Below are 144,179 nucleotides of genomic sequence, written 5' to 3'. Positions count from 1 at the left end.
TCAAAAGAACTTGACTGGCTGTTAAGCTTTGAGGTTGTGAAGAGCCAGTTCATTCTTCTTTGCCTTATATCCAGTGTGCACGGACATTGAGCACAGATTGACTGGGCTCTGATGTCCTTCATCGTTATAGCCTCCCAATATTCACTCTCTCGGTTCAAACTTCAAATATGGAGAATACTTACGTAACGGAGGTACTGGAGGCTGCAGAATCATTTTTATAAATCCCTTGGATTAATATAACATCTTAACACATCTTTGAAATGTCTCAGAAATGTAGGAAATGCGGCAGCCAATTTGTGCACAGCAAGCTCCCACAAGCAGCAATGAGGTACTGAGCAGATAATCTGTATTAGTGATGTTGGTTGAGAGATATATATTGACCAGGACACCGGGAAGAACTGCCCTGCTCTTGAAATAGTGCCGTTGGATCTCTTATGTCCGCCTGAAAAGTTTAATGTCTCATCTGAAAGACAGCACCTCCGACAGTGCAGCACTCCCTCGTTACTGCACTGGGAGCATCAGCCTGGATTATGTGCTGAAGTCTCTGGAGTGGGACTCGAGGGGGCGCTGGGCGAATTCCCTACCCTTCTCCACATGGTGTCATCGGGTTTATTAAATCCACTTAGACAGGCAGATGGGGATTCGGATTAACATCTCATCCAAAATGTGACACCTCAGACAGTGCGGCACTGCCTCAGTACTGCAGTACCCCAGGATCTATGCAAATGGACCAGGAGAGGTAAAAATTGGACAGCTGCTTCCTCTCAGCTCCAGTGCACCTTTGGGCATGCAGAGGTCAATCCAACCTTATGTATTGCAGAAAGAAAGAAAGAAAGACTTGCATTTATATAGCGCCTTTCATGACCACCAGAAGTCTCGAAGCCAATGAAATACTTTTGAAGTGGATTCACTGTTGTAATGTGGGAAACGCGGCAGCCAATTTTCGCACATCAAGGTCCCAGAAACAGCAATGTGACAATGATCAGATAATCTGGTTTTGTTATGTTAGTTGAGGGATAAATATTGGCCCCAGGACACCAGGGATAACTCCCCTGCTCTTCTTCGAAATAGTGCCATGGGATCTTTTACGTCCACCTGAGAGAGCAGACGGGGCCTCGGTTTAACGTCTCATCCGAAAGACGGCACCTCCGACAGTGCAGCACTCCCTCTGCACTGCACTGGAGTGTCAGACTAGATTTTTGTGCTCAAGTCCCTGGAGTGAGATTGTGAACCCACAAACTTCTGACTCAGAGGCGAGCTTGTTACCAACTGAGCCACAGGTGACACCGAAGGAATCATGAGGTACATTCAGCCATCCCACACTCCCAGTGGGTGCAGAGAGCAGACACGTTTGAAGGAAATATGAGTCAAATGTGGCTTCAGCACACTAGGGCCAATTCTATGATCTGCACAATCTTCAAATGAGGCTCCCTGTTGGGACTGCAGGATCAATTAATTTATCCTCATGAGTGGTAGATTTTTCATGTCCTGATGTTGTCCATTAACTGGTTTGAGGAATAAACCCTATCAGCAGCAGCTTAATTCTGTGCTCCATTTACTGGAGAAAAAAATCTTTCCACCCACACACTGTCTCTCGGTAAAACCATTACACAATCAAATGTAAATGCAATCAGATCCACTTGCGTGCAATAAGCAGGTTTTCTTGTCAATGCCTTGGTGTATGTAGATTTTTGCTATGGTCCACTTTTGCTGCTTAATCAATCAGTGATAATAGAGTTGATCTTGTTATTTACTTGGCTGGTTATGTGAGACGTTAAACGGAGGCTACGTCTGTCTGCTCAGGTAGACGTAAAAGATCCCACGGCACGCTTTCGAAGAAGAGGGTGCAGAGGAGATTTACCAGAATGGTTCCGGGGATGGGGTGATCTTAGCAACAAGGACAGGTTGGAGAAGCTGGATTTGTTTTCATTAGAGCAAAGGAGGTTGAGGGGTGATTTAATAGAGGTGTACAAGATTATGACGGGTTTGAATAGGCTAGATGGGGAAAGGCTGTTCCCACTAGTTGATGGTACAAGGATTAGGGGACACAGATTCAAGGTTTTGGACAAGAGGTACAGGGGGGTTGTGAGGAAAAACTTTTTAACGCAACGAGTGGTGAGGAGTCATAGAGTCATAGATTTATACAGCAGAGAGAGAGGCCCTTCAGCCCATCGTGTCTGTGCTGGCCATCAAGCCCTATCTATTCTAATCCCATTTTCCAGCACTTGGACCTGGAACTCGCTGCCGACTGAAGTGGTGGAAGCAGAGATACTCAATGTTTTCAAGGGGAGACTGGATAGGCACCTGAGTGAAATAAACTTGCATGGCTACGGGGATAGGGCGGGGGAATGGGACTGACTGGATTGCTCTACATAGAGTCGGCACGGACTCGATGGGCCGAATGGCCTCCCTCTGTGCCGTTATGACTCTATGGGCAGGATTTTCATTCAGGAGTCGGATTGGAGGCGGGACTACAACTTTCGGGGTTGTAGTCCCGCCTCCATCGAGATGCGGCCAATCCACGCAATTTTAACTTGATTGACCTTGTTGAGCCCGCCCAGCAGGCTCAGCAGGCCAATTAAGGGCCACCCGGTAACAGGTGACGTCACAGACTGAAATTTCATCTGTCAAGAGGTTTTGACAGATAAACTTTCAGCGTTTCACAACTGTTTGAAGCTGTCAAACACTGACAGTCTTACCTCTAACCTGAGTCCTTCTCCACAGACTCAGTTAGAAATCTCTCCTGCACAGAAAGCTGCAGGCTGTCACTTTTGACAGTTTGCAGCCATTCTGCTTTCTGCGCCGGTGAGATGAGGGACTCCCGAGACCTAAAGGAAGGAAGGCTGAAAAGGTATAAAAAGGTCATTTAAACTTCTTTAATCACTTTAGACACACCAAACACACTTACCTTTGCACTCATGCACACATCACTCACCTGAACACCGACATCTCGACCCCTCCAAGTCCTTCAACCTGACGGCCCGCCTCCTCTAACTTGATGTGGTTTGGAGCTGTCGGGAATCCCACACTTCAACCTTAAAAATAGGGATTAGGCTAAAAACTGCCTGTTAACTACCTGTTAACAGGCAGTTAATTGGCACTAATCCCTGCCCACCTCGGGTAGGCGGGTCCCAGTGCGGGGCGGGCACCCGCCTCCTTTGAAACTGGCATGGAGGCAGGCTTGGGTGCGGGATGGGGTCAGGACCCCTGATTTCAGTATTTTAACCTCCTCCACACGCCTCCAATCCCGACTCCACGGCCCAATGAAAATCCTGCCCTGTGACTCTGTAAGAGCAGAGGAGTTATACCCCGTGTCCTGGCCAATACTTGTCCCTCAATCAAGATCACTAAAACAAATGATCTGGTCATTATCACATCGCTGTTTGTGGGACCTTGCTGTGCGCAAATGGGCTGCCATGTTCCTACATTCCGACATTTCAGAAACTTCAAAATAAAAGGACTTGATTGGCTGTAAAGTGCTGTGGGATGTCCAGAGGTCGTGAATTATAAATGCAAGTCTTTTTTTTCTTTTAGTTCCAATTCGCACTCAATAGCAAATATATCAGAATGAAGCGAGTGATATTAATGGCCCAGAAATTCGGGTCTCCACGGGTGAGTACGCACGGGGTACTCACCCGTAGGCCCAACGGAAGTGCCGGTTTCCTGCATGCACTGCACATGTGCGGGAAACCGGCACTTCCGTTCCCCTGAACGAAGGGGTTCAGAGGTCGAACGCGTGCGCAGGAGAGGCTGCACGTGTGCATCGAACTTAGGTTTTTTTTACAGGTTTTCCCGGGAGGGTAAGTCTGCAGAAGTTACACATTTAAAAAGCAGGCGTAAGGCCTGCTTTTTACAAGGTAAGTGGTGAATTAATTTAAATTAAAAAAAAATTTCCACAGGTTTATTATTTTTAAATACTTTAAAGCAAGGTAAGTTTATTTTTAGCCCCGTTAGAAAATAAAATAAATTTTTTCAAAAATTTAAATTATTGTTTAAAACAGTTATTTCATGTAATTTATAGTTTATTTAAAAAATGTGATTTAAAAAGAAATTATTTGAAGATTTAGTGCTATTTTGGGGCCGTAGTATTTATAAGTTTTGACAGCTCTTCCTGTCAATCTTATGAATGGAGCATTCCCTGCTCCGATTGGCTCTCCATGGCCCACGTGATCCCAGGGGACGCATCGAACTAACTGCGCCCCTGGGATACGCAAGCACTGCGCGCCGGCAGCTGGACCAGGCCCCGGATCGGGATTCCACGCGGGCCCACAGCTCAACAGCCGGCGCGCAAGGTAAGTGTAGGTCGGGGTCTTACACCTGCGGGAAGCCCCCGACCCGAATTTCTGGGCCAATTAGTTAAAGTACTCATTCATTCAGCAATTGAACCTAACTATAACTATAATGTATTTGTGGGGGTGGGAGATAAAAATAAATGTTACTACTAAAGCAAAGCTTGTTGCATTCAACTCATAGATTGGCTTGATGTGGAACAAGAAGGTCTGAAATTCAAGCCCTAGGTTGTGCTCAGTTAACCTATCTCAGTTCGGATAGTGTAGTGATTGAGATGCTACAACTGGCCTCTGTCCCTGGATTGTGGAAGCATTATAGCCAAGCTTCCCAATTGTGATTGCTATTAGTGTCATCCATGGTTCAGTGGCAGCAATATTGCCTCTGCCTAGAAGCTTGTGATGTCAAAGCCTACTCCAGAGACCTGATGGGCTGCCACTTCAGTACAGTATTGAGGGAGTTGTAGGTGCTATCTTTTGGATGAGATGTTAAACTGAAGCCCCAACTACCCACTCCATTGGATGGAAAAGATCTCCTGGTGCTATTTGAAGAAGAGCAAGGAGGTTCTCCCCGTTGTCCTGGCAAACATTTATCCCTCAACCAACCTCACTAAAATTTCTTATCGGGTCATTTATCTCATTGCTGTTGGTGGGACCTTGCTGGCTGCTGCATTTCAATGCTTAGTGTCGGCCGTGGCTTTATTAAGAGCACTCTCACCTCTGAGTCAGAAGGTCATGGGTTCAGGTCCTACTCCAGGGACTGGGGCACCTAATCCAGGCTGACAATCCAGTGCAGTGCTGAAGGAGTGCTGCACTGTCAGAGGTGCCGTCTTTCAGATGACACCTTAAACTGAGGCCCCGTCTACCCTCTCAGATGGAACTAAAATATCCCATCACACATTTTGAATAAGAGCAGGGGAGTTCTCACTGGTGTCCTAGCGAAATATCAATCCCTCAACCAAAATTATTAAAACAGATTATCTGGTCATTTTCACATTGCTGTTTATGGGAGCTTGCTGTGCATAATTTGGCTGCCGCGCTTCCTACTTTACACCAGTGACCAGACTTCAAAAGAACTTCACCAGCTGTTGAGCGATTTGGGACGTCCTGAGGTTGTGAAGAGCCAGTTCTTTCTTCTTTGCCTTATATCCAGTGCGCACGGACATTGAGCACAGATTGACTGGGCTCTGATGTCCTTACATAAGAACATAAGAACATAAGAAGTAGGAGCAGGAGTAGGCCATACGGCCCCTCGGGCCTGCTCCGCCATTCAATAGGATCATGGCTGATCCAAATCTAGACTCACGTCCACTTCCCTGCCCTCTCCCCATAACCCCTAATTCCCTTATCTGCTAGGAAACTGTCTATCTCCATTTTAAATTTATTTAATGTTGCAGCTTCCACAGCTCTCTGGGGTAGCAAATTCCATAGATTTACTACCCTCTGAGTGAAGAAGTTTCTCCTCATCTCAGTTTTGAAAGGGCAGCCCCTTATTCTTAGATTATGCCCCCTAGTTCTAGTCTCACCCATCAGTGGAAACATCCTTCCCGCATCCACCCGATCAAGCCCCCTCACAACCTTATGGCCTAGAAATTGAGTTTTGGCGCAGCCAGGGCTTTAGCGCCGGAAGTTAGTGCCGGCGCTAAGTCCCCCTGCGCGCGCCAAAAATTCAGTAGCGCCGCGCCCAAATGGCTGCCGGCGCTACTGGAGGGTTTCAGCGCCTCCCAATGGGCGCTAACTGCCCCATTGCGGCGCTGTTCCGGCGCTGCGGCACCCGATGCGGTGCGGCAGGCTGGGGACGTGCAGGCCTCCTCCTCCCGTTAAGGAGGAGCTGCCTGCACCCGGCCGCGGCCCGCGCAAATCAGCTTAAAAATGAGCCCGGCACCTCGGACAAGTGCCGGGCTTGCATCTGTTCCGGGGGGGGGGGGGGAGAAGTCCGGGGAGGGAGCTGCGGGCAGGCGGCCGGCGGGAAAGTGGCTGGCCGCCGCGGGGCCTTTAATGCGCCGGCGCAAACTGGAGTAAGGCACCTCTGACAGAACGTTGCTTGCGGCTGACACGGGCGAGGCGGCCGCAACTCAATTTCGGAGTTCGGGCGGGTTACCACGGCAACCGGGACGCTGCGCACACCGATGACGTCATCGGTGCCGGCGCAGCGCTACCGGTGCAACGCCGATTTAGGGCCCCAGGGAATTTTTAAACTGGCCATAACTCTGGCGCTAGTCCCTCTAGCGCCTCAAAAGCGGCGCTAAGGCAACTGAATTTCTCGGCCTATATGTTTTGATAAGATCGCCTCTCATTCTTCTGAACTCCAATGAGTAGAGTCCCAACCTACTCAACCTTTCCTCATACGTCAACCCCCTCATCTCCGGAATCAACCGAGTGAACCTTCTTTGAACCGCCTCGAGAGCAAGTATATCTTTTCTTAAATATGGAAACCAAAACTGCATGCAGTATTCCAGGTGTGGCCTCACCAGTACCCTGTATAACTGCAGCAAGACTTCCCTGTTTTTATACTCCATCCCCCTTGCAATAAAAGCCAAGATTCCATTGGCCTTCCTGATCACCTGCTGCACCTGCATACTAACTTTTTGTGTTTCATGCACCAGGACCCCCAGATCCACTTGTACTGTAGCACTTTGCAGTTTCTCTCCATTTAGATAATAACTTGCTCTTTGATTTTTTCTGCCAAAGTGCATAACCTCACACTTTCCAACATCATATTGAATCTGCCAAATCTCTGCCCACTCATTAGCCTGTCTATGTCCTTTTGCAGGTTTTTTATGTCATCCTCACTCATTGCTTTCCCTCCCATCTTTGTATCATCGGCAAACTTAGATATGTTGCACTCGGTCCCTTCCTCCAAATCGTTAATATAGATTGTAAAGAGTTGGGGTCCCAGCACTGACCCCTGCGGAACACCACTAGTTACTGATTGTCAGCCGGAGAATGAACCATTTATCCCAACTCTTTGTTTTCTGTTAGATAGCCAATCTTCCACCCATGTCAGTATATTACCCCCAATCCCGTGATTTATTATCTTGATCAGTAATCTTTCGTGTGGAACCTTCATCGTCATAGCCTTCCAATATTCACTGTCTCGGTTCAAACTTCAAACATGGAGAATACCTACGTAGGGGAGGTACTGGAGGCTGCAAAATTATTATTTAAAACCCCTCAGTTGTGAAGAGGATGTGAAGAAGCTTCAAGGGGATCTCGACAGGCTCAGTGAGTGGGCAAGAACATGGCAGATAAAAAACAGAAAGGCAGAGTATTTCCTTAATGGTGAAAGATTGAGGAATGCAGATGCTCAAAGGGACCTGGGTGTCCTTGTACATGAGTCACTGAAAGTGAATGTGCAGGTGCAGCAAGCCATTAGGAAGGCAAATGGTATGCTGACCTTCATTACAAGAGGATTTGAGTAGAGGAGCAAAGAAGTCTTACTCCAATTATATGGGGCCTTGGTGAGACCTCACGTGGAGTACTGTGTACAATTTTGGTCTCCTTACCTAAGGAAGGAGTGCAACAAAGGTTCACGAGATTGATTCCTGGGATGGCGGGACTGCCGTATGAGAAGAGATTGAGTAAACTAGACCTGTATTCTCTTGAATTCAGAAGAATGAGAGGGGATCTCATTGAAGCATACAAAATTATTACAGGGCTTGATAGGATGGATGCTGGGAGAATGTTTCCCTTGGCTGGGGAGTCTAGAACCAGGGCCCACAGCCTCAGGATAAAGGGTAGGCCATTCAGGACTGAGATGAGAAGAAATTTATTCACACAGAGGGTGGTGAATCTTTGGAATTCTCTACCCCAGAGGACTCTGGAGGCTCAGTCATTGGATATATTCAAATCACAAGTCGATAGATTTCTGACTAGTAAGGGCGTCAAGGGATATGGCAATAGGGCCGGTGAATGGAGTTGAGGCAGAAGATTAGCCATAATCTCATTGAATGGTGGAGCAGGCTCGAAGGGCCGAATGGCCTACTCCAGCTCCTATTTAGAAACATAGAAACATAGAAGATAGGAGCAGGAGTAGGCCATTCGGCCCTTCGAGCCTGCTCCGCCATTCAATGAGATCATGGCTGATCATCCAAATTCAGTACCCTGTCCCTGCCTTCTCCCCATATCCCTTGATCCCTTTAGCCTTAAGAAATATATCCAACTCTTTCGTGAATATATTTAATGAATTGGCCTCCACCGCCCTCTGTGGCAGAGAATTCCACAGGTTCACCACTCTCTGGGTGAAGAAATTCCTCCTCATTTCAGTCCTAAATGGCTTGCCCCTTATCCTTAGACTATGACCACTGGTTCTGGACTCCCCGGCCATCAGGAACATCCTTCCTGCATCTAGTCTGTCCAGGTCTGACAGAATTTTATAGGTTTCGATGAGATCCCCTCTCATTCATCTGAAGTCCAGTGAGTATAATCCCAATCGACACTGTCATGTATGTACCTTTAAGGGGAGAACTACTTTTTACAGCTTCTGTATACTGTATTACCGGCAGTGACCACACCTGTATATAAACCCTGAGTAGTGATCTGTACAATTAGTTCTAGAGTAAACCTCATTCAGTAAACACCTGTTGATCGTTCCCTGCAGCCTCTTGTCTAATTATTGAAGGACACAACATCAAGATATACGGATCTAACATTGGCGACGAGCAGATTCAAACCTACCTGCAACTCTGCATCACCTCCCAGGGATTCGCTCCTGGAGAACAGTGGAAGAAGGCCGAGTCTAGAAGCACAGGCGTCGACCATGGGAAACCCCCCAGTCATCCAGCAGAGATTTGAGCATCGCAGGGGAGGCTGTCGAGAGCCAGGCTTGGCTTTCCAGTCATGGTGGTCCAATGAAACGGGCTGGCAACAGGTACTGCGCAGAACCTTCCCGGACAGCGGCGGCTAGAGCCGACCGACGGCACAGAAAAAGGCCGAGCAGCGTCGATGGGGGAGAGAGAGAGGGTAGAGCGCACAGTGCGCAGCCAGTGTTCAGGACCGAGCGGCATCAACGGGGGAGAGAGGCGAGAGAGAGCAGAGCACAGCCGGTGTTCAAGGGCCGAGCAGCGTCAACGGGGGAGAGAGGCGCGTAGGAAAACGTGCAGAGCGCAGCCGGTGTTCAAGGGCCGAGCAGCGTCAGCGGGGAAGAAAGGAAAGCGCGGGAGACGCCATTTTAAGCCGCAGCGGGGAAGAAAGGAATGCGCGGGAGACGCCATTTTAAGCCAGTCTAACCACACCGAAAAATGCCAAAGAGTGGCAGTATCACAGCGTTCGACAATGAAGTCGAAGATTGGACTACATATGTCGAACGCATAGTATACTGTAAGGCGAATGAAGTGCCAGATGACAAGAAAGCGCTGGTATTGTTGAATTCAATGGGTGCAAAAACGTATGGCTTACTACGAAACCTAGTAACCCCAGAGAAGCCAGTAGAAAAGGATTTTGAAAACATAGTGTCAATCCTACAGGACCACTTAAACCCCACACCACTGCTGATAGCAGAAAGATTTAAGTTTCACAAAAGGAACCAGCATAAAGATGAAAGTAATGCTGAGTATTTAACGGAACTGCGCAAGCTATCGAAACACTGCCAGTTTGGAACGGGACTAGCAGATACTTTAAGGGACAAGTTTGTGTGTGGGCTTCAAAGTGAAGGAACCCAGAAACGGCTTCTATCAGAAAAGGATCTTACGCTGGACAAGGCTTTCAGCATTGCAGTATCACACGAAGCAGCAGCACGGGGCGCGGCAGAGATACAACGGAGACCGCAAGAATATGGCACAAATGAAATGTCATATGGAACAGTGAAGTGATATCGCTGCGGCAGAACAACACACGACCATAATGATTGCTGGTTCAAGGACAAAGTGTGCAGACAGTGTGGAAAAGTAGGACACATAGCAAGAGTCTGCAGGTCGGGAAAGAAAACCAGCAGCAAGAAATCTCCACAGGAGAAGTAGAAGAAGGTACATAAGGTGATGGAGAGTAGTTCAGACGAACAGAAAAGTGAAACAGACTCCGGAAGCAAGGAGCTGGGTTGTCTGAAACTACATAATGTGATCAAAACGGAGGATCACCAAACTATCTGGGTCACGCTCAAGATAGCAGGAGTCCAAGTGAAAATGGAATTGGACACAGGATCAGCTCTAACAGTCATAAACCGAAGGGACTACAAGCGGCTATTCTCACATATACGCTTGAGAGATACAAAGATTGTCTTGAAGACGTACACGGGGCAGAAAGACTACCCCAAAGGAAAAATAAGGGTGAACGTTATATATAACGGCAAGGAAACACCAAAAATGGACCTATATGTATTGCCAGATGGAGGACCACCACGACTAGGACATGAATGGATCCGGAAGATACAGCTAGATTGGCATTCCATACAAGCACTGACTGTAGATGCCAAAAAGGATGATGACGTCACACCTGGACGACTGTCAAAAATGCTAATTGACGCACAAGAAGTGCTCCAGCAGGGACTCGGAACACTAAAAGGCATAACAGCGACGATCAAAATAGAGGAAAATGCAAGCCCAAAGTTTTATAAGGCCGCCCAGCCGTCGAAGCAGAGCTGGAAGGTTTGGAACATTCAGGAGTACTGTCCAAATTGGACTGGAGTGAGTGGGCTACACCCATCGTTCCTGTAATGAAGAGATCGTTGAGTAATACGCCTGGGGAACCAAAGAAGGTTCACATCTGTGGGGACTTTAAGGTGACAGTGAACCCAGTCCTTCACACTGTACAATATCCGCTTCCGCGGATTGAAGATATTTTCGCCTCGCTATCGGGAGGGAAACGCTTCACTTAGATTGATCTGGCCCAGGCGTACCTGCAAATGGAGGTAGAAGAAGCCTCGAAACAGTACCTCACGATCAACACTCATAAAGGTCTCTACCAATACAACCGGCTGGTGTTCGGTGTAGCATCAGCTCCGGCTATTTGGCAAAGGGCAATGGAACAAGTCCTGCAAGGGATTCCAGGGACCCAGTGTTATTTGGATGACATCCTGGTCACGGGCGAAAATGATAGTGATCACCTCGCCAACCTGGAGCAGGTGCTCACTGGATTGAAGGAATATGGGCTCCAAGCTAATCGCCACAAATGCGAGTTTTTCGAGAAGCAGATCTCGTATTGTGGCCACGTTATTGATAAAGAGGGGCTACATAAGTCCCCTGAAAAGATTGAGACAGTAGTCAAGGCTCCAGCATCGGAAAATGTGTCACAACTGAGGTCGTTCCTCGGGCTGGTGAACTACTACCATAAGTTCTTGCCGAATTTGTCTACCGTACTACACCCACTGAACACCCTACTGCAAGCGGGGGTACCATGGAAGTGGAGTGACGAATGTAAACGAGCTTTCCAGAAGAGCAAAGCATTGATCACATCAAAAGAGGTGTTGGCTCATTTCAACCCAGCACTACCAATTCGGTTGGCGTGTGATGCATCACCCTATGGCATTGGAGCGGTGCTGTCGCACAAATTCCCGGGCGGCTCGGAGAGGCCAGTAGCCTTTGCGTCTCGGTCACTAACCTCAGCCGAGCGTAACTACGCCCAGATTGACAGGGAGGCCCTCAGCCTAGTGTCGGGGGTGAAAAAGTTCAATCACTATCTGCATGGGCAGAAGTTCACCTTGCTGACTGACCACCAACCACTTGTCTCCATCTTTAATCCAAAGAAGGGCGTTCCGGTGATGACTGCGCAACGGCTACAAAGATGGTCCCTTTTTCTAGGGGCGCACCAATATGAAATCGAGTATAAGGGCACGAAACAGCATGGGAACGCTGATGGGCTATCACGCCTGCCATTGCCTACTGTGGAGGAAGCACCAGCAGTGGATCCTTTCGAAATATTTCATTCGACTATAATTGAATGCTTGCCAGTAACTAACGCTGGTATAGAGAAGGAGACCCGAAATGACCCGACACTGTCTCGGGTATATGATTTGACGGTGAAGGGATGGCCAGCACATGGCGACTCACTGTTGCCAGCATTCTCATCCAGAAGAGAACAGCTGTCAGTATGCCAGGGGACCTTGATGTGTGGATCCCAAGTGGTAATTCCACCCAAGTTAAGGGAGAGAGTGCTCAATGAACTTCACGAAGGTCATCTGGGAGGGGTGAAAATGAAAAGCCTTGCTAGGGCTTATGTGTGGTGGCCGGAGATCGATCAGCAATTCGAGGACCTGACAAAGAGCTGCTCAGGATGCCAGAAGGTCCAAAATGCACCACCACATGCCCCTCTACACCCATGGGAGTGGCCCTCATCTCCATGGCAACAGGTGCATATTGATTTTGCTGGTCCATTCATGGACTCAATATTTTTAATAGCCGTGGATGCGCACTCGAAATGGCCTGAGGTGATCAAAATATCCTCCACCACCACAGAGAAAACTATTGCAGTCCTACAGACCATTTTTGTCAGGAACGGCTTGCCAGAGTAGATTTGCTCTGATAATGGACCACAGTTTGTGTCCGAAGAGTTTTGAAGATTTATGAAAAGGAATGGGGTAAGGCATTACACATCCGCCCCGCATCATCCAGCCACAAATGGATTGGCTGAGAGGTTTGTACAAACCTTTAAAAAAGCAGTAAAGGCCATGTGCGATGACGACATTCCACTGCAGCATAAGGTGGACAATTTCCTGTTAGCCTACAGAAATGCGACACATGCAGTCACCAACCAGGCCCCGGCCATGATGTTCTTTAACCGAATTTTGAGATCTCGTCTGGATTTGCTCAGACCAAATGTACGAAGAGATGTTGAGAATAAGCAATTCCAGCACATCAATGAGAAGCCGACAAGGAGCTTCAATGTAGGGCAACCAGTCTTGGCCCGCGACTGCCGAACAGAGAAATGGCAACCAGGAACGATATGCACACGGTAGGGGCCACTAATGTACACAGTGGATGTTGGGGGGAACATTGTGAGACGCCATGCTGACCAGATCCTAGAGTCACAGGAACGAGTCAACCCCATGTCTCGCCCATACGTACCTGGTGATGAACCCGACGTACAGGTAGCATCTACCCCAGAAACAGTAGCATCAGAAGCGGATGAACCAACCGACGACAGGGGGGCAGGATCGTCTCCGCACCAAGAGCAAGACACTCGGGAAAGGCGCTATCCAGAAAGGATCAGGCAGCCTCCCCAAAGACTGAATTTATAAATAGACTATTTTCAGCTAATGTTGCATGTTAAAAGTGTTAATTGTAATTAGTTTGATATTTAATTGTTAAATGAGTGTTATGGACTGTTAATCTAAAAGGGGAGGAATTGTAATGTATGTACCTTTAAGGGGAGAACTACTTTTTACAGCTCCTGTATACTGTAGTACCGGCAGTGACCTCACCTGTATATAAACCCTGAGTAGTGATCTGTATAGTTAGTTCTAGAGTAACCCTCATTCAGTAAACACCTGTTGATTGTTCCCTGCAGTCTCTTGTCTAGTTATTGAAGGACACAACATCAAGATACACGGATCTAACAGACACAATCTCTCCTCATACGTCATTCTTGCCATCCCAGGTATCAGCCTGGTGAATCTTCGCTGCACTCCTTCCATGGCAAGAACATCCTTCCTCAGGTAAGGCGACCAAAACTGCACATAGTACTCAAGGTGCGGTCTCACCAAGGCCCAGTACAACTGCAGCAAGACATCCTTGTTCCTGTACTCGAACCCTCTTGCTATGAAGGCCAACATAGCATTTGCCTTCTTTACCGCCTGCTGCACCTGCATGCTTACCTTCAGCGACTGGTGCACAAGAACACCCAGGTCTCTTTGCACTTCCCCTTCTCCCAATCTATTGCCATTCAAATAATAATCTGCCTTCCTGTTTTTGCCACCAAAGTGGATAATTTCACATTTATCCACATTATAGTGCATTTGCCATTTTTCTGCCCAATCACCCAACCTGTCCAAATTGTACTGGAGTTTCACGACATCCTCCTCACAGCTTACCCTCCCACCCAACTTTGTGTCATCTGCAAATTTGGAGATATTACATCCAATTCCCTCGTCCAGATCATTAATATATAATGTGAACAGCTGGGGTCCTAAGACCAATCCTTGCGGTACCCCACTAGTCACTGCCTGCCACTCGGAAAATGGCCCGTTTATTCCAACTCTTTGCTTTCTGTCCGCCAACCAGTTCTCTATCCAAGTCAATACCTTGCCCCCAATCCCATGTGCCTTAATTTTGCACGCTAATCTCTTATGTGGGACCTTATCGAAAGCCTTCTGAAAGTCCAAATACACCACATCCACTGGTTCTCCTTTATCTATTTTACCAGTTACATCCTCAAAAAATTCCAGTGCATTAGTCAAGCATGATTTACCTTTAGTAAATCCATGTTGACTTTGTCCGATCCTGTCACTGCTTTCCAAGTGCTCTGCTATTACATCTTTTATAATAGACTCTAGCATTTTCCCCACTACTGATGTCAGGCTTACCGGTCTATAATTCCCTGCTTTTTCTCTACCACCTTTTTTGAATAGTGAGGTAACATTAGCTACCCTCCAATCCATGGGTACTGTTCCAGAGTCTATCGAGTTCTGGAAGATGACCAGCAATGCATCTACTATTTCTAGGGCCACTTCCTTAAGTACCCTGGGATGTAGATTATCAGGCCCTGGGGATTTATCGGCCTTCAGTCCCATCAATTTTCCTAACACCATTTCCCTACAAATACTGATTTCTTTCCGTTCCACCCTTTCATCAGACCCTATGTTCCCCGGCATCTCTGGGAGGTTATTTGTGTCCTCCTTTGTGAAGACAGAACCAAAGTATGAATTTAGTTGGTCTGCCATTTCTTTGTTTCCCATTATAAATTCCCCTGATTCTGACTGCAAGGGACCTACGCTTGACTTCACCAATCTTTTTCTCTTCACATATCTATAAAAGCTTTTACAGTCAGTTTTTATATTTCCTGCTAGCTTACTCTCATATTCTATTTTCCCTTTCTTAATTAATCCCTTTGTCCTCCTTTGTTGAATCCTAAACTGCTTCCAATCCTCAGGATTATTGCTTTTTCTGGCCAATTTATATGTCGTCCACTTGGATCGGATGCTATCCCTAATTTCCCTTGTTAGCCACGGTTGAGTCACCTTTTTTGTTTTATTTTTATGCCAAACTGGGATGAACAAATTCTGTAGCTCATCCATTCGGTCTTTGAATGTTTGCCATTGCCTATCCACCGTCAACCCTTTGAGTGCCATTCCCCAATCAATCCTACCCAACTCGCTCCTCAGACCATCGTAGTTTCCTTTATTTAAATTGAGGATCCTAGTCTCTGAGTCAACTACTTCATTCTCCATCTTAATGAAGAATTCGATCATATTATGATCGCTCCAACCCAAGGGGCCTCGTACAACAATATTGCCAATTAATCCTTTCTCGTTACATAATACCCAGTCTAAGGTGGCCTGATCTCTGGATGGTTCCTCGACATATTGGTCCAGGAAACCATCCCGTAAACACTCCAGGAAATCCTCCTCCACAGTATTGTTACTAATTTGGTTGCCCAATCTATATGTAGATTAAAGTCACCCATGCTGTGCCCTTATTGCACGCTTCTTTAATTTCCCTTTTAATGCCATCCCCAACCTCCGCCTTACTGTCTATATACCACTCCCACTAATGTTTTTTTCCCCTTAGTATTTCTCATACCGATACAGATTCCACATCATCAGAGCTAATATCCTTCATTACAATTGCATTAGCCCCTTCTTTAACCAGTAATGCTACCCCACCTCCCTTTCCTTTTTGCCTATCTTTCCTGAATATCGAATACCCCTGGATGTTGAGTTCCCAATCTTGGCCATCCTTGAGCCACGTTTCCGTAATCCCAACCAATCATATTCGTCTACCTCTATTTGCGCAGCCAATTCGGCCACCTTATTACAAATGCTCCTCGCATTAAGACACAAAGCCTTCAGGCTTGTTTTTTTAATGCTCTTAGACCTATTAGAATTATTATTTACTGTGGCCATGTTTGATTTAAACCGTTGATTTCTCTGACTGCCACTTTTGTTTTTCTCCTTCCTATCTTTTGCTTTTATCCCTGTTTCCCTTTCCTCTGTCTCCCTGCTCAGGTTCCCAACCCCCTGCCATTTTAGTTTAAACCCCCCCGAACAGTGCTAGCAAACCTCCCCGCAAGGATATTTGTCCCGTTCTGGATCAGGTGCAACCCATCTGACTTGTACAAGTCCCACCTTCCCCAGAAGCAGGCCCAGTGATCCAGGAAACTAAAGCCCTCCCTCCTGCACCAACTCTTTAGCCACGCATTCATCTGCTCGATCCTCCTATTCCTATACTCACTAGCACGTGGCACCGGGAGTAATCCAGGGATTACAACCTTTGAGGTCCTGCTCTTTAATCTGCTACCTAGCTCCCTAAATTCTTGCTGCAGGACCTCATCTCTCTTCCTACCCATGTCATTGGTCCCAATGTGAACCACGACCTCTGACTGTTCACCCTCCCCCTTCAGAATGCCCTGCAGCCGTTCAGTGGCAACCTTGACCCTGGCACCAGGGAGGCAACAAACCATCCTGGAGTCACGTCTACGGCCACAGAAATGCCTATCTGTTCCCCTTACGATGGAATCCCCTACCACTATTGCTCTCCCACTCTTTTTCCTCCCTTCCTGAGCAGCAGAAGCACCCCTGGTGCCAGGAAGTTGGCTGCTGCTGCCTTCCTCTGGTAAGTCATCCCCTCAACAGTATCCAAATCGGTATACCTTTTTGAGAGGGGGATGGCCACAGGGGTCCCCTGTACTACCTGTCTGCCTCTACTGCTCTGCCTGATGGTCACCCATTTCCCTTCTGCCTGTGCAGCCTTTACCTGCGGTGTGACCAACTCACTATACATGTTATCCACGACCCTCTCAGCATCGTGAATGCTCCAAAGCCCATCCATCTGCAGCTCCAGCGCCGCAATGCGGTCCGATAGTAGCTGCAGCTGGATGCATTTCTGGCACACATGGTCATCAGGGACACCGGCAGTGTCCCTGAATTCCCACATAGAGCAAGAGGAGCATAACACGGGGCTGGGCTGTCCTGGCATGACTTACACTTTAATTAATTTAAATTAAATCAATACCACCAATTTAATGATATAATCAAGGGTGCTTGCCTGCCAGTAGTCCCCGCTGTACCACAGAGACCCTAGAAACTATAAACCATAGAATTTAAGTTTTGTAAAGAAGGAGAAAGAGTAAATACTTACCAACCAATCACTTACTCGCTTTCTGGTGATGTCACACTTGGATTACTTTTTACCTCTCTCCTTCCCTCGGACTTCGGAGATTGGAGATTGGAACGCCTTACCTGGTCTCGGAGCTGTTTTTAAAGCTGCCGTCGCTCAGCCTCGTTCTCTCGCAGGTCCGCCCACCTGCCTCCGCTGCTTTGAGGCCTTACGTGGTCTCGGAGCTGTTTTTAAAGTCGCCGCCGCTCAGCCTCGTTCCCTCGCAGGTCCGCCCACCTGCCTCCGCTGCTCTGAGGCCTTACCTGGTCTCGGAGCTGTTTTTGAAGCTGCCGCCGCTCAGCCTCATTCTCTCGCAGGTCCACCCGCCTGCCTCCGCTGCTTTGAGGCCTTACCTGGTCTCGGAGCTATTTTTAAAGTCGCCGCCGCTCAGCCTCGTTCCCTCGCAGGTCCGCCCGCCTGCCCCCGCTGCTCTGAGGCCTTACCTGGTCTCGGAGCTGTTTTTAAAGTTGCCGCCGCTCAGCCTCGTTCTCTCGCAGGTCCGCCCGCCTGCCTCCGCTGCTTTGAGGCCTTACCTGGTCTCGGAGCTGTTTTCAAAGTTGCCGCTGCTCAGCCTCGTTCCCTCGCAGGTCCACCCGCCTGCCTCCGCTGCTCTGAGGCCTTACCTGGTCTCGGAGCTGTTTTTAAAGCTGCCGCCACTCAGCCTCGTTCTCTTACAGGTCCGCCCGCCTGCCTCCGCTGCTTTTTCTTATGTTCTTATGTTCTTGGATCAATATAGTATCTTAACACATCTTTGAAATGTCTCAGAAATGTTGGAAACGCGGCAGCCAATTTGTGCACAGCAAGCTCCCACAAACAGCAATGTGATAATGAGCAGATAATCTATTTTTGAGGGATGTTGATTGACAGATAAATATTGGCTAGAATACAGGGGAGAACTCCCCTGCTCTTCTTCAAACTAGTGCCATGGGATCTTTTACGTCCATCTGAGAGGGGAGACGGGGCCTTGGTTTAACATCTCAAGCAAAAGTTTGCAGATGATACAAAGATGGGAGGGAAAGTGGTGAGTGAGGAGGACATAAAAAACCTGCAAAGGGACATAGACAGGCTAAGTAAGTGGGCAGAGATTTGGCAGATGGAATACAATACTGGAAAGTGTGAGGTTATGCACTTTGGCAGGAAAAATCATACAGCAAGTTATTATCTTAATGGCAAGAAACTGGAAAGTACTGCAGTACAAAGGGATCTGGGGGTCCTGGTGCACGAAACACAAAAAGTTAGTATGCAGGTGCAGCAGGTGATCAAGAAGGCCAATGGAATGTTGGCTTTTATTGCTAGGGGGATGGAATATAAAAACAGGGAGGTATTGCTGCAGTTGTACAAGGTATTGGTGAGACCACACCTGGAATACTGCATACAGTTTTGGTGTCGAGGCAGTACAAAGAAGGTTCACTCGGTTAATCTATGAGGGGAGGCTGAGTAGATTGGGACTCTACTCATTGGAGTTCAGAAGAATGAGAGGCGATCTTATTGAAACATATAAGATTGTGAAGGGGCTTGATCGAGTGAATGCGGTGAGGATGTTTCCAATGATGGGTGAAACTAGAACTAGGGGGCATAATCTTAGAATAAGGGGCTGCTCTTTCAAAACTGAGATGAGGAGAAACTTCTTCACTCAGAGGGTGGTGGGTCTGTGGAATTTGCTGCCCCAGAGAGCTGCGGAAGCTACATCATTAAATAAATTTAAAAGAGAAATAGACAGTTTCCTAGCAGATAAGGGAATTAGGATTTACGGGGAGCGGGTAGGAAATCGGACATGAGGCTAGGTTCGGATCAGTCATGGCCCTGTGGGTGGTGGAGCGGGCCCAGGGGCCGTGTAGCCTGGTCCTGCTCCTACTTCTTGTGTTCTAATTCTGTGTTAGATTTCAGGAGATGGTTCTATTCACAGGGATTAGTGGAGACCTCGGGAACAGGCTGCCAGCTAGGAGTCCTTCAAGAGTAAATTGGGCCTGTTCCTGGCTGGGGTGGAGATCACCTCTTACAGAAGGTAAGTACTGCAGGAAATACAGGGACAGAGTGATCTCCTGGACGAGTTTCGATCGCCTAGATGGGTCGGAGAGGAATTTCCCAGATTTTTTCCTCCCAAATTGGCCATTGGGTTTTTTAACTGGTTTTTCGCCTCTCCCGAGAGATCACATGGGTTCGGGAGGGATGGAGAGTGTAAGTAGATTTGAGGTTAGGATCAGATCAGCCATGATCTTATTGAATGGCGGAGCAGGCTCAAGGGGCCGACTGGCCTACTCCTGCTCCTATTTCTTATGTTCTTATGTTCTCCGACAGTGCAGCACTCCGTCAGCACTGCAGTGTCAGCCTAGATTTTTGTGCTCAAGTCTCTGGAGTGGGACCTGAACCCACAAGCTTCTGACTCAGAAGTGAGGGTGCAACCCACTGAGCCACAGCTGACATAGTACATCATCCCAAGGTGCAAATACATCAGCAAGTCTGCAGCAGGAGCGTCCTACATGATTAGCCAGATGCAAGAAAAAAGTGGGAAGAAATAATAATTTCTTCATCGGTGAGTGATTCTGTTTGTTTGGATAGAACCATCTAAACCTGAGAATTAACAAACACAGAATTAACAAATTGTAACTGACACAAGATAAGTGGTGAGATTTTTAATACTCTTGTCAAACAATAATTTACATAACTTAAAATCAGAGCAGTATTCTAGTTTTGATTTTATCGGTGTGAAATCAAACACATTTCTCAGCTATCATTTTCGGCTCCTTCTCTCAATCCAGCCCCAAGTAAAATGGAGAGCGTCCTCGTGCATTTAATCTTAACTTAAATCTCCTTTGATCACACAGGCCAGGCACATGAAAGAAATGTTATGTTACTACATCAGTTACATAATAAATATCCTGACGCCTCCAAGCGAAATTGTCAGTTGTGTACAATCATCTTGTTATGTAAGTGTAGTATTCCCTCTTGATCAAAGGGATGATCCAGCATGTTATGGCATCTTGAGTGTAAAATAAAAGACGAACTTCGATTTTCAAGAATCAATCTTTTTTTTTATCTGACAAGAAACCCTTTGCTTCTCGCCAATAGTGGTCGTTTTTTGGCATGTGATTTAATTAGTGATGACTTCAATGAACTTGGTTTCTTTCTATCTATCTCTCTCTCTCTCTCTCTGCTCCCCCTCACGATCACACATAGGTCCAACTCTGTTCCACAAGATACCTTTATTTTATTCGTTCAGGGATTGTGGGCGTCGCTGGCGAGGCCAGCATTTATTGCCCATCCCTAATTGCCCTTGAGAAGGTGGTGGTGAGCCGCCTTCTTGAACTGCTGCAGTCCGTGTGGTGAAGGTACTCCCACACTGCTGTTAGGGAGGGAGTTCCAGGATTTTGATCCAGCGACAGTGAAGGAGCGACCGATATATTTTCAAGTCAGGATGGTGTATGATTTGGAGGGGAACTTTGTCTCTACCACAAGGCATACACGCAAGTGGTAGCGCTCCCGCCTCTTGAGTCAGGAAAGTCGTGGGTTCGAGCCCCAGAGACTTGATCACAAAATCTAGGCTGACACTCCAGTGCAGTGCTGAGGGCGTGCTGCACTGTTAGAGGTGCCGTCTTTCAGATGAGACGTTAAACCGAGGCCCCGTCTTCCCCCTCGGGTGGCTGTAAAAGATCCCACGGCACTATTTCGCAGAGCAGGGGTGTTCTCCTTGATATCCTGGCCAATATTTATCTCTCAACCAACACCTAAAAGCACATTATCTTGTCATTATCACATTGCTGTTTGTGGAACCTTGTTGTGCACAAATTGGCTGCATTACAACAGCGATTAAACTTCATTAAACTTATTGGGTCGATTAGGCTTATATTCACTAGAGTTTAGAAGAATGAGAGGGGATCTCATTGAAACTTATAAAATTCTAACAGGACTAGACAGACTAGATGTAGGAAGGATGTTCCCGATGGCAGGGGAGTTCAGAACCAGGGGTCACAGTCTAAAGATAAGGGGTAGGCAATTTAGGACTGAGATGAGGAGGAATTTTTTCACCCAGAGAGTGGTGAACCTGTGGAATTCTCTACCACAGAAGGCAGTTGAGGCCAATTCATTAAATATATTCAAGAAGGAGTTAGATATATTTCTTAAGGCTAAAGGGGTCAAGGGATATGGGGAGAAAGCAGGGACAGGGTACTGAATTTGGATGATCAGCCATGATCTCATTAAATGGCAGAACAGGCTTGAGGGGCCGAATGGCCTACTCCTGCTCCTATCTTCTATGTTTCTGTGTTTCAAAAAAAAAGGTACTTATTTGTCTATAAAGATCTTTGGGACGTTGTGAAAGGTGCTATATAAATGCTAGTCTTTCTTTTCTTTCTTAAGGGAATAACTGTGCCAACAATGTATTTGTATTCGATTATTGATTTGAATCCCACAGTAATAGAAATAGTGCAGACAGTGATAAAGTTGGTTTTCTGTGACCTGTTTACTAGATGCACAGAAAATTCACTTTACATTATGGCAGACCAGGACCAATTGCCACGTGTGTTGATGGTGATTTCTGGGGAACAAAGTTATTTTATGATTTAATGTAGGTTGGGGCTGTTAGCTTTAGATTAGAGAAGATTGAGCTTATCCAAAACTCTGCTGGCCGTATCCTAACCCTGCCCCGTTCACCCATCACCCTTGTGCTTGCTGACCTACATTGGCTCCCAGTCCGGCAATGCCTCAATTTCCTTGTTTTCAAATCCTTCCATGGCCTCGCCCCTCCCTATCTCTGTAATTGACATTCAACGGCATTACCATCGCCGAATCCCCCACCATCAATATCCTGGGGTCACCATTGACCAGAAACTTAAGTGGACCAGCCACATAAATACTGTGGCAACAAGAACAGGTCAGAGGCGAGGTATTCTGCGGTGAGTGTCTCACCTCCTGACTCCCCAAAGCCTTTTCCACCATCTACAAGGCATAAGTAAGGAGTGTGATGGAATACTCTCCACTTGCTTGGATGAGTGCAGCTCCAACAACACTCAAGAAGCTCGACACCATCCAGGACAAAGCAGCCCGCTTGATTGGCACCCCATACACCACCTTAAATATTCACTCCCTCCACCACTGGCGTACCGTGACTGCAGTGTGTATCACCTACAAGATGCACTGCAGCAACACGCCAAGGCTTCTTCGGCAGCACCTCGCAAACCCACGACCTCTTCCACCTAGAAGGACAAGGGCAGCAGGCGCATGGGAACACCTCCAAGTTCCCCTCCAAGTCACACACCATCCTGACTTAGAAGTATATCGCCGATCCTTCATCGTCACTGGGTCAAAATGCTGGAACTCCCTACCTAACAGCACTGTGGGAGTACCTTCACCACACGCACTGCAGCGGCTCATGAAGGTGGCTCACCACCACCTTCTCAAGGGCAATTAGGGATGGGCAATAAATGCTGGCCTTGTCAGCGATGCCCACATCCCATAAAAACAAATTTAAAAAAAAAAGCCTCCACCAGTCCAATAACCCTCTGAGATATCTGCGCTCCTCCAATTCTGGCCTCTTGCACATCCCTATTCTAATCACTCCACCATTGCCTTCAACTACCTGGGCCCTAAGCTCTGGAATTCCCTCACTAAACCTCTCCACCTCGCTACCTCTCTCTCCTCCTTAAAACCTAAGTCTTTGGCCAAGCTTTCGGTCACCTGTTCTAATATCTCCTTATGTGGCTCGGTGTCAAATATTGTTCGATAATCGCTCCTGTGAAGCACCTTGGGACGCTTTACTGCATTAAAGGCGCTATAGAAATGCAAATTGTGGTTCTTATTTTTAAACTGATGGGAAGGCAGCCAAGAATAGGTAGGAATGATTATTCAATAATAATTCTAAAAGAGAAAAAGAGTGAAGAAGAGAAATTGAGTGGAAAATCAAGCCTCCAAGAACACAATAATAAAAGTACTGTCATCTGGGCAGTTTTATTTTTGTGATATATGGGGATTTTTCAGCATCGCTGTGTATCAACTGGAACCATCAAAAATGATGGGACCAGGGAGCAGAACATGTCCTGGAACTCTCAGCAATGCGTGGGTTAACAACCATTTCAAGGGACGGAGAGCCAATGAAGATATAGTTGCACTCAACACTTTTAAATGTGATGGAGGACTAACACTCGGACTCAGGAGTCATTGATATAAAGCACGTGACTTTAAATGAGATAAAGAACAGGTAGGAAGTGTTCAGCTCTTCACGGACCGAGAAAGTTATTAGTTAGGCGCGCTGGAAGAATAAAGTGTCTGAGAAAGAAACCCAGAAGAAAAATGAAGCTATTCATCACATGGGGAGCCAACGCATTTTAAAGCTTTAATCTTCTTCAAGGGCAGATTGGAGAATGAGTATTTGAGGAGTTCATTAACAGCAGCTGCTGTGTGTCATAACCGAGGAAAAAAATTGCCTTCAAATTTAACACCGCTTCGCTGAACTTTGTTGTTTTTTCCCCCAAAGCCTTTGTTTTTTTTAGGTTTTCAATGCATCTATGGAGAAGAATATGATTGAATGCTGTGTGGATCATGCTGGTTCCTGGGTTGGTGGCACCGTGGAACTATCAGATCAAGGAAGGGCAACTGGTCAGTGATACATAACGTAAGAAAGTCTAGAGTGGGCAAAGGCCAATTTGCTCATCAAACCTGCTCCAGAGTCCATGTATGATTATTCTATCATGCACCCTCCTACCATCTGTTGATTTCCCACTTTGAGAAACGCTCAGGGGGAGAAATTCAGTTGGTTAGTGCCTCCCGTTAGTCCCTGGCGGGGGCACTAATGGAGCAGGACCAGAGCGAGGTGAATCCAGCGCTGCACATCAAATCCAGTCGTCCCTTAGCGCCGCCGCTAACAGTTAGTGCCTCAATGAAATCAGTATTTGTAGGGAAATGGTGTTAGGGAAATTGACGGGATTGAAGGCCGATAAATCCCCAGAGCCTGATAATCTACATCCTAGGGTACTTAAGGAAGTGGCCCTAGAAATAGTAGATGCATTGCTGGTCATCTTACAAAATTCTATAGACTCTGGCACAGTTCCCATGGAGTGGAGGGTAGCTAATGTAACCCCACTATTTACAAAAGGTGGTAGAGAGAAAACGGGGAATTATAGACCGGTAAGCCTGACATTGGTAGTGGGGAAAATGCCTGAGACCATTATAAATGATGTAATAGCAGAGCACTTGGAAAACAGTGACAGGATCGGACAAATTCAACATGGATTTACAAAAGGTAAATCGTGCTTGATTAATCTACTGGAATTTTTTGAGGATGTAAGTGGTAGAATAGATAAGGGAAAACCAGTGGATGTGGTGTATTTAGATTTTCAGAAGGCTTTCGATAAGGTCCCGCATAAGAGATTTGTGTGTAAAGTTAAAGCACATGGGATTGAGGGTAAGGTACTGACTTGAACAGAGAACTGGTTGGCAGGCAGGAAGCAAAGAGTTGGAATAAACGGGTCTTTTTCCGAGTGGCAGGCAGTGACTAGTGGGGTACCGCAGGGATCGGTCCTAGGACCCCAGCTATTCACAATATATATTAATGATCTAGACGAGGGAACTAGATGTAATATGTCCAAGTTTGCAGACGACACAAAGCTGGGTGGGCGTGTGTGCTGTGAGGAGGATGCCGAGAAACTTCCAGTATGGTTTGGACAGGTTGGGTGATTGGGCAGATGCATGGCAGATGCAGTATAATGTGGATAAATGCAAGGTTGTCCACTTTGGTGGCAAAAACAGGAAGGCAGATTATTATCTGAACAGCAATAGATTGGGAGAAGGGGAAGTACAACAAGACCTGGGTGTCCTTGTGCACTAGTCGCTGAAGGTAAGCATGCAGGTGCAGCAGGCTGTTAAGAAGGCAAATGGTATGTTGGCCTTTATAGCGAGAGGATTCGAGTACAGGAAGAAGGATGTCTTGCTGCAGTTGTACAGGGCCTTGGTGAGACCACACCTTGAGTATTGTGTGCAGTTTTGGTCACCTAATCTGAGGAAGGATGTTCTTGCCATGGAGGGAGTGCAGCAAAGATTCACCAGACTAATACCTGGGATGGCAGGAATGACGTATGAGGAGAGATTGGGTCGATTGGGCTTATATTCGCTGGAGTTTAGAAGAATGAGAGGGGATCTCATTGAAACTTATAAAATTCTAACAGGACTAGACAGACTAGATGCAGGAAGGATGTTCCCGATGGCTGGGGAGTCCAGAACCAGGGTTCACAGTCTAAGGATAAGGGATAAGCCATTTAGGACTGAGATGGGGAGGAATTTCTTCACCCAGAGAGTGGGGAACCTGTGGAATTCTCTACCACAAAAGGCAGTTGAGGCCAATTCATTAAATATATTCAAGAAGGAGTTAGGTATATTTCTTAAGACGAAAGAGATCAAGGGATATGGGGAGAAGGCAGGGACAGGGTACTGAAATTGGATGATCAGCGATGATCTCATTAAATGGCCGAGTAGGCCCGAGGGGCTGAATGGCCTACTCCAGCTCCTATCTTCTATGCTTCTATGGCCTAGAAATTCAGTTGGTTGCGCCAGCCATTAGCGCCTTAGGAGGAGTAGATGTTGGGCGCAAGGCGGCTAGCGCCCGGGCGCAGCGCGATCTGCGCCTCGCCCCAACTTCACTAGAGATTTAGCGGCGGCGCAAAGTCTTTGCGCGCGCTCAGCTGCGCGTGCAGATCATGATGTCATTTCCTCGTGCAACGCCCTTTGTGCGCCCCCAACCGGAACTTCAGTGGCGACGCCCCATTGTGCGCCTGGCGCCCCTAGCGACTGTTAGAGTGGAACGGTGCTCAGCCGATGCGGGGCGCGGGGGGCGCAAATTAAAGGGCACTGCTCCTGCACTATAAAAGGCTGCCATTTCGCAGCACTCCTTCTTGAGAAACGGATCTTTGGAGAGAGACCAAGGTAGATAGCTTTCTGCTTTGGCCCAACACTCGGACAAGTACTTCTGGCTTCAGGCCACAGCTTTCCACTAGTCTTTGCCTTCATTGACATCTCATTGTTTGCCAGCATATTATGGGGGCTGCAAAGGGTGTCAACGCTGGCTTTCTCAATTACATCCAAAGGGCTCACAGACGCCATGAGAGAGTGGCAGCCCTGGCTAGATGGAGAGGGGGCAACAGGCGTCGGGAAAGGAGGCCTTACCCACCCAGGGTATACCGCCAGCAGTTCTCCTATCTCAACATGTCTGACGAGCAGTGTGTTTAGAGGCTGTGATTCAGAAGGGACGTGGTCACAGAGATCTGCCAGCTGCTTGGCGGTGATCTGCAGCCACAACTGAGGAGCAGGACGTCTCTGTCGGTGGAAGTGAAGGTGACGGTGGCTCTCAACTTCTATGCCACCGGCTCCTTCCAATCCGCTACTGGGGACATTGCCAACATCTCCCAGTTCGCCGTGCATTGCTGCATCCGCCAGGTGACCAATGCCCTTTTCAAAAGGAGACGTCAGTTCATCTCCTTCTCCATGGCCCTTGCCAAGCAGCAACAGCGTGCAATGGACTTTGCAGCATTCGCGGGCTTCCCCATGGTGCAGGGCGCCATTGACTGCATGCATGTGGCTTTGCAGGCACCTCTGGAGAATGCCGAGGATTACCGCAACCGGAAGGGCTGCCATTCGCTCAACGTCCAGCTGGTGTGTGACCACAGGCAGCTCATCCTAGCTGTCAATGCCCGCTTTCCAGGCAGCAGCCACGATGCCTTCATCCTGCGACAGACTTCTGTGGCAGACATGTTCCAGGCACAGCCTCACCCACGAGGATGGCTTATTGGGGACAAAGGCTATCCTTTGTGTACCTGGCTGATGACCCTGCTCCGTGCGCCCAGCACCCCTGCTGAAGAGGGATACAATGAGAGCCATCAAACGACCAGGAACATCATCGAACAAACAATCGGCGTCCTGAAGCAACAGTTCCGCTGTCTGGATCGTTCCGGTGGAGCCCTACAGTATTCGCCGGAGTGAGTCTCCCATTTCGTGGTCGTTTGCTGCATGCTGCACAACCTGGCTACCCGCAGGACTCAGGCACTGCCACCAGAGATTGGAGGACCACCTCAGGAGGAGGAGGAGGAGGAGGAGGAGGAGGAGGACCAGCACAGGAGGGAGGCAGAAAGTGCAAAGGCCGCCCGTCGCCGGCTTATTGGACGTCGGTTCTAGGCCCCCTCTCAGGGAATGGCTTGTGCCAATGTCAGCAGATGAATGTCGCCGCTCCACAAGGCCTCAGCCGAGCAGGGCAACCAGGACTTAACAAAAAAACCATGCACACTGCAATTTAACAACAATAATTTATTGCAAACCTCTGCCCTTCCCACATTACATCCTCATGTGGAGAAGCCCCCTCCAAAAACACAAAACTACCAGTCTCGGCCTTACAAAAAGAAAGAAAGACACCAGTCTCGGCCTTACACAAACACAACTGGACCAGTCTCGGCCTTACAACAAGCACCAGGCATTTGTGCATACCTCTACTTTTTGCCCTGCGAGGGCGATTCCTTGCGCATCCTTGCCTGGCCCCTGCCCGCCCTGCAGATCCTCCTCAATGGGAGCCCAGTGGCTGCAGCAAGGCTGGGGGAAGGCTGCTGAGGGGCAGATGGCGAGACGGCAGATGCCCTTGGGGGTCGGCCTGCACCAGCTCTGGCCTTGGAGTGTCCGGCTGCTGACTGCTCCAACTCTGGCTGGGCGGCAGCAGTCTGTCCAGCGGCTCGTGGCAGCTGCAATGGCGGAGTGGCAGTGTCGGCTGCAGGAATGGTGGCAACCTGGCAGATCACAGGTGCTCGCTGGTCACCTGAGACATTGGCACTCGCACGGGCCAGCACTGCAGCATGCGCAGCAAACAGCTGAAGAACAGACTGCTGGGCTGCTGCTGCGCGGCGAGTGCCCTGGCGATGCCTGGCTGATCCAGCGAGGGTGGCAGCAGTTAGTGCCCGTGTGGCCCTGGTCTGTGTCCGCATGACACCAGCCAGTGAATGGATGGCACGACTGAGCACTTGGCTAGAAGCCGACTGTGCTGCCGCGAAGTCCTGCAGACTCCTGGCCTGTGCTGCCGCGATGTCCTGCAGACTCCTGGCCTGTGCTGCACTGAATTGTTCCAGACTCCTGGCCTGTGCTGCACTGAATTGTTGCAGACTCCTGGCCTGTGCTGCTCCGAATTGCTGCACACTCCTTGACAGAGACTCTATGGAGTCAGGCATCCTTGCCACTGCAGCCATGAGCTCAGTGTGCCTGTGCTCAGCCCGGACAGCCATTTCCTCTAGGAGGCGCACCTCCTCTGCGCTCACCATCGCAGGACTGGAGGCCGCACTCACCGTCCGGGGAGAAGTCCGCCGAGCTTCCCCACCCCTCCCGCGTTGCTGCAGGCCGCTGGGCCCCGGAGCTTCACTCTCCTCCGACCCTTCCCCCCGGCTCCCCTCCAGGGAAGACGTGTCCCCTACATCGCCATGGGCTGACGCGGCTGAGGGTGGCACTGATGGGCCGGCTTCCTCTTGCTCCTCCTCGTATTCCGAAGCGCTGACAGTGACAGCTTGAGGGCCCGCCTCCTCACCTGGCGATTCACCATCTGAAAGCAGGAAGGCACAAGAGTAGCTTTAGAGTGAGGACAGGGTGGCAGTGAGGGAGGCATGAGTGCTGCCATTCACCGCATTGGTCGGACAGTGGCAAAGGATGCTGATCTCATGCGCAAGTGGAACGAGGGAGGTCCAAAAGGTGATGCCCTTACCATTGGTGCCCAGAACAGGGTCGGCATCTCCACTGGCGACGGGGCCAATCAGCCGGCCTGCCATAATGCGCTCCACACGCTGGTCGAGGTCGGAGAGCTCATTGAGGTCAGGACGGCCTCCCCCGGTCTCAGTTCGGTTGCGCCGGTTGTGCGCCACCTTGGCCTGCAAGAGAAAGGACGGCCTCTAAGTACAGTGTGAAGCCCTGATCTTGTCTGCACTGCCTCCCATGGTTGAATAGCTTGTACAGTGTGTAAAGTGCTGAATGTGCAAGTGATTTTCATGCCAGTCCCATAGCTGCTGGATGAGGGCTGGCCATTAGGGCTTTCAGGTCCCTTTGCCCATAAAGTGAGGTGCACATGCAAGGATGAGGAGGACACTGGAAAGGGTACTCACCCTGACAACCCGAGTGAGGTCGTTGAACTTCTTCCGGCATTGCACAGGAGTCCTGGCAACCACGCTGTTGGAAGACACCCTGTTGGAGACCTCCCTCCAGGCTTTCCGGTAGGCGCTGGGCAGCGGCCTCTTGCCACCTTCTGGGAACAGAACATGGCACCTGCGCTCCACTCCGCCAACCAGCAGCCTCAGGTCACCGTCGCTGAAGCACTGCGCTCTCTCCCTGGCCTTCTCCATAGCCCTGGGCGTTGTGCAGGTGAAGCTGAAGTGGTCAGGCCTAGGTTGAGGGCTGCAGTGTGCAGGGCGTGGCGGGCAAACAAATCCACCCTCCCCCTTTAAGAGCTGACCGGCGCCAGAGTGTCTGCCGTCAATCAAGAACTCGCCGCACCGGCGCTGCGCCCGGCCTCGGGGGTATCGCTCAGCACCGCCGGCTTAGCGCCTAAAGATAGTCGTGCATCGCCTGTTTTAGTGCAGCAGCAACCTCTTGGGGCGATGCGACTGAATATCGGCGAAGGAGGCGCGACTTTGCGCCGGGCGCAAACTTTAGCGGCCGCTCGACTTTAGCGCCCCAAAAGCGGCTATACTGAATTTCTAGGCCTATGTTTCTAAGAGGCTTTATCGCCAGGCAGATCGTGACATCAGTGAACGTGCAGCTCTCACTCAGTGCCCGATCTGCCAAATTGATTATTGCCCCCTGCCTTGCCCCGACAACAACAGGAAGAGGAGGCATGAAGCAGGTGGATGGCGGCTCCAGGGGCGATATTTAAAGGGATCAGTCACAGCTGTCAGGTTAGTGCTGTTTCACTGCTTACTTGTCAGTTTGACATTGTGCAACAGTTTAATTCAGTCATTTAAAGGTTCTTTCGTATCAGGAGTGTTGTGGCTACTAAAAGTGAGGAGCAGTGCATTAGAAGGCTCTGCATCAGCAAGGATGTGGTCACCGAACTCTGCCCCCTCCTGCAACCAGACCTTGAGCCTCAGACCAGGGCAACCACAGCCCTCCCAGTGGCAGTCAAAGGCACTGTCGCCCTCAATTTCTTCGCCAGCAGTTCCTTCCAGTCTGCAACAGGAGATATAGCGACCATTTCGCAGTTCGCCGCCCATCGTTGCATCCGGGAGGTCACAGAGGCTCTCTACAGCAGGAGAAGGGACTACTTTTCCTTCCCCATCACCAGAGAGAAGCAGGACGAATGTGCATGTGGCTTTGCCAAGATAGTGGGATTCCCCATGGTGCAGGGCGCCATTGACTGCATCCACGTGGCTTTGCAGGCACCGCATAACAATCCTGAGATCTTCAGTAACCACAAAGGTTACTACTCGCTTAATGTGCAGTTGGTGTGCAACCACAGAAAGCAAATCCTCAATGTCAATGCCCACTAATCTGGTAGCAGCCATGATGCCTCCATCCTGCGCCAGACCGGTGTGCTGACACTCTTCCAGCCGCCAGACCAAGCCCACGACTGGCTGGTCGGAGACAAGGGCTATCCACTCTCCACCTGGCTCATGACTCCCCTCTGCAACCCCGACACTCCTGCTCAGCACTCATATAATGAGAGCCATGCCTGCACCAGGAGCATCATCGAGCAGACCATCGGGGTCCACTGCCTTGACCACTCGGGATGAGCCCTCCAGTACTCGGCTGTCCCATTTCGTCGTGCTGTGCTGCATGCTCCACAACTTGCCATCATGAGAGCCCAGCCCTTACCACCAGGGATTGCGGGGCCACTTCAGGAGGAGGAAGAGGGAGAGGAGGAGGAAGAGTAGGAGGAACAGGAGCGAGGGAGGAGGCAGCCACTCAATCGACCTTCCGGAAGGGCGGTCCGTGAGCGCCTCATGAATCTGCGGTTCCAATAAATTAAACCCCCGATCTCCATTGCTCACCACATCCCCATCATTCCATCCCTGTCGCAGGCCATATCATAGGGCAAAGCTGAAATGAGACACACCACAAAATCATTCAAAGCCAATTAATAAATTTATCAATAATCAGTGAACACATACTTACAACAAAAATATTAAATATTCACACTTGAGCAATCCCTTAGTGCCTCTCGTTACTGTGTCTTTGCCTACTCTGGTGCTCATACGAAGTGTTGGCCCAGTGGCTGCAGCACGACTAGTGGAAGGCTGCTGAGTGTCCGTGCGGGAGACTTCAGATGGTCTTGCAGGATGCCCTCGGCCAGCTCTGGACCTGGAAGGACCGGCTGTAGACTGCACCACCTCAGCATGGGCGGCAGCAGTCTGGGCTGGCTGGATGACAGGTAGCGACAAGGGTAATGGTGGAGTGGCAGTGGTAGGAGCAGGAATGCTGTCATCCTGAGGGAGGACAGCAGCTTCCTGCTCCACTGACCCACTGCCACTCCCCCGGGGCAGCACCTCAACATCACTACCAATCTGCTGGAGCATAAATTGCTGGCCTGCTGCGACACCGTGAAAACCCCTGTGGTCAACCCAGCCACGATGTCAGCAGTCAGAGCTTACATGGCATCAAGCTGAGACTGCATGAGAGCAGTCTGAGAATCGATGGCACCAAGCATGGACTGCATTACAGCACTAAGACATTGCGTGGCTTCCGCCTGTGCTGCAATGGAAGCTGCGACATCGCCCATCACATGCAGCATGAGGTCTGGGTTGCCACAGTCTCTCTGGGAGTCCACCATCCTTTGCAGCATGGAAATGATGGGCTCCATGGTGTGCGCAGAGCTCTGTGCAATGTTGGAGGTGGACTCCTCCACACTCCTTACCATTGCCCAGAGGCTCCCGGGCACCTTTGCCATTGCACCTATCATCTCCGTGTGCCTGCCCATCACCCTTCTTCTAAAGGCCTCCCCGTCGAGGCCCTCATCTGAGTCCTGTGCAGCAGAACTCACGCTACCCTTTCCCCAGGCTTTGCTGCAGCCCACTTATCCCCGATGCATCACTCAGTGCAGATCCCGCTACTATACTAGCCTCTAAAGAATGCATAGTGCCAGTATCTGAGCTGGTGCCTGCGGGTGAGACATGCAGTGATGCGGTGTGTTCTTCCTCCATCTCATCTTCCGCCTCGCTCTCTATTGTGCCCTCAGGGATAGGCTGCTCATCACCTGAAAGCATAAAGGCACAAGAGTCGGGTTATGGTGAGGTGAGAGTGGGCAGGAAGGGAGAAAGGCATGCATACAGCATGATTAACTGGAAAGTGGGAAAAGCTTGTGGGGTGAGGGGGAAGTGGGATGTGAGAAGAAGGAGTAGCGATGAACATACCACTGTTGTCCCGAAGGGGGGTCAACCTCGCCGGTGGCCACAGCGCCCACCACCTGGCGCCCAATGATTTGCAGCACTCTTTCCTCCAGCTCAGAAAGCGGTTGGGTGTTGGTTTGTCCCCCGCCTGTGCACTCCTGGTCCCTCCTGTTGTGAGTCACCTTGGCCTGCAAGAGAAAGGCAAGTGTGTGAGTGAGTGTGGAGCAATGTGTTTGGGAGCTATGCCTGCCATAGTTGAATAGTTGTCATTGTGTGCAAGGTGTGAGATGTGGGTGTTGATGTGAGTGTTGGCAGGTGGAGATTGTTGGTGGGTAAGTACTGGGGGTGTGGTGCTTTGGGCAGTGTGTGCAGATTGAGGTTCAGATGGTGGTATGTAGCATTTGTTGAAGAATTGACTCACCCTGACCACCCGAGTGAGGTTGTTAAATTTCTTCCTGCACTGTGTGTGGGTCCTGGGGACCACAGTGCTGCCTGAGACATGCTGCACTACCTCCCTCCACATGGCGCAGAAGACTTGCGGCGAGGGCTTCCTGCCACTGGCCGGGTAGAGCACCGCCCTCCGTCTCTCCACAGCGAAGACCAGCGACCCCAATGCTTGGTCGCAGAATCTGCGAGCTCTCTCCCTGGGCCGTTGATCTGCCATAATGACATCTCCTTCAGTGGTCCGGTTCCTTCTCCTTGATCTTCTGCTGCTTGCTGAGACAGCTGCAGAACCAGCAATGCTGAGAATGAGGTTCTGCAGTATGATTGATCCTCCCCTTTAAGAAGTGGAAAGAGCCTGTGACAATGATGACCAGCGATTAGACTGCACCTGCTTAGCACTTTGAGTCAAACGCCACCGAGCTCGGTCAGTAGCGCTTGATTTAGTGCGCCGTTCCTTTCTTTGAACGCTAACATTTAATTTTGCGTGCAGCGAGATTCGTTAGCGCCTGGCGCTAAATCTCAAACTTTTCAGAAGTTAGCGCCCATTCCTGGGCTATAATGAATTTCTCCCCCTCATTTCCTTCTTCTGCCTCCTCTTTAAAAAAATAAAATCAAGCGGTGCTGTCACTATCTCTATAACCCTCGATCCCTTTTCTTTAACAAATATTGACTTAGCTCCTTTTGTAAAGGTGCCAATTGACCCAGAATCAACTTCCTTCCCTGGGTCTGCTCCACAAACACTGTCCTGTGAGAAGAAATGTTCATTTTCTAGTCTCTAACCTTGCTTGAGGACTTGTGAATGTTACACTTTCTGCCCATTGTCCAAGTTAAATAGCTTGCTGAATTTCACCTTATTTTGCCTATCATTGTTTTAAAGACTCATTTAATGTAGGATATAAAGTTGGATACGTTTTTAGAAGTTTTGCTTGAATTTTCTTCAAGAGAGGCAGAACCTTTCGTCAGACGGTTAGATGAGCGGGCAAGGTTCATTTTGGAGAGGGTAGCTGGGCCAGGAGAGTCACAAACTAAGGAACAGGAACAGCTGTGCCTTAGTGGGCAGCACACTCGCCTCTTAGTCAGAAGGTCATAGAGTCAATGGCCTAGAAATTGGGTTGGGGCGCCAAAGTGGCGCAAAAGTCGGCTAAGCGCAGGATTTAGCGCAGCGATCGGTGTGATACCGATCGCCAGAAATTCAGTTTCAGTGCCCCTCAAGGGAGACGGGGCGAGGCTCGAGGCGCTCAGCGTCCCTCTTAGGGCGCTGAAACTGATTATCGCAGCGCAACGTGCCGCAGCGCCACATGCTGCGGCATGGCATGCTGCAGTACTGCAGGCCTTCCTCCCACTGTTAAGGGGGAGGTGCCTGCAACAGCGCAATCCCCGCTCGCGAGTGCCGCCAAATGAGCCGCCGAAAAAGCGTCCGCCCCGCACCTCCACCTTAACTTGCGCCGCTGCCGGCACAGTAAGGCCCCGTGAATGGGCTCAGTCGAGAATATTTTGTCGACTTTATGGGAGATTTTTCTGAGGGTGTTTTCCCTGTGATGGGATCGCCCTGTGCAGATACATGTAAAACTGGTTTGTTCAAACTCCAGAGAATGCATGGCAGTTGGCTGTGACAAAAGAACTGCCAGTCATCCAGAATGTATGGGTTCGCCCGACAGTCCTGGAAAAGGGACGGGGGCCATTGACCAAGGGGCTGAGGACCCTGAGGCACCCGTTGAACTTGAACCTATTAGAAAGCCACTCTAATATGCAAAAGCACTTCTCACCTCCATCTTAGAAGAGAAGCAGAACAATGAACCCACTAGCCTAGCCAGCCGAAGAGGAGCCAGTTTTTCCCAACACAAAGACCGAGAGATGTCCCCAGACTTAGGGCCATTAGTCCAATCACGGAATACTCATGGGTCCGATGATGACCCATCGCTAACTAAGCACCAGAGTGCTTAGAAACAAAAGGATTTTAAAGATTGGCGGGAAAGATAGGGGTAGCAAGCCTCCTATAAAGATAGATCCTTTTCCACCATTCTCTCTCTCTCTCGCTCTCGCTCCACCAAGATCGACCGAACAAGAAGTACCAGAGGAAGAAGCCGCTGAGAGTGAGAACCGCATACCCTGTGAGGTTGATTTCCCACAGCTGAGCGGAGTGATCGAGACCGACTGTGTGTGGTGGTAAGCATGGTCTCGAGTGTCCGAAGCCGGTAACCAGATATCCCAGGCGAGCTGGGTGAAACATAGAAACATAGAAGATAGGAGCAGGAGTAGGCCATTCGGCCCTTCGAGCCTGCTCCGCCATTCAATGAGATCATGGCTGATCATCCAAATTCAGTACCCTGTCCCTGCCTTCTCCCCATATCCCTTGATCCCTTTAGCCTCAAGAAATATATCCAAATCTTTCTTGAATATATTTAATGAACTGGCCTCTGTGGCAGAGAATTCCACAGGTTCACCACTCTCTGGGTGAAGAAATTCCTCCTCATTTCAGTCCTAAATGGCTTACCCCTTATCCTTAGACTATGACCCCTGGTTCTGGACTCCCCGGCCGTCAGAAACATCCTTCCTGCATCTAGTCTGTCCGGACCTGACAGAATTTTATAGGTTTCGATGAGATCCCCTCTCAATCTTCTAAACTCCAGTGAGTATAAGCCCAATCGACACAATCTCTCCTCATACGTCATTCCTGCCATCCCAGGTATCAGCCTGGTGAATCTTCGCTGCACTCCCTCCATGGCAAGAACATCCTTCCTCAGGTAAGGTGACCAAAACTGCACACAATACTCAAGGTGCGGTCTCACCAAGGCCCTGTACAACTGTAGCAAGACATCCTTGTTCCTGTACTCGAACCCTCTTGCTACGAAAGCCAACATACCATTTGCCTTCTTAACCGCCTGCTGCACCTGCATGCTTACCTTCAGCGACTGGTGCACAAGTACCCCCAGGTCTCTTTGCACTTCCCCTTCTCCCAATCTATTGCCATTCAAATAATAATCTGCCTTCCTGTCTTTGCCACCAAAGTGGATAACCTCACATTTATCCACATTATAGTGCATTTGTCATGTTTCTGCCCAATCACCCAACCTGTCCAAATCGTACTGGAGTTTCCCGACATCCTCCTCGCAGCTTACCCTCCCGCCCAGCTTTGTGTCGTCTGCAAATTTGGAGATATTACATCCAATTCCCTCGTCCAGATCATTAATATATATTGTGAACAGCTGGGGTCCTAGGACCGATCCTTGCGGTACCCCACTAGTCAATGCCTGCCACTCGGAAAACGACCCGTTTATTCCAACTCTTTGCTTTCTGTCCGCCAACCAGTTCTCTATCCAAGTCAATACCTTGCCCCCAATCCCATGTGCCTTAATTTTGCACGCTAATCTCTTGTGTGGGACCTTATCGAAAGCCTTCTGAAAGTCCAAATACACCACATCCACTGGTTCTCCCTTATCTATTTTACCAGTTACATCCTCAAAAAATTCCAGTAGATTAGTCAAGCATGATTTACCTTTTGTAAATCCATGTTGACTTTGTCCGATCCTGTCACTGCTTTCCAAGTGCTCTGCTATTACGTCTTTTATAATAGACTCTAGCATTTTATTGTAAGGGGCTCAGGGTTTTTCGCAGAAGTGAATTTTTTGGGCTATTCCGAGGGGGGGAGCTTCGTTCGGTTCAGCCAGGCGAAGGGATTTATGCGACTGGTTAATTTGTTGGTAGGGGTGGAGTTAGAGTCCACCATAGCAACAAGGGAATTACTGCTTGTTATAGTCCCCAGTTGTGTACTGTATGCATGTTGTTTATAGCCTGGATCTTATTCTCCACAGAGACAGTGATTTTGTTTAGTAGTGCATGTTTTAGCCAGTGTATGTTAGACCAAATAAATATAAGTTTGATTTTTCACCGAAGCATTCCTGTCCGTGACTTATTCCATTTACACTCTGAATAATAATTCCCGGGTATAGAACTTCTGTAAGGCGGGGGCGATTCAAACCGTCCGTCTAGCTATTGGGCTAGGATCAAAAACCGCTTACACACCCTCTTTTTTTGTTTCATCATCTTCTCTATCTCCCTCGACATCCAAGGGGCCCTTGCTTTGGTTCCCTTACCCTTCCATCTTGTTGGAATGTACCGAGCCTGTACTTAGAACATCTCCTCCTTAAAGATCACCCATTGTTCCGTTACAGTTTTTCCTGTCAGTCTTTGGTTCCATTTTACCCTGGCTAGAACTTTTTGCATCCCATTGAAGTTAGCCCTATTCCAGTTTAGAAGTTCCACTCTAGATTGTTCCTTGCTCCTCTTCATTGCTAATCTAAATCTTATGATACGATGATCACTCATACCCAAGTGTTCTCCCACAGACACTTGGTCGACCTGGCCCACCTCATTCCCCAGCACCAGATCCAGCAATGCCTCCTTGCTAGTTGGGCCAAGAACATACTGGTCAAGGAAATTCTTCTGAACACATTTCAGAATTCCTCCCCCTCCTTTCCCTTTACCCAAGCATTATCCCAATCGATATTTGGGCAATTAAAGTCTCCCAATATCACCACTCTATAGCTCTTGCATATCCCTGCAATTTTCCTGCAGATTTGCTCCTCTACCTCCCTCTCACTATTTGGAGACCTGTAGAATACCCCCAATAGCGTGATCATACCCTTTTTGCTCCTCAACTCTAACCAAATGGATTCTGTCCTTGTCCCCTCAAGAACATCCTCCCTTTCCAAAACTACAATGTCTTCCTTAATCAGCACTGCCACCCCACCTCCCTTTTTCCCTTCCCTATCTTTTCTGATAGGTTGTGTGGTTCAAGTCCCAATCCAGAAACTTGAGTATAAAAATCTAGGCTGACACTCATAATACTTAGGGAGTGCTTCACTGTTGAAAGTGCCATCTTTTGGACGAGATGTTAAACTGAGGTCCACGTCTGCTCTCTCAGGTGGATGTAAAAGATCTCAATACACTATTTCGAAGATGAGCAGGGGAGTTATTCCTAGTGTCCTGGCCAATATTTATCCCTCAACCAACATCACTAAAACAGATTATTTAGTCATTATCACATTGCTGTTTGTGGGCGCTTGCTGTGCACAAATTGACTGCTCCATCACAAGAGTGACTACACTTCAAACAATATTTCATTGGCTGTAAAGCGTTTTGGGACGTCCAGTGGTCATAAAAGCCGTTATATAAATGCAAGTCTTTCTCATTCAGTGCTTTGTGCCTGTTCTGCCATTCAATGAGATCATGGCTGAACTGTACTTCAACTCCAGTTAGCTGCCTTTGTTCCTTATCCCTTGGTACCTTACCTAACATAAATCAATTGCTGTCAGTCTTGAATATTTCAATTTACCCAGCATCCACAGCCTTTTGGGGAGTGAGCTCTTGATTTCCACAACCCTTCGTGTGTAAAAGCGCTTCCTGATTCCAGTCCGAACCGGCCTAGATCTAACTTTAAGATTACACCCACCTTATTCTGGATTCCCCCACCAGAGGATACAATTTCTCTGTATCTACCCAATTGAATCGCTTTATCATTTTAAAATACTTGATTGCATCATCCCTCAACCTTGTAAATTCAAGGGAATACAAACCAAGTCTATCCCTATAACTATTAATCCCCTTTTCTCAACAGATGCTGATCTGGCTCCTTTTTGAAAGGTGTCAATTGACCCAGAATCAGCATCCCTCTGTGTCTGGACACATTTCAATGACCTGAATAGCAATTCTTATCCACAAATATCACCAAGAGTGACTTCTAGTTTATAAAGAAAATGAATTAGGGAAGGATATGCAGCTCATCAAGTCCACCCTTTGTGACAATGGCCCAGAAATTCGGGTCGGGGGCTTCCCGCGGGTGCAAGCCCCCGACCTACACTTACCTAGCGTGCCGGCAGTTGAGCTCTGGGCCTGCGTAGAATTCCGCTCCGGGGCCTGGCCCAGAGGCCGGCGCGCTGTGCTTGCGTGTCCCAGGGGCGTAGTTAGTGCGATGCGTCCCCTGGGATCACGTGAGCCATGGGCAGCCAATCGGAGGAGGGAAAAGCCCATTCATACGATTGACAGAAAGACCTGTCAAAACGTATGAATGCTGAGGGCCCAAAACAGTAGTTAACCTTCAAATATTTTTTTTTTAAATCACACTTTTTAAATAAACTATAAATTACATTAAATAACTATTTTAAACAATAATTTAAATTTTTGAAAAAATAATTTTATAAAAAAACGGGGCTAAAAATAAACTTACCTTGCTTTAAAGTATTTAAAAATAACAAACCTGTGGAAAAAATGTTTTAATTTTAATTAATTGACCACTTACCTTTTAAAATGCAGTCCTTACGCCTGGTTTTTACATTTCTAAAATCTAAAGACTTACCCTCACGGAAAAACCTGTAAAAAAAACGTAAGTTCAAAGCGCACGCGCAGACTCCCGCGCGCACGTGTTCGACCTCTGGACCCCTTCGTTCAGAGGATCGGAAGTGCCGGTTTCCCGCGCATGCGTAATGCATGCAAGGAACCGGCACTTCCATCGGGTCCACGCATGAGTACCCCGTGCGTACTCACGCGTTGGGACCCGAATTTCTGGGCCAATACCTCTACATTGACCACTGTCATGCACTCCCCCAGATTATTTAATCTGCTCAGTGAGGCAAACTGCTGCAGGTAACATCTCAAATCTTTGTGACATATCCAGCGAGCAACACCGAGATATCAATCTAACATGAGCACTGGCATTGCTCAGCCCTGTATTAAAACTGTGTCATAAAGCAGCAGTGATACCCGCCCTGCTGTGTGCCTCAGAGACATGGGCCATGTACAGCAGGCACCTCAAAGCACTGGCGAGGTACCACCAACGCTGCCTCTGCAAGATCCTGCAAATCTATTGGCAGGATAGGCGCACCAACGTCTGTGTTCTCGCTCAGACCAACATCCCCAGCAGCGAAGCTTTGACCACGCTCGATCAGCTCCGATGGACGGGCCACATCGTCCGCATGCCTGATACGAGACTCCCAAGACCAGTGCTCTACTCGGAGCTCTGACACGGCAGGAGAGTACCAGGTGGGCAGAGGAAACGCTTCAAGGACACCCTCAAAGCCTCCTTGAAAAAGTGCAACATCCGCACCGACACCTGGGAATCCCTGGCCCAAGGCCGCACAAAGTGGAGGAGAAGCTTTCGGGAAGGCGCCGAACACCTCGAGTCTCTTCGCCAGGAGCAAGCGGAAGCCAAGCACAAGCAGCGTAAGGAGCGCACGTCAACCCAAGCACCCCACCCGCCCGCCCTTCAACCACCATCTGCCCCACCTGTGACAGAGACTGTAGGTCCCGCATTGGACTCATCAGCCACCTGCGAACTCATTTTTAATGTGGAAGCAAGTCATCCTCGGTTCCGAGGGACTGCCTAAGAAGAAGAAGAAAGAACGGCAACAGCATACCTCTTTAACCAAGCTTTTGGTCATCTGTTCGAAATCTCCTTATGTGGCTCGGTACTGACCGTAGAGCACATATACCAGAAACGTTGTTTACGGAGGTCACGGTCCATCATCAAAGACCCTACCCACCCCAGCCACAGTCTGTTCGCCCTCCTGCCATCTGTGAGACGCTACAGATGCATTCGCACCCGTACGACCAGATTTAGGAACAGCTTCTTTCCCAGGGCTGTCATCCTACTGAACTCCACAAATAAACTCTAAAGCCTGCACATCTGCCAATGCACTTTATTATGGTTATGTTTATGTTAATGTATTACAAACCAAATGTATGATGAATGTTTAAATGTCTTAATCTAAATGTACACTCTCGGGAGCCGCAAGCCTACATTTCGTTGTACTGCACTTGTGCACTAACAATGACAATAAAAGTTGATTTGATTTGATGCACCCTGGGATGTTTTACTACGTTAAAGGTGCTATATCAATGCAAGATGTTGTTTACGGAAGCTAACAATGAAAGTCCAAATACGGCAGTCTGAAGCTAGTTCATAAAAGGGTTAAACAGATAAACCAGCCAGATGAGACTCTTTTGAAAACGCTGTCTCAGAACTTGAGATAAAACAAGGACTTTTCACAGAGAGATAAAAGTCCGACTTCCTGGCAAACCAACAGAGTGCAATCTTTGTAGGATTTAAGTGGCAATGTACCTCTGGAGAAGTCATCGTGTCCCACAGCCAGAGTAAACCAAACAGGCAGCACATCAAATGCACAGGAGGTTTTTTTTTCAAAATAAAGACCCTTTGAAAACAATCCCAGCTTTGAAAGTGTGATACAGGCAATAGGTCATCTGCTTGAATCATACTCCCGTCTACAAAGGTACAACAATTGCAGGTTTTCACACATCCCAGTGACAACTGGTTCAAAGCAAGCAGGCCATCATGACTGGATTAAATAATATGTTTGATTGCAAAATACTGCAGATGCTGGAAATCCAAAATAACAACAGAAAATGCTGGAAAAACTCAGCAGGCCAGGCAACATCCGTGGAGAGAAATTAGAGTGACGTTTCGGGTCCTGGCCTAGAAATTCAGTTGGGCGCGCCAGCCGTTAGCGCCTTAGGAGGAGTAGATCTCGAGCGCTAGGCGCTTAGCGCCCGGGCGCAGCGCGATCTGCGCCTCGCCCCAACTTCAGTACACATTTAGTGCCGGCGCAAAGTCTTAGCGCGCGCCCTGCTGCGCGCGCAGATCATGACGTCATTTCGTCGTGCGACACCCTTTGTGCGCCCCGAACCGGAACTTCACTCGCGCCGGCCCATTGTGCGCCGGGCGGCCCTAACGACTGTGAAGTGGAACGGTACACAGCCGATGCAGGCCGCGGGGAGCGCAAATTAAAGGGCCCTCCTGTACTAGAAATGGTACGGCTGGCTGGCTGGGGGGGAGGAGGAGGAGGAGGAGGAGGAGGAGGAGGAGGAGGAGTGGTGTGCCGGGAACACATAACAAACTGATGGAGAGAAACCCTCCCCAAAGCCACAAATACACCAGTGTCGGCCTTTCAAAAAAACAAATCCACCCTCCCCCTTTAAGAGCTCACCGGAGCCAGAGTGTCTGCCGTCAATCAGCAGCTCGCCGCACCTGCCCTGCGCCCAACTTCCGGTTTAGCGCCCCGGCCCGCTGGCTTAGCGCCTAAAGAGAGGCGTGCAGCGCCAGTTTTAGCGCTCGAGCAAACTCTTAGGGCGAAGCTAATGAATATCGAAGAAGTGGCCTCGATTTGGCGGCGGGCGCAAACTTTAGTGGCCGCCCGACTTTACCGCCCCAAAAGTGGCTACAATGAATTTCCAGGCCCTAGTTTGAAAAAGGGTTAGACCCGAAACGTCGCTCTCTACGGATGTTGCCTGGCCTGCTGAGTTTTTCCAGCATTTTCTGTTGTTATTTTAAATAATATATTGTTTGTTACAAATCTGCTCTTAGTGATATTGCAATTAAAATACTTGCATTTGAAGGACAGAGTGATTCATCCAAGGATTGCTGTACATCTGTCTTTTGGTATCATGCATCAGCTGTGGCTCAATGGTAGCACTCTCGTCTCGGAGTCAGAAAGAAAGACTTGCATTAATATAGCGCCTTTCACGACCACTCGACGTCTCAAAGCGCTTTACAGCCAATGAAGTACTTTTGAAGTGTAGTCACTGTTGTAATGTAGGAAACGCGGCAGCCAATTTGCACACAGCAAGCTCCCACAAACAGCAATGTGATAATGACTAGATAATCTGTTTTTGTTATGTTGATTGAGGGATAAATATTGGGCAGTACACCGGGGATAACTCCCCTCTTCTTCTTTGAAATAGTGGCCATGGGATTTTTACATCCACCTGAGGGAGCAGACGGGGCCTCGGTTTAACGTCTCATCTGAAAGACGGCACGTCCGACAGTGCAGCGCTCCCGCAGCACTGCACTGGGAGTGTCAGCCTAGATTTATGTGCTCAGGTCCCTGGAGTGGGACTTGAACCCACAACCTCCTGACTCAGAGGCGAGGGTGCTACCATCTTTTTTTTTATTAATATACTTAATTGAACATTAAGAATATTTACAACATCGTGATCATTTCATTGTATCATACAATTCCATTCCGCCGCTCTGCACAGCCATTCCGCCACCACATTTTAACATCAAAACCTGAAGTTTAATTTGTCTCCTGTAACATATATTAATCGATTGTACTTTAAAAATTGATTGTAAAATACTAGCTTTAAATTCATTTCTGAATAAATCATCCACAGAGCCTTATAATGATCTTTTAGCTTATATTTAACATACTCTTTTAGATTGATTCTCCTCCCCTTAAAAAACAGAGCATTCATTCTTTGCACAATCACGAATCTAGCCAAACTGAACATTAAATTAATTGCCGCTCCGCTAGACTCGGGCAAACTCTCCAGCAATCCCCATCTCAAAATTGAGTCCCACGGGATTCCCATTCTCGCTCTTCGGTCCCCACCCAGCAAAAAAACTCCACACAACTGTCGAACATAGTACTTAAAGTTATTTAACTGCGGACATTACATCAGTAAATGGGACAGAGTCTCATCCCATGTCCCATACACTGGGCAAGTTGCCCCCTCCAATCGTCCAATCTTGCACAAGACCGTCATGGTAAAAATCCAGTTATGAGCGAATTTGAAATCCAGTTCAATCCACTCTGGACATTTAAAATTCGCCCAGACTCCCTTCCAAATCCTGTTGAAGTCCAGCTGTGGGTATATACTCTGTCAAAACTCCTGACCAGCAGGTGTCTTGAATCTCCATCCTCTAAATACCTCATGGAAATCTCGAGTATTACAGTTGTCAAATTGGACCAACTCTCCCCCTTTCTCCAGCAGAAAGCTTGGAAAAGCAGGACGCATTTTACTTCCTTTGGAGATTTCCACATTTATTTCTTCCATCCAATCCTGTGACATTGCCCTCACAATCATCTCATACATGATCCCTATTGCTTTTTCCTCTACCTCCTGATTCTCCTCCCACACCATGTCCCTCACTATCGCTTCCGGCAACCAACCTGGAATTACCTCGTATAATACATCTTTCACACATATAATACCAGCTTTTATAAAAGCTTGATTAAATAAAACCTCTCCTTCGATGTTGACCCAACTGTTCAAAAATAAGGGCTGTTCTAAAAATTCCTTATCCCCCTTGGGCATAAATGGCACACTTTTTAAAAATTGGGCCCAAATCTCTACAACCCCCTTATAAAACCTAGGGAGAAGTTTAATCGATTTCAAAAACATATCATTGTATATTCCATATACAATATCCCCTGCCCTCCTATCCCACTTCGTTTAAAAAAAATGCTCAAAACAACTCTTCCAAAAACTTGTATTTGACTTCTGAAGAAATCTCTTCACCCATTTGACTCTAAAGGATTTTTTCTTCAAGTCAATATCTGGGAAATTGAGTCCTCCCTGATTTCTCTGTCCAATGATGGTATTGTAAGCCACCAAGGCTGGTTTCCCTTCCCATAAAAACCTCACACAAGCCTCTCGGATGGAGTTTTCCGCCCACTCAGGAATATCCTCCACCGTCAATAAGTACCATAGCTTAGATAGCAGGAGAGCAGACACCACTGTCGCTCTTCCATGCACTTTCAACCACCTTCTTTCCCATCTTCCCAAAATCTTTTAAATTTTCATAATCTTCGGTTCCCAATTTAATCGATCCACTTCATCCCTGTCTTTCTTGCAGCCCATATGCACCCCCAGAACTTCCAAAACCTCCACCACCTTAAAGGGACATTACCCCAACCATTCCCCCCTACCCCTCCCTGCAACCAGGCATTGGGACTTACTATAATTCAATCTGGCTCCTGAAGCTCTACAATATTCCTCCAGTACATCCATAGCTTTCCTCACTGACTCCCCATTTCTCAATGTTAAGGTTGTGTCATCTACATATTGGTGTATCACCGACACCAGCCCAGAACTGGGAACCACAATCCCAACTATACCTTGTTTCTTTCGCATCTTGTAACCTAATGGTTCTGCTACCAATGTGTACAACAATGGGGACAGGGGACAACCCTGTCTCACTGATCTCTGTATCGGAAAATACTTGGATAAAAAACCATTACATTTAACACAGCTAAATATGTTTGAATAAAAAATCCTTATCCACTCAATGAAATTTTCCCCAAAGCCAAATGCTTCCAAAACCTTCAATAAAAACTCATGAGAGACCCCATCAAAGGCTTTCTCTTGATCTATCTTTAATACATAAGCCTCCCTTCCACTCTCTTCCATGAGCTCTATCGCATCTCAGATTGAGGCCACAGAGTCTGCGATGTCCCGGCCTATGACTCCATAGGACTGAGAGGGCAAAACTATTTGCGGCAACACCTCCTTCATATGATTTGCCATAACCCTCGCCAAGATCTTATAATCCACATTTAATAATGGGATGGGCCTCTAATTCTTCAGATCCCATCTATCCCCTTTATTTTTATAAGCTAAGCTTATGACACCTCTCCTCATAGATGGGGCCAGGCTTCTCTCAATTTTAATTTCCTTAAAAACTTCTAAGAGCAATGGACTTAAAATCTCAAAAAATTCTTTATAAAATTCTGCACTTAGTCCATCGGACCCTGGGCTTCTTCCCCCCTTCATTCCACTTATTGCTACTTTTATTTCTGCTAATCCTACTTCTTTGTCACACATGCTTCTCTCATCCTCCTTTAAACCGTCTTCAATAAAAGCACTAACCTTCTCCATCGCCAAATTGGAAATGTCTTCTTTTGTATATAACTCTTGATAAAAGCTGCTAGCCGCCTCTAAAATCTCCCCACTTACATGAATGATCTTCTCCCCAATCTTCAACTCTCCAATTAATGATAATCTCTGTCGCAGCTTCTCTTGCTCTAGAAAATATCTAGTGCATCTTTCGCCCTCCAATGCATCTCTAGCCTTTGCACGGAGAATGGTCCCCTTGCATTTTCCAGCTTGCAATAATTCCCACTCTTCCTTTAGCACCCGGAACTTATCCCCTCCGCCAACTGCTTTACAGACATCCATAAACCTTTTGTTTATATTCTCTTCTCGACGCCGGTTAGCTGCCGCCCTCTTTTTCCCATAACATACCAGAAAAACTTTTACCTCATATTTGAAATTGTCCCACCAAACTCTTCTTTCTTTCAAGAACAAATGTTCCTTCCAAGCATTCTTTATTATATTTAAGATTCCTTCTTTATAAGCAATTTCTTTCAGGTATTGATTGTTTAAAATCCACACCCCTGAACCGATCTTAACTCTGCTGTTCCTAATTCTAAGATCCAAAGCCAAGTGATCACTAAAAAATAATTCTTATAATAAATCTCCATCACCTCCGAACTTAACCCTTCCCGCATTAACACAAAATCTATTCGGCTCTGTTTTAAAACATCACCCACCCAACCTGTTCTGGAGAACTACCTTTTTATGGCATTCCGGTCCCTCCATAAGTCTCTCAAATTTAAATTTGCCATCATTTTTACAATCATCCCTCTGGAGTTATCATCCTTCAAGGTCATCTGGGCTGAAATGTCCATCTGAGATAAAAATACATTAAAATCCCCCACTATACAAGGATTTTCCACCTCTGCCACTTCAGTGAATAACCCCCGAAAAAACTCACGACGCTTGCAATGGTCGTTCGGTGCATAGATATTAAAGAGATCGCAATTAAATTCCTCCATTTTTACCTTTAGCCGTAAAAATCTCCCCTCAGTGTACTTGTCCACTAAGGTAATGTTCTCTTCTATGGACGGACTCACCAAAACAGCCACCCCTCTACGGTTATTGTTTGCACAACTTGCAAACACTTCTCCCTTCCAAACCTTCTGAAATCTTTCTAGAATATCCTCATCCCAAAAGGTTTCTTGCAGACACAACAATCCGTGCCTTTAAAACCCTGCAACAACTGCTGCAATTTCTTCTCATCCCTCAGTCCGTTCACATTAATCGAGACCAATGTAATCATGGCTCCGAAGAAGGGAAGTATGCCTGATAATCTCCCCATCATTTAGTCTCCGGCCCTTCCTTCCTCTCATGCTCCTTTCCAACTTTCCGGGCAGCTGTTGCTTTTTCCTGCAGCCTCCGACTCTTTTTCACCTCCTGTTTGAACCTTCCCTGCTGTTTCAGCCTCTTCCTTGCATTAAGTTTGGGCCAAGGAGCTGCCCTTTCTCCCTCCTTCTGCCCCTCACTAACCTTTGCCTTTCCACACGATGCCACCCCACCCCCCACTTCCATGTCTCTGTCCCCCTCTAATTCCTCACTCTCAAGCTCTTCTGTAACCCTCTGTGCCTGCTCCCCATCAGATACTGTGATATCCGAGTAGTAAGGTCAGAAACTGAGAGAAGCGAGATATAAGGAACAAAACCCAACTGTTTAATCACACGGTGTAGCAGAGAAACATCTCTTACAGGCTGCAAGCAAAACACACAATTTCTTACTGCACGATGGCAAGATGGAGGATTCACCTCTGAGTCATACCCATAATGCAATGCCACATTACCTTAATAACTGGTGTACCAGGACATTGAGTACATGACCCATTACCTTAAATACTGGTGCATGTGGAACCTTACTCTTTGGCTCCATCTGGTGGATAACTTAAACATTACATCCCAGATTACTATATCCCTCCCCTCTTAAGTTGAACATCAATTTCTTAACAACATTCTTAAAAAGTTCCATAAGGAAACTCCTTTAACGATAGTCCATACTGAACGAATCTAGCAGGTCGTTATCAATCTCTCTGGTGGCTTGTGAGTCCTTGGTGAATGTCTTACAGTCAAGTCCCTGCTTGGTTGTGGTAGAGCCACCTGCTGCTCCTGAGCAGTACTCAGAGTATCTGACTCTGCTACGATGGTTTCCTCTTGATGAAGGGGTCCAGGTGGAACTGGCTCTGTTCGTGGTGGTGGTACCACCGATGCATTTGGATAACTGGGGGCCAACTTGTCCTCTGACATCTCCTCTGGAACCTCCAGTTCGATTTCCCCTTGTCTGGTCAGTATCTGATCTACATGTCTGCGTACTACCTGACCAGTTCCCACCATGACCGTATATGATACTGGACCGGTCATTGAGTCTATGATGCCAGGAATCCATTTTGGACCATAACTGAAATTCCTGGTAAGGACCGCATCTCCTTCTCCAAAACTGCGGCTCTTTGTCCTTCTGTCATGGTTCTCCTTTTGTTTGATTTGTCGGTTTTCCACCTTCCTTTTTAGATCTGGGTGAACCAGGTCAAGAGTGGAGCGTAGTCGACGTCCTAACAACAGCTCAGCAGGAGAGAGTCCTGTGGTAGATTGAGGTGTTATTCTGTAGCTGAACAGAACTCGTGACACCTTGGTTGCCAAACTCCCTTCCGCACTTTTTTTTATCATCTCCTTAAATGTTTGTACGGCTCTCTCCGCAAGTCCATTTGAAGACGGATGATATGGAGCTGAGGTCATGTGCACTATGCCATTGTTTCTCATGAACTGTTTTGTTTCTGTACTCATAAAACACGTGGCATTGTCACTGACTATGATCTCTGGTAGCCCTTGATTGCTAAAACTCCTACGCAGGCAGTCTATAGTAACAGTAGATGAAGCAGAATTTACCGGATACACATTCATCCATTTGGAATGGGCATCAATGATTATGAGGAACATCTTTCCCATGAATGGACCTGCATAATCTACATGTAATCTTCTCCATGGTTTATCCGGCCACTCCCAGGGGTGGAGAGGAGCCGCTGCTGGTGCCTTCCTGTGTACTTGACAAGTGCTGCATGTCTTGACTAGATTTTCTATCTCCTCATCTAGCTTTGGCCACCACAAGTAACTCCTTGCCAAGGCTTTCATATGCGAAACTCCAGGATGACACTGATGTAGTTGCCCTAGGATAGACTGTCGTGCTGGCTGTGGAATAATCACTCGTGCTCCCCACAACACGCAACCATCCTGCACACTCAGCTGACACTGTGAGGTATGAAATCTGTCCCTTCCAGATGCTGTGGCCAACCTCTCATCACATATTCTCGGACTCTAGACAGTACTGGATCCTTACCGGTCCATGTCCTTACTTGTTCTGCGGTCACAATTGCCGTGTCCGTGTCCTCCAACATCAAAACTCTGTCCTCTGGAGCTGCATGGATAGGTGTACCTGGCAGTGGAAGATGGCTCAAGGCATCTGCGTTCCCATGGTATTTGCCCGCCTTGTAAACGATGACATACTCATATGCCCTCAATGTCACTGCCCACCTCTGGATCCAGGGTGACACCATCTGTGGTACTGCTTTCATTTCATTAAGCAGAGATAGAAGAGGTTTATGATCGGTGCATATGGTGAATTTCCTGCCATATATGTACTTGTGAAACCTCTGTAACCCAAACATTACTGCTAACTGTAGTGTATGTATCCGTCTACCTTTAAGAAAACCATTGTATGTAACCGTTCACCTTTAAGAGAACTATTTTAGGTGTGGCACTACTTTGTTGGCTTCTGTATACTGTAATACCGACGGTGACCACACCGGTATATAAGTGCTGTGTCAGGATTTATTTGGCAGATTCGCCCTGACCTTTGAATAGTAAAGTCCTGTTTTAAGTTACTCTTGGAGTCTGTGTATTAATTAACTAAACAACCCACAGACTTTACAGTGGCGACGAGTCCGATCGTACCCTGCGGCAACAATACTTCCGAAGCAGTTAACGAGCGTCGAGAAGAGGCAACCGCCCTCGTCGTTCTGCTGGGAGAAAACTCGAGGCTGCAGAACTAGAAAGGAGGAAGAATTTAGAGACAAAGACTTCCATCAGCAACAGGCACTGACTGTCCCTTCTGCCACGGTGAGCAGTGAGCCGATCAGCACAAGAAGCAAGGCGGCCACGGTGACTGTGAGTAAGAGAAAGTAAAAAGAATAACCGGAGGATAAGGGCGGTGCACTCGACCACGGTCGAGGGGGAAAGGAGCCGGACAGAAGTCGGGTCCAGAGGCGCTGAGACTGGGGCAGCGTGGAGCAAGGAAGCCGCGGTACAGACAGGCTGGGGGACGCAACGGCATCGTGAGACAGCTAGACCGCGACCGGCGAAAAAGGCCGGGCAGCGACCGAAGCCACGAAGCGCTGCGACCGGGAACGTAGGCGCGGGAAGAGATAAACTCAGCCGCAGCCGGGGAGGGAAGCACCGGACTGCGAGAGGGCTGGGAGGCGCGATTGGGAGCCGAGCGAGCAGGAGAGGCAGAGCCGACCAAGGGAGACTGAGCGAGAGCCAGTCCAGCGGCTGAAACTGTTCTCCGTCAACGGGGTGTACCCAGCGCCGGTAGAGCCGAGCGAGCGGGAGAGAGACAGAGCCCGAGCAAGGGAGACTGAGCGAGAGCCAGTCCAGCAGCTGAAACTGTTCTCCGTCAACGGGGTGTACCCAGCGCCGGTAGAGCCGAGCGAGCGGGAGAGAGACAGAGCCCGAGCAAGGGGAACTGAGCGAGAGCCAGCCCAGCAGCTGAAACTGTTCGCCATCAACGGGGTGTACCCAGCGCCGGTTGCCCTGCCGAGAAAAGGGAAAGCACTGAAGCCGACGCGCAGGCTGTGAACCTGAAAGCCAGCGGCCGTCGCCCGTGGGGAAAGTGTACCCCTCCCGCCAGGGAAGAAACGCGGGAAGCCGCCATTAGGCGGGGAAGAAGACAGAAGCGGGAAACCGCCATTGAAGTGGGCGGGGAGAGAAGATAAGCGCGGGAAACCGCCATTTTCGCGGGAACCGCCATCTTGAAAAAAAAAAAAAAATTTTAAAGAAATAATTCGGGGTGTTTATCAGGAAGAGAGGAAGATGCCTAAGCATGGTAACATCAATGATTTCAATTCCGAGGTAGAAGACTGGGCCACGTATGTGGAACGCATTGAGATCTATTGTGAGGCCAATAAAATAGAAGAAGATGACAAAGCTATAACCTTGCTAAACTCGATGGGCGCGAAGACATACGGGCTCTTGAAGCATCTACTATCACCAGCTAAACCGGCGGATCAGACTTTCGATGATATTGTGGCTGTTCTGAAGGATCACTTGAACCCCACACCATTGATGTTGGCGGAACGATTCAAATTCTATGCGAGAACGCAACGGAAAGACAAAAGCAACGCAGAATACTTGGTCGAACTGCGTAGACTAGCGAAATACTGCCAGTTTGGAGGGAATCTGACAGAGGCATTGCGAGACAAGTTCGTGTGCGGATTGGCAAAGGAAGGAACGCAAAAGCAACTACTCGAAGAGAACGACCTTACACTTGACAGGGCCGTCCTTGTTGCAGCATCGCACGAAGCCGCAGCGAAGGGAACTGCGGAAATGCAGCTAAAGACAGCGGCACTCAGTGTGGATCAAATTACCTCGACAACAACAAAATGTTATCGTTGTGGGAAGACAACACACGACCAGAACCAATGTTGGTTTAAGAACCAGGAATGTAGGAAATGTGGCAAACTGGGTCACATAGCTAAGGTATGCTGGTCAGGGAAGAAGACCAACAACCAAAGGACCAACAACCAAAGGAAGCCATCACAGGAAAAGTACAACAAGGTACACAAGGTGGCTGAGAAGAGTTCAGACGAACAGAATTCGGACTCAGACCCAAACGGCCAGGAGCTGGGTAGTCTGAGAATTCACAATGTGAGTAAGGAAGCTGACCTACAAACTATCTGGGTCATGCTAAAAATAGCTGGAGTCCAAGTGAAAATGGAGTTGGACACTGGATCAGCTCTATCAGTCATAAATCGAAGGGATTACCACCAGCTATTCTCACATATACCCTTAAGAGATACCAAGTTCGTATTGCAGACATACACGGGGCATAAAGTATACCCCATGGGAAAGATAAGAGTCAAGGTGAGAGATAGGGGTAAAGAACACCCAAGAATGAACTTATACGTACTACCTGAGGGAGGACCACCACTTCTAGGACGGGAGTGGATCAAGAAAATAGACATGGAATGGCACTATCTAAAAGCCATAACGAGTGAGGACTCGGTGCAGACAATCAGCTCAGATTCTGAATCGGATGACGATAAGACCAACCCAAATGTGAAAGACAAGGCTAAAATGGACTTGCCGACTAAGGTTGGAAAAACGAAGGCATGCAGAAAGGTTTATGCTCCAGAGAAGAACAAAGTTTCAGAACAGATCTCCACCGAACAACGACAACATAGTTTGACAGAGAATTCTGAGTCTGTTCAGTTTAAGGACATATCCATGACGGAAGAACACCGAGCTCGGACTCAACTTTATTTCAAATTACGACAACAATTAGAACAATTGAGTTACCGTCTCGTACAAGAGATGAAAACAATGAAAAAGTTCTATGACACCGAATGGGAGAATCTGGAAAGACAACAGAAGCAGCTAGCTCAAGCAGAGAGCAACCATAGAGCCATCGTGACCAATCACCGATCACATCTCCCTTATGATGTTCAGGAGTTAGAATATTTGCAGAAAGAAGCAAATGAAGAGGAATCTTCAGGAAGCCAGGATTTTATTCCAGTTCTTCTCTACGACTCCTTACAAGCAGAGTTTGAGAAGTTGAAGGAACAGTATGAACAGGCCCAGGCTACAATCCTGGAGGGGGTTAACTCGGCAACCTCCGAAAAGCTAGTTTCAGTGGAAGCATATGAGCAACTAAAGGTTGAACATGAGCAAGAAGTCCAAAGGCTGCAGGAAATTCTTGATGAGCTCAAGGCCAAGACAGACTCATCGGTAGAAGTTCCATCCATAGATGAGAAATTAGAGGTGAAAGACATGGCAGAACATGAAAGTCAAGATGTCCAAGAACTCATAAAAATATTGAAGGAAACCCAAGACAAATATGAGGCGGCAATGACCGAGGTTCAACAACTTGAAGAACAGATTCAACTGGGAATTCTTTCAGTGAAAGAAAAGGCAACTGTAAGAAACACAGAGACGGTAAGAATGGCCCCTGAACATGAGCTAGAGAGCATCAAGGCGCAACTTCTCCGAGCACTTAAAGCCAAAGTACAAGAGGAAAAAAAGGTGAAAGCATTGGAGGAAAAGGTGGATGAAATGGAGAAGACTCTGATCCACAGGGTCCCCGTGGAAGAGTTAACGGTCAGCCAACTCCTTCATATGCTGAGAGACAAGACTCTGCAATGGGAACCATTTGAACACGAGCTTCAATCTTCAAAGGGAAGGGGTTCGGAGCTCTCAAAAGTTTGGGGAATAGTTGAGGTTGCAACACAGATTTTACGGGGCTGCCGAAAGTACGCTGAATCACGTCTATGTGAACAACAGAATGTTGAAACAGCTGCTCCAGTAGAAGGATTGAATAGCCCGATCAATCAATCCCCGATGGAAGGGGAAGTATTGAAATCACAAATGAGGTCATTAGTGAAGGATTTGCAGGAAACCCAGGAAGAGCGGGATGAATATGAACGCATGAAGAAGTCTCTTCAGGAAAGATGTCTAGGGAGGGAACAACAGTCGGCTAATGTCCAGTTGGGTAAGGAAGAAGTAGCAGGCCCTCTCGCTAGACTAGTTCAGGACGACACCGAATATTACCATGACCTGTTGAGTGACACGGAATATTACGAGGACTTGGTCTGCCCAGCTTGTGATGAAAACTCCCAAAGTGCAGAAATCAGGATGAAGCACTTAAAGTCTAAGGAACATAGGGAGATGGTGGCGCTGCAGCTGGCAGCTGATAAGGGAGCCCCGAGAGTCTCCAAGAAGCAGAAAAGAAAAAGACGAAGCAGAAGGTGATAACCATCTAAATCATTATCACTTCGACCAGATCATGTACGTGGGCCCTACGAAGGGAGCCAAATCAGTTGGCAAGTAGGAAAAATTACCAAGGCAGTCCAGCTGTTTGTAAAAGTCAGCACTGCTGGTTCAGCAGGACGGAAGTTCAAGCTGTTAAGTCAAGGGAAAGACGATTGGATGAGTCACGCTAGCAATGTGAACCGGCTACACCACAGAGATGTTGTTCGGACCGAGTCAAGACCAGAGGCTGAATCTGTGAACTGTTCCCGCAGAGACTGAATCTGTAAACTGTTTCCCGCATAGATTATACCTGTGAATTGTTTTACATGAAGTTGAATATATGTTATGTTTAATGGGGGACTAAGTATGTTGTAAGCTAAAAAGGGAGGATTGTAGTGTATGTATCCGTCTACCTTTAAGAAAACCATTGTATGTAACCGTTCACCTTTAAGAGAACTATTTTAGGTGTGGCACTACTTTGTTGGCTTCTGTATACTGTAATACCGACGGTGACCACGCCGGTATATAAGTGCTGTGTCAGGATTTATTTGGCAGATTCGCCCTGACCTTCGAATAGTAAAGTCCTGTTTTAAGTTACTCTTGGAGTCTGTGTATTAATTAACTAAACAACCCACAGACTTTACACTAACCCCTCTTTATCTAACTGGGAATAGTTTTTTTCCGCTGGTGTCAGAGCTTGAGACATAAACCCTATTGGTCTTTCTGTTCCATCTTCCAAGCTGTGTGAAAGAACCGCCCCCACCCCGTAAGGTGAAGCATCACAAGAGAGAATGATGTCTTTCTCTGCATCGTAGTGAAACAGCACACCCGAGGACAGCATCAGTTTCTTGGACTGTTCAAATGAAACCCACTGTTCCTCTTCCCACTGCCACTGTGTCTCCTTGCGCAGAAGTTTGTGAAGAGGTGCTAACACTGTTGACAAGTTTGGAAAAAACCTGTTATAATAGTTTAGCAGTCCCAGGTAAGCTTTTAACTCAGTCACATTGGTAGGAGCTGGGGCCTCCTGCAGTGCTTGTACCTTCTCCTTGATTGGATGGAACCTGGTGGTGTCCACTCTGTGTCCCAGGAACACGGCCTCATTCCCCAGGAAAGTGCACTTACTCCTCTTGAGCCGTAACCTAGCCTTATCCAATCTTTGTAGTACCTCTCTCAGAGTGCTCAGATGCTCCTGGCCGGTTCTTCCCATCACCAGAATGTCATCCAGATAGATTGAAACATGTGGGATCCCTTGCAGTACACCCTCGATAGTCCTCTGGAAAATAGCTGGACTAGATGAGACACCGAATGGTAAGCGGTTATAGGTAAACAAACCCTTGTGTGTATTTATGGTTACATACTTCTTGGATTCCTCATCTAGTGTAATCTGCAAGCATGCATGACTCATATCCAGCTTTGTGAATTTCTTCCCTCCAGTCAGGTTCGCAAAGAGATCCTCTGTTTTGGGAATAGGATACTGTTCTAGTTTAGACACCCTATTTACTGTCAATTTATAATCTCCACAGAGCCTTACCGAATTGTCCAGTTTTAAAACAGGTACAATGGGAGCTGCCCATTCTGAACATGTCACGGGTTCCAGAATGTTCTCTCTCAAAAGACGGTCAAGCTCAGCCTCTACCTTCGGTTTCATGGCATACGGCACAGGTCGTTGTTTAAAAAACCTTGGCAGTGCCTCCTTGTCTACATAAATCTTAGCTGGGGGGCCATTAAATGTGCCAAGTTCTTCCTTGAACACATTCTCATGTTCAATCAACACTTCTTGCAAAGACAATTGTTTGCCTCCCTCCATTTGATTTATTGCTCCCCAATCTAATTTAAGTTCTCGTATCCAGCCCCGACCTAACAAGTTTGGTCCAGAACCCGATACTACAACTACAGGTAGCTGTTCCACGGTGTCCCTGTGTTGCACAGTTACAGTAGCTGTACCCAATGTCGCCACTCGTTCACCGGCATATGTTTTAAGCTGCATAGAGCAAGACTTTAACTCTGGAACTTTTGCATGGTTTCACAATTTTGAGTACTCCTCCCTGTTCATTATGGTTACGCCGCATCCTGTATCCACTTCAAAGTTGACCTTAGAGTCATTTACCGTCGGTTGCAAAGTGATAGGATCCACTTTTGGAATGTTCTCTACCATACTATGCATTATGAACATGTCATCTTTTTACTCAGCTTCTCCTCTGATGTGATGTGCTCCCTGTTTTTTCACTTCTCTTCCTAGGTTTTGCTTTCCTCCCCCTTTTGGTTTGTATTCCTCCACGGTGGCTTTTGCCCTGCATGTACGTTTTATATGTCCTTTTTTTCCACACTTGTGGCACTTTTCCTCCAGAAACCTGCATTCCCTCGCCAGGTGATCGCCATTGCATCTATAACATGCCTTTACATGCTCACTTTGTGGTTTCTGACGCATATTTAACATGTGCACAGCAACCTGACTTGCAACTTGCTTTGTAGTAGCCCAGTCTGAACCTTGTATTTCTTTTACATCTCGGTTTACTGTCTCTATGGCTTGAGCAAGTTCCAACACTTTTTCATACGTAAGCCCAGTCTCGGACAATAATCTCCGCTGCATTCGATCTTCCATTATCCCGCAAACGAGCCTATCTCTCAGCATGTCTTTCAAGTTGTTGCCGTAATTGCAATCGTGTGCCAATTTTCTCAACACCGCTACATAATCCAATACAGTCTCTCCCGGTTTTCTGTTCCGTGAATTAAATTTGAAACGCTGTACAATCTCACTCGGTCTGGGATTGAAACGGTTCTTCAGCAAGGCCACTAAGTTAGCAAATGTTCTGTCTCCCGGCTTTTCAGGACTGCATAAGTTTCTCATTAAACTATACGTCTGACTTCCCACGGAAGTGAGCAAAATAGCTCTCCTTTTTCCAACATCATCTATATCATTTGCTTCAAAGAAATGCATCAGCAACTCGCTGTACTCATCCCAGGTCTGTGTCTGAACATCAAAAGCAGAGATCTTTCCTACCGTAGCAGCCATGATCCTCTATTCAGTGCTCTTTTCTTTTTTCTTCTTCAAGATGTGATCAGTTGATCCTCGTCGCCAATATGTGATATCCGAGTAGTAAGGTCAGAAACTGAGAGAAGCGAGATATAAGGAACAAAACCCAACTGTTTAATCACACGGTGTAGCAGAGAAACATCTCTAACAGGCTGCAAGCAAAACACACAATTTCTTACTGCACGATGGCAAGATGGAGGATTCACCTCTGAGTCATACCCATAATGCAATGCCACATTACCTTAATAACTGGTGTACCAGGACATTGAGTACATGACCCATTACCTTAAATACTGGTGCATGTGAAACCTTACTCTTTGGCTCCATCTGGTGGGTAACTTAAACATTACATCCCAGATTACTATAGATACATAATCCTGCTCCCCGTCAGATACATCATCTCCCATAGAGATTCTTCCTGCTATCACGGTTTCTCCAACAGTGCCGCTCCCTTCGACCTCATCTCCACCTCTGACCCTTGCTCCCTGATCCTTCTCTCTCTGGGAGAATGGTGCACTTATATTGCTCTCTTCTGGCATCTTTGGCTTGCCGCTCCCATCCTGCTGCCCCTTTAAGGCTCCTGCCTCTTGCACCCTCTCCTTGTCTTGCCGCCTCCTGCTCACTGAGATGTCCGACTCCCTGTCTTTCTTTGGAGTAATTACATTACCCACGCACCCCGCACCCGCCTCCTCTCCCCCCGCAGACACCAGATTCTTTAGTGAGTGCTGAACCATGTTAAGGCTTGAGTCTGCACTCGACCCTTGCTGCCCTCTGCTGTCTTTGTTCTTTTCCACCGTACTTGGTGTGTTTTCCACCATTTCCATCCTGTTCTCTGCTCCACAATTTTCTGCCTCTTCCCGTGCTTTTTTCTCTTTCAATTTACCAGCGGTGTCCTCTGACTGTTCCGCTCCTCCGGCTGTTCCACTCACACCTCCTGCTCCTTCTCCCATCTCCTCGTCACTCATAGAGCTTCCTTCTACCTCACACCCACAGCGGGTGGGGCCTTTGTGACACACCCCACAGCTCCGAGCGATGTGTCCAGATTCGCCGCAATTATAACAGTATAAGTCTGGACAGTTTCTTACAAGATGGTCATGTCCAAGACAATAATAACAAACCTTCACTTGGTTATCGTGCAGTACTCGGAAGTACTGCACTCCTTCCATTTTCTCAAATTTCATGCTGTACGGTAATGACTTCACCCACTCTGGAACCGCACCTTTACATAACGGGTTCCATCTGCTACCCGTGTTCCTGGATAGGACCTCCTCTTTATTGCTGAACAAATTTTAACGTCCCATGACTCCAACTTTTTGATTAGCACATCATCCTCAATATAAACTGGCAAGTTTAAGAATGAGACCACCATCTCTTCCAAGTATAGCAGAGATACCTCCAGGAACTTATCGGCAACTTTCAAACTGAGTAAAAGTCTTTCCACCTCCTCTCGGCCACTGACCGTTACCTCGAACCCAACATACGGCTTTGGTCGGCAGGCAAAGCAGCTTCCCTCGCCACAGTCCTCATGTACTGCTTGGATAATATCCCAAGCTCATATCTCCTTCTCCTCGCACTGAACCACCACCGTGTTTTCTTTTCCAAACCTCCTGGGGTCCCGGCCCAAATCTTTGGGCCTTTTTCTTTCCCTTCCAACCACAGTTTCTCCCCTAATTAAATTCATCTTGGGAACACTGTCATCTGAGGGGCCCCGCACTCCAGACCCCTCAGCAGCCATCTGGCTGTTGTTTATGGGCCAAAAAGGCCCTAAAACCTGAAAACAAAAACCCCAAAACCCACCACCAACTTTTTACAAACTCACTCCAACGCCCTGCTGCAATCAGGCAACCTGTAACACCTGCTCACTCCTAGCCCCTCCCACCTAGAGAGTGCTACCCACTGAGCCACAGCTGGGGTCATGGGTTTAAACCCCACGCCACAGGCTCGAGCACAAAATCTAGGCTGATGCTTCGGTGCAGTACTGATTGAGGTACTGTGGACACAGTGGCCTGAAAGATGCGGTCGGAGGCTTGCCGCCCGCATGTGCCTCCAAACCGCAAGAAAACTCCCTACTTACCTGCTGCCTCTGGAGCTTCGGACTCTCGCGGTCCTGGGCCTGCAGACATAGGCCTGCGTAAAGGCCCACAGATCCCAGGGGCGCATGCGGTTTGCAAGCGTCTCTGGGATCATGTGGGCCAGGCCAGCCAATGACAATGGTGGATTCCCATTGTGCTCATGGAGATGCCATTATGTACGGAATCCCCGTAAGCTTAATAGGAATCCCCTAAAAAACAACATTTCACAACACTGAAATAAAAATAAATCATCCCAGGTTCAAAATTAATTCAAAATGCCATTTAATTAAATATTTAAAATAAAAATGTAATTTTTTGAAAAATAAATTTAATTTTTTTTTAACCTGGACAAAATTGACCTAAACTAATTTTAAACGTAAGCGAATGTTTAAATCATTTAAAAAATGTTATTTTAACATTTATTGAAACCCTCATGCTGGTAAAAGAAAGGCCCCACGCCCGCTTTGACTGGGCGTAAGGGTTCGGTGGGTATTCACTGGGCAGTAATTGGGCAAATAGCCCCAACCCTGCGCCAGCGAAAGTGAACTTCCAGCGGACGGGTACGAGAAACTTGACAGATCGCAAGTTCCGGGTTTTTGCACATGCGCATTGCACGTGGAAACCCGGGAACTTGCGGGGCACTGTGCGTACGCCATCGCAGGCCCCGTAAAGTCCGAGCCATGGTCTAGCTCCAGTAAGTTTCAAGTGATCTGCAGCCGAACGTGAATTCCGTGTCTTCTCAGGCAACTTGACTTAGCTGAAAATTTATCTTTCAGGCATTAAAGTGCAGGGAAAATGTGGTGCAGTCACACATGTTTAGAATTGGCGTGAAGTGGTTCTGGCTTTGTGCTAACAATAGCATCTTGCATTAATGTAGTGTTTTAAACTAGTTAAAACATCCCAAGGCGCTTCACAGGAGCGTTATCAAACAAAATTTGACACCGAGCCACATTCGGAGATATTGGGACAGGTGACCAAAAGTTTGGTCAAAGGAGTAGGTTTCAAAGAGTGTCTTAAAGGAGGAGAGATATGTAGAGAGGCGGAGAGGTTTAGGGAGGGAATTCCAGAGTTCAGGGCCCAGGCAGCTGGAGGCAAGGCCCTTGCCAATAGAGGGAGCGAAGGAAATCGGGGATGCACAAGGGGCCGGAACAGGCCTGATGGGCCGAATGGCCTCCTTCTGTGCTGTATGATTCTAAGAGACCAGAATTGGAGGAACGCAGAGATCTTGGAGGGTTGTAGGGCTAGAGGCGGTTACACACATAGGGAGCGGCGAGACCATGGAGGGATTTGATAAAAATGAGAATTTCTTTGACATAAATCAGGTATCAAAGCTCAAACTAATTTAGAAGTGAAACAGGGCACGATAGTCTTATTCCTCTTTGCTCAGGTCCGGCTGCATTTGCACCATATCCATGGTGTTGTTTGTCTGAAGTGAAACCAAATTCACGCCACTACTACGGTTACAGTTTGAATGCATCTTTTAAGTTGAAAGTCCTTACCTTGATTGGATATTTCGCAGAACTCTCGAGCGGCTAGAAATTGGTCATCATTGTGCCCGTCTCATCATTACCCCCCACCTCCGGGAGGCCAGTCATTCCTTCCAGCACAAGGGTGAGCGGCCCGCGGAGGTGCGACGGGCGCCGGCAGCTCGCCCACATTATTTGGGTGAGGCCCAATTTCGGGCCGGCCTCCGGGCTCCAGGTTCGGGCACGCGATCCTGCCGATGAATTTCCACCCCTCTGTCAGCAATTTCTACCAGGGTCCTGGTGAGCAACACCATTAAAAAAATAAAGAAATTCACTGTGCGTGTTTTTGGGATCTTGCTCTGTACAAATAAGCAACCGCTTTGGCCTGCATAGCAATGGCGATTCAACTTGGGTGATCTATATGAAGCACTTTTGAGGCATTTCTCAAAGACGCACCAAGGCAATCTGTATATAAATGCAAGTCTTTTATTTTCTTTGAAACCTTCCCTAAATGAAGAAATCTTAAAGAGGAATAAATATTGACGTAAGAAAACTACTAGGCATTTGGTCTAAGCATTAAACAAAGCTTTAATCAACTGTTTTACAACATGGAGGTCTAGTTGTGTCCTTCACTAGTTCCTGTTAAGAATGTCCTGCGCAAGCTGGGCCTGTGCCCGAGTATTTATACTTCCCTGGACAGCGCCACCCACAGGCCGCTCAGTTGATCCATGTCAAATATTATGAGGAGGAAGTGTTTAAAGGAGATGGTTACTTTTTGTGTCACTACTATCATAGGAATTAGTTAAAGGGGAAAGTAGCCCTTGAAAGAAGCAACTTGCATTCATATTGTGCCTTTATATATCCTCAGGACATCTCAAAGTGCTTCATAATGAAAGGATTGCTTTTGAAGTGTAATCACTGTTGGTATGTAGGCAAATCTCAAACCCGAAACAGTCCGTAAGGGTGACCCTGAGCTTTCGGTCGCCTGTCACTTTAATTCTCCGCTCCACTCCCACTCTGATCTCTCTGTCCTCGGCCTCTTACACTGTTCCAATGAAGCTCAACATAAGCTCGAGGAACAGCACCTCATCTTTCGATTAGGCACTTTACAGCCTTCTGGACTCATCATCGAGTTCAACAATTTCAGATCATAATCCCTGCCCCCATTTTTCAGGTTGTTTATGATTCTGCCATCCCCATTTGCAACATTTAATCTCTCCTGCCTCCGACCCGAGCACATAATGTTCCTTCAGTTCCTTCCTCCCCTCCTCTCCCCCTTCCCCTGCCTCTGCACCCGCTTAAAATCTGTTACATCTCTAGCCTTTTCCAGTTCTGATGAAGGGTCCCAGACCTGAAACGTTAACTCTCTTTCTCTCTCCACAGATGCTGCCTGGCCTGCTGAGTGCTTCCAGCATTTTCTGTTGTTATTTCAGATTTCCAGCATCCGCAGTATTTTGCTGTCATAGATTCACCTTGTCTGCCTTCTTGCTGTTCTAGCAGTTGTAGCCTATGATGTGTTTATCTTCAAGATACTTTCCAATTGGACTTGGAAGAGATCTAAGCCAATTGCCCCTGCGCAGTACTGAAGTGCCGGCCTGGGTTATGTGTTCAAATCCTACAGTGTGTCTTCACTCTTTCTGACACAAAGGCAAGTGTTCTAACAACTCAGCCAAGCTGACACTTGGGGGTTATTTGTGAATGGGATAAATACTAAAGTACTTAATTGGAAATATTACAGGAAACTTTGTGCTATCCGGAGGTTGAATGTCCGGCAACTTCGATCTAACGGCAGAAATCAGCAGCCGTTTTGGTTAGGTTTTTTTTCTTCTCCTAGCATTCTTTTCACAGGCAGGCTCTGGAAAGCGTCTTTGTAGCTTAGCAACAGCTTCAGAGACGCTTCCAAGCGACTGGGCCGAGTGTTTACAAGCTGTTGCTGAGCAACAGTGTTTGTGGTCAGATACGGCAGGCTCTAGAAAGCGTCTCTGTATCTTAGCAACAGCTTCAGAGACGCTTCCAAGCCACGGGCCGAGTGCTGACAAGCTGTTGCTAAGCAACAGTCTTTGTTGTCAGATACGGAGATGAAAAGCTCCTACCTGATAACATTGATGCTGGTCTACCCGGAAGTTTTGAGGCAACGGCAGTAGCTCGGTCCCGTGGGTGCCGGATAGCACAAAGTTTCCTGTACATAAGAAAGAAAGAACTAACTTGTATTTATATAGTACCCTTAATGACTTCAGGACATCCAAAAGTGCTTTACAGCCAATTAAGTACTTTGGAAGTGTAGTCACTGTTGTAATGTAGGAAAGGTGGCTACCAATTTGCACACAACAAGATCCTACAAACAGCAATGTGATAATGATGTTGGTGGGTAGATAAATATTGGCCAGCACACCGGGGAGAATACCACTGCTCTTCTTCAAAATAGTGCAATGGCATCTTTTACATCCACATGAAAGAGCAGACGGGGTCTTGATTTAATGTCTCATCTGAAAGACGGCCCCCTCCAGCAATGCCGCACTCCCTCAGTACTGCACTGGGAGTGTCAGACTAGATATTGTGCTCAAGTCTCTGGAGTGGGACTTGAACCCACAACCTTCTGACTGAGGCGAGAGAGGGAGTGCTACCCACTGAGCCACGACTGAATGCTTAAAGGCCATTCAGAAGAGAAATTATAAAACACTTCTTCACACAAAGGGTGGTAGAAGTGTGGAACTTTCTCCCACAAAAAGCAGTAGATGCCAGCTCAACTAATAATTTTAAATCTGAGATCAATAAGAGTTTTGCTAGCCAAGGGTATTAAAGGATATGGAGCCAAGGCAGGTGGATGGAGTTAGGTCACAGATCAGCCATGCTCTCATTGAATGGCGGAACAGGCATGAGGGGCTGAATGTCCTACTCCTGTTCCGATGTTCTTATGTTCCTAATGAAGGTTACTTCAGATGTATTAAAATAGGACGTACTTAAAGGGGACTGTGGCTTTAACGGTACTCAGTGTGCTTGTCTCCCGTGTGGGGTTTATTTTTTAGCAGGTTAATTTTTTATGTTTCCATTCAAAGCTCTACTTCATGGTGCTCTGTGTAATCCCCGCTTTAAAGATGAAATAGTGTGGGAATCCATAGGGAATATCCTGGGGGCAGGCTGGCTTTTAAATACTGTCATCCAGTTTTCTTTTTTCTCTCAGCATTTCTTGTGTTTTCCCAAGTTTCAGCAAAAACCCAAAGGATGTGGAAAACAACATGTGTTTTCCTGATAAATAGATCTGCATAACTCCACAAAAAACCACGATAAACAGGAATACTTTAAAAGGAATATGTGTTCAATATCCAGAACTCCAAGAATTACCCTTCCTTTAACTGCTGCAGCCATTTCTACTGGACTTTTATGGCATAACCTGGGAACACAATCCTCTGTATATAATAAATGGTCAAACTGTGCAAGGTTGAGCTCTGGAATTTCCTCCCTGAATCTCTCCGCCTCCCTTTCTTCCTTTTAAGTCGCTCCTTAAAACCTACCTCTTTGGCCAAGCTTTCGGTCACCTGTCCGAATATCTCCTTATCATAACATGAAACAACACAGAAGGAAGCCATTCGGTCCATCGTGCCTATGATGGCGCTTTGGTAGAGCTATCCAATTAGTCCCAATCCCCTGCTCTTTCCCCCGTAGCCCTGTAATTTGTTTCCCTTCACGTATTTATCTAATTTCCTTTTGAAAGTTACATTGAATCTGCTTCCACCGCACTTTCAGGCAGCGCATTCCAGATCATAACAACTCGCTGCGTAAAAAAAATTCTCCTCATCGCCCCTCTGGTTCTTTTACCAATTACCCTTAAATCTGTGTCCTCTGGTTACCGACCCTTCTGCCACTGGAAACAATTTCTCTTTATTTACTATTATCAAAACCCTTCATGATTTTGAACAGCTCTATCAGATCTCCTCATTACGTGTGCTGTTCCAGTAGAACATAGTGGCTCGGTGTCAAATTTTGTCTCCAGTGAAATGCCTTGGAAAATTTTACTAGGTTAAAGTCGCTTTATAAATGCAAGTTGTTGTTGTTATTGCTGAGGTTCCCTCACTCTGGAAAAGTTTCTTTAAAATTGAGAATCCAAAAGGTGAAGTGGCGCGGCCCACAGTGCCGACACCACCACGGGGGAACAGAGTGAGAGCGAGGGTAAGTCAGGAAGCAGTGATAAATTGAGGACAGCCTCGACTTCGAACAACCCACAGATTGTGAGAAGAAGGAAAGCGAGGCGGGCAAGTAGAGGAGTTCCACCATTTTGAAATCCCGGGAAAGAATTAGTGAGAGCAGAAGAATATGACAACCGTGACCTCCACCCAGTGAGGACACCGGAAGAAGAAAGGAATCAAAAATAACGAGAGAGGAAATTTCAGGGGTACATTGATTGTAAATATATCAATAAAGTAGAATCATTTAGGGCTGCGATGGAGTTTGGAAGCTGGAAGTGAGGGGGATCGTCTATCACCTCCTTCTTGCATGCAAGGAAGTGTCAGGAGCATCTCCAAAGTGTTCAAGTCTCAGCTGGACATGGGACCCATAGAGTTAAGGAGCTGTAATTTCTTCACTGTCATTTTCCACTGACCAGTACCCCATTACAATCTATTCTTAGAACCGTCTTGTCAGAACGTCTAAAGGATTATCCTCTGTAGAGATATTTTGCAGTGATAGTATTTTTAGATCACGATTTTAGGCCTGTAGGCCTAGTTCAATTTACCTCTGCTTTATATAGATTTTTCAGCACCGTATTAATCTTGTGCATGGGCACCTGACAGGGAGACTGAATCGACTGACCTGATGGATGTGCAAATGACCACCAAGAGCCACTTTAGCCCATTGAGCATGAGCAGTGCCTACTTCTGCTGTCACGACAACCATACTTTCAGATATGCCTTCTTACCAGAACATGAAAGATGTTCCTTCTCTCTCTGCCTCATGCATAGTACTGGCACCGCAACATGATCCAAGCCTTAACAATAATTTGTAGGCTCTCCTGATGGCTCACTCGATGAATGCACTGTGTGTGGGACTGAGCTATGAGGAATAGTAAGTCCCTGCGTGGGGAGGGAGGGGGGCTTTTAACTGGGAGAGGGTTTCAGGAAGGCGGGGGGGGGGGTGGGTGGTGGTTGTTGCGGGGAATGGGCCAGCATCAAACCGCCCGACGTCATCAGTTTGACACCCGGGGCGATTGTAACTCACGGGGCTTCATTTGCATCCGGGAGCCAGCTGCCTGCCCAAAACGGGCAGAAAGAGGCTACTGGCCGGGACAAAAGTCAGGCGTGCACTTCGGCAATCTAAAGAAGAAAGAATAAAGATTCCGGTTAAGATGGCCGCAGTGAAAAATTGGAAAAGAAATTCGAGAGAGGTGTATAACCAGCGACCGATCTGATATCGCTAGTGTTGCACTATCGCCCAACGATAACATCAACCTGGGTGATTCCAAGATTCATCTCCTACTCCCACTCTTCCAGAAACTGAAAACGGTAGGGCTCCATACCTCCCACCCTTCACTCTTACCTTCTCCCCTGCAATCTCCAGGACATCATCTTCTCTCTGAGGCCTAGGAATTCATCTAGGGAGCTGGCGCAGAATGGGCAGTATTGGACCGGCTGCCCACTATTCGCCGCGCCTGAGATTGATGTCCATTGCGGTCAATGCCGCTGAATATCAGGCGCTGTGTATAACAGGCCTGCGCCACCGGCGGAGCCAAACTTCTAGGCCTTGCTCTTTTTAACCTGGAATCGTGTTCTGTACTACCACCGTGGTGACCTTTCACCTTTGTTTCTCAGTGATAAAGAGTGAAGCTAGGTCTTCGACGTTTGATCTTGGAATCGAGTCTTCGACATGAAAGACCAACGCTCTCGCCTGTCCAAGCTGCTCTTAAAATGCAGTTCAGCATTTCTCCAATGGCTCACTTGCTTACGGTCGCAGTGACAGGACACGAAGGGGGAGCAAGGGCAAGTACCAGGACAAGGACATGGACAAGTACCAGGCTCAAACTAAGCCTTGAATTCCTAACTCTACACATACTGTTAATAATCTTGAATAGAATGAGCAGTTCCTGTCTGCAAATTTTGATCACACTTTTCTGTCAATATTTCCCATTCAGTGTTAACTGCCCTGATGTAGTCTACACTCTAGAATCCCTTCCCGAAACCTCTTCACCTCTCGAACTTTGTCTGGTCCTCTAAGACCCTGTTTAAAGCCAACCTCTTGGATCCAGCTTTTAGTCTCCCTCTCCTAATAACTGCCTCTTTGGCTCGGTGCCAATTTGTGTCTGATTACTTTTCTGTGAAGCACCTTGGGACATTCTTCTCTGATAAAGGCGCTATATAATTGCAAGTTATTGCTGTGATTCGCTACATGGCGGAATACCTATCCGGAATCTCGCTGTCTCAGCACATCCATGAAGAATGGCTAATTCGCTGCAGTTTTGGAGCATTACTGGAGCCTGCAGATCTCCAGCAGAGAGTCAACACTTTCAGAGGATGAGAACGAGGAGGCGAGGGAGCTGACAGAAAAGATGATTTTTTGAAAATGACATTCTAACTTTTCCTTTCCTGCTGTACAGCAATGTGCTGATAAAACACCAGTGGAAATGATTTATTGTCTCTCTCTCTCCCTCTCCGGTTTAAGTTCTGCAAATGCCAACATTTCCACGGTCCAATAGTTTTTGCTGTTTGCAAATTGCTGGTGGAATGTGAATATTTTTAGACTCGGAATTTTTTTTTTAATTCATTAACGTCAAACTGGCATCTTTACAGTTCTTATTCACGTAATCACCAGTAAATTTAAGCACGAGTGCGAGGAGCATTTTTCTTGATGGGAACCTGTTCAATGTTTTTCCTCAATCAGTTTCCATCTACAAGATGAACTGCAGCAACTCGCCAAGGCTTCTTCAATAGCACCTCCCAAACTCGCGACCTCTACCACCTAGAAGGACAAGGGCAGCACCACCACCTCCAAGTTCCCCTCCAAGTCACACACCATCCTGACTTGGAAATATATCGCTGTTCCTTCATCATCGCTGGGTCAAAATCCTGGAACTCCCTCCTTATAGCACTGTGGGAGTACTTTCACCACACGAACTGCAGCGGTTCAAGAAGGCGGCTCACCGCCACCACCTCCTCAAGGTCAATTAGGGATGAGGAATAAATGCTGGCCTTGCCAGCAATGGCCACATCCCAAGATGTTTCCGCTTGTGGGAGCCTCCAGAACTAGGGGCCATAACTATAAGGTAGTCAGCGATAAATCCAATCGGGAATTCAGGAGAAACTTCCTTACCCAGAGAGTGGTGAGAATGTGGAACTCGCTACCACGGGGAGTAGTTGAGACGAGTAGCACAGATACCTTTAAGGGGAAGGTAGATAAGTGCATGAGGCAGAAAGGAATAGAAGGATATGTCGATAGGGTGAGATGAAATCGAGTGGGAGGAGGCTCGTGTGGAGCATAAACACCGGCATAGACCAGTTGTAACTAGAAATCTGAAAGAGAAAAACAGAACCAACACTGGACACACACAGCAGGCCTGTCACCTGATAAAAGAAATGTTACCTCGCAAAGCGTTCCATCGGATAAGTTATAACTGTATATTCTCCTTCAGCTGCTGACTGACATGTTGCTCATTTCCACTTTTTAATTCACCTGTAATTGGCTAATAGATTTGCAGCTCACTTCATTACAGTTTGTTTTTTAATCTTGATTCTTTGCCCTGAAAACAAACACACACACATTACCGGAACAGATTCTAGCGCCGCATTCAGGAAATTAGACGGCGATGTAATATGACAATTTTCACAATTTTCATAATTGTTAAACCACTGGTTCCAACTAGGAAATTTCATTGCTCTTTTCGTCCAGCATCTCTACTCTTCTTATCTGGATCAGCGATTCTAATTACAGTACCATCTCCTGTCAGATCCATCTCCGTTTGTTCACACCACAGGGGATTACATTTGGCCGCATGGTTGCACTGAATTAGAGACTATTTTAGACGCTGTCAATCACTGGGTATGAAACAGAGCTTTGATTGTGCTTTGTGCTATTTACATTCCAAAAAGCATCATCGGAGGAGCTTCACGAGGATCTGGCTGTGATGCTCTCCGTCGGGTCTGGCTGTCAAGCAGTGCTGAGCATTCAGACTGAAATTAAACGGAGAATTTTACTTCAGCTTTAACTTCAGAGCCTGTGCAGTTTGACTGTATTCAATATATGTGGCACAGTGGGTAGCACCTTTGTATCTGAGTCAGAACAGTCGTGGGTTCGTATTCCCACTGAGCACAAAATCTAGCCTGACACTGCAGTGCGGCGCTGAGGGTGTGCTGCACTGCCGGAGTCGCCGTCTTTCGGCTGAGATGTTAAACCGAGGCCCCGTCTGCTCTCTCAGGTGAACGTAAAAGGTCCCATGGCACAATTTAAAGAAGGGCTGAGGAGTTCGGTCTTGGCCAACATGTATCCCTCAACCAGCAGCTAAAAACAGATTATTTAGTCAATGGCCCAGAAATACGGGTCTCCACGGGTGAGTACGCATGGGGTACTCACCCGTAGGCCCAATGGAAGTGCCAGTTTCCTGCATGCACTACGCATGCGTGGGAGACCGGCACTTCCGTTCCCCTGAAAGCAGGGGTTCAGAGGTCCAATGCGTGCGCGGGGGAGGCTGCACGTGCGCATCAAACTTTGTTTTTTTTTACAGGTTTTCCCGGGAAGGTAAGCCTACAGAATTTAGAAATGTAAAAAGCAGTCGTAAGGCCTGCTTTTTACAAGGTAAGTGGTGAATTAATTAAAATTAAAACACTTTTTCCACAGGTTTATTATTTTTAAATACTTTAAAGCAAGGTAAGTTTATTTTTAGCCCCGTTAGAAAATAAAATTATTTTTTTCAAAAATTTTAATTATTGTTTAAAATAGTTATTTCATTTAATTTATAGTTTATTTAAAAAATGTGATTAAAAAAAATGTATTTGAAGATTTAGTGATGTTTTGAAAGAAGAAGGGGCCCGTAGTATTTGTAAGTTTGACAGCACTCCCTGTCAACCTTATGAATGGAGCATTCCCTGCTCCGATTGGCTGCCCATGGCCCACGTGATCCCAGGGGACGCTAAAAACTAACATTGCCCCTGGGATACGCAAGCACTGTGCGCTGGCAGCTAGACCAGGCCCCGGATCGAAATTCCACGGGGGCCCACAGCTCAACGGCCGGCAGGCTAGGTAAGTGCAGGTCGGGGGCTTACGTCCACGGGAAGCCCCTGACCTGAATTTCTGGGCCATTGTCTCATTGCTATTTGTGGGATCTTGCTGTGCACAAATTGACTGCTGTGTTTCCTAGATTACAACAGTGACTACAGGTCAGAAATGGGAATGTTCGCTCGTGACTGCACAGTGTTCAGGGCCATTCATGGCTCCTCAGATAATGAAGCAGTCCATGCCCACATGCTACAAGACCTGGATGACGTTCAGGTTTGGGCTGATAAGTGGCAGATAACATTTGCGCCACAGAAGTGCCAGGCAATGACTATCTCCAACAAGCGAGAGTCTAACCACCGCCCCTTGACATTCAATGGCATTACCATCGCCAAATCTCCCACTATCAACATCCTGGGGGTCACCATTAACCAGAAACTTAACTGGACCAGCCACATAAATACTGTGGCAACAAGAGCAGGTCAGAGGCTAGGTATTCTGCGGCGAGTGTCTCAGCTCCTGACTCCCCAAAGCCTATACACCATCTACAAGGCACAAGTAAGGAGTGTGATGGGATACTCTCCACTTGCCTGGATAAGTGCAGCTCCAACAACACTCAAGAAGCCTGACACCATCCAGGACAAAGCAGCCCGCTTGATTGGCACCCCATTCACCACCTTAAACATTCACTCCCTCCACCACTGGCGTACCGTGGCTGCAGTGTGTACCATCTACTGTATTGATTTCTTTGTGGGTTCAATGACGAGACATTTATGAAAGAGAATGTCTTTTAATCTAAAGTCTGTTCAACTCTTTATACAGCATTTACAGGAGACACCATGCTAGTGATGCATCTAGAACGAAACTGAAACCAAACTAAACTGCCTTGCTTGTCTCTGTCACATGCCCTCTGCTGGTCAGGCACAAGCAATCAATACATGCAAACATGCTGGTAAGGCACATAATCAAACAGGCAAATACCATCTCTATTTGCTGATATCATTACATCACCTTTTCTTAAAACAAAAGTATTTTACTTTTAACTAACAACATGTTTTCTTTGTATTAAACTGCATTTTAACTGTAACACTTAATGAACTTACATTATCATTATCATGATCAAGGTTTTTTAACCTTGCTTTGTGTGTTCACATGAAATATGTCAATACACTAGAACTTGAAGAAAGAATAAGATAACATTACTTCCTTCTATAACAATAGTCCTTAAATTTGCTGAATGAGTCTCTCAGGAGGCTTCACGTGTCTTGAGGATTTTCTGATTGATTGTCCTTGAATCTGAGTTGTTGCCTCAGATGATGTGTTCTCAGCTGTGTGATCAGGTTGTTCAACAGTATCAGTCTCTTGACCTGCTATGGCTGGTCCCATGAGAAGATCTCGATGATTTCTTCTCAGAACAGCACCCTCATCTGTCTGAATGGTGTATGATCTTGGTTGAACTTCACTCAGGACAGTTCCCTTCTGAGTCCATGTGTTTGTTTTGTCTTTGAACCTTACTTGGTCACCAGTGTGGAGTTCGGGTAGGTTTTGTGTTCCTCTGTCATAGTAATACTTTTGCTTTTCTTTCTGTTGTTCTTTGAACTTCCTCACTTTCTCCCCCTCTTCTATTTTCAGGAGGTTCTCCGGGATGGGTAGGTTTGACCTTAGCCGACGTCCCATCAGGAGTTGGGCTGGTGACTTACCACACTCGAGCGGCATTGTGCGGTATACAAGCATGCTTTGGTAGAAGTCAGTTCCACTGTCTTTTGCCTTGTACATCAGTCTTTTCACTGTCTGGATCGATATTTCCACTAGTCCATTGGACTGTGGATAGTGAGGACTTGACGTTGTGTGGACAAAGTCCCACTCTTTGGCAAAGTGTCGGAAACTTGCATTGTAAAACTGGGGTCCATTGTCTGTGAAGACCTCGCTTGCCACGCCATGTCTGGAGAATATGGCTTTCATACATGTTATCACAGCATCTGCAGTGGTGGTGCACAGTCTACAAACCTCTGCATACAGGGAGTAATAGTCTGTGACTACAAGATAGTCTTTCCCTTGACATACGAATAGGTCAGCGCCTACCTTCTGGTAAGGTCTGTCTGGCACTGGGTGTGGCTTTAGTGGTTCTACCGGATTGCTTGCTCGATATTTCAGGCATATTGTGCAGTTTGACACTTCGTTTGTTACATCTTGGTTGATTCGTGGCCAGTACATCACCTCTCGTGCTCTTTTCTTACACTTTTCGATTCCCAGATGTCCTCCATGGATCCTTTTTAGCATCTCTTTTCTCAGACTTTTTGGGATAACTATTTTACTTCCTTTGTAGATGATGTCTTCGACCACTGATAGTTCTGCCCTGCAGTTCCAGTACTCTGCTATGTCAGGTGAGCAGTCTTGCTTCATGTTGGGCCATCCATCCAAGATGCTTTTCCTCAGTCGTCTCATTGTTTCATCTTTGTTTGTCTCAGTCTTTATGAGCTCCATTTTTGCATCTGCTATGGGCAGTGCACTTGTGATCATGTCCACGTAGGCGTTCACTTTTTCATCCATTGTGGTGTTTGCGGGCTCACTTGGGTCAACAGCTCTGGACAACGTGTCTGCTGTATACATCAGCTTACCCGGTGTGTACGCAACATTCAGTGTATAGCGTTGCAGCCTGATCATCATTCTTTGTATTCTAAGCGGACAGCTATTTAGTGGCTTTTGGAACAATGCAATCAAGGGCTTATGGTTAGTCTCTACACTGATTGCTTGTCCTGCCACAAACTGGTGAAATCTTTCACAGGCGTATGTGATGCTGAGCAGCTCCTTTTCTATTTGAGCATATCGCGTCTCCGCGTCTGTCATTGAGCGCGATGCATATGCAATAGGTTGCCAGAAGTCATATTTTTGCAGAAGCACGGCACCGAGCCCACTCTGTGACGCATCTGATGATATCTTGATGGATCTCGCTGGGTCATAAAACCTCAGAACTGGTTCCGCTGTGAGCAGTTTCTTTAGATTGCTCCATGACTTCTCATGCTCATGATTCCATTCCCATTCTATGTTCTTTTCAGTTAGTCTTCTCAGTGGCACCATCTTTTCTGAGAGGTTGGATATGAATTTACCCATGTAGTTGATCATTCCATTAAACCTCTGCACGTCCTTTTTGCATTGTGGCTTTGGCATATTCTCAATGGCGGACACCTTTCTGGGATCTGGTCTGATGCCCTCACTGCTAAGGATATCTCCCACGAATGTCAGTTCTGTCACCCCGAGCTGGCATTTCTCTCTATTCAGCTTCAGGTTTGTTTTCCTTGTTGCTTCCAGCACTTTTTTCAGTCTCTCGTCATGCTCAGTTCTCGTGGTTCCCCATACTATGATGTCATCCATTGATGTATCAACTCCCTCCAGATGCTCATAGATCATATGGATAGTTTTGTGATACACTTCAGGAGCTGAGGCAATGCCAAATGGTAACCTTAGGAATCTGTATCTGCCAAATGGACTGTTGAACGTGCACAGTCTTGAACTTGCTTCGTCCAATTTCATCTGCCAAAATCCTGATGATGCATCTAACTTGCTGAAATACTTTGTATTTGCAAACTGTGCCATGATTTCCTCACGTGTAGGAAGCTTGAAGTGCTCTCTCTTTATTGCTCTGTTTAGATCTCTTGGATCCAGGCAAATTCTGAGCTTTCCATTCTTTTTGTCCACAACGACGAGGGAACTCACCCACTCAGTTGGCTCATCTATCTTCCGAATCACGTTCAGGCTTTCCATCCTGTCCAACTCTGCCTTCAGTTGCTTTTGAAGAGCAAACGGAACTTTTCTGCATGGATGTATGACCGTTGGCATACTTTTATCTACTCTGATCGTGTGTTCTCCTGGCAGGCAGCCTAGACCCTTAAATAGGACTTTGTACTCTTTCATGAGTTCATCATAGACTGTCTCTCCTTCGCTTTCCACAACGAGGACTCTCTTTACCAGGTTCAGTCTCTCACAGGCTTTTAAACCTAGTATGGCTTACACATCCTTTGGCACCACGATTAATGCTAGCGTGTGCTCTCTGTCCTTGTGTGTTACTTTGACAATGCATCTTCCTTTCACTGGTATATCAGTACCTGAGTATCCTGTCACTTTCACTTTTATTCCATGTATCTTTGGTCTGGGTCTAATTTTCTTAAAATCAGTCTCTGATATCACATTAACTTGTGCTCCAGTATCCAATTTAAATGGAATGTGTATGTCATTCACTTTTAGTGTCAACATCCAGTCTCTTTCTTCTTTTTTGTTTTCAGACACAACATCCACATTGAACTCCTCTATCCCGCTTTCATCTACTGCATGGACCTTGCTTTGTTGCGCTTGGTTCTTACAGCAACGGGCATAATGGTTGTTTTTGTTGCAACTATTGCATTTTTTACCATATGCTGGACACTTTCTTGGTGGATGCTGTGTACCGCATCGACTACATGACTTTCGATTGTCCCTTTCATTTTCGTTCGCTGGCCACGCCTCTTTTTTCACATTGGCGCTCGTTTTGTTAAACGGTTTGTATCCGTTCTTTCTCACTGCATCCACGTTGCAGCTATTGTCACTGAACAGCTCCTTTGCCTGCGACTTCACAGTCTCTGTAGCCCTACACAGTGCTATGGCTTTTCCCAGGTCTAGATCTTGCTCTCTTAGCAGCCTTTCCCTTAGACCATTATCTGGAATACCACACACCAGTCTGTCTTTTATCAGCGAGTCTGTCAGTCCCCCAAATTCACATGTTTTGCTTCTGTTTCTCAGTTCAGTCACATACTGATCAATAGTCTCTCCCGTTTTCTGTACACATGTGAAAAATCTGTGCCTCTCAAACATCACGTTACGTTTAGGTATGCAGTAGGCCTCAAACTGTTCCATTATTTTATCTAGCTTCATTTTGTCTCCATCAGCAGTGAATGTGAAGTTATTATACACCTCCAGTGCTTCATCACCCACGACATGTAAGAACAGTGACGCTTTCATTTTATCACCTTTCTCGTCAGCTCCGATTGCTGATAAATACAACCCCAAACGTTGTTTGAACCTCCCCCAATTTTCAGCCACATTACCTGTCAACTGAAGCGTCGCCGGTGGGTGTAAACCTTCCATTTTTTCACTTCGTTAGCTATTCTCCAATGGTAAGCAACGATGTTCTCTTTTGGCTTGCTAATTTTTGGAGAGCTGATTTAACTTCAGATTTTTTCTCTTCACCTCTTTCAATCACTTCTGACACCATGTATTGATTTCTTTGTGGGTTCAATGACGAGACATTTATGAAAGAGAATGTCTTTTAATCTAAAGTCTGTTCAACTCTTTATAAAGAGTTGAACAGACTTTAGATTAAAAGACATTGGCCTAGAAATTGAGTGGGCTTAGCGCCCATTTTGCGGCGCTAGAGGGCATTGCGCTGGACTTACAGCCGGTTTTGAAATTGACTAGGGCCCAACATCGGCGTTACACCGGTAGCGCTGCGCCGGCACCGATGACATCATCGGTGTGCGCAGCGTCCCGGTTGCCGTGGTGACGGGCCCCAGCGCCGAAATTCAGTTGCGGCCGCCTCGCCCGTGGCAGCCGCAACTAAGACTCTGGCAACAGAGTCTTGCACGACTTTGCGCCGGCGCATAAAGGTGGAGCGGCGGCCGGCCGCTTTCCCGCCGGCCGCCTGCCCGCACCTCCCTTCCCGGACTCCCCCACCCCCCCCCCCCGCGGAACAGATGCTTCTCGGCTGCGAGCCCGGCACTTCCCCGAGGTGCCGGGCTCATTTTTGTGAAGATTTTACCGGCCAGCGGGCGGGTGCAGGCAGCTCCTCCTTAACTGAAGGAGGAGGCCTGCACTTCCCGAGCCTGCCGCACCGCATCGGGCGCCGCAGCGCCGGAATAGCGCCGCAATATGGCGCGTAGCGCCAGTTTTCAGGCGCAAACAGCCTTCAGTAGCGCCGGCAGCCGCTTGGGCGCGGCGCTACTGAATTTTTGGCGCGCACAGCGCGACTTAGCACCGGCGCTAAATTTCCGGCGTTAAGCCCCGGCGCAGCGCAACCTCAATTTCTAGGCCATTCTCTTTCATAAATGTCTCGTCATTGAACCCACAAAGAAATCAATACATGCAAACATGCTGGTAAGGCATCATAATCAAACAGGCAAATACCATCTCGTTTTGCTGATATCATTACATCTACAAGATGCACTGCAGCAACTCGCCAAGGCTTCTTCGGCAGCACCTCCCAAACCTGCGACCTCTTCCACCTAGAAGGACAAGGGCAGCAGGTGCATGGAAACACCACCACCTCCAAGTTCTCCTCCAAGTCACACCACCCTGACTTAGAAATATATTGCCGATCCTTCATCATCACTGGGTCAAAATCCTGGAACTCTCTCCCTAACAACGCTGTGGGAGCACCTTCACCACACGGACTGCAGTGGTTCAAGAAGGCGGCTCACCACTACCTTCTCAATGGCAATTAGGGATGGGCAATAAACGCCGGCCTTGCCAGCGATGCCCTGATCCCATAAACGAATAAAAAAAACACTTCAAAAGTACTTTGTTGGCTGTAAAGCGCTTTGGAACAGCCTGAGGGTGTGAAATGTGCTATAGAAATCTAAGCCTAAAAAAAGTAGCTCTGACCACAAACCTTGCAAGACCACCAGAGTGGAGTTAAAGATTATCCCTCACCCCTTTTTGGTTCTTCCAGAATGCAGTAATTAAAATTTTATGCTATGAAATGAGACTTCAAATATCATCTTAAAATATAAAATTGATTTAGCAAGAAGGCAAAGTCTTGATGCTCATTAACACTGAGGTGAACACAGCTAGAATGAATTGAGAGCATGGCATAGAAACATAGAAAAATAGGAGCAGGAGTAGGCCATTCGGCCCTTCGAGCCTGCTCCGCCATTCAATATGATCAGGGCTGATCCTCTTTCTCAATACCATATTCCCGCTCTCTCCCCATACCCCTTGATGCCTTTTGTGTCTAGAAATCTATCTAGCTCCTTCTTAAATATATTCAGTGACTTGGCCTCCACGGCCTTCTGTGGTAGAGAATTCCACAGGTTCACCACCCTCTGAGTGAAGAAATTTCTCCTCATCTCAGTCCTAAATGTCCTACCCCGTATCCTGAGACTGTGACCCCTGGTTCTAGACCCCCCAGCCAGGGGAAACATCCTCCCTGCATCTACCCTGTTAAGCCCTGTAAGAATTTTGTATGACATTGGATTTGGCTATGGAAAACCTCGATGTTGGAATGGGAAACAGTAGGACTGGTATTCTAATGGGTCACCTTCATCCAAACCAGTTTTGTGAGTGTTTAGATCTGCAAGAAAGCATTCACATTTGTATAGCATCTCATCAAATCCTCAGGGTGACCCAAATATTATTCAGCCAAGAATTACTTTTTGAATTGTGGATCCTGTTGTTTTGTAGGGAAGCACAACAGCAGATTTTCAAACAACAAGGCCCCACTAACAACAATGGGATCAATGACCAGATAACCTGTTTTTGGTGGTGTTGGTTGAGGGTGTAATGTTTCCCAGCACACCAGGAGAACTCCTTGCCCGCTTTCGAATAGTGGCATGGCATCTTTTACATCCACTGATCAGGCACCGACCACAGATTAATGTCATTGAGAGACATCACCTCTGACAATGCAACACTCCCTCAGTGCTGCACTGAAGTCTCAGCCTAGAACCTCCCACATATCCTTCCCCTATCACCTCCAGCTGCATGGGATCTCCCAGTAACTTTCCAGCCTCCTTCTCCTGCTAGGATAATGGATGAATGTCTGCTGGGATCATGGGGCAAATGCGGGTATATGGAGTTAGATCAGCCATGATCTCATTGAATGGCGGAACAGGCTCGAGGGGCTAAATGGCCTCCTTCTGTTCCGATGTACCTATGCTGCTTCTCCTCATGGATCTTGGCATTCATGTTAATTATGTACACGACAACAGAATGCCTGTTACCTTCAGTACTGGCAAACTCATATCACTTCTCTTGCTGAGTTCCCATAGAATGTAAGAAGATAAGAAATAAGAGCAGGAGTAGGCCATGCGGCCCCTCGAGCCTGCTCTGCTATTCAATAGGATCATGGCTGATCTTCTACCTCAACTCCACTTTCCTGCGCTATCCTCATATCCCTTGATTCCCTTAGTTTCCAAAAAGAGATTCTTCAAAGAGCATGCTGCGTTGTAGGATTCCACAGCCATATAATGTCATTGTGAAGGGGTCTCTGCAGTTTGGTTTTGCACAGGTTTAGGCCTTTAAGTTTATTACTGCACTTTTATGATTAATTTTTGAAAAATTCATTCTTGGGATGTGGGCATTGCTGTTAAGGTTGGCATTTATTGCCCGTCCCTAGTTGCCCTGAGAAGATGGTGGTGGGCCTTCTTGTAGCACTCACTGTAATGGTTGTGTAGACATACAAAGACCCTTAATTCTTAATTTTTAATTTCAATATATATTGAAATGCTTTGTCAGGCCAAAAGGTTTTTTTCAAAGTGAAATATAAAGTTGTCACTAATAAAGCGACATGGGATTTGCTTTGATAGACAACAGAGATAAACAAACCCCCTTAGATTTGCAGACATGGTGGGCTGGATTTTATCAATGGAGGTGAGTAGGAGGCGGGACTCCCACTTTCGGGGTTTTAGTCCCGCCTCCATCGAGTTGTGGCCAACCCACGCGATTTTCACTTGATTGACCTTGTTGAGCCCGCCCAGTGGGCTCAGCAGGCGAATTAAGGGCCACCCGGCAACAGGTGACGTCACAGATTGACATTTCAGCTGTCAAGAGCTTTTGACAGATGAAATATCAGCGTTTCACAGCTCTTTGAAGCTGTCAAACACTGGCAATCTGTACTCTAAGTTAATTCTTTCCTCTCAGGCTGATTTAGAGATCTCTCTAGAACAGAAAGCTGAGGCTGCAACTTTTGACAGCTCGTGGCCATTCTGCTTTCTGTGCCGGTGAGATGAGGGACTCCCAAGACCTGAAGGAAGGAAGGTAGTAAAGGTAATTAAACTTCTTTAAACACTTTACACACACCAAACACACTTACCTCTGCACTCATGCACCCATCACTCACCTGAACACCGGACATCTCGAACCCTCCAAGTCCTTCAGCCCGACGGCCCGCCTCGCTAACTTGGCGTGGTTTGGAGCCGTCGGGCAGCCCACACTTCAGGGATAAAAATAGGGATTAGGCCAAAAACTGCCTGTTAACTACCTGTTAACAGGCAGTTAATTGGCACTAATCCCCTTCCCGCCTTGGGGAGGCGGCTCCCAGCACAGGTCGGGTATCCGCCTCCTGGGAAACGGGCATGGAGGCGGGTTGGGGGCGGGATGGGTTCGTGCCCCCTGATTTCAGGATTTTAACACCCCACACGCCTCCATTCCTGCCTCCACGGCCCTGGGGAATTCTAGCCCGGTGTCTTTGACGACTTTTCGGAGGTTCAAGGGGAGAAGTTAAGCCTTTGAAATTTTGAAATGCAGAATACGACGTAACTTATGAACCGCAACCAAGTGGTTTTCTGACACTTTCGTAAACTTTCGGAGTGAATGAACAATTTTGGGCTGTGATAAAGACAACTAATGGATAGCGACACAGGATGTGTGAGTGTGAACGTTTGACAGCTCAAACAGTTCAGACCGAACATTAAAGGAACATTTCACTATCTCTGAATGATTGATTTACTGCAAAAGGTAAGTAAAGCTGTATAAAACACAGCGGCTAAAGAATATCGGCACTGCAGTCAGAAGAAGGTGGTATGGCCAGTCATCTCGCCTATGAGGGTCAGGCTGCAGTGGGAAGGAGCCGCCTGGCCAGTCTTTTCACTTACGAGGACATCCAATCATCGCTGGAGCGATCATCGGCGGGTGGGTGTATGTCTGACTCCCTGTAACATTATTGGTGGACTGCTCGAATAGTGGTTGGGGTTTTGAATCTGTCTTTGGAACAATAAAAGGTTCAAAACAGAACCCGTGTGTCTGGTGTAATTTCTCATAAGTCCCAAGTCCGAAATCTATAAACTGTTGGACGGGGCGAGGGGTAATTCCGCACATCTTACAGATTTATACAACAGAGTGGCTTGATGGGCCTCTTCAGTGGGCAGTCAAGTCAACCACGTTGGTCTGGGACTGGAGTCACATCTAGGCCCAGACTGGGTAAGGGTGGCAGGTTTTCTTCCCTAAGGGACATTAGTGAACCGGTTAGGTTTTTAACCACAATCCGACAGCTTCGTGGTCAGTTCCCTGTGGGAAGTGCCGGATCACGGACCATCTCTGATCTTTGGTCCGGCAGGTGGCGCTCTCCTGAGATTGGGGGCTTAACTCGTGTTTGAGGAAAGCTTTCCACTGCTCGCTATTTCTAGGACAGTGTCCTAGGCCCAATCATTTTCAGCTGCTTCATCAATGACCTTCCTTCCAACATAAGGTCAGAAATGGGGATGTTCGCTGATGACTGCACAGTGTTCAGTGCCATTCGCAATTCCTCAGATAATGAAGCAGTCCATGCCCGCATGCAACAAGACCTGGACGACGTTCAGGCTTGGGCTGATAAGTGGCATATAACATTCCCACCACAGAAGTGCCAGGCAATGATTATCTACAACAAGCGAGAGTCTAACCACCACCCTTTGACATTCAATGGCATTACCATCGCCGAATCTCCCACTATCAACATCCTGGGGTCACCATTAACCAGAAACTTAACTGGACCAGCCACGTCAATACTGTGGCAACAAGAGCAGGTCAGAGGCTAGGTATTCTGTGGCGAGTGTCTCACCTGCTGACTCCCCAAAGCCTTTCTACCATCTACAAGGCATAAGTCAGGAGTGCGATGGAATACTCTCCACTTGCCTGGATGAGTGCAGCTCCAACAACACTCAAGAAGCTCGACACCATCCAGGACAAAGCAACCCACTTGATTGGCACCCCATCCACCACCTTGAACATTCACTCCCTCCACCACCAACGTACCGTGGCTGCAGTGTGTACCACCTACAAGATGCACTGCAGCAACTTGCCAAGGCTTCTTCGACAGCACCTCCCAAACCCACGACCTCTTCCACCTAGAAGAACAAGGGCAGCAGACGTATGGGAACACCACCACCTCCAAGTTCCCCTCCAAGTCACACACCACCATCCTGACTTAGAAGTATATCGCCGATCCTTCATCGTCGCAGGGTCAAAATCCTGGAACTCCCTCCCTAACAGCACATTGGGAGTACTTTCACCACACGGACTGCAGCAGTTCTAGAAGACGGCTCACCACCACCTTCTCAATGGCAATTAGGGATGGGCTATAAATGCTGGTCTTGCCAGCGACACCCACATCCCATAAAACAAGTTAAAAAAAGCACTGGGGGAGATTACCACGGGCTTCTACCGATTTCCTGCCCGCATCAGCGATTCCGCCGATCTGCCGCTGAAGTCACAGCGGGAGCCAGGGAGAAAGCCCATGGAAATTCCAGGTGACTCTTTGTAAAGGCAGGATCGAAAACTCTTGCGTGGTTTCATTTTAAACAGGAAAAGCCATCCTCAGGTGTTAGAGTAGCGCAAACCTTACCTTGCCTTTAATTCCTTCTATACCTGCTGTGGTTTGTGAGGAGTTTAAGATTATTAAAGGAGTTGATAGGGTAGAGAGAGAGAAATTGTTTCCTCTGGTGTGGGAGAATCCAAAACAAGGGGGCATAACATTAAAATTAGAGCCGGGCCGTTCAGGGGTGATGTCAGGAAGCACTTCTTCACACAAAGGGTAGTGGAAATCTGGAACTCTCTCCCCCAAAAAAGCAAGAGGCTGGGGCTCAATTGAAAATTTCAAAACAGAGATTAATAGATTTTTGTTCGGTAAAGGACACGGAACCAAAGTGGGTAAATTGGAGATAGGATACAGATCAGCCATGATCTAATTGAACAGAGGAACAGTCTCGAGGGGCTGAATAGGCTCCTCCTGTTCCTTTGGATTACTTAGTTGAATAAATAAACATGGTTTCCAATCCTTGTCAGGAGTTTCTCTTGCCTTATGAGGATCATCAATTGATGATTTTTTTTAAAGGGCTATGACAATCAGTAAGGTCACTACCATAGACAAGCGAGATCAACCTTTAAGCAGCCAATGGCTTGAATACAACCACTGTGCATTATATTCTTCTGCATACTTTATGTAGAATAACACTCACTGGAATATATTACTGCTTGAAGTACCTTCCTCAGCATGTTATTCTATAAAATACATACACAAGTATATGTTTTGTGAAAGTCGAGAGAGATGCTGAGCATCAGTTTCGCCAACTACTTTCATTCATGATTATATATCATGGTATAGTAATGTTCCATGTAACTCTATGTAGTGGTATTGTACAATGCATTGCATGTTTCCTACATTACAACAGTGATTACACTTCAAAAGTACTTTATTAGTTGTAAAGTGCTTTGGGATGCCCTGAGGTCGTGAAAGGCGCTATATCATCTAATCTAGGTTTTTGGACACTAAGGTAATCGAGGGATATGGGGATAGGGCGGGAAAGTGAAGTAGAAGATCAGCCATGATCTTATTGAATGGCGGAGCAGGCTCAAGGGGCCGTATGGGCTATTCCTGCTCCTAATTGTTATGTTCTTGTATAAATGCATGCTCTTTCCTATTCTTTCGTTAATGGCCCGTATTTTCCGATCGCAGGCCTGAGATCTGGAAAAATCTATGCCCTTACCTGAGGGCTCCCGGGACACACACGCTTCCGATCAGTGAAATACATTTTTTTAAACTTTTTTTCAACTCTTATCTTATCGTGGCATAAGAATTGTAAGGGTCTTCTGCAGGCGGAGGGTCTCCAAAAAGCGGAACTAACCGCCCGCAGAGGCCCTTCTCCAGGGCAGCCGGAGGATCTGCATTCTTGGCAGATCGAAAATGTCAGTTTTCAGCACATGCGCAGTGCATGCCTGAAACCGGCATTTCCGATGTCCCTACAGCACGTACCCACCCATAGTGATCGGAATATCTGGGCCAATATAACTTAAACCTTAGCGATATTGTACCAAGTAACTCAACCTCCAGCAATATTGGAACCATAGTACGATATCAAAATACTGCGGATGCTGGAAATCCGAAATAACAACAGAAAATGCTGGAAAAACTCAGCAGGCCAGGCAACATCCGTGGAGAGAGAAATAGATTCAACATTTCAGGTCGAAACCCTTCGTCAAGACGAAGGGTTTCGACCTGAAACGTTGACTCTATTTCTCTCTCCACGGGTTTTGACCTGAAACGTTAACTCTGTTTCTCTCTCCGCGGATGTTGCCTGGCCTGCTGAGTTTTTCCAGCATTTTCTGTTGTTATTTTGGAACCATAGCACTTGTACCAGCCTTGGCTCAGTGGTTGCTCACTCACCTCTAAGTCAAGGTTGTGGGTTCAAGCCCCACTCCAGAGACTTGAGCCCATAATCTAGGCAGACACTCCAGTGCAGTGCTGAGGGAGTGCTGCACTGTCGGAGGTGCCATCTTTCGGATGAGACGTTAAACCGAAGCCCCTTCTGCCTTCTGTTGTAAATGATTCCATGGCATTATTTGAGGAAGAGCATGGGAGTTCTCCTGATGTCCTGGCCGGCTTCTTTCCCTCAACCAACGGCATAATAAAAAAAAACAGAATTTCTGGTTAATTTACTCATTGCCGTTCGTGGGCCCTTGCTGTGGGCATAATGGCTGCTGCATTTCCCTACGTTCTTCCACAGGGATTCTTCCAGTCTCTTGGTGTAGCTCCAGTAGGAGAGCCCCCGTTTCTGCCATTGCACTTCGGATTCTCCTGCTCACCTGCCAGAGTAATGGCGAGAAACCAGGACCAGAGATTGGCATTCGAGAGCCTACATTTTTACAATGTGTCTATTTGTTGCTTGATTTTATTCACCATTTCCTTCACGCCTCCCTCACTGCCTTAAAACTGCCGCTGCTAAAATCTGGAATACTGTTTTTTTTTTGCTAATTAAAAATGAATCAGTGAAATTTTTGTAAATATCTCTGCTATCACTTTAAGTTTTGCATGATTAAAATCATTCATAATTCACACCTTCCTTTTCTTCAGGGGTCCCCTTGGTTGCTTAATTAATTTCATATTAATTGTCAGAAACAATTCACAGCCTACAGGTTTCAGTCTTTCCATCACAGTAATTAAGGCACACGAGGCGGCCATTCGGCCCATTGAGTTTATGCCAGTCCGAGCTCTCCAACTGGAGCTGCATAGTCTGCTCCCGTTTCTGTGCCCTTTTTATCTGTGGTGAAACCATCTCTTCTGATTGCTGAAACAAGAGTAAAATACTGCAGCTGCTGGAAATCTGGAATCTTTGTCCCTAAGGAGTGTTACTAATAAGAGACTGAAGCTTGAAGTTTACGTTTGAAAGAGAATGTAGGTATAACTCACCTCGCTACCTCTCCCTCCTCCTTTAAGACACTCTTTCAAACCTACCTCTTTGATCAAGCACTTGGTCACCTGTCCTAATATCTCCATATGTGGCTCGGTGTCAAATTTTGTTTGATAATCGCTCCTGTGATACAGCTTGGGACGCCATCTTAGGCTAAAGGCGCTATATAAATGCAAATTGTTGTACCACCTCCTCATAACTGTGGAACTCTTTATCTTCCCTAAGTCTTCCTTCTCTCCTACAGTCTAAAGGCCTTTAAAATCCAAACTTGGCTTCACCTGACCACTGGAGCACCCAACACATGATGGTCAGTTCTCTGTACGATTAGGGCTGCAACCGCGCTTCAAGAACTAGCTAGCTCTTAAGCCAGGGCTCTTAGTTGATGGTTGGAATACAAGAGCTGCTGCCGTACCAATCAAAAGGTATCTGCAGTGAAAATTCACACATGGTTTCTCCTACCTGTGGTGTCCTAGATCTTTGTCCCTTGTATGCAGATGTGCAAATGCATTAAGCATCATTTATTGAGCCAAAGTTATTGGACCAGGCTTGGGCCTCTGGAACATGTCTGTTCCACCTTTTGGCTCCATGCTTCTTCAGCAATCATACGACCTAATTTATTACAGTTGTCACTCGAGTTGCCTCTGACTGTTCTAGGTTACGCACAAAAGTGCGTGCGATCAGCGGATGGTGAACTGCCCTCTGATTTTCCCCTCTCTCCCTGTATGATAATGCATAGTTTTTGCTTGGCATCACTTCTTAGTATGGCAGCTAAGACCTGGAATGTAGGATTTTCTCCTCTCCAATTTTCATCATCGCATTCATAAAAACTGGCGGGGTGGTGGTTATGGTTCTGAAGTGGACCTTCCTTCCGTGCGAGCCTCAATAGTGTCGGCAGGCGTTTTGGCAGAGGAACAATCTGCCAGAGTTCCTGCTGCTGATCACCTCCCAGTGAAACTCGCTGGGAAGTTTGTAGGTGAAGATGTCACAAGGACCAAGGATAGCATTGGCTTGTGGTGCCTTCTGGCAATAGCCTGCCAATATTCACTGTCTGGCCTCCCACGTGGAAACTGCCCACTGGAGGTTGTCTGGCACACATGGAGCCACACTGGAGTAAACAGGCCGTCAGCATAACCACAACCTAGTCCCCTCAGGAGAAGGGTGAAGAAGATTTGACTGCACAGGGGTGGACTTCTAAGTTCCAGCCCTCAGGCCAAGAGTGGAAAAAATTGTTTAAGAAATACAGAGGAGTGCAGAGAGACAGGTGGTCACGATGGTGCAGCGATCAGACTGTTGGACTAGCACTCTAAAATCATGAGTTCAAATGATAAAACTTGTGAAATTGAGTATAATAAATTTAGCAATTTATAGTTTAGCACCAAAAAAAAAAATCAGTATATAACAACAACAACTTGCATTTATATAATGCCTTTAACATAATAAAACGTCCCAAGTTGCTTCACAGGTGCATTCTAAAATAAAATTTGACACCGAGCCACATAAGGAGATATTAGGGCAGATGGTAGGTTTTAAGGAGTGTATTAAAGGAGGAGAGACAGGTAGAGAGGCAGAGAGCTTTAGGGAGGGAATCCCAGAGCTTAGGGCCTCGGCAACTGATGGCACGGCCACCAACAGTTGAGAAATTAAGAGGCTTAAGAGGTCAGAATTAGAGGAGCGCAGATATCTTGGAGGGTTGTGGGGCTGGAGGAGATTACAGAGATGGGGAGGGGCGAGGCCATGCATGGATTTGAAAACAAGGATATGAATTTTAAAATCGAGGCTTTGCTTAACTGGAAGTCAATATAGGTCAGCGAGCACAGGGGTGATGGATGAATGGGAGTTGCTGCGAGTTAGGACACGGGCAGCAGAGTTTTGGATGACCTCAAGTTTACGGAGGGTATAACGTGGAAAGCCGACTAAGAGTGCACTGGATAGACAAGTCTAGAGGTAACAAAGGTGCGGATGAGGGTTTCAGCAGGAACAGGAGTAGCCCATTCAGCCCCTTGAGCCTGTTTCAACATTCAATTAAATCAAGGCTGATCTGTATCTCAACTCCATTGAATCACGTTTGCTCCATATCCCTTGATGCCCTTAACCAACAAATACCTATCAATCGCAATCGTGAAAATTTCTCTTGACCCCCAGTTTATAAGGGGCCTAGATAGAGTGGATAGGAAGGACCTATTTCCCCTAGTAGAGAGGTCAATAAACAGGGGCCATAGATTTAAAGTAATTGGTAGAAGGATTAGAGGGAAGTTGAGGAGACCTTTTTTCACCCAGAGGGCGGTGGGGGTCTGGAACTCACTGCCTGAAAGGGTGGTAGAGGCGGAAACCCTCATCACCTTTAAATAGTACTTGGATGTGCACTTGAAGCGCCATAACCTGCAGGGCTACGGACCAAGAGCTGGAAAGTGGGATTTGGCTGGAGAGCTCTTTTTAGGCCGGCACAGACACGGCGGACCGATGGCCTCCTTCTGTGCCATAAATTTCTATGATTCTATGATATGATCCACGGCATTTTGAGGGAAAGAATTCTACATTTCCACTACCCTTTGTGTGAGAAAATGACCACGAAAGCTTCCAGATTGTCGTGAAAACTCAACTGGTTTGCTAATGTTGTTGGATCCGTGGTTCAGTGGATATGCTGCTTTTAAATAATCACACGGATGCTGTACATTATCAATAAACAGGTCTTTACTGGAGGAGGGTAGTCTCAAGACTGGGGGTACAGAGGCATGCGCAAAGCTTATATACAGGTGTGGTCACTGCCGGTACTACAGTATACAGGAGCTGTAAAAGTAGTTCTGACTTAAAGGCACATACACTACAATTCCTCCCCTTTTAGATTAGTAATACCCCTAATATTCAAATAACAATTAACATTTCAGCATGTACATTAAACAACAAAAGTCCATTTATAGATTCAGTCTTTGGGGTGGCTTCCTGACCCTTTCGGGATAGCGCCTTTCCTGAGGTTCTTGTTCTTGGTGCAGAGGCGATTCTGACCCCTTTTCATCGGGTAGTTCATCGGGTTCCATTGTTACTGGGTCTGAGGTAGATGCTACCGGTATGTCGGGTTCATCCCCAGGTACTTGAGACATGGGGTTGACGCGTTCCTGTGACGCTAAGATCTGATCGACGTGGCGTTTCACAATGTTCTCCCCGACATCCACTGTGTACATTAATGGCCCCTGCCTTGTACATATCGTTCCGGGTTGCCATTTCTCTGTTCTATAGTCACGGGCCAAGACTGGTTGCCCTACATTGAAGCTCCTTGTCGGCTTCTCATTGATGTGCTGGAATTGTTTGTCCTCAACATTTCTTCGCACATTTGGTCTGAGCAAGTCCAGACGAGATCTCAACCTTTGGTTAAAGAACATCATGGCCGGGGTCTGGTTGGTAACTGCATGTGTCGCGTTTCGGTAGGCTAATAAGAAATTGTCCATCTTATGCTGTAGTGGAATTTCATCATCGCACATGGCCTTTATCGCCTTCTTAAAGGTTTGTACGAACCTCTCAGCCAATCCATTTGTGGCTGGATGATACGGGGCGGATGTGTAATGCCTTAACCCATTCCTTCTCATAAATTTTTGGAACTCGTCGGACACAAACTGTGGTCCATTATCAGAGCAAATCTGCTCTGGCAAACCATTTCTGGCAAATGTGGTCCATAGGACTGCAATCGTTTTCTCTGTAGTGGTTGAAGACATTTTTATCACCTCAGGCCACTTTGAATGAGCATCCACTGCTATTAAGAACATTGAGTCCATGAATGGACCAGTGAAATCAATATGCACCCATTGCCATGGAGAGGAGGGCCACTCCCATGGGTGTTGAGGGGCATGTGGTGGTGCATTTTGGACCTTCTGGCATCCTAAGCAGCTCTTAGTTAGGTCTTCGATTTGTTGATCGATTCCCGGCCACCACACATAAGCCCTAGCAAGGCTTTTCATTTTCACTCCCCCCAGATGACCTTCATGTAGCTCATTTAGCACTCTCTCCCTTAACTTGGGTGGAATCACCACTCTGGATCCACACATCACTGTCCCCTGGCATACTGACAGCTGTTCTCTTCTGGATGAGAATGCTGGCAACAGTGAGTCGCCATGAGTTGGCCATCCCCTCACCGTCAATTCAAATACCCGAGACAGCGTCGGATCATTGCGGGTCTCCTTCTCTATATCCGCGTTCGTTACTGGCAATCGTTCAATTATTGACGAATAAAATATCTCGATAGGGTCCACTGCTGGTGCTTCCTCCACAGTAGGCAGTGGCAGGCGCGATAGCCCATCAGTGTTCCCATGCTGTTTCGTGCCTTTATATTCTATTTCATATTGATTTGCCCCTAGAAACAGGGACCATCTTTGTAACCGCTGTGCAGTCATCACTGGAACGCCCTTCTTAGGATTAAAGATGGAGACAAGTGGTTGGTGGTCAGTCAGCAAGGTGAACTTCTGCCCATGCAGATAGTGGTTGAATTTTTTTACTCCCCATACTAGGCTGAGGGCCTCCCTGTCAATCTGGGTGTAGTTGCGCTCGGCTGAGGTTAGTGATCAAGACGAAAAGGCTACTGGCCTCTCCAACCCGTCAGGGAATTTGTGCAACAGCACCGCTCCAATACCATAGGGTGATGCATCACATGCCAAATGAATTGGTAGTGCTGGGTTGAAATGGGCCAACACCTCTTTTGATGTGATCAATTCTTTACACTTCTGGAAAGCTCGTCTACGTTCATCATCCCACTTCCATGGTACCCCTGTTTGCAGTCGGGTGTTCAGTGGGTGTAATACTGTAGACAAATTTGGTAAGAACTTGTGGTAGTAGTTTACCAGCCCGAGGAACGACCTCAGTTGTGACACATTTTCCGGTGCTGGAGCCTTGACTACTGCCTCAATCTTGTCAGGGGACTTATGTAAACCCTCTTCATCGATGACGTGGCCACAATACGAGATCTGTTTCTGGAAAAACTCGCACTTGCGGCAATTAGCTCGCAGCCCATACTCCTTTAATCTGGTGAGCACCTTCTCCAAGTTGGCGAGGTGATCACCGTCATTTTCGCCCGTGACCAAGATGTCGTCCAAATAACACTGGGTCCCTGGAATCCCTTGCAGGACCTGATCCATCGCCCTTTGCCAGATAGCCGGAGCCGAGGCTACACCAAACACCAGCCGGTTGTATTGATAGAGACCTTTATGAGTGTTGATCGTAAGGTATTGTTTCGGAGCTTCTTCTACCTCCATTTGCAAGTACGCCTGGGCTAGATCAATTTTGGTGAAGCGTTTACCTCCAGATAGCGAGGCGAAAATATCCTCAATTCGTGGAAGTGGATATTGTACCGTGTGAAGGACTGGGTTCACTGTCACCTTAAAATCCCCACAGATGCGGACCTTCTTTGGCTCCCCAGGCGTATTACTCAACGACCTCTTCATTACAGGAATGATGGGTGTAGCCCACTCGCTCCAGTCCACTTTGGACAGTACTCCTGAACGTTCCAACCCTTCCAGCTCTGCTTCAACAGCTGGTCTGATCGCATAAGGCACTGGTCTGGCCTTCAGAAACTTTGGGCTTGCATTTTCCTCTATTTTAATCATTGCTGTTATTCCTTTTAGTGTTCCTAGTCCCTCCTGGAACACTTCTTTTGCGTCAGTTAGCATTTTTGACGGTCGTCCAGGTGTGACGTCGTCATCCTTTTTGGCCTCAACCTTCAGTGCCTGTATGGAATGCCAATCTAATTGTATCTTCCGGATTCATTCACGTCCTAGCAGTGGTGGTCCTCCATCTGGCAATACATATATATCCATTTTAGGTATTTCCTGGCCTTTATATGTCACTTTCACGCTTATTTTTCCTTTGGGGTAGACTTTTTGCCCCGCATACGTCTTCAAGACAATCTCTGTAGCTTTCAAGGGTATGTGTGAAAATAGCCGCTTGTAGTCTCTTTGATTTATGACTGTTAGCGCTGACCCTGTGTCCAATTCCATTTTCACTTGGACTCCGTCTATCTTGAGTGTAACCCAGATAGTCTGGTGATCCTCCATTTCTGTTACCTTATGTAGTTTCAGACAACCCAGCTCCTTGATTCCGGAGTCTGTGTCACTTTTCTGTTCGCCTGAACCACTGTCCATCACCTGGTGTACCTTTTTGTACTTCTCCTGTGGAGATTTCTTACTGTTGGTTTTCTTCCCAGACTTGCAGACTCTTGCTATGTGTCCTGCTTTCCCACACTGTCTGCACACTTGGTCCTTGAACCAACAATCCTTCTGGTCATGTGTTGTGCTGCCGCAGCGATAGCACTTCCCTGTTCCATAGGACATTTCATTGGTGCCATATTCTTGCGGTCTCCATTGTATCTCTGCTGCGCCCCTTGCGGCTGCTTCGTGTGATACTGCCATACTGAAAGCTTTGTCCAGCATAAGGTCCTTTTCTGATAGAAGCCGTTTCTGTGTTCCTTCACTTTGTAGCCCACACACAAACTTGTCCCTTAACGTATCTGCTAGTCCCACTCCAACCTGGCAGTGTTTCGATAGCTTGCGCAGTTCCGTTAGGTACTTAGCATTGCTTTCGTCTTTGTGTTGGTTCCTTTTATGGAACTTAAATCATTCTGCTATCAGCAGCGGTGTGGGGTTTAAGTGGTCCTGTAGGATTTCTACTATGCTTTCAAAATCCTTGTTTACTGGCTTCTCTAGGGTTATTAGATTTCACAGTAACCCATAAGTTTTTGCACCCATGGAATTTAACAGAACCAGTGCTTTATTAGCATCTGGCACTTCATTCGCCCTGCAGTACACCTCAATACGTTCCACATATGTCGCCCAATCTTCGGCTTCATTGTCGAACATAGAGACACTGCCACTCTTCGGCATCCTTGGGTGTGAGTTAACTGTCAACAATGGCGTCTCCCGCGCTTCCCCTTCTTCTCCGCTGGCACAAAATGGCGTCTCCCGCGCTTTCCTTCCTTCCCGCACTCGCCTTTCTTCTCCACTGCGGCTTCTAAAAATGGTGTCTCCCGCGCTCTTTCTTCTTCTCCACGGCTCAATGGCGTCTCCCGCACTCTCCCTTCTTCTCCCCGCGGACCCTGTTCAGCCCGTGAGCCCTGGCTGTGCTCTGCGCGTTCTTCTTTTTATATTTTTCGACGCCGCTCAGTCTAGAACCCGGCTGTTTCTCTACCCTCTCTCTCTCCGGTGTGTTTTATTTTTCTCGACGCTGCTCGGTGTTCAACCCCCGGCTGCGCCCTGTGCTCTTCACCCTCTGTCTTACCCCATCGACGCTGCTCGGCTTTCTCTCCGCCGTCGGTCGGCTCCAGCCGCCGCTGCTCGGGAAGGGTCTGCGCTGGACCTGTCGTCGGTCTCTTGCTGCTCGTCGTGGCTGGGGAACCAAGCCCGGCTCTCCACAGCCTCCTCTGCGAAGTTCAATCTCTGCCTGACTGCTGGGCGGTTGCTCGTGGTCGACGCCCGTGTTCCTGGCCTCGACTATTTTTTTTTTATGTTGCAGGTAGATTCGAATCGACACTCGTCGCCACTGTTGGATCCGTGGTTCAGTGGATATGCTGTTATTAAATAATCACACGGATGCTGTACATTAACAATAAACAGGTCTTTACTGGAGGAGGGTAGTCTCAAGACTGGGGGTTCAGAGGCATGCGCAAAGCTTATATACAGGTGTGGTCACTGCCGGTACTACAGTATACAGGAGCTGTAAAAGTAGTTCTGACTTAAAGGCACATACACTACAAATGTCCTTCAGGAAAGGGAGACTGCTATCTCTATTGATTCTGGCTTACATCTGGTACTTGTTTTATGTTTTATGATGAAACTTTATAAAACACTAGTTCAGCCTGAACTGGAGTATTGTGTCCAATTCTGGGCACCGCACTTTAGGAAGGATGTGAAGGCCTTAGAGAGGGTGCAGAAACAATTTACAAGAATGATTCCAGGGATGAGAGACTTCAATTACGTGGATAGACTGGAGAAGCTGGGGTTGTTCTTAGAGCAGAGAAGGCTGAGAGGAGATTTGATAGAGGTGTTCAAAATCATGAGGGGTCTAGGCAAATTGAAAAAAAGAGAAACTGTTCCCATTGGCGGAAGGGTCGAGAACCAGCGGACACAGATTTAAGGTGATTGGCAAAAGAACCAAAGGCGACATGAGGACAAACTATTTTACTCAGCGAGTGGTTAGGATTAGAATGCACTGCCTGAGAGGGTGGTGGGGCAGATTCAATAATGATATAATAATGAAGCATTCCATGTCCACATGCAACAAGACCTGGATGACGTTTAGGCTTGGGCTGATAAGTGGCAGGTAACATTCGCGCCACAGAAGTGCCAGGCAATCACTATCTCCAACAAGCAAGAGTCTAACAAACTCCCCTTGACATTCAATGGCATTACCATTGCTGATTCCCCCACCATCAACATCCTGGGGGTCACCATTGACCAGAAACTTAACTGGGTCAGCCACATAAATACTGTGGCAACAAAAGCAGGCTGTGTATTCTGCGGCAAGTGTCTCACCTCCTGACTCCCCAAAACCTTTACACCATCTACAAGGCACAAGTAAGGATTGTGATGGAAAACTCTCCACTTGCCTGGATGAGTGCAGCTCCAACAACACTCAAGAAGCTCGACACCATCCAGGACAAAGCAGTCCGCTTGATTGGCACCCCATCCACCACCTTAAACATTCACTCCCTCCACCACCGGCGCACCGTGGCTGCAGTGTGTACCATCTACAAGATGCACTGCAGCAACTCGCCAAGGCTTCTTTGGCAGCACCTCCCAAACCTGCGACCTCTTCCACCTAGAAGGACAAGGGCAGCAGGTGCATGGGAACACCATCACCTCCAAGTTCCCCTCCAAGTCACACAATGCCCTGACTTGGAGATATATCGCCGATCCTTCATCGTCGCTGGGTCAAAATCCTGGAACTTCCTCCCTAACAGCACTGTGGGAGCACCTTCACCACAGGTACTGCAACGGTTCAAGAAGGCGGCTCACCACCACCTTCTCAAGGGCAATTAGGGATGGGCAATAAATGCTGCCCTCGCCAGCGACGCCCATATCCCATAAATGATTTTTTTTTTTTTAATCGTGGCTTTCAAAAGGGAATTGGATAAGTTCCTGAAGGGAAAATTTTGCAGGGCTACTGGGTAAGGGCGGGGGCAGTGGGACTAGCTGAAGTGCTCTTGCAGTGAGCCGGCCTTGGCTCGACGGGCCAAATGGCCTCCTTTTGTGCTGTAACCATTCTATGATTCTCTGATGCTATGGTACTAGTCTCACCCAACGTGAGTGACTCTTGCTGCCTTCTGATACGTCCTAGCAAGCCACTCAGTTCTAAAAACATTTGCTGCAGATGTTACTTCAGATCACTGTGGGAGCACCTTCACCACACGAACTGCAGTGGTTCAAGAAGAAGGCCCACCACCACCACCACCTTCTCAGAGCAACTAGATTTCAGTAATAAATACAACCTTGCCAGTGTCACCCACACCCTGAGAACAAATTCAAAAAAAAATAGTGGAGGAGGAGATAATACAAGAACTTGTGATCGCCTCAACAAACTAAGACACTGGCAGAAATTGCAGAGACAAAGAAAGAAAGAAAGACTTGCATTTCTACAGCGCCTTTCGCGACCTCAGGACATCCCAAAATGCTTTACAGCCAATGAAGTACTTTTACAAGTGTAGTCACTGTTGTAATGAAGGAAACGCGGCAGCCAGTTTGTGCACAGCAAGCTCCCACAAAAAGATAATGGCCCGTAATTTCCGATAGGAGGGTCCTGCGTGCGGAGGCCTCTTATTGGAAAAAAAATCTATGAACTTACCTGAGGGCTCCCGAGGCGAGGCCATTTCCGATCCTGGGCCGCTCCAAACTGGAAATGCGCAGGGCCCGCGTATCCCAGGGGCGCACACAGTTTGCAAGCATCCCTGGGATCATGTGGGCCAGGCGAGCCAATAGGAGAAGGGAATCTCCCTTCACACTTTTGACAGATAGACCTGTCAAATATATGAATGGAGATCACCTCAAAAACACTGTAAAACGCTAAATACATTTTTTAAAAAACCATCACATTTTTAAAATGAGTTAAAATTACAATAAATTTAATATTTTAAGCAAAAATGTTATTTTTTGAAAAAATAATTAAAGTTTTTTACGGGGCTAAAAATAAACTTAACTTTTTTAAAAGTATTTTAAAATTCTAATTGAGTGAACTTTTTTTTAAAAACTTTTGTTCAGTTCTTATGCTGGTAAAAGCAGGCCTTACGCTTTTACCAGGCGTAAGATTTCTAAGGGGTTTTCTGCGGGCGGAGGTTCTGCAGAAAGCGGAACTCTCCCCCCACAGAGGCCCTTCTCCAGGGCAGGCGTCCGATCTGTCAAGAGGATTCTTAACAGATCGGAAATGTCGGTTTTCAGCACATGCGCTGTGCATGCCTGAAACCGGCATTTCCGATGTCCCTACGGGTGTGTACACAGCGCATAGGCATCGGAATATACGGGCCATTCTGTTTTAATGATGTTGACTAAGGGATAAGTATTGGCCAGGACATCAACGATAACTCCCCCTGCCCTTCTTCGAAATAGTGTCACGGGGTCTTTTACGTCCACCTGAGAGGGCAGACGGGGCCTTGGTTTAACGTCTCATCCGAAAGAAAGAAAGAAATAGAAGGACAGACACAAGTGGGATTTGAAGTGCCTAGTGCTGTAATTCAGGAGCTGCACTATCAGAAGTAATATAATTATTATTCTGTCAAAGAGCTTCATCAAGTTTTCAAAAGGAATATCCTGTGCTCATTACATTTCATTTCACAGCAGATGAGCCATTAATTTGCAGTTGCTGTAACTGAAAATACTTCAATAATACATTAATACACTAAGTAGCAATTTATTACATTTTCTTCGAACTGACGTTTAACAGGAGTAAGACTCTACCACAGCCTCCTGACGACAAATAGTACAGATCCTCATTACAGAAAATAGCAACTTTCGGGTAAGTACTAGGAATGCAAAATACTGGGAACAGCAAGTTCCGGGATTGACAGGTACTGGGAATGATGAGGACAAGGAACAATCAATACTCTGATCGTAAATTCTGGGATTAATAAGCACTGGGACTGATAAGGAATAGGAAAAAGTAAATACGAGGAATGGTAAATTATGGGAATAGTAATTCCTGGGATTGATAAGCTCTGGGAATGAAACATACTAAGAATGGTAAATACTGTGAATGGAAGTTACAAGCAATGATACAAGCTTGAAATAGTAAAGGCTGAGGATGGTGACTGCTGATGCTAAGTACTGGGAATGGTTAATGCTGGGAATGGTAATGGCTGGAATGGTAATTACACAGACTGGTGAGTGCTGTGAAAGGAAAGTATTCATCCACATGACCTTCCCATTGAATAAAAAGTGAGGAATTGATCTACTGTGGCTCAGTGAGTAACACCCTCGCCTCTGAGTCAGCAGGTTCTGGGTTCAAAGTCCCACTCCAGAGACTTGAGCACAAAAAATCTCGGCTAATATTCCAGTGCAGTGCTGAGGGAGTGCTGCACTGTCAGAGGTGCCGTCTTTCGGATGAGACATTAAACCGAGGCCCCCGTCTGCTCTCTCAAGTGGATGTAAAAGATCCCACGGCACTATTTTGAAGAAGAGCAGGGGGGAGTTATCCCTGGTGTCCTGGGCCAATATTTATCCCTCAACCAACATCACTGAAACAGGTTATCTGGTCATTATCACATTGCTGTTTGTGGGAGCTTGCTGTGCACAGAATTAGCAGCCACGTTTCCTACATTATAACTGTGACTACACTTCAGAAAGTACTTTCTTGGCTGTGAAGCGCTTTGGGATGTCCGGCGGTCCTCAAAGGCGCTGTATAAATGCAAGTCTTCCTTTTTTGTTGCAAATGAGAATATTGTGGCAGAGCCACTAAGGGACTTGGATCAACTGTATATAATTCACTTTAACAATGTGTTAGCTACAGCCTGAATCTGTATCTTTGTATATACTGTTTGCATGTACAGAGCGCGGTCCCTTTAAGAGCGCGGGCAAACGCGATGACGTCACGCCGTTCATCACGTGATCCCCCAACAGCGGGAAAAATGTGATGACATCATGACGCCGGCCACAGGACCGCCCAAGCAGTCCTCGTGGAGCCTCTGAACTGACTAGACCTGTATTCATAGTTCTCATGTTTTTGTTTGTTAAACTCAGTTAGTTTTACATTAAACATCTTTTGATTGATCGCCTGAGTCAACATCAATCTTTTGATAGGAATTAGACATTCCTACATTGGTGACCCCGACTTTTGCGAATGGTTTTCGCAGAAGGAACGAAGCATGGAAACAAACGCCATTACATTGCAGCTACCGCAATTCTGGGAGCAACAAGCGACCTCGTGGTTCATCCAGGTTGAAGCCCATTTTGCACTACGGAACATAGTTGCAGATCAGACCCGTTACTTCTATGTGGTCTCCGCACTCGGCAGCTCCACTGCCTCGCGGATTGTCAGCCTGCTTGAGAACCCCCCAGACGACCGCAAGTATGAAACACTCAAGGCGCGGTTGTTATAGGTCTTCGTGCTTATGAAGTCGGAGCGCGCCCGCCGACTGCTCACTATGCCCGGCCTCGGGGACTCCAAGCCATCTGAGCTCATCAGCCAAATACTCACGCTCCTTGGCTCCGAACCGGAATGCTTCCTCTTTAGGGAGCTATTCCTCAGTCAGTTACCGGAGCAAGTACAAGCTGCCCTGGCCAGGTCCAAAGTCACAGACTGCGCAGTGCTTGCTGCCAAAGCGGACAAGATTTTCGCGGTGACGCAGCAGTACTGTGCTGCCACGAGGCGCCCATCCCCCACAGACGCCGCCCCGGCTCCTCAAACTGCGGGGCTGTGCTTCTACCACACCCGTTTTGGCGCAAAAGCAAGATGTTGCCGCCCTCCCTGCAGCTCCTCGCCCAAAACAAATAAATAACAGCAACTCTGCCAAAAGAGGAACGGGTCTAACGGGTGCCCCGCGGCTGTGATGGCGATCGGAAATTCAGGCAAACTCCTGTTTATCACCGACTCCCTCTCCGGTTGGTGATTCCTATGCGACTCCGTGGCGCAGTGTAGCATCCTACCCGTGTCAGCTCTGGATGTACAGGCTGGGAGGCACGGTCTCTCCCTCAAGGCAGCTAATGCCGGGGCTATTCGGACCTTCGGCAGACGGCGGGTCCAGGTGTGCTTCAGCGGCCAGCGGTTTTACTGGGAATTCGTTGCGGTCAAGGTCTCTCAAGCCATCCTCGGTGCGGATTTCTTGTGCGCCAACAGCCTCCTGGTCGATGTAAGGAACCGACGGTTAATCAATGCGGCCATGTTTCACTCTATCCCTTGCCACCGCAGTAACGCTATGTCGCGCACCGTCTCATAGAAACATAGAGATAGGAACAGGAGTAGGCCATTCGGCCCTTCGAGCCTGCTCCGCCATTCAATGAGATCATGGCTGATCTTCGTCTGAGATCATAGCTGATCGTGTGCTTTCCCGACTCCGGATGAGTTTACTCGTATGCTAGGCGAATTCCCAGACCTGACCAGACCCACCTTCTCCTCCACGGCCACGAAACATGGAGTCGAACACCACATCACCACTACTGGCCCCCCGGTCTACGCACGGGCCTGGCGCCTCGAACCTGGCAAGCTCGCGGCCGCGAAAGCGGAGTTCGCCACAATAGAACGCTTAGGGATTATTCGCCGGTCGAATAGTCCCTGGTCTTTGCCTCTCCACATTGTCCCGAAGCCTGGCGGCGGATGGCGGCCATGCGGCGACTACCGACGCCTAAACGACACCACTACTCCTGATCGGTACCCGATCCCTCATATCCAGGATTTCTCTGCCCATTTGGCAGGAAATACCATTTTTTCCAAAGTCGACCTTGTCCGTGGCTACCACCAGGCCCCGGTGCACCCGCAAGATGTCCGGAAGACTACAGTCATCACCCCATTCGGCCTTTTCGAATTTCTGCGGATGCCGTTTGGACTGAAGAACGCTGCCCAGGCTTTCCAGCACCTGATGGACTCCGTACTTCGGGACCTCCAGTTCATATTCGTCTACTTGGACGATATTCTCATCGCCAGCCCTAACAAGGAGCAGCACCTCTGTCATTTACGCACCCTTTTCCGGCACCTCAGCCAACACGGCCTGATCATCAACCCGGCCAAGTGCCAGTTCGGCCTGCAACGAATTGATTTCCTCGGAAGGGGCAGTTCCTTTGCAAACGAAGGTGGAGGCAGTAACATCTTTTCCACGCCCACAGAATATTAAGGCCCTGCAAGAATTCCTCGGAATGGTAAACCTTTACCACCGTTTTGTGCCTAAGGCAGCACTGCTCATGCAACCCCTATACGAGGCCCTCAAGGGTAAGTCTGGCAAGGATCCGGTAAGCTGGACAGTCGACATGGACCGTGCTTTCGCTGACACCAGAAGCACCTTGGCCAACGCGACCATGCTGGCACACCCACTGCCAGGAGCCACCATCGCCCTCACCACCGACGCGTCAGACTACGCCATCGGCGCAGTACAGGAACAGTGGGTGAACGGAACATGGCAACCGCTGGCGTTTTTCAGCCGTCAACTACGGTGGAACGAGCGAGCGTACAGTACCTTCGACCGGGAGTTGCTGGCTCTTTTTCTGGCCATCCACCATTTCCGGTTTTTGTTGGAAGGACGTCCTTTCACTGCTTTTGTGGACCATAAGCCACTAACTTTCGCTATGGCCAAGACCGCTGAACTGTGGTCAGCCTGACAACACCGTCAGCTAATGTTTATCTCAGAATTCACTACAGATATTCAGCACGTGGCCGGTAAAGACAGCCTGGTGGCAGATTGCCTCTCCCGCGCGACCGTTCATGCGGTCGAGCTTGGCATCGACTATGCCCTCATGGCCGCAGATCAAGCCTCGGATCCGGAGGTGCAGGCTTACCGAACCAGCCCCTTTAGCCTCCAAGTGGCCAATGTCAAATTCCATGCCGCAGGCACCACGCTACTTTGTGACGTCTCCGTAGGAGATCCTCGCCCTATCGTGCCGGTCGCCTGTTTAATGTAAAACTAACTGAGTTTAACAAACAAAAACACGAGAACTACGAATACAGGTCTAGTCAGTTTGGAGGCTCCATGAGGACTGCTTGGGCGGTCCCGTGGCCAGCGTCATGACGTCATCACGTTTTTCCTGCCGCTGGGGATCACATGATGAACGGCGTGACGTCATCGCGTTTGCCCGCGCTCTCTCCACGGATGCTGCCTGACCTGCTGAGTTTTTCCAGCATTTTCTGTTGTTATTTCGGATTTCCAGCGTCCACAGTATTTTGCTATCCTGTCCTATCCTCACTCAACGTTCACACGATTACAATTTCCAGAAGGGATCGCTGGACGATGTCCAACAGCAGCAACCCTGGTTAATATTTCCTCTTCTTAACCCAGGGCCCTGATGCAGCAGTGCCCCCACCTCTGTCTCGGCACTTAGAAATTCATAATCTGATTAGGCAGAGTCAACACGGTTTTATGAAAGGGAAATCGTGTTTAACATATTGATTAGAGTTTTTTGAGGATGTAACTAACAGGGTAGATAAAGGGGAACTAGTGGATGTGGTGTGTTTGGATTTCCAAAAGTCATTCGATAAGGTGCCACATAAAAGGTTGCTGTGCAAGATAAAGGCTCATGGGGTTGGAGGTAGTATATTAGCATGGATAGAGGATTGGTTAATGGACAGAAAACAGAGTAGGGATAAACCCGCCATTTTCAGGTCAGCTGGCTCTAACTAGTGGGGTGCCGCAAGGATCAGTGCTTGGGCCTCAGCTATTTACAATCTGTATTAATGACCTAGATGGAGGAACCGAGTGCAATGTATCCAAGTTTGCTGATGATAAAAGGCTAGGTGGGAAACTAAGCTGTGAAGAGGACACAAAGAGCTTGCAAAGGGATGTAGACAGGTTAAGTGAGTGGGCAAAAAGGTGGCAGATGGAGTATTAAGTGAGGTTATTGATAGGAACAATAGAAAAACAGAATCTTTTTTGAATGGTGAGAAACGATTAAATGTTGGTGTTGAGAGATTTAAGTGTCCTCGTACAGGAAACACAGAAAGTTAGCATGCAGGTACAGCAAGCAATTAGGAAGACAATGGCATGTTGGCCTTTATTGCAAGAGGGTTGGAGTATAAGAGTAAGCAAGTCTTACTACAATTGTACAGGGCTTTGATGAGACCACACCTGGAGTACTGGGCACAGTTTCGGTCTCCTTATCTGAGAAAGGACATACATGTCTTAGAGGCAGTGCAACAAAGCTTCCCTAGATTGGTCCATGGGATGCGAGGGTTGTCCTATGAGGAGAGATTGAGTAGATTGGGCCTATACTCTCTGGAGTTTAGAAGAATGAGAGGTGATCTCATTGAAACATATAAGATTCTGAGGGAGATTGACAGGGTAGATATTGAGAGGTTGTTTCCCCTGGCTGGTGAGTCTAGAACTAGGGTCATAGTCTCAGGATAAGGGGTCGGCCATTTAAGACTGAGATGAGGAGGAATTTCTTCACTCAGAGGGTTGTGAATCTTTGGAATTCTCTGCCCCAGAGGACTGCGAATGCTGAGTCTTTGAGTATAGTCAAGGCTGAGATCGATAGTTTTTTGGACTCTCGGGGAATCAAGGGATATGGAGGTCGGGCAGTGTAAAGAATTAGCACATGCTAGCGGGGTTGGGGTTATTTGTCTCTGGCCAGTCAGAAGCCTCTGAGCTGCTCCAGGGACCCCCTTGCGGTTTCGAAGCGCTCCCCTATTCCTCCTGGATCTGACCGCTGGACTTATTCAGTAGTGATGTAGACAGAAAAACATGACTCGTGGTTTGGGTGCAAAACAGATCAGTATTTATTGAAACAAAAAGAAAGAAACAACTTAAAAATCAATACAGCACAGCTTGTGCCTGGTATAGCACTTCTGCTTAATGCAATACACTCAGTGTCCACTAGAGCGCTCCTTGCTCAGTGCAACACTCCTTTAAATACAGCACTTTAAAAACAGCTACACAGTGTTTACCACAGCACTTCTCTGCTAGGTACAACACTCCTTTTTAATACAGTTTTAAATACAGAAACACCTTGCTCACTACAGCACCTTTGCTTAGTGGCTTTTACTTAAAACAGCACTTTAATACAGCTACTTTTGGTGTTCACTGAAGCACTTTTCTGCTAGTGCAACACCGTCTTACTTAATAGGGGGGGAGAAAAGGACACAACGAGGGAAGAGCGACTAAAATCACAGTTCTGACAAAATTCCCACTTAATTCCCGCCCCTATACCTATTCTAAGTTGCCTTGTGAAAGGCCAGAAAAATATATGCTCACCAATGAAAATGCCTCCTCCGTGCCCTGCGATCTTTGATCTTCACTGTCCCGAAGTAAAAACACCCCAGTATTTTAAAAGTAACCTGCTGGTGTTCCACTTCTTCAGGCAGACTCCCACGCTATAGAGGGACACGGAGGCGAGGCCAGAGAGAGAGAGAGCTTCTGGGAAGCTATCTTTTATACCCCCTTTTGGGGCCCACCCAGATGCGGATGTTTCTGGGCTAAAACAAAAGGGATCCAACTGCCCCATTGTCCAGTAATGGGTTTGGATGAATCACCCATTCATTTTGAACTGTTCCTTTTCTCAGTTTAAATGTCTCTTCAAATTGTCTGTGCTGAGCTTTGAATGTATTTTCCATTCATGATGGGTTTTGAATGGAGCTGTCCTGGTTTGAAAAAAACATGTCTTTCTGTGTTTACTATGTAAACAGCTTGGGAGGCTAGTGTAAACAGAAGCCATTGATAGCCATTGTTCTTGTGGTCAGGCTGAAACCGCAGTCAAGTGGTTAATCCTTTGTGCAAACATCTTGTAGCAGTTTCTGTAAACATATCGATTATCTGCTGCAGGGGGGTGGGGACTCCCCTTTGATTGGCAGCTCCATTGAACCTTTCTTCCACAGACACAGAAAGCTGTTTTCCAAGTCCTTTTGTCTTCGGCCATGTGGTCTGATGGCAATTTTGAGGTGTTGGCTCATTTCAACCCAGCACTACCAATTCAGTTGGAGTGTGATGCATCACCCTATGGCATTGGAGTGGTGCTGTCACACAAATTCCCGGATGGCTCGGAGAGGCCAGTAGCCTTTGCGTCTCGGTCACTAGCCTCAGCCGAGCGTAACTACGCCCAGATTGACAGGGAGGCCCTCAGCCTAGTGTGGGGAGTGAAAAAGTTCAATCACAGAGAAATGGCAACCAGGAACGATATGCACACGGCAGGGGCCACTAACGTACATAGTGGATGTTGGGGAGAACATTGTGAGACGCCATGCTGACCAGATCCTAGAGTCACAGGAACGAGTCAACTCCATGTCTCGGCCATGCGTACCTGGTGAGGAACCCGACGTACAGGTCGCATCTACCTCAGAAACAATAGCATTGGAAGCTGATGAATCAACTGACGACAGGGTGTTAGAATCGCCTCCGCACCAAGAGCGAGACACTCGGGAAAGGCGTTATCCAGAAAGAATCAGGAAGCCTCCCCAAAGACTGAATTTATAAATAGACTATTTCCAGTTAATGTTGCATGTTAAAAATGTTAATTGTAATTAGTTTGATATTTAATTGTTAAATGAGTGTTATGGCACTGTTAATCTAAAAGGGGAGGAATTGTAGTGTATGTACCTTTAAGGGGGAGAACTACTTTTTACAGCTCCTGTATCCTGTAGTACCAACAGTGACCACACCTGTATATAAGCCCTGAGTGGCGCTCTGTACAGTCAGTTGCAGTTTGAACTTCATCCAGTAAACACCTGTTGATCGTTCCCTGCAGTCTTTGTCTGATTATTGAAAGGACACAACATTAAGATACCTGGATCTAACAGAGATAGACAGATTTTTGAATGATAAGGGAGTCAAGGGTTATGGGGAGCGGGCAGGAAAGTGGAGTTGAGGCCAAGATCAGATCAGCCATGATCTTATCGAATGGCGGAACAGGCTCGAGGGGCCGAATGGCCTACACCTGCTCCTATTTCTTATGTTCTTATGATCTTATCCCATGGCACTATTTTGAAGAAGAGGAGGGGAGTTCTCCCCAGTGTCCTGGCCAATATACACCTCTCAACCAACATCGCTAAAAAATAAATAACAGATTATCTGGTCATTATCACATTGCTATGCGCAAATTGACTGTTTCCTACATTACAACAGAGACTACGGGCTGGATTTTCATTGAGGAGGCGGGTAGGAGGCGGGACTACAACTTTCGGGGTTGTAGTCCCGCCTCCATCGAGTTGTAGCCAACCCGCGCGATTTTGACTTGATTGACCTTGTTGAGCCTGCCCAGTGGGCTCAGCAGGCCAATTAAGGGCCACCCGGCAACAGGTGATGTCACAGATTGATATTTCATCTGTCAAGATCTTTTGACAGATGAAATAACAGGGTTTCACAGCTGTTTGAAGTTGTCAAACACTGACAATCTGTACTCTAAGTTAATTCCTTCCTCTCAGGATGATTTAGAGATCTCTCCGGAACAGAAAGCTGAATGCTGCAATTTTTGACAGATCGCGGCCATTCTGCTTTCTGTGCCGGTGAGATGAGGGACTCCCGAGACCTGAAGGAAGGAAGGCTGTAAAGGTAAGTAAATGTAAGCAAAACTTCTTTAAACACTTTACACACACCAAACACACTTACCTCTGCACTCATGCACCCATCACTCACCTGAACACCGGACATCTCGACCCCTCCATGCCCTTCAGCCCGACGGCCCGCCTTGCTAACTTGGCGTGGTTTGGAGCCGTCGGGAATCCCACATTTCAAGAATGAAAATAGGGATTAGGCTAAAAACTGCCTGTTAACTACCTGTTAACAGGCAGTTAATTGGCACTAATCCCCTTTCCGCCTCGGGGAGGCGGCTCCCAGTGCGGGTCGGGTAGCTGCCTCCTTTGAAACTGGCATGGAGGCGGATTGGGGGCGGGATGGGTTTGTGCCCCCCGATTTCAGGATTTTAACCCCCCACACGCCTCCAATCCCGCCTCCATGGCCCAATGAAAATCCTGCCCTACATTTCAAAAAGTACCTCATTGCCTGTGAAGCGCTTTGGGGCATCCTGAGGCTGTGAAAGGAACTATATAAATGCAAGTTCTTTCTTCCTTTATTAAAATGGATGAACCTGACAGGAACGATTTGGAAAGAGCCCCACATATTTACAGTGGAGTAGCTTGTGTTCTCCCTCTTTCTCTCTCTCCAGTCTGGGCACTGGTGTTTATTCTCCCTCCACGGCATGTATTAACATGCTGACAAATCCTTAACAGCAGCAAAAACCCTGAAGAGATGCTCTCATTACGACCAGCGAACAAACCAGCTGGGAACGCCGGCAGTTTTAATAACTAACCCTCTGCTGAGCCATTTCGGAAATATCAAGATATGAAATTTACGAGAACAATAATACTACAAAACCCTAAGCAGATGCCAGCCCATTCTCTGCAACACTTGCAACTATATTGCGTTTTTGAAGTATTTTGGTAACCTGAGATTTGAATCTGCACGTGTTATTAAATGCGATGTCTGCAGTCGATGATGAATTATAAATTCACTCAACTGTTATTACATTTTTATATTAAATATTAAAATCCCACTTGCTCATTCTTTTCTAAATTCTGCTCACACAGAGCTTTCCTTGCACTCATTAATGTTTTACCGTGTCACTCAGCAAAGCAGTTTCATTATTTCTTTAACTAATTGAAGGCAATCCAGGAAAACAAGAAGCAAAAAAACACACAAGAAAGCTGAAAGCCACCTCACCAAGTTAACATTTACTAATCAGCAACCAAACGCTGCTCAGTATGGACAATTTGGAAATAACAACAACTTGCAGATTGTGACTCTCCTTAGCTACATCAGATAACCCTTCACACGGAACATAAGAACATAAGAAATAGGAGCGGGAATCGGCCACTTGGCCCCTCGAGCCTGCTCCGCCATTCAATAAGATCAGGGCTGATCTTGGGCTCAAAGCCACTTACCCGCCCGCTCCCCATAACCCTTCACTCCCTTATCTTGCAAAAATCTGTCTATCTCCACCTTAAATGTATTTAATGACCCAGCCTCCACGGCTCTCTGGGGCAGAGAATTCCACAGATTTACGACCCTCTGAGAGAAGAAATTCCTCCTCAGCTCAGTCCTAAAAGGGCGACCCTTTATTCTGAAACTATGCCCCCAAGTTCGAGGTCTCCCCATGAGGGCAAACATCTTCTCTGCATCTACCTTGTCGAGACACGGATGTATCACAGCAGGTACAGAGTGAGAGGGAAAATGGAGTTATCTTCTTCATTCTCGGGATGTAGGCATCAGTGGCTGCCCTCGGGAGGTTGGTGGTGAGCTGCCTTCTTCTTGAACCGCTGCAGTCCGTGTGGTGAAGGTGCTCCCCGCGACGTGCTGTTAGGGAGTTCCAGGATTTGTGACCCAGCGACCATGTTTGGGTTAGGATGGGGCAGGGGTTGCAAAGGAATGGGAGGGGATGGGGGGATGTGGGGGGGGGGGGCTAAGATTTTCTCTGTATGTTAGCTGTGGCAAAATGGCAAAGAGGAAATCTCGCAAGCTGGAGAGTTTGTAAAAAAAAAATTCAGCAGAGTGAAAGGAGACAAGAGCAAAAGGCCAGCTGAGACAAAAGAGACACAGGCTTGGAGCCAGAGGGAGGTAAAAAATGATCTGAATGGGTCTGGTATATAGATCAAGCTGACAGGACAGTTAGAACATAAGAACATAAGAACTAAGAGCAGGAGTAGGCCATACGGCCCAGCGAGCCTGCTCCGCCATTCAATAAGATCATGACTGATCATCGACCTCAACTTCACTTTCCCGCCCGATCTCCATATCCCTCGATTCCCTTAGAGTCCAAAAATCTATCGATCTCAGCCTTGAATATACTCAACGACTGAGCCTCCACAGCCCTTTGGGGTAGAGAATTGCAAAGATTCACAACCCTTAGAGTGAAGAAATTCCTCCTCATCTCCGTCCTAAATGGCCGACCCCTTATCCTGAGACTGTGCCCCCCTAGTTCTGGACTCTCCAGCCAATGGGAACAGCCCCTCAGCATCTACACTGTCAAGCCCTGTAAGAATTTTATACATTCCCTCTAACGATTAGGGATAGGGCTAATCTATTAACACCATGCTCGAAGTAAAAGAGGACAATTTGAATACACCTTGGAGTGGGTGCAGTGCAGATTCACCAGAATGATACCAGGGCTAAAAGGTCTAAATTAAGTGGCCAGGCAGAAAAGGATCCCGTAGGTCAGTTCCTCTTTCATTTTGTGAGACCGGGATGAACAGAAGTGATCCTCCAGGCTCCACAAATCCAACCTGGGCCTCTGTCGCTTCGGCTCCTGCAACCCTCCCTCCGAATATCGGGGTAACGCCCAATGGACCTACCTTCTTTATGCCCGGAGCCTTTGAACTCTGGCCGCAGGCCTGCCGTCCCGATGCAAATGAGGTGCGGCCGTCAGAATAGCCTGACCAGCCACTGGAGGTCCACTTGAGGGGACGATTCATCCCATTGAATGGAACCGTTCTGATGATGTCCTAAACCACGGGGGAATGGTTTAATCACAGAGAGCAAGGTTTTATGCATGGCAGCAGAAGCACAAGGTTGAGCCACAGTTTGACAGTTGCCAGACAACTTATTTTCCTTTATTTTGATAGCCTGTTGACTTTGATGTTCGAACACAGCTGGTATAGCAAGGTGATCAGGATCAATGGGTATGAAATATGATAGCACTCCACAATAGTAAGCTCAGTAAGAGCCCTGAACCACCAGGAGGAAGGTCCCAGGTTTGGTCCCTAGTGTGTGTACTGAGTTTATGGATTTCAGGAGCCAAGGCGGGTAGATGGAATTACAATACAGATCAGCCATGATCTCATTGAATGGCGGAACAGGCTTGAGGAGCTGAATGGCCGAATGTTCCTTTGTTCCTATGTTGTTACGTTCCTATGTTATGTTCCTATGTTCCTATGTTGCTATGTTGTTATGTTCCTATTCTGCTATGTTGCTATGTTCCTATGTTGCTATGTTGTTATTGTTGAGTCTGTGTGTCCCAGTTATGTTTAGGATCAATCACTGGACACAGACAACAAGAATAACTTTTAACAGGTCTTTACTATTCGGAGGTCAGGGCTGCTCTGCCCAGCAAATCCCTACACAACACTTATATACCGCTGTGGTCACCACCGGTATTACAGTATTACAGTATACAGCAGCCAAGAGAAAGTAGTACATCTCCTAAGGTAGTTCTCTTAAGGTGGAACAGGTTACATACACCACAATCCTTCCTTTTTAGCTTAACAGTTATATCCCCATTTAACATAACATAATAACATATATATATATACAACTTCATGCAAAACAGTGTCTCTGAGGAGGCCTCCTGATTTGAGTTGGATAACGCCTTTCAGGGGTCTCTGATTCTCGTTGCTGGGGTGACTCATCCAGTTGGTCTCTTATGGATTGGACATCATCATCAGGTACATTCACTTCTGAGGTAGATGCTTCAGGTTCACTAACTTCTTCCACGGTTGTCTCTGCCGTAACCATGGGTTCGACCCTTGTTCTCGATTCTACCAGTTAGTCAGCATGACGTCGTATTACATTTTCACCAATATCTACCGTGTACATCAGGGGTCCTTGTCTGGCCCGAATTGTTCCAGATTGCCATTTCTCGTTTTTATAGTCCCGGACTAACACTGGTTGTCCTATTTTGAAGCTCCGAGTGGTCTTGTTATTTATATGCTGGAACTGTTTGTTTTCAACTTCCCTCCGCACATTTGGTTTTAACAAGTCCAACCTGGACCGCAACCTCCTGTTATAGAACATCATGGCAGGACTTTGGTTTGTCACTGCATGAGTGGCGTTTCGATATGCCAGTAGGAATTTGTCCACCTTGTGTTGTAGTGGAATCTGATCTTCGCTCATGGCCTTTATTGCTTTTTTAAACGTTTGTACAAATCTCTCGGCCAACCCGTTTGTAGCCGGATGATATGGGGCAGAGGTATAATGTTTCACCCCATTCTTCTTCATGAATCTCTGGAATTCTTCTGACACGAACTGCGGTCCGTTGTCTGAACATATTTGTTCTGGCAATCCATTTCTTGCAAATATCGTTCTTAACACCGTGATCGTCTTTTCCGAGGTAGTGGTAGTCATCTTAATCACTTCTGGCCATTTAGAATGTGCGTCCACCGCAATTAAAAACATGGAGTCCATGAAAGGACCAGCAAAGTCAATATGTACACGTTGCCATGGGGTTGAAGGCCATTCCCATGGATGCAGCGGTGCAATCGGAGGTGCATTTTCCACTTTTTGGCACCCTGAGCAGCTTTTCGTCAGCTCCTCTATCTGTTGGTCGATACCCGGCCACCACACATAAGCCCGAGCAAGGCTTTTCATCTTGACTCCCCCCAGATGACCTTCATGCAGTTCCTTTAGAACTCTCTCTCTTAACTTAGGAGGAATAATCACCCTTGTTCCATACATCAATGTTCCTTGACAGACGGACAGCTGTTCTCGTCTTGCTGAGAATGCCGGTAACAGTGGATCACCATGTGCTGGCCATCCCTTCACTGTCACTTCGTAGACCCTGGAAAGTGTCGGGTCATTCCTGGTTTCTATTTCAATACTTGCATTGGTGACTGGTAAACATTCGATGATGGTCGAGTGAAATAACTCAACAGGGTCAACCGTCGGTGCCTCCTCCTCTGTAGGTAGTGGCAGGCGCGACAGCCCATCAGCATTACCATGCTGCTTTGTACCTTTGAATTCTATCTGATATTGATGTGCCCCTAGGAAAAGGGACCATCTCTGGAGTCTCTGTGCTGTCATCACCGAAACACCCTTCTTAGGGTTAAAAATGGATGCCAACGGCTGGTGGTCCGTCAGAAGCGTAAACTTTTGGCCCTGCAGGTAATGATTAAACTTCTTTACTCCCCACACAAGGCTGAGAGCCTCCCTATCTATCTGAGCATAGTTGCGCTCAGCGGAGGTCAATGATCTGGATGCGAACGCAACTGGCCTCTCCTGGCCATTTGGCAACTTGTGTGAGAGTACTGCCCTAATACCATATGGAGAAGCATCACAAGCCAAACGAATAGGCAGCGTTGGGTTGAAGTGAGCCAACACTTCCTCTGAGGTGATCAATGCCTTGCTTTCGCGAAAGGCCCTCTTACAGTCCTCGCTCCACTTCCATGGTACTCCCTTCTGCAAAAGAGCGTTCAGTGGGTGCAGCACCGCGGATAAATTTGGCAGAAACTTATGGTAATAGTTAATCAACCCTAGAAACGACCTCAATTGGGATACATTATCCGGAGCGGGAGCCTTCACAACAGCTTCGATCTTATCAGGAGACTTGTGAAGCCCCTCCTGGTCAATGACATGACCACAGTACGAGATCCGCTTCTGAAAGAATTCACATTTCTGGCGATTAACTCGAAGACCATATTCTTTCAATCTGGTGAGCACCAGTTCCAAGTTTGCAAGGTGTTCCTCGTCATCATCTCCTGTAATCAGAATATCGTCCAGGTAACATTGTGTACCTGGAATTCCCTGTAATACCTGCTCCATGGCCCTCTGCCAAATTGCTGGAGCCGATGCCACTCCAAAAACCAGTCTATTATACTGGTACAAGCCTCTATGCGTGTTGATCGTGAGATACTGGCATGACTCTTCCTCAACTTCCATCTGTAAGTACGCCTGCACCAGGTCTATCTTGGTGAAGTGTTTCCCGCCAGACAACGAAGCGAAGATATCCTCAATCCGCGGAAGCGGATGCTGCACCGTGTGAAGCACCGGATTAACAGTGATCTTGAAATCTCCACAGATGCGAACCTTCCCCGGTTCCCCCGGCTTGTTGCTCGATGAACGCTTCATGACGGGGACAATGGGTGTGGCCCACTCACTCCAGTCTACCTTAGGCAGTACTCCTGAACGTTCTAGCCCTTCCAGCTCAGCTTCCACAGCAGGTCGTATTGCATAAGGTATCGGTCTGGCTTTGAAAAATTTCGGGTTTGCATGTTCTTCAACCTTGATGTTTGCCGTAATTCCTCTCAGTGTTCCCAGTCCCTGTTGGAACACCTCTTTAGCATCGGCCAATATTCTGGACAATCGTTTAGGTTTGACATCTTTTTTACCGGAATCTACCGTTAGTGCTTTTAAGGAATACCAGTCCATATTTATTTTCCTAATCCACTCCCGTCCCAGTAGTGGTGGACCTCCCTCAGGTAGCACAAATAAGTCCATTCCTCGGCTTTCTTTGCCCTTGTGGACCACCTTTACCTCTATCTTCCCGATGGGGTATACTCTTTGCCCCGTGTATGTTTTCAATACAATCTCCGTATCCCGTAGGGGAATATGTGGGAATAACCTTTTGTAATCTTTCTTATTCATGACCGTCAATGCCGATCCAGTGTCCAATTCCATCTTCACTTGGACTCCTGCTATCTGAAGTGTGACCCAAATTGTTTGGAGGTCTGCTTCCTTACCAACATTGTGTACTCTTAGACTACCCAGTTCATTACTGCTGGAGTCTGAATCTGACTTCTGTTCGTTCCAACTGTTCTCTGTCACCTTGTGTACCTTTCTGTACTATTCCTGCGGTGACTTTTTGTTGCTGGTCTTCTTTCCTGACCGGCATACTTTAGCTATGTGACCAAGCCTGCCACATTTTCTGCATTCCTTATTTTTGAACCAGCACTGGTTCTGATCATGCGTTGTCTTTCCACAACGATAACATTTTACTGTACTCAAGACCATTTGATTGGTGCAGAGTTCCGGTGACCGTAGCTGCATTTCCACAGTGCCTCTCGCTGCGGCTTCTTGCGATGCTGCAATAGTGACAGCTTTATCAAGCGTAAGATCATTCTCCTCAAGCAGTCGCTTTTGTGTTCCTTCTTTTAACAATCCACACACAAATTTATCTCTCAGCGCATCTGCTAGTCCTGTTCCAAACTGACAGTACTTCGATAGCTTACGTAGTTCAATTAAAAATTCAGCATTGCTTTCGTCTTTCAACTGCATTCTTCTGTAAAATTTAAATCGTTCTGCTATCATCAGCGGCGTGGGGTTTAAATGATTTTTCAGGACAGTAACAATATTCGTGAAAGTCTGATCCGCCGGTTTATTTGGTGATAGAAGGTGCTTCAATAGCCCGTATGTCTTCGCACCCATTGAGCTTAATAAGGTTAGTGCTTTCTCATCATCTGGTACCTTATTTGCTTTACAATAAACTTCCATGCGTTCTACATACGTGGTCCAATCTTCGATATCACTATCAAAGGTATTAATGCTCCCATGTTTAGGCATCCTTGCAAGTTTTTAAATTTTTCTTTTTTTTTTTAAAATGGCGGCTTCCCGCGCTTGTCGGTCTTTCCCGCGCTCGTCTTCTTCCCCCGCCGACTACAATGGCAGATTCCCGCGTTTGCCTTCTTCCCCCGCTGGCTGCAATGGCGATTGCCTTGCTACTGCCGTTCTCGCCTCCCCAGCGGTTCTCACTCCCCGATGCTGCTTTGCCTCGCAGCCCCGCTTGCAGCCCGGTCCTGTACACTGGCTGCGTTTGAGTTCTCCGTGGCTCTCGAGCCTTAAGCTGCCCCAGTCACTGCGCCTCTCGGCCTCGATTGCAGCCCGGCCCTTTCTACCGGCCGTGGTCGAGCTCTCCGCCCTTATTCCTCCATTTTCCCTCCCCTACTCCACAGTCAATGCGGCCGACTTTCTGCTCGTGTCGCTGATCGGCTTACCCACCACCGTGGTAGAAGGGATGATCACTGCCTGTCGCTGATGGAGGGCTTCGTGGTCAGAGTTCTTTTTCTTTTTAACCCGGGTTCTCGATGCCTCCCGTGCGATGGTGCTCAGCAGAATCATGAGGGTGGATGCCTCTTCTCGACGCCCGTTTTGGGGACGAAGCTGCCTTGGATGTAAAATTGCCGCAGGGTAAGGTCGGACTCGTCGCCACTGTTGAGTCTGTGTGTCCCAGTTATGTTTAGGATCAATCACTGGACACAGACAACAAGAATAACTTTTAACAGGTCTTTACCATTCGGATGTCAGGGCTGATCTGCCCAGCAAATCCCTACACAACACTTATATACCGGTGTGGTCACCACCGGTATTACAGTATTACAGTATACAGCAGCCAAGAGAAAGTAGTACATCTCTTAAGGTAGTTCTCTTAAGGTGGAACAGGTTACATACACCACAGTTATGTTCCTATGTTGCTATGTTGTTATGTTCCTATTCTGCTATGTTGTTATGTTCCTATGTTGCTATGTTCCAAGTTCCTGTTATGTTCCTATGTTATGTTCCTTTGTTCCTATGTTATGTTCCTATGTTATGTTCCTATTCTGCTATGTTGTTATGTTCCTATTCTGCTTTGTTGCTATGTTCCTATGTTGCTATGCTCCTATGTTGCTATGTTCCTATGTTGCTATGTTCCTATGTTGCTATGTTCCTATGTTGCTATGTTCCTATGTTGCTATGCTCCTATGTGGCTATGTTGCTATGCTCCTATGTTGCTATATTGCTATGCTCCTATGTTGCTATGTTGCTATGCTCCTATGTTGCTATGTTCCTATGTTGCTATGTTGCTATGCTCCTATGTTGCTATGTTCCTATGTTGCTATGCTCCTATGTTGCTATGTTGCTATGTTCCTATGTTGCTATGTTGTTATGTTCCTATGTTACTATGTTACTATGTTGCTATGTTGCTATGCTCCTATGTTGCTATGTTCCTATGTTGCTATGTTCCTTTGTTGCTATGTTCCTATGTTGCTATGTTCCTATGTTGCTATGTTGCTATGTTCCTATGTTGCTATGCTCCTATGTTGCTATGTTCCTATGTTGCTATGTTGCTATGTTGCTATGTTCCTATGTTGCTATGTTCCTATGTTGCTATGTTCCTATGTTGCTATGCTCCTATGTGGCTATGTTGCTATGCTCCTATGTTGCTATGCTCCTATGTTACAATGTTGCTATGCTCCTATGTTGCTATGTTCCTATGTTGCTATGCTCCTATGTTGCTATGCTCCTATGTTGCTATGTTGCTATGTTCCTATGTTGCTATGCTCCTATGTTGCTATGTTGCTATGTTCCTATGTTGCTATGCTCCTATGTTGCTATGTTGCTATGCTCCTATGTTGCTATGCTCCTATGTTGCTATGTTGCTATGTTCCTATGTTCCTATGCTCCTATGTTGCTATGCTCCTATGTTGCTATATTGCTATGCTCCTGTGTTGCTATGTTGCTATGCTCCTATGTTACTATGTTGCTATGCTCCTGTGTTGCTGTGTTGTTATGCTCCTATGTTGCTATGCTCCTATGTTGCTATGCGCCTATGTTGCTATGTTGCTATGTTCCTATGTTGCTATGCTGCTATGCTCCTATGTTGCTATGTTGCTATGTTGCTATGTTGCTATGTTCCTATGTTGCTATGTTGCTATGCTCCTATGTTGCTATGTTGCTATGCTCCTATGTTGCTATGCTCCTATGTTGCTATGTTCCTATGTTGCTATGTTCCTATGTTGCTATGTTGCTATGTTCCTGTGTTGCTATGTTGCTATGCTCCTATGTTGCTATGCTCCTATGTTGCTATGCTCCTATGTTGCTATGTTCCTATGTTGCTATGCTACTATGTTGCTATGTTCCTATGTTGCTTTGTTCCTATGTTGCTATGTTCCTATGTTCCTATGTTGCTATGTTGCTATGTTCCTATGTTCCTATGTTGCTATGTTCCTATGTTGCTATGTTGCTATGTTCCTATGTTGCTATGCTCCTATGTTGCTATGTTCCTATGTTGCTATGCTCCTATGTTGCTATGTTGCTATGTTCCTATGTTGCTATGTTGCTATGCTCCTATGTTGCTGTGTTCCTATGTTGCTATGTTGCTATGTTCCTATGTTGCTATGTTCCTATGTTGCTATGTTGTTATGTTCCTATGTTGCTATGTTCCTATTCTGCTATGTTGCTATGTTGTTATGTTCCTATGTTGCTATGTTCCTATTCTGCTATGTTGCTATGTTCCTATGTTGCTATGTTCCTATGTTCCTATGTTGCTATGTTCCTATTCTGCTATGTTGCTATGTTGCTATGTTGCTATGTTCCTATGTTGCTATGTTGCTATGTTCCTATGTTGCTATGCTCCTATGTTCCTATGTTGCTATGTTGCTATGTTCCTATGTTGCTATGTTGCTATGTTCCTATGTTGCTATGTTGCTATGCTCCTATGTTGCTATGTTGCTATGTTCCTATGTTGCTATGTTGCTATGTTCCTATGTTGCTATGTTGCTATGCTCCTATGTTGCTATGTTGCTATGCTCCTATGTTGCTATGCTCCTATGTTGCTATGTTCCTATGTTGCTATGTTCCTATGTTGCTATGTTGCTATGTTCCTGTGTTGCTATGTTGCTATGCTCCTATGTTGCTATGCTCCTATGTTGCTATGTTCCTATGTTGCTATGCTCCTATGTTGCTATGCGCCTATGTTGCTATGTTCCTATGTTGCTATGTTGCTATGCTCCTATGTTGCTATGTTGCTATGTTCCTATGTTGCTATGTTGCTATGTTCCTATGTTGCTATGCTCCTATGTTGCTATGTTGCTATGCTCCTATGTTGCTATGCTCCTATGTTGCTATGTTCCTATGTTGCTATGTTCCTATGTTGCTATGTTGCTATGTTCCTGTGTTGCTATGTTGCTATGCTCCTATGTTGCTATGCTCCTATGTTGCTATGCTCCTATGTTGCTATGTTCCTATGTTGCTATGCTCCTATGTTGCTATGTTCCTATGTTGCTATGTTCCTATGTTGCTATGTTGCTATGTTCCTATGTTGCTATGTTGCTATGTTCCTATGTTCCTATGTTGCTATGTTCCTATGTTGCTATGTTGCTATGTTCCTATGTTGCTATGCTCCTATGTTGCTATGTTCCTATGTTGCTCTGCTCCTATGTTGCTATGTTGCTATGTTCCTATGTTGCTATGTTGCTATGCTCCTATGTTGCTGTGTTCCTATGTTGCTATGTTGCTATGTTCCTATGTTGCTATGTTCCTATGTTGCTATGTTGTTATGTTCCTATGTTGCTATGTTCCTATTCTGCTATGTTGCTATGTTGTTATGTTCCTATGTTGCTATGTTCCTATTCTGCTATGTTGCTATGTTCCTATGTTGCTATGTTGCTATGTTCCTATGTTGCTATGTTCCTATTCTGCTATGTTGCTATGTTGCTATGTTGCTATGTTCCTATGTTGCTATGTTCCTATGTTGCTATGCTCCTATGTTCCTATGTTGCTATGTTCCTATGTTGCTATGTTGCTATGTTCCTATGTTGCTATGTTGCTATGCTCCTATGTTGCTGTGTTCCTATGTTCCTATGTTGCTATGTTGTTATGTTCCTATGTTGTTATGTTCCTATGTTGCTATGTTCCTATTCTGCTATGTTGCTATGTTGTTATGTTCCTATGTTGCTATGTTCCTATTCTGCTATGTTGCTATGTTGCTATGTTCCTATGTTGCTATGTTGCTATGTTCCTATGTTGCTATGTTCCTATTCTGCTATGTTGCTATGTTGCTATGTTGCTATGTTCCTATGTTGCTATGTTGCTATGTTCCTATGTTGCTATGCTCCTATGTTGCTATGTTGCTATGCTCCTATGTTGCTGTGTTCCTATGTTGCTATGTTGCTATGTTCCTATGTTCCTATGTTGCTATGTTGTTATGTTCCTATGTTGTTATGTTCCTATGTTGCTATGTTCCTATTCTGCTATGTTGTTATGTTCCTATGTTGCTATGTTCCTAATCTCCTATGTTGCTATGTTGCTATGTTCCTATGTTGCTATGTTGCTATGTTCCTATGTTGCTATGTTCCTATTCTGCTATGTTGCTATGTTGCTATGTTGCTATGTTGCTATGTTCCTATGTTGCTATGTTGCTATGTTCCTATGTTGCTATGCTCCTATGTTCCTATGTTGCTATGTTGCTATGTTCCTATGTTGCTATGTTGCTATGTTCCTATGTTGCTATGTTGCTATGTTCCTATGTTGCTATGTTCCTATGTTGCTATGCTCCTATGTGGCTATGTTGCTATGCTCCTATGTTGCTATGCTCCTATGTTACAATGTTGCTATGCTCCTATGTTGCTATGTTCCTATGTTGCTATGCTCCTATGTTGCTATGCTCCTATGTTGCTATGTTGCTATGTTCCTATGTTGCTATGCTCCTATGTTGCTATGTTGCTATGTTCCTATGTTGCTATGCTCCTATGTTGCTATGTTGCTATGCTCCTATGTTGCTATGTTGCTATGTTCCTATGTTCCTATGCTCCTATGTTGCTATGCTCCTATGTTGCTATATTGCTATGCTCCTGTGTTGCTATGTTGCTATGCTCCTATGTTGCTATGTTGCTATGCTCCTGTGTTGCTATGTTGTTATGCTCCTATGTTGCTATGCTCCTATGTTGCTATGCGCCTATGTTGCTATGTTGCTATGTTCCTATGTTGCTATGCTGCTATGCTCCTATGTTGCTATGTTGCTATGTTGCTATGTTCCTATGTTGCTATGTTGCTATGCTCCTATGTTGCTATGTTGCTATGCTCCTATGTTGCTATGTTCCTATGTTGCTATGTTCCTATGTTGCTATGTTGCTATGTTCCTGTGTTGCTATGTTGCTATGCTCCTATGTTGCTATGCTCCTATGTTGCTATGCTCCTATGTTGCTATGTTCCTATGTTGCTATGCTCCTATGTTGCTATGTTCCTATGTTGCTATGTTCCTATGTTGCTATGTTGCTATGTTCCTATGTTGCTATGTTGCTATGTTCCTATGTTCCTATGTTGCTATGTTCCTATGTTGCTATGTTGCTATGTTCCTATGTTGCTATGCTCCTATGTTGCTATGTTCCTATGTTGCTATGCTCCTATGTTGCTATGTTGCTATGTTCCTATGTTGCTATGCTCCTATGTTGCTGTGTTCCTATGTTGCTATGTTGCTATGTTCCTATGTTGCTATGTTCCTATGTTGCTATGTTGTTATGTTCCTATGTTGCTATGTTCCTATTCTGCTATGTTGCTATGTTGTTATGTTCCTATGTTGCTATGTTCCTATTCTGCTATGTTGCTATGTTCCTATGTTGCTATGTTGCTATGTTCCTATGTTGCTATGTTCCTATTCTGCTATGTTGCTATGTTGCTAAGTTGCTATGTTGCTATGTTCCTATGTTGCTATGTTGCTATGTTCCTATGTTGCTATGCTCCTATGTTCCTATGTTGCTATGTTGCTATGTTCCTATGTTGCTATGTTGCTATGTTCCTATGTTGCTATGTTGCTATGCTCCTATGTTGCTATGTTGCTATGTTCCTATGTTGCTATGTTGCTATGTTCCTATGTTGCTATGTTGCTATGCTCCTATGTTGCTATGTTGCTATGCTCCTATGTTGCTATGCTCCTATGTTGCTATGTTCCTATGTTGCTATGTTCCTATGTTGCTATGTTGCTATGTTCCTGTGTTGCTATGTTGCTATGCTCCTATGTTGCTATGCTCCTATGTTGCTATGTTCCTATGTTGCTATGCTCCTATGTTGCTATGCGTCTATGTTGCTATGTTGCTATGTTCCTATGTTGCTATGTTGCTATTCTCCTATGTTGCTATGTTGCTATGTTCCTATGTTGCTATGTTGCTATGTTCCTATGTTGCTATGTTGCTATGCTCCTATGTTGCTATGTTGCTATGCTCCTATGTTGCTATGCTCCTATGTTGCTATGTTCCTATGTTGCTATGTTCCTATGTTGCTATGTTGCTATGTTCCTGTGTTGCTATGTTGCTATGCTCCTATGTTGCTATGCTCCTATGTTGCTATGCTCCTATGTTGCTATGTTCCTATGTTGCTATGCTCCTATGTTGCTATGTTCCTATGTTGCTATGTTCCTATGTTGCTATGTTGCTATGTTCCTATGTTGCTATGTTCCTATGTTCCTATGTTGCTATGTTCCTATGTTGCTATGTTGCTATGTTCCTATGTTGCTATGTTCCTATGTTGCTATGTTGTTATGTTCCTATGTTGCTATGTTCCTATTCTGCTATGTTGCTATGTTGTTATGTTCCTATGTTGCTATGTTCCTATTCTGCTATGTTGCTATGTTCCTATGTTGCTATGTTGCTATGTTCCTATGTTGCTATGTTCCTATTCTGCTATGTTGCTATGTTGCTATGTTGCTATGTTCCTATGTTGCTATGTTGCTATGTTCCTATGTTGCTATGCTCCTATGTTCCTATGTTGCTATGTTGCTATGTTCCTATGTTGCTATGTTCCTATGTTGCTATGTTGCTATGTTCCTGTGTTGCTATGTTGCTATGCTCCTATGTTGCTATGCTCCTATGTTGCTATGCTCCTATGTTGCTATGTTCCTATGTTGCTATGCTCCTATGTTGCTATGTTCCTATGTTGCTATGTTCCTATGTTGCTATGTTGCTATGTTCCTATGTTGCTATGTTCCTATGTTGCTATGTTCCTATGTTGCTATGTTGCTATGTTCCTATGTTGCTATGTTCCTATGTTGCTATGTTGTTATGTTCCTATGTTGCTATGTTCCTATTCTGCTATGTTGCTATGTTGTTATGTTCCTATGTTGCTATGTTCCTATTCTGCTATGTTGCTATGTTCCTATGTTGCTATGTTGCTATGTTCCTATGTTGCTATGTTCCTATTCTGCTATGTTGCTATGTTGCTATTTTCCTATGTTGCTATGTTGCTATGTTCCTATGTTGCCATGCTCCTATGTTCCTATGTTGCTATGTTGCTATGTTCCTATGTTGCTATGTTGCTATGTTCCTATGTTGCTATGTTGCTATGCTCCTATGTTGCTGTGTTCCTATGTTCCTATGTTGCTATGTTGTTATGTTCCTATGTTGTTATGTTCCTATGTTGCTATGTTCCTATTCTGCTATGTTGCTATGTTGTTATGTTCCTATGTTGCTATGTTCCTATTCTGCTATGTTGCTATGTTGCTATGTTCCTATGTTGCTATGTTGCTATGTTCCTATGTTGCTATGTTCCTATTCTGCTATGTTCCTATGTTGCTATGTTGCTATGTTCCTATGTTGCTATGCTCCTATGTTGCTATGTTGCTATGCTCCTATGTTGCTGTGTTCCTATGTTGCTATGTTGCTATGTTCCTATGTTCCTATGTTGCTATGTTGTTATGTTCCTATGTTGTTATGTTCCTATGTTGCTATGTTCCTATTCTGCTATGTTGCTATGTTGTTATGTTCCTATGTTGCTATGTTCCTATTCTCCTATGTTGCTATGTTGCTATGTTCCTATGTTGCTATGTTGCTATGTTCCTATGTTGCTATGTTCCTATTCTGCTATGTTGCTATGTTGCTATGTTGCTATGTTCCTATGTTGCTATGTTGCTATGTTCCTATGTTGCTATGCTCCTATGTTCCTATGTTGCTATGTTGCTATGTTCCTATGTTGCTATGTTGCTATGTTCCTATGTTGCTATGTTCCTATGTTGCTATGTTGCTATGTTCCTATGTTGCTATGTTGCTATGTTCCTATGTTGCTATGTTCCTATGTTCCTATGTTGCTATGTTGCTATGTTCCTATGTTGCTATGTTCCTATTCTGCTATGTTGCTATGTTGCTATGTTCCTATGTTGCTATGCTCCTATGTGTAGTGGCTCAGGTACTGAACTAAAAAGTTCAAATCTCACCAAGTAAGTTGTCAAAGTGGATTCAATAAATCCAGTAATGTGTGGACTAGCACTAGGAAAAAATGAGCATGAAAACTGCTGTATTGTTATATAAACGACAAAAACTTGCATTTTTTTTTATTCGTTCTTGGAATGTGGATGTCGCTGGCAAGGCATTTATTGCCTATCCTTAATTGCCCTTGAGAAGGTGGTGGTGAGCCGCCTTCTTGAACCGCTGCAGTCCATGAGGTTAAGGTTTTCCTAGTGGTTTGATACAACTGAATGGCTTGCTAGGCCATTTCAGAGGTCAGTTAAGAGTCAACAACAATGCTGTGGGTTTGGAGTCACATATAGGCCCAGCCAGTTAAGGACAGCAGATTTCCTTCCCTGAAAGACATTAGATAGCACATTTAACGAAGTAAAACCTCCCAAGGCGCTTCACAGCAGCATTATCAAACAAAATTTGACATTGCGCCACATAAGGATATATTGGGACAGGTGACCAAAAGCTTGGTCAAAGAAGTAGGTTTCACGGAGCTTCTTAAAGGAAGAGAGAGACGTAGAGGCAGAGAGGTTTAGGGAGGGAATTCCAGAGCTTAAGGCCTTGGCAGCTGAAGGCATGGCCGCCAATGGTGGAGCAATTAAAAGTGGGGATGCTTAAGAGGCCAGATTTGGAGGAGCACAAAGATCGTGAAGGGGTTGAAGGGCTGGAGGAGGTTACAGAGATAGGAAGGGGTGAGGCCATAGAGAGTTTTGAAAACAAGGATGAGAATTTTAAAATTGAGGTGTTGCCGGACCGGGAGCCAGTGTAGGTCAGTGAGAACAGGGGTGATGGCTGAACGGGACTTGGTGCGAGTTAGGATACGAGCAGCTGAATTTTGGATGAGCTGAAGTTTATGTAGGGTAGAAGGTGGGAGGCCGGCCCCGAGAGCATTGGAATAGTTGAGCCTGGAGGTAGCAAAGGCATGGATGAGGATTTCAGCAGCAGATGGGCTGAGGCAGGGGCGGATTTGGCTGGTGCTACGGAGGTAGAAGTCGACAGCCTTGGTGATGGAGCAGATATGGGATCAGATGCTCATCTCGGGGTCAAATACAACACCAAGGTTGCAAACGGTCTGATTGAGCCTGAGACAGTAGCCAGGGAGAGGGAGAGAGTCGGTGGCTAGTGAACGGGGTTTGTGGTGGGGACTGAAGACGATGGCTTCGGCCATCCCAACATTTAGTCGGAGAATATTTGTGCTCATCGGGCACTGGACGTTGGACAAGCAGACTGACAAATCAGAGACAGCGGAAGGGTCGAGCGAGCTGATGGTAAGGTAAAACTGGGTGAGGTCAGCATATATATGGAACGTGACATTGTATTTTTGAATGATGTTGCTGAGGGGCAGCATGTGGATGAGAACTAGAAGGGGACGAAGGATAGATCCTTGGTGGACTCAAGAGGTAACGGTGCATTTAAAAACCCAACGATTTCACTACAGAGATGGGAACCTGCCACCAGTCTCCCGTCTGGCCTATACATGACTAGTCTGCGCTAGTGGTTAGCTCGTAATGCCCGCTGAAGTGACTTAGAAATCACTCAGTTGTACCAACAGGGCAACAAAAGATGGGCAATAAATGTGGCCTTGCCTTTGAGCATGTAGCAACACCAGTAGCATCTACAGTGGAGTGGGAGCAAACTGCCCAGCGACTAACTGACTCATCGAAACAGTATTCAGTGCCGGCCATTCACTTATACCACCCATGCTTATGGTGGGCAACCGTCTATACCGGGCAATTTCCCATAACCATTTCCCATCACCATTTTAAGCCAATTACAAAGATGCCGCTAACAACGCATTAACTGCGCCGGCTATTTCGGGACAATTCAATGAGCTTGTTAAAGTGCGATTACCTTAATTACTTAATCCTCTCTACCGTTTGAAAAGCTCTGCTGATTTCAGACAAATTGAAATGTTAATTAAATTTCTTTCAGCTTTGTACTGTGAACTGTTCACCTGGTATGTAGGAGCTGAGCTGGTTTGTATCAGCCAGGCCTGGTGAGATGGTGCTGAGTGATGGGACCCACTCATTGTAGGGGCTCGAGTTTCAGTGTCCTGGCCTCTCCTCTTTAGGATGTTGAGGTTAGCTGGAAAATTGTTGCATGATGCTGTTGTGTATGTATCTTTAAGAGAATAACTGGTCTCAGACTACAGTACCGGCAGTGACCACCCCTGTATAAAAGGCGCTATTGAGCCTCTGTGTTTTTAGTTTCACTATTGACTTCCACCAGTAAAGACTTACTTTGTTCACTCCTGCTGTCCGTGTCTCAATTATTCACGGACGTAACACTGGCGACGAGTAAGAAACAAACTTACCTGCAACTTGGCAGCACCTCAGACGACGTTATTGAAGGTCGAAGCCAGAAGAAAGAAAAATAAATAAATAAATAAATAAAATCCAAAGAAACTCGAGAAACGGGCGTCGACCGTGGGCAACCGCCCTCCAAATCGTCGGATTGGAAACTTGCAGCAGAGACTGTCCAGAGCCAGGCTTGGTTCCTCGGTCTGTGGTTTCCCAGCTAATTGGGCTGGTGGCAGGTAGTGCACTGATCCTTCCTGGGCTGCGGCGGGCGGAAGCTCGATCGGGTGGCTTTTCAACGGGGCCGGGCAGCGAGTCGGGAAGCAAAGAGAGAGAGAGAGGGTGGAGCACACAAGGCGCGGCCGGTGCTTCGAAGCCGGGCAACGTTCGGACCTAAGAAGAGGGAGGGAAGTGTCCCAGAGGGTCCGTTCCATGACGGGAAAATAATAAAAGAAAAAGAATCAATATTTAACGCGCAACAAACCGTGGAAAGCAGCGCTAACAACAGCGGGGAAGAAGGCAAAGTACGGGAGGCGCCATTTTGTTAAATCGGGGAAGAAGGCAAAGCGCGGGAGGCGCCATTTTAGATTTGCAAGATGCCGAAGACTGGCTGTATCACTGCTTTTGATAATACAATAGAGGACTGGACCACGTATGTGGAAAGAGTCGAGGTATATTTCGAGGCAAACGAAATAGCGGAGGGGAAAAAGGCATCGATATTGCTAAACTTAATGGGCGCTATAACGTACGGCCTATTGTGGGGCCTGATTACTCCAGCCAAACCGAAGGCGAAGAGTTTTAACAAAATTGTTGCTGTCCTACAGGAACACTTAAACCCTGCACCGCTGTTGATAGCAGAAAGATTTAAATTCCACAGGAGAACTCAGCACAAAGATGAGAGCAATGCTGAGTATCTTACGGAACTACGCAAGCTATCAAAGCACTGCCAGTTCGGAGCAGGACTGGCAGATACCCTACGGGACAAATTTGTCTGTGGACTCCTGAGTGAAGGAACACAGAAGAAGTTACTCTCAGAGAAAGAGCTGACGCTAGATAAGGCTTTCAGCGTGGCAGTATCGTATGAAGCAGCAGCCAGGGGAGCTGCAGAAATTCAACAAAAACCACAGGAATACGGCACCCACGAAATGACACGGGGATTTGCAAAATGTTATCGCTGCGGCAGAACTAACCATGACCAGAAGGACTGCTGGTCCAAAGATAAAATATGCAGGCAATGCAGGAAGATGGGACACATTGCGCGAGTTTGCAGGTCTGGGAAGAAGACCAGCGACAACAAAAAGGCTACTAAGGAACCGTACAAGAAAGTACAAAAGATGACGGACAGTAGTTCCGAAGACCAGATGAGCGATAGTGAATCCGGGAACAGGAGACTAAGCTGTCTCAAACTTCACAATGTAATCGCAAAAGAGGATCACCGAACCATTTGGGTCACCCTCACGATAGCAGGGTCCCAAGTTAAAATGGAATTGGATACAGGATCAGCGCTAACCGTCATGAATCGACGAGACTACGAGCGGCTATTTTCACACATACCCTTGAGAGAGACAGCCATCGTCTTGACGACGTATACGGGGCAAAAAGTATACCCCAGAGGAAAAATAAGGGTGCCTGTCGAATACAACGGCAAGAAAATACGGAAATTGTATCTCTACATACTGCCAAATGGTGGACCACCGTTATTGGGATGGGAATGGAACAGGAAGATAAACTTAGATTGGCACTCCATTCATGCAATGACGGTGGACGGTAAAAAAGATGAAGACGTCACTCCTGGACGATTGTCAACAATCTTAGCTAACGCCAAAGAGGTATTTCAACAAGAACTGGGCACGCTTAAAGGCGTAACCGCCTCGATAAAAATAGAAGAGAATGCAGTTCCCAAGTTTTTCAAAGCAAGACCGGTACCATATGCAATTCGCCCAGCCATCGAGGCAGAGCTGGAGAATCTGGAGAAGGCGGGCGTGTTGTCTAAGGTCGACTGGAGCGAGTGGGCGACACCCATCGTTCCTGCCATGAAGAAAACGTCAAGCAATAAGTCTGGGGAGCCAAGGAAGATTCGCATCTGTGGGAATTTCAAAGTGACGGTGAACCCGGTCCTTCACACAGTACAATATCCTCTTCCAAGGATAGAAGACATATTCGCCTCACTGCCTGGAGGGAAGCGCTTTACAAAAATTGACCTAGCACAAGCATATTTGCAGATGGAGGTTGAGGAGTCCTCTAGGAAGTATCTCACGATAAACACTCACAAAGGTCTTTACCAGTATCATCGATTGGTATTCGGAGTAGCATCGGCTCCGGCGATATGGCAAAGAGCGATGGAACAAGTCCTGCAAGGGATTCCGGGGACTCAGTGTTACTTGGACGACATCCTGGTAACAGGTGAAGATGACAGTGAACACCTTAACAACCTAGAACAGGTGCTCACTAGACTACGGGAACATGGGCTGCGAGCCAACCGCCCCAAGTGCGAATTTTTTAAGAAACAGATATCGTATTGTGGCCACGTGATTGATGAAGAGGGGTTACATAATTCCCCTGACAAAATTGAAGCGGTTGTTAAGGCCCCAGCGCCTGAAAATGTGTCACAACTGAGGTCGTTCCTCGGATTGGTGAATTACTATCATAAGTTTTTGCCGAATTTGTCGACAATTCTGCACCCACTGAACACCCTGCTACGAATGGGGGTAGCATGGAAATGGAGCGATGATTGTAAGCGTGCTTTTCAGAAGAGTAAGGACTTAATCACTTCAAGGGAAGTATTGGCTCACTACAACCCAGCACTGCCAATCAGGCTGGCGTGTGATGCGTCTCCCTACGGCATTGGGGCGGTACTGTCGCATAAATTTCTTGATGGTTTAGAGAGGCCGATAGCTTTTGCGTCACGCTCGTTAACTTCTGCCAAGCGTAACTACGCCCAGATTGACAGAGAGGCCCTCAGCCTAGTGTGGGGGGGTGAAGAAGTTCAATCACTACCTGCACGGTCAAAAATTTACTCTACTAACCGATCATCAACCTCTCGTCTCCATTTTCAACCCTCAGAAGGGCGTACCGATAATGACAGCACAACGGCTGCAGAGATGGTCCCTTTTCCTAGGGGCACACCAATATGACATCGAGTACAAAGGAACTAAACAGCATGGAAATGCTGATGGATTGTCACGTCTACCGTTGCCGACGGTGGAAGAAGAAGACCTTGCAGTGAATCCAATGGAGTTATTCCACTCGACCATAGTCGAATGTCTCCCTGTGACGAATGCAAACATAGAAAAGGAAACACGGAATGACCCGACACTATCACGGGTCTATGATTTAACGGTGAAGGGATGGCCAGCACATGGCAAACCACTGCTGCCAGCATTCTCGCCGAGAAGAGAACAGCTGTCAGTGTGCAGAGGAACCTTGATGTGTGGATCCAAAGTAGTAATTCCACCTAAGTTGACGGATAGAGTGCTCAATGAGCTTCATGAGGGTCATCTGGGTGGGGTAAAAATGAAGAGCTTAGCCAGAGCGTTTGTGTGGTGGCCGGGAATCGATAGAGAAATCGAAGAGATGACCAAGAGCTGTGCAGGATGCCAGAAGGTCCAAAACGCCCCACCACAAGCTCCTCTGCATCCATGGGAGTGGCCCTCATCTCCATGGCAAAGGGTGCACATTGATTTTGCTGGTCCCTTCATGGACTCGATGTTTTTAATTGCGGTGGATGCACATTCAAAGTGGCCAGAGGTAATAAAAATGTCCTCAACCACCACGGAAAAATCTATCACAGTTTTACGAACCATATTCGCCAGGAATGGGCTGCCTGAACAGATTTGCTCTGACAATGGACCACAGTTTGTCTGAAGAGTTCCGGAGGTTCTTAAAGAACAATGGTGTTAAGCATTACACATCTGCCCCATATCATCCAGCCACTAATGGATTGGCTGAGAGGTTTGTCCAAACATTCAAGAAGGCTATCAAGGCATTGTGTAATGAAGATATACCCCTACAACACAAGGTGGACAACTTCTTGTTTGCCTACAGGAATGCGACACATGCGGTTACCAACCAAACTCCAGCCATGATGTTCTTCAATCGAAGACTACGATGCCGCTTGGATTTCGTTAAGCCAAACGTCCGAAGAGATGTGGAGAACAGGCAGTTTCAGAATATGAATGAAAGGCCGACCAGGAGTTTTAAGATAGGTCAACCAGTTTTGGCCCAGGACTACCGCACTGAGAAATGGCAGCCAGGAACGATTTGTACATGACAAGGACCTCTCATGTATACCGTGGACGTTGGGGAGAGCATTGTAAGACGCCATGCTGACCAGATTCTAGAGTCATGGGAAAACGTCAACTCCACACCACGCTCTGATACACCTGGTAATGAAATCGACGTTCCAATTGCAGCTACCGCAGAACCGGTAATATTGGAAGCAGATGAACCACACAACGACATTGATCCCGACTCAACATTGCCAGAAGAACCTGATACCCCAAAGAGGCGTTATCCAGACAGAATCAGGAAGCTTCCTCAAAGACTGAACTTATAATTGCTTAAACTTAACCAATGTATCTAGCAACAGTAATTGTGATTGTAACTAGTTATCATTTAGTTGTTAAATTAATGTTATGTACTGTTTATCTAAAAGGGGCGGAATTGTTGTGTATGTACCTTTAAGAGAATAACTGGTCTCAGACTGCAGTACCGGCAGTGACCACCCCTGTATAAAAGGCGCTATTGAGCCTCTGTGTTTTTAGTTTCACTATTGACTTCCACCAGTAAAGACTTACTTTGTTCACTCCTGCTGTCCGTGTCTCAATTATTCACGGACGTAACAGATGCGATTTAGTCCAGGTAATAGAGCATGACTAACGCTGTCTTTATTCTGCACTTCTTGGTTTACCCATCCACTGTGTGTAGCAGACAATCACGTTAGCACCATCACATCCATTATAAGCGGTGGGGAATGTATTGCATTCCTTTGGCCCACCATTGGCAGCCGTGCCTTCAGCTGCCTGGGCCCTAAGCTCTGGAATTCCCTCCGTAAACCTCTCCGTCTCTCTACCTCTCTTTCTCTCTCTCTCTCTCTCTCTCCTTTAAGATGCTCCTTAAAACCTACCTCTTTGACAAAGCTTTATGGTTACCTGCCCTAACATCTCCTTAATAAAAACAGAAACTGCTGAAAATACTCAGCATGTCAGGCAGCATCTGTGGAGAGAGAAACAGAGTTAACGTTTCAGGTCGATAACCTTTTATCAGAACGACATGAAATGTTAACTCTCTTTCTCTCTCCACAGATGCTGCCTGACATGCTGACTATTTCCAGCATTTTCTGTTTTTATTTCAGATTCCCCACATCAACAGTATTTTCCTTTTGCCCGAATATTTCTTGATGTGGCTCGGTGTCAAATTTTGTTTGATAACACCGCTGTGAATCGCCTTGGGAAGTTTTACTATGTTAACGGTGCTCTATAAATGCAAGTCGTTGCTCTTGTTAAGCTGGGATGCGATTTCTGTAAATTAATCTGGTTTCTAACTCCTTTTGTACATGACAGAATGAAAGAAGGCAATGCCAAGCTTAATCTTAGGCAGAAAAGCTTCCTTTTTGTCACACTTGCCTTGCAGGGCACTGTAGTTCAACTCATGAATATAATTTCAGTACATTTCCTGCACAACTTGTGGTTTATGCAAGCCAGCATAACCTTCAACTTAAGGTAGTGGTTCTCAAACTCTTGTGGTTGAAGGACCCCTTTTCAAATGGATTAATAATCACGGACCCCCGATCGAAATATAATGCTATATAAAAGTCATCATATGAAAGTGCTGCATAGAAAGAGTGTTTTACTAATGCTTTTAAGAAAACAGGGCCTAGAAATTCAGTTGGTTGCGCCAGCCGTTAGCGCCTTAGGAGGAGTAGATGTCGGGCGCTAGGCGGGTAGCGCCCGGGCGCAGCGCGAACTGCGCCTCGCCCCAACTTCACTAGAGATTTAGCGGCGGCGCAAAGTCTTTGCGCGCGCTCAGCTGCGCGCGCAGATCATGACGTCATTTCCTCGTGCAACGCCCTTTGTGTGCCCCCAACCGGAACTTCAGTGGCGACGCCCCATTGTGCGCCTGGCGCCCCTAGCGACTGTTAGAGTGGAACGGTGCTCAGCCGATGCGGGGCGCGGGGGGCGCAAATTAAAGGGCACTCCTCCTGCAATATAAAAGGCTGCCATTTCGCAGCACACCTTCTTGCGAAACGGATCTTTGGAGAGAGACCAAGGTAGATAGCTTTCTGCTTTGGCCAACACTCGGATAGGTACTTCTGGCTTCAGGCCACAGCTTTCCACTAGTCTTTGCCTTCATTGACATCTCATTGTTTGCCAGCATATTATGGGGGCTGCAATGGGTGTCAACGCTGGCTTTCTCAATTACATCCAAAGGGCTCACAGACGCCGTGAGAGAGTGGCAGCCCTAGCTAGACGGAGAGGGGGCAACAGGCGTCGGCAAAGAAGGCCTTACCCACCCAGGGTATACCGCCAGCAGTTCTCCTATCTCAACATGTCTGAGGAGCAGTGTGTTCGGAGGCTGCGAGTCAGAAGGGACGTGGTCACAGAGATCTGCCAGCTGCTTGGCGGTGATCTGCAGCCACAGCTGAGGAGCAGGACGTCTCTGTCGGTGGCAGTGAAGGTGACGGTGGCTCTCAACTTCTATGCCACCGGTTCCTTCCAATCCGCTACTGGGGACATTGCCAACATCTCCCAGTTCGCCGTGCATTGCTGCATCCGCCAGGTGACCAATGCCCTTTTCAAAAGGAGACATCAGTTCATCTCCTTCTCCATGGCCCTTGACAAGCAGCAACAGCGTGCAATGGGCTTTGCAGCATTCGCGGGCTTCCCCATGGTGCAGGGCGCCATTGACTGCACGCATGTGGCTTTGCGGGCACCTCTGGAGAATGCCGAGGATTACCGCAACCAGAAGGGCTACCATTCGCTGAACGTCCAGCTGGTGTGTGACCACAGGCAGCTCATCCTAGCTGTCAATGCCCGCTTTCCAGGCAGCAGCCACGATGCCTTCATCCTGCGCCAGACTTCTGTGGCAGACATGTTCCAGGCACAGCCTCACCCACGAGGATGGCTTATCGGGGACAAAGGCTATCCTTTGTGTACCTGGCTGATGACCCCGCTCCGTGCGCCCAGCACCCCTGCTGAAGAGGGATACAACGAGAGCCATCAAGCGACCAGGAACATCATCGAACAAACAATCGGCGTCCTAAAGCAACGGTTCCGCTGTCTGGATTGTTCCGGTGGAGCCCTAAAGTATTCGCCGGAGCGAGTCTCCCATTTCGTGGTCGTTTGCTGCATGCTGCACAACCTGGCTATCCGCAGGACTCAGCCACTGCCACCACAGATTGGAGGACCACCTGAGGAGGAGGAGCAGGAGGAGGAGGAGGAGGACCAGCACCGGAGGGAGGCACAAAGTGCAAGGGCCGCCCGTCGCCGGCCTATTGAACGTCGGTTCTAGGCCCCCTCTCAGGGACTGGCTTGTGCCAATGTCAGCAGATGAATGTAGCCGCTCCACAAGCCCTCAGCCGAGCAGGGCAACCAGGACTTAACCAAAAAACCATGCACACTGCAATTTAACAACAATAATTTATTGAAAACCTCTGCCATTCCCACATTACATGCTCATGTGGAGAAGCCCCCTCCAAAAACACAAAACTACCAGTCTCGGCCTTACAAAAAGAAAGAAAGACACCAGTCTCGGCCTTACACAAAGAAAGAAAGACACCAGTCTCGGCCTTACACAAAAACAACTGCACCACTGTCGGCCTTACAACAAGCACCAGGCATTTGTGCATACCTCTACTTTTTGCCCTGCGAGGGCGATGCCTTGCGCATCCTTGCCTGGCCCCTGCCCGCCCTGCTGCTCCTCCTCAATGGGAGCCCAGTGGCTGCAGCAAGGCTGGGAGAAGGCTGCTGAGGGGCAGATGGCGAGACGGCAGATGCCCTTGGGGGTCGGCCTGCACCAGCTCTGGCCTTGGAGTGTCCGGCTGCTGACTGCTCCAACTCTGGCTGGGGGGCAGCAGTCTGTCCAGCAGCTCGTGGCAGCTGCAATGGCGGAGTGGCAGTGTCGGCTGCAGGAATGGTGGCAACCTGGCAGATCGCAGGTGCTCGCTGGTCGCCTGACACATTGGCACTCGCACGGGCCAGCACTGCAGCATGCGCAGCAACAGCTGAAGGACAGACTGCTGGGCTGCTGCTGCGTGGCGAGTGCCCTGGCGATGCCTGGCTGATCCAGCGAGGGTGGCAGCAGTTAGTGCCCGTGTGGCCCTGGTCTGTGTCCGAATGACACCAGCCAGTGAATGGACGGCACGACTGAGCACTTGGCTAGAAGCCGACTGTGCTGCCGCGATGTCCTGCAGACTCCTGGCCTGTGCTGCATTGAATTGTTCCAGACTCCTGGCCTGTGCTGCACTGAATTGTTGCAGACTCCTGGCCTGTGCTGCCCCGAATTCCTGCACACTCCTTGCCAGTGACTCTATGGAGTCAGGCATCCTTGCCACTGCAGCCATGAGCTCAGTGTGCCTGCACTCAGCCTGGATGGCCATTTCCTCTAGGAGGCGCACCTCCTCTGCGCTCACCGTCGCAGGACTGGAGGCCGCACTCACCCTCTGGGGAGAAGTCCGCCGAGCTTCCCCACCCCTCCCGCATTGCTGCAGGCCGCTGGGCCCCAGAGCTTCACTCTCCTCCGACCCTTCCCCCCGGCTCCCCTCCAGGGAAGACGTGTCCCCTACATCACCATGGGCTGGCGCGGCTGAGGGTGGCACTGATGGGCCTGTTTTGATTTCTTTTTGGGTTCAATAAAGACTCATTTCTGAAAGAGAATGTTGTTTAATCTAAAGTCTTGTTCAAGACTTTCTACAGCTTTTTTACAGAACACACTATGCTGTGATGCATCTAGAAAGCAATTGAAAGTAAAACTCCTCTGGACTGCTTGTCTCTCACATGACCTCTGCTGGCCAGGCACAAGTAATCAAAAACACAGACAAATATGCTGCAAGGCATAAGTAATCAAACACAGACAAATATCATCACTATTTGCTGATATCATTACATCTCCCTTTCTTAAAACAAAAGTATTTTACTTTTAACTAACAACATTTAATGAACTTACATTATCATTATCAAGGTTTTTTACCCTTGCTTTGTGTGTTCACATGAAATATGTCAATACACTAGAACTTGAAGAAAGAATACGATAACATTACTTCCTTCTTTAACAATAGTCCTTAAATTTGCTCAATGAGTCTCTCAGGAGGCTTTACATGTCTTGAGGATTTTCTGATTGATTGTCCTTGAATCTGAGTTGTTGCCTCAGATGACTGGTTCTCAGCTGTGTGATCAGGTTGTTCACCAGTATCAGTCTCTTGACCTGCTGTGGCTGGTCCCATGAGAAGATCTCGACGATTTCTTCTCAGAACAGCACCCTCATCTGTCTGAATAGTGTATGATCTTGGTTGAACTTCACTCAGGACAGTTCCCTTCTGAGTCCATGGGTTTGTTTTGTCTTTCAACCTTACTTGGTCACCAGTGTGAAGTTCAGGTAGGTTTTGTGTTCCTCTGTCATAGTAGTACTTTTGCTTTTCTTTCTGTTGCTCTTTGAACTTCCTCACTTTCTCCCCCTCTTTTGTTTTCAGGAGGTTCTCCAGGATGGGTAGGTTTGACCTTAGCCGACGTCCCATCAGGAGTTGGGCTGGTGACATACCACAATCAAGCGGCGTTGTGCGGTATACAAGCATGCTTTGGTAGAAGTCAGTTCCACTGTCTTTTGCCTTGTACATCAGCCTTTTCACTGTCTGGACCGATTTTTCCACTAGTCCATTGGACTGTGGATAGTGAGGACTTGACGTTGTGTGGACAAAGTCCCACTCTTTGGCAAAGTGTCGGAAACTTGCATTGTAAAACTGGGGTCCGTTGTCTGTGAAGACCTCGCTTGCCACGCCATGTCTGGAGAATATGGCTTTCATACTTCTTATCACAGCTTCTGCAGTGGTGGTGTACAGTCTACAAACCTCTGGATACAGGGAGTAATAGTCTGTGATGACAAGATAGTCCTTCCCTTGACATACGAATAGGTCAGCGCCTACCTTCTGGTAAGGTCTGTCTGGTGCTGGGTGTGGCTTTAGTGGTTCTACCGGATTGCTTGCTCGATATTTCAGGCATATTGTGCAGTTTGACACCTCATTTGTCACATCTTGGTTGATTCGTGGCCAGTACATCACCTCTCGTGCTCTTTTCTTACACTTTTCGATTCCCAGATGTCCTCCATGGATCTTTTTTAGCATCTCTCTTCTCAGACTCTTTGGGATAACTATTTTACTTCCTTTGTAGATGATGTCTTCGACCACTGATAGTTCCGCCCTGCAGTTCCAGTACTCTGCTATATCAGGTGAGCAGTCTTGCTTCATGTTGGGCCATCCATCCAAGATGCTTTTTCTCAGTCGTCTCATTGTTTCATCTTTGTTTGTCTCAGTCTTTATGAGCTCCATTTTTGCATCTGCTATGGGCAGTGCACTTGTGATCATGTCCACGTAGGTGTTCACTTTTCATCCATTGTGGTGTTTGCAGGCTCACTTGGGTCTACAGCTCTGGACAACGTGTCTGCTGTATACATCAGTTTACCCGGTGTGTACGCAACATTCAGTGTATAGCGTTGCAGCCTGATCATCATTCTTTGTATTCTAAGCGGACAGCTATTTAGTGGCTTTTGGAACAATGCAATCAAGGGCTTATGGTCAGTCTCTACACTGATTGCTTGTCCTGCCACAAACTGGTGAAATCTTTCACAGGCGTATGTGATGCTGAGCAGCTCCTTTTCTATTTGAGCATATCGCGTCTCCGCGTCTGTCATTGAGCGTGATGCATATGCAATAGGTTGCCAGTAGTCATATTGTTGCAGAAGAACGGCACCGAGCCCACTCTGTGATGCATCTGATGATATCTTGATGGGTCTCGCTGGGTCATAAAACCTCAGAACTGGTTCCTCTGTGAGCAGTTTCTTTAGATCGCTCCATGACTTCTCATGCTCATGATTCCATTCCCATTCTATGTTCTTTTCAGTTAGTCTTCTCAGTGGCGCTATTTTTTCTGAGAGGTTGGATATGAATTTACCCATGTAGTTGATCATTCCATTAAACCTCTGCACGTCCTTTTTGCATTGTGGCCTTGGCATATTCTCAATGGCGGACACCTTTCTGGGATCTGGTCTGATGCCCTCACTGCTAAGGATATCTCCCACGAATGTCAGTTCTGTCACCCCGAGCTGGCATTTCTCTCTATTCAGCTTCAGGTTTGTTTTCCTTGTTGCTTCCAGCACTTTTTTCAGTCTCTCGTCATGCTCAGTTCTCGTGGTTCCCCATACTATGATGTCATCCATTGATGTATCAACTCCCTTCAGGTGCTCATAGATCATATGGATAGTCTTGTGATACACTTCAGGAGCTGAGGCAATGCCAAATGGTAACCTTAGGAATCTGTATCGGCCAAATGGAGTGTTGAACGTGCACAGTCTTGAACTTGCTTCGTCCAGCTTCATCTGCCAAAATCCTGAGGACGCATCTAACTTGCTGAAATATTTTGCATTTGCAAACTGTGCCATGATTTCCTCACGTGTAGGAAGCTTGAAGTGCTCTCTCTTTATTGCTCTGTTTAGATCCCTTGGATCCAGGCAAATTCTGAGCTTTCCATTCTTTTTGTCCACTACGACGAGGGAACTCACCCACTCAGTTGGCTCATCTATCTTCTGAATCACGTTCAGGCTTTCCATCCTGTCCAACTCTGCCTTCAGTTGCTTTTGAAGAGCAAACGGAACTTTTCTGCATGGATGTATGACCGGTGTCATACTTTTATCTACTCTGATCGTGTGTTCTCCTGGAATGCAGCCTAGACCCTTAAATAGGTCTTTGTACTCTTTCATGAGTTCATCATAGACTGTCTCTCCTTCGCTTTCCACAACGAGGACTCTCTTTACCAGGTTCAGTCTCTCACAGGCTTTTAACCCTAGTATGGCTTGCACATCCTTTGGCACCATGATTAATGCTAGCATGTGCTCTCTGTCCTTGTGTGTTACTTTGACAATGCATTTTCCTTTCACTGGTATATCAATACCTGAGTATCCGGTCACTTTCACTTGTATTCCATGTAACTTTGGTCTGGGTCTAATTCTCTTAAAATCAGTCTCTGATATCACATTAACTTGTGCTCCAGTATCCAATTTAAATGGAATGTGTATGTCATTCACTTTTAGTGTCAACATCCAGTCTCTTTCTTTTTTGTTTTCAGACACAACATCTACATTGAATTCCTCTATCTCGCTTTCATCTACTGTATGGACCTTGCTTTGTTGCGCTTGGTTCTTACAGCAACGGGCATAATGGTTGTTTTTGTTGCATCTATTGCATGTTTTACCATATGCTGGACACTTTCTTGGTGGATGCTGTGTACTGCATCGACTACATGACTTCCGATTGTCTCTTTCATTTTCGTTTGCTGGCCACGTCTCTTTTTTCACATTGGCACTCTCTTTGTTAAACGGTTTGTATCCGTTCTTTCTCACTGCATCCACGTTGCAGCTACTGTCACTGAACAGCTCCTTTGCCTGCAACTTCACAGTCTCTGTAACCCTACACAGTGCTATGGCTTTTCCCAGGTCTAGATCTTGCTCTCTTAGCAGTCTATCCCTTAGACCATTATCTCGAATACCACACACCAGTCTGTCTTTTATCAGCGAGTCTGTGAGTCCCCCAAATTCACACGATTTGCTCCGGTTTCTCAGTTCAGTCACATACTGATCAATAGTCTCGCCAATTTTCTGTACACATGTGAAAAATTTGTGCCTCTCAAAGGTCACGTTGCGTTTAGGTATGCAGTAGGCCTCAAACTGTTCCATTATTTTATATAGCTTCATTTTGTCTCCATCAACAGCGAATGTGAAGTTATTATACACCTCCAGCACTTCATCACCCACGACATGCAAGAACAGTGACGATTTCTGTTTATTACTTTTCTTGTCAGCTCCGATTGCCGCTAAATACAACTCTAAACGTTGTTTGAACCTTCTCCAATTTTCAGCCACATTACCTGTTAATTGAAGCGTCGCCGGTGGGTGTAAACCTTCCATTTTTTCACTTCGTTAGCTATTCTCTAATGGTAAGCAACGATGTTCTCTTCTGGCTTGCTAATATGTGGAGAGCTGATTTCGCTTACTTGCCACAACTGCTTTCACTGTCCCATCAAGTTGCTAACTTCAGATTTTTTCTCTTTCAGCCACTTCTGACATCATGTTTTGATTTCTTTTTGGGTTCAATAAAGGCTCATTTCTGAAAGAGAATGTTGTTTAATCTAAAGTCTTGTTCAAGACTTTCTACAGCTTTTTACAGAACACACTATGCTGTGATGCATCTAGAAAGCAACTGAAAGTAAAACTCCTCTGGACTGCTTGTCTCTCACATGACCTCTGCTGGTCAGGCACAAGTAATCAAAAACACAGACAAATATGCTGTAAGGCATAAGTAATCAAACACAGACAAATATCATCACTATTTGCTGATATCATTACAGGGCCAGCTTCCTCTTCCTCCTCCTCTTCCGAAGGGCTGACAGTGGCAGCTTGAGGGCCCGCCTCCTCAGCTGGCGATTCACCATCTGAAAGCAGGAAGGCACAAGAGTAGCTTTAGAGTGAGGAAAGGGCGGCAGCGAGGGAGGCATGAGTGGTGCCATTCACCGCATTGGTCGGACAGTGGCAAAGGATGCTGATCTGATGCGCAAGTGGAACGAGAGAGGCCCAAAAGGTGATGCCCTTACCATTGGTGCCCAGAACAGGGTCGGCATCTCCACTGGCAACAGGGCCAATCAGCCGGCCTCCCATAATGCGCTCCACACGCTGGTCGAGGTCGGAGAGCTCTTTGAGGTCAGGACGGCCTCCCCCGGTCTCAGTTCGGTTGCGCCGGTTGTGCGCAACCTTGGCCTGCAAGAGAAAGGACGGCCTCTAAGTACAGTGTGAAGCCCTGATCTTGTCTGCACTGCCTCCCATGGTCGAATAGCTAGTGCAGTGTGAAGCCCTGATCTTGTCTGCACTGCCTCCCATGGTCGAATAGCTAGTACAGTGTGTAAAGTGCTGAATGTGCAATTGATTTTCATGCCAGTCCCATAGCTGCTGGATGAGGGCTGGCCATTAGGGCTTTCAGGTCCCTTTGCCCATAATGTGAGGTGCACATGCAAGGATGAGGAGGACACTGGAAAGGGTACTCACCCTGACAACCCGAGTGAGGTCGTTGAACTTCTTCCGGCATTGCACAGGAGTCCTGGCAACCACGCTGTTGGAAGACACCCTGTTGGACACCTCCCTCCAGGCTTTCCAGTAGGCGCTGGGCAGCGGCCTCTTGCCACCTTCTGGGAACAAAACATGGCGCCTGCGCTCCACTCCGCCAACCAGCAGTCTCAGGTCACCGTCGCTGAAGCGCTGCGCTCTCTCCCTGGCCTTCTCCATAGTCCTGGGCGTTGTACAGGTGAAGCTGAAGTGGTCAGGCCTAGGTTGAGGGCTGCAGTGTGCAGGGCGTGGCAGGCAAACAAATCCACCCTCCCCCTTTAAGAGATGACCGGCGCCAGAGTGTCTGCCGTCAATTAAGAACTCGCCGCACCTGCGCTGCGCCCGGCCTCGGGGCTATCGCTCAGCACCGCCGGCTTAGCGCCTAAAGATAGTCGTGCATCGCCTGTTTTTGCGCAGCAACAACCTCTTGGGGCGATGCGACTGAATATCGGCGAAGCGGGCGCGACTTTGCGCCGGGCGCAAACTTTAGCGGCCGCCCGACTTTACCGCCCCAAAAGTGGCTATACTGAATTTCTAGGCCCAGGTATTTACTTACAGATATCAGTGAGATGGGTGTGCCGCACTATCATCGAGCAAGTTTTTAGCGCCCGCCACCAGCCTTGGTAACTGTAGGTCAACATGGCGATCTTCATGTAGCTCTCTGCGCTCCTCCATGCACGCTCCCCTCTTAGGTGGGGCAGCCAGCCCACTCTGCGCAGCATGTGGCAGCCGTACCCCGCTCCCGTCTCACACCAAGCCCGCCTCCGCCTGCCGCACATTCGCTTACTCTTGACCATGCCCTCCCGCCCCCCTCCCCAGTAAGGCCAGCTCTGCTCAGTACTCATTATTTCATGGACCCCTGGAAAGTCTCTATGACCCCAGTTTGAGAACCACTGCCTTAAGGGACTCCTGCTCACCTTTAAAAAGACGCAGTCACTTAAAGATAGGTGGAGGAGAGAATCAGTGAAGGGCAAAAAAAGAGGTTGAGAAACTTAATGTGGAGACATGAAAGGGCTCACCAGTGAAGCAACTCTGCTCCCGATTCCTGTTCGATGTCCGGAGAAATGGAGGTGCAATGGCATGAGGTGGGTGTGAGGAGGATTGCCCTTCTCGACACTCTAGGACACCGTCCCCTGAAGCTGGTGGTACACCATGTCTGGCAGGAGGGGGCACAGATGAGGCAGCTGCCTCTCAGAGTAACACTACATCTGGTCAAACAAGCTTCACCCCCCCCCCCCCGCCCCCCGAAAAGGGCTGAAGAAGTGCCATCAACAGACAGAAACAGGCAAGTAGTGGAGCGTGAAAAATGGTGCCAGTAGATACAGGGTGCAGGGTCATTTTATCACCCAGCACAAAGAGATACGTCCATCTGTAGGAATTATTTATGACTTTCGCACCTCCCATGTTGGGAGTAAGAGTGGGGTTCGTAGACCTGAACTCGCCTCAACAGAAACACACAGATACACTATCTCTCACGGAGATCTTTTATTTAACCACTAACACACGGATTATGTAAGAAACAAAACTTGACCTGTCCTGGAGTATTCAAGTGCCCAGTGACCAAACCGGTGATCACTTGAAGACTGTTGAATCTTTAGATATTTTCTTTCCGTTAGACCAGGGCACGTTTGTCCCAGCTGACTGCAGTAAAGGAACTAGATATAGTTACGTTCATATATTCTTTGTATCCATACTTCCCTTGTGATTCTCACATGCACATCTCAATGATTGTTCCTTCAAGCATGGCTATTTACCTTGTTGTTCATAGTTGGTTAAAAGTATAGTGGGGTTACCTCATAATGCATGTCACTTGTTGAAGTTTAATGAGGGTCTTATCTCAAGACAGTACTGGTCAGTTCTAATGATACCATACCAACTGCAGATTTTTCCTTGGTTACAAGCTGCCTTTGTCTGACAGGGTCGATTTTCTGGCAGCCGTCGGGCGTCTTTTCATGCGGCCGGGGGCCGAAAATCGCCGAAAAAGCGGGTCGCGACTCCCCCCCCCCCCACCGCCTGATTCCCCGCCCCGTCCGACTTTCGGACCGCCGTTTCGCTCCGACCCGCTTCAGTCCCGCCCGCCGCTGGCGGGACTGGCCATCGGAACAGTAATGATCAATTATCACCTTGTTTAAGCCGATTTTAGGGTGCCCTTGCGATTTTCAGGGGTTCCCCACGCAAAACACGCCTGCGGGGAACCCCGCTGATGAGACCTGGCATGAAGCTTGCCGGCTTGCTAGCTGTCAGCTGCAGGTCAGGGAAAGCTGCGATTTAAAGGGACAGCATTTGTATGTTGAAGGACCTTGTTGTTGCAGGTTTGGGGCTACTTCTTCAAGGCTTGGGCACAGTTGTGGAAGGTTGGTGCCTCACACACTTCTCCAATGCGATCTCCTGGGAAGCCCCTCTCGCCACCCTCACTCAGCGCTTCCTCAGCAGAGGCATCTACGAAAAGCATGGGACGCCTTTTCTTCCTTCCCTTCTTGCCATTACAGGATCTCCAGCAGCAGAGGCGGCAGCAGCAGAACCAGGAACAGCAGGATGAGCACCAGGAGCACTAGGCTGCTGCTCACTCACCTGAAGCTGTACAGGCCAGAAGGGGCCAGTGCTTGGAAGTGGCTTGAGAGCACCTTGCTGCGCTTTAGGGGGCCATGGGGACCCGTATCTGCACTGGCAGTCCTACTCAGAAGGACTTCCATGAAGGTCTGGTTTCTCTGTTCAATAGATGGCCAACGCTGCTCAAGAGATGTCATTCTCTTATGAGCACTCACCATGTTTTCCGTACCCTGGCAAGTTATCTCCTCCATGGAGGTTGCCAACCTTTCCATGGTGATGCGTTCATGCGCCAATGACTCCACAAAGGCTCTGCTCATGGTCGCTATGGACTCCTCCATTCGCTCCACACTCGCAGCGACCCTGGAGACAAAACCTGCCAGAGACTCCTGCATCTGTGCATGGAGGTCCATCACCTCTTCTCTTGTGGATGGACCCAGACGCAGAGGGTCGACATGCAGCGCAGCTGAGCTGAGCTGGCAGAGTCCTGCGCCCTCCGACGAGGACTCTCCACTGCTGTCCCTGTCTCCAGAATCTGCTGAGGCTCACTTGTGAGCTGTGAAGCACCAGGTGACAACGCTACTCTATGTCCTGAAGGTCCCCCCGAGATGTGAGTGTCTGCGCTGGTGCTGGGTACGCTTACTTCTGCTGACGCTGCGCCCTCAGAGGTTGGAGCTTCCTCTGAGGAGTCTGGCTGCACAGCCTCTTCCTCCTCCACAGTGGGGATGGGGGCTCTGGATGGTCCTGTGGGGGAGTAGAGGAAGGAGTTAGAGATGTGATGCCAAGGTTACATGCACATTGGAGTTGACATCTGCTGACACCTGCATCCATGCAGCATTGGTCTCAGTGGGAGGCCTCTTCCTCCCTGACCTAGGGAAGAGGACCTCCCTGTGGGCCCTAACCCCATCCAATAATGCCTGCAGTGAAGCCTCGTCGAATTTGGAGGCAGCTCGGGGTCTGGCACTGGCCACAGCTGCTGCAGGCTCCTCTGCAATCCTGTATGGTTTGTTTGGAAGCCTTCAGAGGATGCACTGCTTGCTATGGACCTTGAAAGCACCATGAATGATGACATCATACTGTGGGGATTTCTGACTTGAATTGGACAATTAGCAAGGCTTCCCACATGCTGGGAATTAATTGGCCACTTGAGGGAAAATTGCGTGGAGCTGGCTGACACTTTTTTATGTGTGTCAGAAACCCCACATTCGGGGAAACCCGACCATTTCCCACACAAGCTGAAAATCGGGGCCGATGTCTGGTAATCATGTTACTCCATATTCCTGTTTCTCAACTTGCATTTTACTGTGGTTTAGCCATCATTAAAAGTTCTCTTTTGTATTAAAGTTCTTCTTATTGTTTGGGATGTTTAAAACAGATTTCTTTCTTCACATCGCATAAGGTCAAACCATGCAGGTTAGAAGCCTGCCATCAAACCTGCTTCTCCCATTGGGTGGTACCTAGATGGAGCAGTAGACTAGGTCTGCTGCTAGTGGCTACTGTGAACCAAGGGTATCCTGGTTTTCCATGCCTTGTACCTGTTCCTCATTCAACTTCATGGTATGGAGTTGCATCCATTGCAATCTCCTGCAATATACTATAAACAAGGGCAGCAGGTGCATGGGAACACCAGTTCCCCTCCAAGTCACGCAGCATCCTGACTTGGAAATACATCGGCCGTTCCTTCATCGTCGCTGGGTCAAAATCCTGGATCTCCCTCCCTAACAGCACTGTGGGAGCACGTTCACCGCAAGGACTGCAGCGGTTCAAGGAGGCGGCTCACCACCATTTTCTCAAGGGGCAATTAGGGATGGGCAATAAATGCTGGCCTTGCCAGCAACGCTCACATCCCATGAATGAATAAACATAAAAAAAACACTTCTGCTGACAGTTTCAGTTCATTAAGCTGATGTCTAACAAGGGATTAGTTTTGCTAAGCTGACTACCAGCTCTACTAACATGGTATTCATTTTGCAAAGAGTCTTTTATGTACATGTTTGGCCTTTAACAAGGACTCAAAAAGCAAATCAACTACTTTTTTCTGGTTTTTGCTGAGGTTTTTTCATTTATTTTGGGAGGAATATGCATTGTCAGATGAACAGTCTGTTGGACCTTCCTCCACAAATGCATCTACGTTTTACTTGTGTCCACTTTTTGGCTAAAGTCCACCAATGTGCACTTTTCAACAAGGGTCACTTTTAGCGATGATCAAGAGCCTGAACCCAGGCGGATTTTCTTTTACCCCCTCCAACAATATGGAGGGTCAATCGTCGCACCTGATGAACTATGTCAGCTGAAGCCAGTGAACTGAAACAGCACAGTCTGGGAATGGAACCTGGGCGATCCCTGTGTTCTATTACTCAGTTGCTGACTGCTTTATTTTTTTGTACCGTGGAGGGTGCCACACTGGGGGGAGTTGGCAGTCTCACTCAAAGAAGCCATCAAGATGGTTGATGTGGGACACGGAGACTGTCAGACTAGTGCAGTAGGGGGCGCTGTTATTAGGTACCAACATACAAAAAAGCCAGACAGGAAAAGGTCAGCTGGTACATCTAGCCTGTCCCATGCAGTTGTGATGCCTCAAGTCTCATTTCAAGAGGACTCCTTACCCTCCGCGGTGCCATGTAGCCTGTTGGAACAGGCAAAAACAAAATAGATCAAAATCCCAATGTCAGTTAGGGGGGAATAAACTGAAAAATTCCTCTCCGTCCCTCTAGGCGATCAAAACTAGTCTAGGAGTTCACATTAGCCATGACTTACATTATTTGGTAGCTACCTCCTTGTATGTCATGATCTCCGCCCTAGCCAGGAACCAGTCCAGCTCTTTCTTGAAGATATACAGGGAATCAGAACTCAACACAAGCGAGCAACTTGGTCTACAATTCTCTGGGGAAAAGAAGAACTGCTTAACATCTGATCCATATCTTCCCGTGTATAATTCATATGCATGACCCTCTAGTCCCTCCCTGACCTATCAAATTGAAATAAATTGTCCGCATGCATCATTGGGACAATGCGTAGGAGGCTTCACCCTACACCTACCCTGCATTACACCTGGCCTACCTGAAACGGTGGATGCAAAAAAAAATTAACCTTGTCCCCCGCCCATCACCAACGACCCTTAAGACACATAAGAAATAGGAGCAGGAGTAGGCCATACAGCCCCTCGAGCCTGCTCTGACATTCAATAAGATCATGGCTGATCTGATCTTCATTTCAATTAAAGCCAAGGGGGGAAAGAAATGAATTAGGAACTGTGCACCTATCAGCTCTGAGCATTCTGCAGCTGACAGGTGACTGGCAGATCACCAAATGCAAAGGGTAGCTCAGAATGCCTGGTGTTTATGGTTGTGGAACTGCGAATCCTTCCTCACACTGACAACATTAATAAGTGTTTCAATATGCATGTTTTCCTTGATAATCTCCATTACGTTTAATATATATACATCTTCTATCTATATATATAAATCGGTACTTCTGTCTGTCATTCTGTCTGTCATCGCGTGTGCGTCTGTCGGGTATGCGCTCGAAAGTAACAGGGCGTACCTACAGCGCGTGTTACCTCCAAAGAAAGCTTACGCTTCTGAGACGGTTTTTAAGCGTATTTACGTTTTGGCCGGGCTAAAATCGCGCCCCGCGGTATCCCAAAAACCTTCGGTATCCCAAAAACCTTAACATTCCGCTCATTAGCATCTCATTATCCGCTCGGGGGGGGCCGCGACCCTCGGGGGGGGGGCCGCGACCCTGGGGGGGGGCCGCGACCCTCGGGGGGGGGCCGCGACCCTTGGGGGGCCGCGACCCTCGGGGGGGCCCCCCGCCCTCCCTCCCCCCCCCCCTCCCGTGCCCCCCTCCCTCCCCCCCGCCCCCTTCCCCCCTCCCCCTCCCCCCTGCCCCCCTCCCCTTCCCCCCCTTCCCTTCCCCCCCCTTCCCCCCTCCCCCTTCCCTTCCCCCTCTTCCCCACCCCTCTCCCCCCCACTCTCTCTCCCCCCTTCCCTTCCCCCCCTCCCCCCTTCCCTTCCCCCCGCCCTCCCTTCCCCCCGCCCCCCCCGCCCTCCCTTCCCCCCCAGCCCTCCCTTCTCCCCCCCCCGCCCTCCCTCCCTCCCCCCCCCCAAGTCGCTCTCTCTCTCTCTCTTCCAACAACAACATGCCCTCGAAAAAGCCTCGGCACCGCCGGGCACTTCAGCTAGTCTATATATATAAATCGGTACTTCTGTCTGTCTGTCATTCTGTCTGCCATCGCGTGTGCGTCTGTCGGGTATGCGCTCGAAAGTTACAGGGCGTACCTACGCGCGCGTTACCTCCAAAGAAAGCTTACGCTTCCGAGACGGTTTTAAGCGTATTTACGTTTCGGCCGGGCTAAAATCACGCCCGCGGTATCCCAAAAACCTTAACATTCCGCTCATTAGCATCTCATTATCCGCTCATTAGCGACAGAGTGACCTCGAGCTCAACCAATCGTACGCCGGGTTGCTAACGTGTGCCGCCGGGCCAATCGGTGCGTGTGGCCGGGCTTTATCCTTCTGAACCGAGGTGAGTCGCCGCCATCTTGATTCCAAACTTTTCCTTTCTTTTTCCCGCTTTCTGCGTCTTAAAAAAAAACGTTGCTTTTAAAACACATATTGATTTTTAAAAAAATGATTTAGAAAGTAATTAACTTATCTAATCTCATTAATTTTCCTACCTTTCCCCGTTTTTCCAGGTAGGCCTAGAAGCCTCGGCGTCTCCTCTGCACCCACGCCCGAGCTAGGCACCTCCCGGCCCCACTCGAAGGCTGGAGGGCCGAGCCTCAGCCCAGCGCCGCTAGGGTGTGTGCACAGCAGGAGCTGAGACGCGGCGTCTCTCTCTGGCTCGGCCGGGGGGCGGGGCTTGCTGAGCGTCCAGCGTTACCCTGGCAACTGGACCCGCCGGCCGTCTCGCACAGCCGCAATCGGCGGTCTTCACCTCGGGGGGGGCCGCGACCCTCGGGAGGGGCCGCGACCCTCGGGGGGGGCCGCGCGCGCAGCAGGAGCAGCTGAGATGCGGCGTCTCTCTCTCTGGCTCGGCCGGGGGGCGGGGCTTGGTCAGCGT

The sequence above is a fragment of the Somniosus microcephalus genome, chromosome 6 (assembly GCF_052327205.1).
Source record: "Somniosus microcephalus isolate GS21.2 chromosome 6, FLI_Smic_1.0, whole genome shotgun sequence".
NCBI classification, from domain to species: domain Eukaryota; kingdom Metazoa; phylum Chordata; class Chondrichthyes; order Squaliformes; family Somniosidae; genus Somniosus; species Somniosus microcephalus.
Note: the sequence above shows the minus strand (reverse complement) of the source record.